Raw genomic sequence first — 144,179 nt, forward strand, 5'->3', positions numbered from 1 at the left:
GTGGTGATGCTGAACGCGAAGAAAAAACATCGACATCGCCCATGTCCAGGCCATCCAGGAATTGATTTGAAGCAATCGCAGAAGTTTCCAACGGTGAGGACGTTCACACAACGATGCTCGAATGACTCCATAACGAAGGATCGAATATCTGTAGTCGAAGAATCGGACGACTGGTAAGCACTTTCCCAACGCTGTTTACAGAGACTTGTATTGAAAAACAGTGTCAAGCATCTGTGTCATTTTGAAGTGTAGAACAGGATTCAATAAAAATTACTTGCGCTGGCGCGGTAATGTGTGACTTACCTTTTGAAGTCGCCTTGTTTGTCACGCATCCGATTAAGTGAACCGTAGGTTAAAACTTTGGTCCTAAATTTAATTTTAAAAAGCTTCATGCTTCTGCATGCATAAGAAAACACGAGTTTGTAAACATCTACACCTACATGTACATCTACATGGATACCCTGCGAATCACATTTAAGTGCCTGGCAGAGCGTTCATCGAACCACCTTCACAATTGTCTATTATTCCAATCTCGTATAGCACGCGGAAGGAATGAACACCTATATCTTTCCGTACGAGCTCTGATTTCCCTTATTTTATCGTGGTGATCGTTTCTCCTCATGTACGTCGGTGTCAACAAAGTATTGTCACATTCGGAGGAGAAAGTTGGTGATTGGAATTTCGTGAGAAGATTCCGTCGCAACGAAGAACGCCTTTCTTTTAATGATGTCCAGCCCAAATCCTGTATCATTTCTGTCACACTCTCTCCCATATTTCGCGATAATACAAAACGAGCTGCCTTTCTTTGAACTTTTTCGATGTACGCCGTCAGTCCTACATGGTAAGGATCCCACACCGCGCAGTAGTATTCTAAAAGACAGACAAGCGTAGTGTAGGCAGTCTCCTTAGTAGGTCTGTTACATTTTCTAAGTGTCCTGCCAATAAAACGCAGCCTTTGGTCAGCCTTCCCGACAACATTTTCTACGTGTTCTTTCCAATTTTAGTTGTTTGTGATTGCAATACCTAGGTATTTATTGCATTTACGGCTTTTAGATTAGACTAACTTATCGTGTACCCGAAGTTTAACGAGTTCCTTCTCGCACTCATGTGGATGACCTCACACTTTTCGTTATTTAGGGCCAACTGCCACTTTTCGCACCATTCAGATATCTTTCCTAAATCTTTTGCAGTTTGTTTTGATCTTCTGATGACTTTATTAGTCGATAAATGACAGCGTCAGCCGCAAACAACCGAAGACGGCTGCTCAGATTGTCTTCCAAATCGTTCATATAGATAAGGAACAGCAAAGGGCCTATAATACTACCTTGGGGAACGCCAGAAATCACTTCGGTTTTACTCGATGACTTTTCGTCAGTTACTACGAACTTTGACCTCTCTGACAGGAAATCGCAAATCCAGTCACATAAACTGATGGTTGTTTTGAAATTAAAAACTTTGTTGGCCAGTGCGTAAGTTGAAATACATCCCAAGTTTCTGTCTTCGTTTCTGTAGAAGATAGACTCCTGAGAAATCGGATGAATCTTGTATATAAACGTCTCTGCTGATTGTAGAGAAAAGTAAATAAAATATGACGTAAATACAGAAAAGTTATGATACCTAAATGTGCAACGTGCTTTTTGTCACCCTTCCGGGGTATCGTCGTTTTTGTCGCATTCGCGGCAGAAGCCTGCTCCTAAGACGGCGAGGCGCCGGTTGCAGCTTCTGACGCGTCGCGGTGTCCTCGGCGCCGATGCTTGCCCCTGTCGCCCGGGGCGTCGAGTCGGCCGGCGTCGCCTTGTCGTAGGTCGCGTCGCCGCCCGCAGCTGCCGCCGCCGCCGCTAGTTGCGGACGCCGTCACAAGAGGCGCTGCGACGCCTCCTTGGCGATTCCTTGGCGCCGCCTCAGTCGGCCGCCCGACGCCGACGCCGGCGTAGGGCGTCGCAGCGGCGGCCGCGCCGGCGGGCGTCGGCGTCGCCGCCGGCCGGCGGGAGGGCTCCGCGCCGGCAGCGAGCGTCCGCTGCGCAGCGCTGCGGAACTGTCGTCGCTGAGCGATGGTCACCCCTCACACTACCCACTAATATCGATATCATCTTCTACAGTATCGATTATTTACAAGCATTCCATGCTAAGAGAGACATACAAACATACTTAACTATCATCTCGTAACAACCAGCCTGCGGCCGCGAAACTCTGTGTAGATGCTGGTACATATCTACAAAGCCGCCCTTCAATGCACACATTTTTCTCGACGATGCACGACTTGACAGGAACCTCGGTTATGTACGGATTTCTGCAGTTTTGATTTTCAGGAAATATTAGTCTTTTGTCCGCAGCTCGTGGTCTCGCTTCCCGAGCACGGGGTCCCGGGTTCGATTCCCGGCGGGGTTAGGCATTTTCACCTGCCTCGAGATGCTGGGTGTTCTGCCGTCTTCATCATCATCACTCATCCCCATTACGGTCCGAGGAAGGGAATGGCAAACCACCTCCACTAGGAGCTTGCCTAGTACAGCGGTGAGGGTCTCCCGCATCGTTCCCCTATGCTCTGTCACAGAGTATGGGACTTCATCATCATCATCATTGGTCTTTTATATGTATGGATCCACAACCGCTGTAAATTTCTCGAGGAAAGTCATTTTCCTGCATGTACTGTTTTACTTTCAAACAACTACTTTATTTCATCACTTATCAATCACCTAATTTCGCTCCCTTGATCATTTTCGAACTACAACACAATAAAAAATTGTGATACATGTAACATTATGTACCCCACACATCTATGTGATTTCACTACAACCACAGCAATTACAGTAACAAGCTTTCCAGACGTGAAATCCATGTTCTAAAACAAGTAAATGCGACCCATATGCGGGTTTTGAGCTTGCCATCACTTTTTAACGAGATAACTGACGCCACAGTGATGAGCCCTACATAAGAGCCCTTTTATTCCTTCTTACATATGGGTTTAACATTTTTTCCTGTCATTAGCCCTCTAGTTTCATGCTATGCGCCAAGATTTCCTCTCCTGAGTAGTACTTACTTTTAAAGCACTCCGTCTTCAGGCCGCGAGTGGCCTACCGGGACCATCCGACCGCCGTGTCATCCTCAGTGGAGGATGCGGATAGAAGGGGCGTGGGGTCAGCACACCGCTCTCCCGGTCGTAATGATGGTATTCTTGACCGAAGCCGCTACTATTAGGTCGAGTAGCTCCTCAATTGGTATCACGACGCTGAGTGCAGCCCGAAAAATGGCAACAGCGCATGGCAGCCTGGACGGTCACCTATCCTAGTGCCGACCGCGTCCGACAGCGCTTAACTTCAGTGATCTCACGGGAACCGGTGTATCCACTGCGGTAAAGTCGTTGCCCGAGTAGTACTTATTTGTTAGACATAATCCAATCTCTGCCTTCCCCAACAGGTCTTACCCTCTACATTTCTCTCACTAGATTTCTCTCAAGTACCATCCCAGTCATGCCATGATGCTTTTATGCATTTGCATCGTCGTGTCCCTTATTCGTGTCGGCCGCTCCTTTCCCCGTCGATTCAGTAGAACCTACTCGTTTCTTATCCATCCATAAAATTTTCAACATGATGTTATAGCATCACATTTAAAACACATCGGTTTTCCCTTTTTTCTGTTCTCCTGCAGCCTATTATTAGTTTCATACAGTGTTCTCCTTCAAAGTCACGTTCTGCGTAATTTCTTCTTCAGATTAAGGCCAATGTTTGATCCAAGTAGACTTATTTTGGTCAGGAATCCCCTCTTCACCCGTTTCTTTTCTACTTTTTATCTCCTCTTTGTTTCGTCCGTTCTGTATTATTTTGCGTCCAAGGTAGCAGAATAGCTTCATTTCTTCTACTTTTCCAGATTCTGATGCTAAGCTTATCGCTATTTACGTTTCCGCTTCTCCTCGTTTCCTTAGTCTTTCTTCAGTTTATTCTTAATCCATACTCCGTACTCATTCCATTCTACACGTCCTGTAACTCTTTCTCAATTTTACCGAGGTTACCAACGTTACCAGCGAAGCTTATCATCAATATCACTTCATCCCGGGTTTTAATCCTACCCTGAACCTCTCTTTCATTACTGTCATTGCGTCTTCGTTGTATACATCGAGCTGTAGTGTGGGAAGACCGTATCTGTATCTTACACCCTTATTAACCCGAGTACGCCGTTCTTGGTCTTCCGTTATTATTGTACCCCTTCGGTTCTTTCACGGTTCATACTACGTATTAGTCTTATTTTCCTTTTCCTTATTCCTATTTACCTTAGAATTTCGAATGTATTGCACGATTTTATACTGCCTAACGCATTTTCCAGTTCGATAAATCCTTTGACTGTTGATTTTTTTCCACTCTTGCTTCCATTACCAATCACGACGTTGGAGCTACCCCTCTACCTCTCTGGTGCTATTAGCTTTCTGAAAGCCAAATTAATCATCATCTAACAGGGCGTCGATTTTGTTTTCCATTCTTCTGTACATTATTCTTGTTAGCAATGAAGATGCACGTGACGTTAAGCTGATTGTACAGTAATTCTCGCAATTATGTGCCCTTGCTATCATCGGGATTGCGAGGACGAATTTTTTTCCCAATAGTCTGAAAATATAGATCTATAGTTTCATATATTCTACACACCAAATTAAACAGTCACTCGGTTACCTCTTACGCCTTCCCCCCCCCCCCCCCCACCCCGCCACCCCATACTCCACCAAATTTTCTATTAATGTAACCTATCCCTTCTGCCTTATTTCATCGTAAGTCTTCGAAAATTCTGTCAGATTATGACTTTAATAACAAAATGCTCTACATGCTCCATCTTTACTCTCATACCTTCTTCTGTCACGGCATCAGGTAAATCCTCCTCCTCGTAGAAGCATTCGATGTACTCGTACTCTACGCAGACATCCGTTCTCTCCTCTGGTTTTAACAATGGAATTCCCACTGTCGTCTCAATGTCGACGCCATTGCTTTTAATTTCTCCGAAGGCTGTTTTGACTTTCCTGTATCCAGAATCAGTCTTTGAAAAACAGAGATAGTAGGTAGTAATACGAGTTTGCGGTATTGACACAAAGAAGAGTTAATTAACATTTCCATTTTTAAAAAGTATGGAATTAAAAAAAAGACAGAAAAACTTTTTTTCTAGCGAGACTTGAAGAACTAGAGACATTTATTTTGTTAGTTTATTAATGCGTGATACCGACAGTCAAGCGGGAAACGAGCTAAGAAATGGAGGCTTTGGAGAATTATGAACGTATCATGATGATGTGAGTAGCAAAGGCAGCAAATTGTATTAAATGTACAGATCCAGGGAAAGGTCTCAGGTTCGAGACCCGGTCTACACACAGTTTTAATCTGTCAGAAAAGTTCAGAAATCCGATGTTAAAACACCAAATATTTTCGTGTTGTTCCGAATATGTTTCAGTTCACTTTAACACAGGAATTAGACAACGTAATTGTTTTGCACTCATATTGATTCAGTATAAAAAGTGCTTAGAAGAATCTAATAATTCATCACATGATACTGGAAGTAGCAATTGATATTGGTTTATGATCAAGGACAATGCATGTTGGATAAACGATTCCATGAATCAAAAATATTGTATACCTACGTTAGCCGACTACCTGCTCCTGTCTTTCGTACGCAGTGATCGCAACCGCGTATGGAAGTGGACTAGGAAAAAAAGGCCATCATTAATCAGACGTCAGAAGCATAGATAATGGTCGAGCCTCTGCTAGAAGTTATACCCTGCTACGAAGAATAACAATTAAACCTGGCTCGTGCTTCAGTATATTTATAATCCGCTGACAAAAGAAGAATGAACACTATTAGAATATAGAACTTACACCTTGGATGATCACCATCCGAAATACCAAGAATGGTTTCGGAGATGTTTATTTGTTGTATCATCACATGAAGGAGAAAATAGGTTTGCTATTACTTAGCTCAAGAAGAATAGGTTCTTTCCCTTCCATATTAACTGAATGAAGGACTTCACGTCACAAACACATGAGAACGCTTTTGGAAATAAAAAATATGTACGATAATAAATTAAAAGCAGAACTATAAATAAAGAATAACAGATTCTTAAGGAGAAAAAGATTAGAGTTTAAGAAACAGGAGTATTTTGTCACTTTTAAGAAGAATAATTTCGTTAATAAAAGAAAAATAGGTAACGTGAAGCGCACGAGCTTGCGAGAGACGAAGGTTAGACCCAGATAGAACCTGTGCGGCGTATTAACGACCGTATCAGGAGCCCGGTCAACCTGAGTGTGTTTTTAGCTGTTTCCCACTCTCGCTTAGGCAAATGCTAGGCTGTTCCCCAGTTTCCATCTCAGACATAGGGTACACAAACAATTAAAATAACGATCACACGCGGAACAAAATTAACGAAATTAAGAAAATAATACCACGCACCAATTAATCATTTTCAATCAAACCATCCACATTCATTCACTTTGGAAAAGTTATCTGATCTGATTTTCTCGTAATATATACGGCGACAGCACGACGACACCAAACTATTTTCTAGTGCGTTTATTCTTTGAAATAACAGAGATGCATATATGCATTCTCCATAGTTGTTAAGAGTGGTAACGAGGACGGCTTCTGGAGTATCTGTTGAGGGATTGACGTGTTTCTGAGAGATACATCTTATGCTTTTCTTCTCGCTAAAGCGCGCCAATTAACATTTGTGCCGCTAGCGGTTTGTTTCAGGAGAAAAAGACTGTAAAAGGAAAATAATTAAGGCGTGGAATCACCGGAGATCTGGATATGTAATGGAGATGGATTTAATACACAATTTCCTCCATAAATAAGGTTTGTGACTTTTTTGTTCTGGAGTGAATGAACGAATGTGTTTTTCTGAATCATTTGATGATCACGTTGGCCCTGTAATCAGTGGGGAAGTTTCAGCTGTGTCAAAGAGAGCCTGCAATCACCGAGTCTGTGTTAAATCGTCCAGAAAGGCTTCGTACACATCTGGAATTCGCAATCTTTCGTAAAAGGAACAAATTGTCCAAACGATTGATTCTCCCGACTGACTGCAGTGTTTAACAGTAATAATAAATGTAACGATCTCTTACAGCAAGCCAGCCGCTGATTACCAAGACGAAGAACTCCACCAAAGATCCTATTTGGCTGATTTCACGTAATGAAATATTATATTAAAATCTGTACATAGATAAAGGAGAGAAAGAGAGGGAGCGAATGAAAATAGAGATAATACTAATAATCCTCCATTAGTCTAATTTTTCGCCTGTCTTATCATGGATCAGCCAAGAACGGGGAGGGTCTTACTTTACTGTATAGATTTATGTGTGAAGGTGAAGGGATCTTAAAGGCAAACAGATACACGTCTATACAGACAAGAAATTACACAGAGATAGCGGCTAGCTGCATTCATCATCTATTCTTAGATAAAGAGACGGCAACTTATTATCCGAACATTTAAAAATGTTAAAATGGCCAATCCGTGACAGGACCCATTTTTGGACGTTGTTAAAATAATTTTGTTCTCTGTTTCATGTCAACTACGACGAGCTAACCTAACTGACGCTTGGAAAAAAAGAGAGGAAAGACTCGCAGGTGATATAATTGGATCTACAAATAAACCCGAAAGACAGCACGCTGGGCGCAGAGTAAAGTCCTAAGCTATATATTTGCTATTAAAGCTTGCTAGTACAGTTGAAGAATACGCTTTTCTGTTTAGTGATATTTGAACATTGTTTAATTGTGATCATGTTAGATATGGGAAGTGTTTTGATTGACGTGTCCCAATTGCATTTATCTGTATATGTACATTAAGAAAGTAGACACAGAAGTACTCTTGTGTGAACGGAGGTACATATAGCGACAATAGAGGAGAGTTATATATATATAGTGACAGTAGAACATTTATATGGTTTTAACTAGGGCAATGTTTAGGATGAGTCAAGCAGAGCAAAGCAGCACGCATCAGCCTTCAGCTGTTAGCACTGATAATAATGACGCAGTAAGAAGTGTTGTAGGACCGATGGCTACAGATAGCGCAATAGAACGCCCTGTAGACACGGCTGGAGGTGTAACAGCAAGTACGCAGCAGGGATTATATCCATTGGTAATTATCATGAGACAGATGCAGATGATAACCGAGAGCATGAATACTTTGAAAACCGACATTAACGTGAAATTAGCCTCAGTTACTGAAGGGCAGGAAAATCTGAAAACCGATATTAAAGCACAATTAGTGACAGTCACTCGAACTCAAGAAGAGATGAAATTAGTCCAGACTGAGATTAAGCAGCAGTTTTTCCGAATTAGAGCAGCGGATAGGGGCGAAGATCAAGGAACTCAAAGATCAGGCCGAAGAGACGGAACGAAAATTAACTGCACAAATAAAATTGGTGAAAGCACAATGTGAGGAATCTACTCACCGCGTACGTGTCGAAATGAAGGAGTATGTGGCTATTAAGATAGATACTGTAAGGGAACAATTGGAAATGGTTCCGCAATTAGTACAAAAGCAAGACGCCATGTCATGTGCAATTGCGCAACTTCCTGAATTGGCACGTACACAAACTAACCTAAAGGAAAGCGTTGAACATCTGACAGAGCGTCAAGACGTTATAGACCACCAAATTAACGTATTAATGGGTAAATATCCGAAATCACATTAGAAAACAAAAGGCTAATGTGTGAAAATGTTGAGCAAAATGTTAAGGCAGCATTCCAGAGTTTATCTGGTAAACAGGAAGAGAATTTGTTTGCGAAAGGACTTGAGGAGGTGCGACAGCAGTTAGGTGCTGATTTGGAGCATTGGAAACAAACAATAGAAGAGTCGATGCGCGCTTCACAACAAAGCTCAGAACAAATGAATACAGGGCAGCAGCAGAAGTTGGCAGCGACTACAGAGCCAGTTACTACCCATTCGCACACAATACCGACTTGTGCAAGTAATTCAAACATTAAATTGCCACAAGCTGGTTGATCGCGTGAATTCTTATCTAATGGAGATTACGAAAGCCTTTGCCATGCCGAAGAAAAAAATGATAAAGCATCGGCAATTCCAGATTTTTAACTATGACAAAAGGGGGGTCCATCCAATTGTTTTTATTCGAAGTTTCAGAGGAGTGCTACGCAGAAATTGGTCGGAGTGGCAGAGGATCAGTTTTGTTACAGGATATATTCAAGATTCGGGGGCGATCTGGGCCTCGGACATGACTTCTGTTTGCCCGACATATGACGATTTTGAGAAGGCGTTTTTAGCAAAGTTCTGGTCAGAAGGGGTACAGGAACGCCTAAGGCAGGAGGTGCTCTACCCAGATCCTTTCTCCTTTTCGAAAGGAAGCCTTAGAAGGTATTTCGAAAAATATATAAATAAAACGAGATACTGGGACAGACCTATGCCCTTGCCAGACATAATAAACATACTTAAGGCAAGACTACCAACTAGGATCCGGAATCAATTGATTTACGGCAACGACAAAGACTCGGAATCGTTCCTCACGACGTTAGACCATATAGATATTATCGAAGAGAACAACCAGAAAGCCCGTGATAACAGATTCCAATATAGGGCGATAGAACCTCCGCCAAACGGAAGGCAAGGTGGAAGTATGGGTTATACCAATGGCGATCAATCGACACTTAGAAGGAATGAACATAGATCGTTCAATAATGGAGGAAGCCCTCAAAATCTCAATAGTAATCTCGGTTTTGGTCGTGCGAGGGGCTATTCAAGGAACAACAGGAACGGGAAAAGATACAACCCCGTGTGGGGGAACGAAAGAAATTTCAGACCCCAAGCCTGGAATAATAACAATAATAGAAAGTGGAATCAACCGTAGGGGTGAATTCAAATATCCGACATCAGTGGGGACGGACATCTACGAATCAACCGGTAATTACCGAAGTGACGGATGATGTCAAACAGCAGACAAATCAAAATCCAACAAACTTATAAGGACCCACTTGGCCCCGGAGGAGGTTGAGGGGCAACAGGATGTGTACCCATGCTAACGTATAATGATGGACGATTACTGGCATATGAACTGACCGAGGACTTAGAACCACAAGATGAGGATAAGGAACAGGTGGCAGTAGCCGAAGTGCAAGTCATTATGGAGACCGTACCTATAGTGGCGGTTTTAGACACAGTTGCAACCACAAATGTTATTTCGGAGGCACTATTTAACAGGATCAGAAATATAAGACGAGTACCATTTTTCCAGTTCAAAATTGCAGAATAATGGCGCCGTTGGGGCTCGATCGGCTAATGTAAAGGTGCAGTCACTACTTGGTGTGGAATTCGGAAATGTAGCAATATTAAGCACATTCCTTGTTGTGAAAAATTTGGTGGTAAATTGCATTATCGGAGTCGACAGCCTACGACAATACGGATGCAGAATAGATTTTAAAACAGGAAAAATTTGGTTGAATGTTAATAAACAAGATATTGAGTTGGAGTTGTTGAAAAAAAAAAGCCTTACGAGAAAATATAATTGTGGGATCAGTGTGCAAGTAATCAGGACGGCCCAAAATTCTAAAGAGCACGTAATTAATGAGTTCCAAGTCAAAGAAGATTTCGGTCAATTAGTGTTTGAAAAGTTAAATGAATCCGACTGCATTATTGAAGATCAGAAGGAGAATCTTGGACGGTGCAACATTACCAGTTCTTTTACAGTAAGAATTTCCCTTTCGGTCATTGCTAATTCTTTTGGAATGAATGTTGCATGTAAAATCTGGTATCCCTGTCCCTTCTACTCTTCCCATTGTGGGCCGCGTAGAAGACCGACTACAAATGTGGACGTCGGGGACATGCAAGATCCGGGGCAGTTTCAGCACCGCAAGATATTGTCCTGGGAACAGGATTATATATATATATATATATATATATATATATATATATATATATATATATAAAGTTCGAGTTATTGATTGTAAAATTTTTTTAGCTAGAGGCACAAATCACTCTTTAAATGAATCGATCCCAATCTTTCCTTTAGAGATCAATTTCAAAATTATTTTTTCTCTTCTGTAGGCTATCCTATCTTCTATGAACCGTACGCTGGGGGTCTAGGCTTAAGAGGTTTTCCAAGGTTTCCCTGCTTAAGAAAGTTCCCGAATGGGTAGACCCTGATAACAGTTACATGAAAGATCATCTTCCTTGGCTGTGCACAGCAGACATAACACTTTGATGCACGTAAAAGCAATACAGCCGCAGTGCCTGTCTCTTCATTTCTTCTGTTTTCAATGTTTCTTTTCTTCGTCTGTCTTAAACATAATTTTTTTTTCAGTCGGAGGACTGACACTCATCACTTTCGGGTTACCCACACTAATAGATAGCTCGCGAAGTGTGTTTGGTAAATCAAAATTAGGCTCACAAACTTCGCTCGCTGCGAGGGGCATTGTAATGTCCCCACAGAAAATACCCTCTACCACGCACGAATTAATCATTTTCAATCAAACCATCCACATTCATTAACTTTGGAAAATTATCTGATCTGATTTTCTCGTAATATATACGGCGACAGCACGACGACGCCAAAGTATTTCCTAGTGCGTTTATTCTTTGAAATAACAGAGATGCATATATGCATTCTCCATGGTTGTTAAGAGTGGTAACGAGGACGGCTTCTGGAGTATCTGTTGAGGGATACATATTATGCTTTTCTTCCCGCTAAAGCGAGCCAATTAACATATGTGCCGCTAGCGGTTTGTTTGAGGAGAAAGAGACTGTAAAAGGAAAATAATTAAGGCGTGGAATCACTGGAGATCTGGATATGTAATGGAGATGGATTTAATACACAATTTTCTCCATAAATAAGGTTTGTGACTTTTTTGTTCTGGAGTGAATGAACGAATGTGTTTTTTCTGAATCATTTGACGATCACGTTGGCCCTGTAATCAGTGGGGAAGTTTCAGCTGTGTCGAAGAGAGCCTGCAATCACCGAGTCTGTGTTAAATCGTCCAGAAAGGCTTCGTACACATCTGGAATTCGCAATCTTTCGTAAAAGGAACAAATTGTCCAAACGATTGATTCTCCCGACTGACTGCAGTGTTTAACAGTAATAATAAATGTAAAGATCTCTTAAAGCAAGCCAGCCGCTGATTACCAAGACGAAGGACTCCACCAAAGATCCTATTTGGCTGATTTCACGTAATGAAATATTAATATTAAAAACTGTACATAGATAAAGGAGAGAAAGAGAGGGAGCGAATGAAAATAGAGATAATACTAATAATCCTCCATTAGTCTAATTTTTCGCCTGTCTTATCATGGATCAGCCAAGAACGGGGAGGGTCTTACTTTACTGTATAGATTTATGTGTGAAGGTGAAGGGATCTTAAAGGCAAACAGTTACACGTCTATACAGATAAGACATTACACAGAAATAGCGGCTAGCTGCATTCATCATCTATTCTTAGATAAAGAGACGGCAACTTATTATCCGAACATTTAAAAAGGTTAAACTTAGATGATAACGAACTTTTCCAAGTTATACTTCTGCCGTCGAAAAATGTGACCAATGAGCTGCAGGATTGTATGGAAGCAAATACTAGACAACCTCCTCTTCACCCTACGTTCTTGAAGGAGTTTCTTCGTTTGTCCATCAATGAAATTCTCAGCAACCGCCTGCAAGTCCACGTCTTAAAAGCATCAGCTATTTTGTCTCGTGTTCAGTTAACGTACACGTTTCAGATAGATAGCGAAAACTGCAAGTATCTAAGATTTCAGCACTTTCAATTTAGTAAGTATTGCTAGGGCTCGGTCTCTCCAAATCACTGCGAGCATCGATGCAGCATCCCTACTCAGAGAAATTCTACGCCGTATTTCTTGTGAAGACCTACCCTCTTTCATAAACCACTGAGCCCAGGCAGACGAAGTGATCAACGTCTTCATATTCTCGTAGTATATCGGGACATGGTAGTGAGCCACGTACGTCAATTCCCGTTAGCTTGGTCTTTTTCTCATTCACTGACAAAGCAGATTTCTCATTTTCTCTCTCAACTCTATTTGGTTGTTGATTCATTTCGACTTCTGGTTCTTCGCACAGCATGCTGTCATCTGGAATAATGAAAATTATTCCTAAAATTCTCTTGAAATACATAATTAAAATAAACCAAGAAACAGAATCTAAAATAGTAAATCACTTACTAAATAAAGAATGAAAATTCAGAACTCTAACATTCCAGGAATAGCGTTCTACAACAACAAAACTATGAAACAACTATTAAGTAGATGCTATTAACTGAATTTTTATGCTTTCACGATCGATTTTTGTCTAGTGTGCCAGTAATTCGTGTGCAAAAACAGTATGAAGGGAATACAGATGTCGTCTTTACATCTCTTAACTTACTTCCTGCTTTTCCTAGGTGCTACCTTACTTCCTGCAGGTACAGCTTAAGCTGTTCGCTTCTGAGGCGCGACTCAGTTGAGACCTATGTTGCATTACATTCTTTTGTCTTGGGGAAACAGTAATGTGCTAATATGTGTGACTTGTACTGTCCATATTTGCAGTGTGGGCAGTTTTAACGGAGCTGCCCGAAAGCATTAGCTAGCTTGTTTCCTTTATAATGTTCTTTGAAGACTGGAGGTGGATTAGTACTGCAGAGAAACGGCCCCAGTGTTTGGCCAAGACTGTTCAGGTTATTCTGCGAGCTTTATCGGGGTTAAATAGTCGGAGGAACGTAAGTTCATCCGGCTAACCGGAAATGTTTTATTTCTCCGCGCGCTTTTGTGCCAATTATTTGCAAAGTGTGAGTTTATGTCTTAAGAGTAATACAATGTAAGGATTTCAAATAGCTCAATTGTGGACTGTCTGGTGGTCAATATTAGGGTTAATTTGTTCTCCACCTGTCAGCGATGAACATTTCTTTCGACATCAGAATTCGAACTTCCTGTTCATTGCTCGTGGCTATCTCTCATTACAGTGCTTGTTTCAGCAACGGAAGTAATTTTTGGGAGGTCTAAGTTTTGCCATGAGGACTGACTGCAGATGTCTTGACCTTTTGACCAGTTATGCATTACCGACACAATTGGAGGAACATCAGTTCGCGTTAAGCCAACACCTAGAGAAGTCCTTGGGCTTCTCGTCACCTGCAATGCATATACAGGTGACAATTACTGAACTATATGAAAAAACGCAAACTTCTTACAAACTACGGCGTGCCCACACGTTATTCAACATATAAACGTCACTACAGATATTCGGATTTAAGTTATGACATGTTCGACATCCTGCCATCATTGGCGATGATGTATTACAGACGAATAGCAAAGTTCTGCACGATCCGCTGAAGTGTCGGTACATTTATTCTGTCGATGACCTCCTGAACCGCTGTTTTCAGCTCAGAAATGGTTTTTGGGTTATTGCTGTACATCTTATCTTTAATACAGCCCCACAAAAGAAGTCGTATGAGTTTAGATCCGGATAATATGGTGGCCAATAGAGGCCCATGCCGGCGGCCTCTGGGTGCCCCAAGAGCCAGAATGCCGTCCCCAAACTGCTCCTCCAGAACATCAAGCGTTCTCCAGCTTCGATGGGGTTGAACTACGTCTTACATGAACCACACCTTTTCGAAATCAGGGTCATTTTGGACAATGGCGATGAAATCATCTTCGTGAACCTTCACGTACCGTTCGGTAGTCGCAGTGCCGTAAAGGAATATCGCCCCGATTATTGCGTGACTTAAACATTGCGCACCGCACAGTCACCTGTTGAGGCTGAAGAGACTTCTCGATCGCGTAATGTGGATTCTCAGTCCCCCAAATACGCCAGTTTTGCTTCGTGACGAACGCGTCCAAATGAAAGTGGCCCACAACAACAAGGCGCGTGTGCATGCGCATTATAATTTCCATCATGCCCCACGGCCAACCGTGCAGTTTGAACGCCCTGGCGTGAACCGCTCAGGAGTTATGACGATTTTATTTCAATTTCGAGCAAACGTCGGAGTGAAAAAAACTTTATTATTTATCAATATCCTATACATTGAAAGAGGAGCAAATGGGACTTCTGATTGCTTAGTAGAAATAAATATTAAGAGAAGTATACTGCGACGAGTGTAATTACAGGTGACGAAATCTGGACATATTTTTACGAAGCTGTAGATAATCTGCAAAGCTACAAGTGGATGTTTCAGCGAGATGTGGTAAATTAGGCAAATTACACCGTCCTAAACTCGGATGTTTCTTTGCTGCATTACATTTATTGAATAATACCGCGTTCCAATCAAAATAGAGTCACTAGAGAGTATTACGCGCAAAAATACAAAAGGAATCGTAATAGCTACTTGCTACCGCGACGCTGTAGTACGAGGGTTATTCGGAAAGTAAGGAACGATCGGTCGCGAAATGGAAACCACAGTGAAAATCCGATGAAGTTTTGCACAGGTGTGTTGGGCAGTGTCTCTAGTATGCCCGTCGATCTCGTTACGTCGTTATTTTTGCTTCTGAGCACACAGGGAGCACATGAAGATACCTAGAACAAGCTCCCGCCAAGTATGAGGGAAATTTCGCCTGAAGCTATGCAGCCAACATTACATAACTGTCGTGCGTTTTCTTCTTCAAGATAATTCTCAGCCACATTCTGCAGGGGCAATGAAGATGCTCCTGCATCGTTTTCAATTGGAAATGTTTGATTACCCACAATAAAGCCCGTAATTGTCTCCCTCTGAGTTTCATCTCTGCTCACATGAACCGCTGGCTATGAAGACAACATATTGGCACAGACAACGAGCTGTAGGCCAGCGTAGAGAATTGGCGGAAAGCGCTGGTGACTGCCTTCTATAACGAGGGTATTGGAAAGTTGGTAAAACGCTATGACAAACTCTAACTAGGATCGCCAACTATGAAGATAAGTAGTTGGAAAGCTACTGTTGCAAATAAAAGGTTTGATTTTTACTGTAGTTTCCATTTCGTGACCTATCGTTCCTCACTTTCCGAACAGCCGTCTTATGTGCAGGACGTAATGCTTATGCATGCGTCAACGACAGTATCCAACAAGTATCAACTAAACTCTAAGCCCACTCTTGCGATATTAGCTCTTGATTAGCTAGCTGTCATAATGAGCTGTAGTTAAAGTGCTGTACGTTGGAGCACATTGCAGTGTTTCATCGTACCAAATCGTTCCCTATAGCTATGGCCTCAGTTCGGACTTCAGTCACGGCTGAGTAAGCGTGATGCACTATTTAGATGAACGCCGTCACCGACAGTCATGTGTCTGTCGCCATCTTAGACGTGCCTGGAGCAGTTGATATATCAGTCCATGTGCGTTGTACATTAGAAGTGACGTTCCTCCGTGACGCTGCAGGATATTGATTACTGGACCATAAAAGAAACACCGACACAAGACAGATACTAAATCTTCAACCCATTACAGCTATAACTGAAAAGTATGGACTGAACTGGAAAGAGCATGTCCAACGTATGACAAATAATAGGATAACTAAAGCTACAATGCTATATAACCCAATAGGGAAAAGACACACTGGTCGTCCCTTAAAGAGAGGGCGTGAATAATTGTGAGGCGGATCAAATCGAAAGCCCTAACCCTTGAAGATGATGATGCTGATGATAACAAACGTTGTATCTACATGAGCGCTTAACTGCTGTGAAGAAAGTGCAGAGACCCTTCATGCAGAAAGAACAGTCTGAATGGTTTACACAAAGGAATCCCTTCTCATAGTGTTAAGAACGTGTTTTGCAGATATGTGAAGCCAGTAAGACAATATTGTTAAGAATAAACTAAATTAATCGATTTCACGACACAGCCAACGAGAAGTGTAGTGTGCAACTAAGAGTTAAACGGGTCTCCCCAGTAGTAAGTGAATTTAAGTTATAAGAGAAATTTTTATATCGAGTGGTTATAGGACGGGCGATGTTCGGTAATAGAGTATTGAAACGTCCCCTAACAATGCAAACTAGCCACAGACTGCACACAGCACAGCCAGTGATTTTAATACAGAGCGCTACACATAAACAGCCTACTTACAGTATGTAATACCCGTAAAATATGTAATTTGGCTTCTCTTTTCGTGGTTTAAATCCCTGTAGTACCAGTTACACGGCTTGCTTTTGCCTCTAGGTAGCAAACCATGTATATGGTAGCCAATAATGAATAATTAACTAAAGCTTCGTGTATCGGACAACAGACTTTCGATTATTAGTCACCTCTGTCTCAGAGTTTCGCGGACTCATAGTAGCTGTACGAGGGATGTTCAAGCAGTTGTATTTACACTAGGGTGAGTAAAGTCATGGGATAGTGACAGACAGTTTCACAGGCGGCGGTAGTAAAGCGTATACAAGGCATAAAGGGGCAATGCATTGGCGGAGTTGTCATTTGTCCTATGTTGTTTCATGTAAAAAGGTTTCCGACGTGAATATGGCCGCACGACGGGAATTAACAGACCTTGAAAGCGGAATGGTAGTTGGAGCTAGACGCATAGGACATTCAGCTTCGTTAATCGTTAGGGAATTCAATATTCTTAGATCCATAGCGTCAAGAGCGTGCCGAGAATACTACATTTCAGGCATTATCTCTCACCACGGGCAAAGCCATGGCCGACAGCCTTCACTTAACGACCGAAAGCAGCGACGTTTGCGTAGAGTTGTCAGTGCTGACAGACAAGCAACACTGCGTGGGATAACCGCAGATATCAATGTGAGATGTACGATGAAGGTACCCGTTAGGACTGTGCTGCGAAATGTGCGTTTACCGGCTGTGGGAGCAGACGACCAATGCGAGTGCCCTTGCTGGAAGCACGGCATCGCCTGCAGCTTCTCTACTGGGAACATGACCGTGTCGGCTGGACCTCAGACGACTGTAAAACCGCCACCTGATCCGATGGCTCCAGATTTCTGTTGGGAAGAACTGAGTGTAGGTTTCGAGTTTAGTGCAGTTGCCACAAGCAATGGATCCAAGTTGTCAACAAGGCACTGTACAAGCTGGTGGTGGCTTCATAATGTGGACTGCGTTTACATGGACCATGGACTGGAAAAATGTTACTATATGCTACTTGGAGACTATCTACAGCCAGTCATGTTCTTCATGTTCCCAAATAACGATGGAATTTTTATGGATGAAACTGTGCCATATCGCCACGGTCACGATTGGTGGAAACACCATTCTGGACAATTCGAATGAACGTTTGGCCACACAGATGTCCCTACATGAATCCCTTCGGTCAGTTATGGGACATAATCGAGAGATCAGTTCGTGCGTGATATGCTGCACCAGCAACACTATCGCAATTACGGACGTCTATAGAGGCAGCATAAGTTAGTATTCCTGTACGTGACTTTCACAGGCTTGTTGAGTCTAAGGCACGTGGTTCTACTGCAGTACACCAGACAAGGAAGCCATATGAGGGGAAATCTCACGACTTTGGCCTTCTCTGTGCATGTAACTAACGAAAATCGGACACCTGCTTAAATCAATGCTTCAACACGAATTTCTCCTTGCCACTGCTTTCTCAAATATTTAGCTTCCCTACTTGAGTAGGCGGTAGTGAATAAACAGTATGGATTTGAAAATAGCTCCCAGAGAACATTCCGGAACTATCGTATCAGCAAAAAACTGATCATCATAATTGTATACTGTGATCAGGACACATAAAATGTATGTTGAACATTCGGATCGTATGTTTCATGTGTCATGTACGAGGGGCGTTTTAAAAGCCCGTGCAAAGTCCGTGAGATGGCACCACCGGCGAGTTTCGAGGTCATGTTCAGTTAGTAGCATCTTCGGAAAGAACACACACACAAAGTTTCAGCCATATTGGTCAATTTCTTTGTGTTTGGCATTCGTGTGAGTCAAGGAAGTCGAGTGATTGTCAAGAAATGAACGAAAAAGAATTTCGTGTGGTGATTAAACATTACTTTATGAAAGGCAAAACGCCTTAGGAGACTAAAGAGAGGCTTGATAAACATTACAGTGACTCTGAACTTTCGATAAGAACAGTTTATAAATGGTTTCAAAATGTTCGGAGTGGCTATATGGGCAGAAGTGGTGCTGAACGTACTGGACGCCGTGTGGAGGTTACGACTCCATAAATCATTGATAAAATCCATGATATGGTGATGGATGACTGACGACATAAAGTTCATGAGATTGCTAGTGCTGTGGGCATCTCGGTTGAACGGGTACGTAATATTTTGCATAAAAATTTAGACATGAGAACGCTATCCGCAAGATGGGTCCCGCGATAGCTCGCACTTGACCAAAATTGCAATCGTGTGAAGTGCTGCAAGGATGGTTTGCAGCTGTTCAAGGAGAATCCGCAAGACAGTTTCGTCACTGTGGATGAAACATGGATACATATACTCCAGAGACCAAATAACAATCTAAACAATGGGTTACCAAGGGAGAACCTGCACCAAGAAAAGGCAAGGTCCATTCCTTCGGCCGGAAAGATTATGGCGACGGTATTTTGGGGTTCGCAAGGGGTAATCCTCATCGACTATATGGAAAAGGGTAAAACTATTCCAGGCTCATATTATTCATCGTTATAGGACCGTTTGAAAGCCGAGCTGCAAGAAAAACGCCGGCGATTGGACCGAAAAAAAGTCCTTTTCCATTACGACCATGCAGCAGCACACACCTCCGCAGTTGTGGTTGCAAAATGAATGGAAACAGGATTCCAACTCGTTTCACATCCCCCCTATCCTCCAAACTTGGCTCCCTCGGACAACTGTTTTTCCCCAATTTGAAGAAATGGCTGGCGGGACAAAGATTTTATTCAAACGAGGAAGTGATTGCAGCAACTAATACCTATTTTGCAGATTTGGACAACTCCTATTATTCGGAAGGGATCAAAAAATTAGAAGAGCGTTGGACGAAATGTATAAGTCTAAAAGGAGACAGTGTCGAAAAATAAAAAATGTTTACCCCAAACACGTAAGTTGTTGTTGTCGTGGTCTTCCGTCCTGAGACTGGTTTGATGCAGCTCTCCATGCTACTCTACCCTGTGCAAGCTTCTTGATCTTCCAGTACCTACTACAGCCTACATCCTTCTGAATGTGCTTAGTGTATTCATCTCTTGGACTCCCTCTACGATTTTTACCCTCCACCCTCCCCACCAATACTAAATTGGTGATCCCTTGATGTCTCAGAACATGTCCTAGCAACCGATCCCTTCTTCTAGTCAAGTTCTGCCACAAACTCCTCTTCTCCCCAATTCTATTCAATACCTCCTCATTAGCTATGTGATCTACTTATCTAATCTTCAGCGTTCTTCTGTAGCATCACATTTCGAAAGCTTCTATTCTCTACTTGTCTAAACTATTTATCGTCCATGTTTCACTCCCATACTTGGCTACACTCCATACAAATACTTTCAGAAACGACTTCCTGACACTCAAATCAATACTCGATGTTAACAAATTTCTCTTCTTCAGAAACGCTTTCCTTGCCATTGCGAGCCTGCATTTTATATCCTCTCTACTTCGACTATCATTAGTTATTTTGCTCCCCAAATAGCAAAACTCATTTACTACTTTAAGTGTCTCATTTCCTAATCTAATTCCCTCAGCATCACCCGACTTAATTCGACTACATTCCATTATCTTCGTTTAGCTTTTGTTGATGTTCATCTTATATTCTCCTATCAAGACACTGTCCATTCCGTTCAGCTGCTCTTCGAAGTCCTGTGCTGTCTGTGACAGAATTACAGTGTCATCGGTGAACCTCAAAGTTTTAATTTCTTGAAACTTCCTGACAGATTAAAACTGTGTGCCGGACCGAGACTCTAACTCTGGACCTTTGCCTTTCGCGAGCAAGTGCTCATTCTTTTAATTTCTTCTCCATGGAGTTTAATTCCTACTCCGAGTTTTTCTTTTGCTTCCTTTACTGCTTGCTCAATATACAGATTGAATAACATCGGAGATAGGCTACAGCCCTGTCTCACTCCCATTCCAACCATTGCTTCCCTTTCATGCCCCTCGACTCTTATAACTGCCATCTGGTTTCTGCACAAATTGTAAACAGCCTTTCGCTCCCTGTATTTTACCCCTGCCACCTTCAGAATTTGAAAGAGAGTATTCCAGTCAACGTTGTCAAAAGCTTTCTCTAAGTCTACAAATGCTAGAAACGTAGGTTTGCGTCTCCTTAATCTATTTTCTAAGATAAGTCGTAGGGTCAGTATTTCCTCACGTGTTCCAACATTTCTACGGAATCCAATCTGATTTTCCCCGACGTCGGCTTCTACCAGTTTTTCCATTCGTCTGTAAAGAATTCGTGGTAGTATTTTGCATCCATGGCTTATTAAACTGATAGTTCGGTAATTTTCACATCTGTCAAGACCTGCTTTCTTTGGGATTGGAATTATTATATTCTTCTCGAAGTCTGGTATGGTATTTAATCAAATGAGTTTCTAAAGTAGTAAAAAAAGTAAAATCACCGATCCCGTCAATACATTGAGAGTACCCTGAGAACGGTCGCCATTTCAGACAAGTTAGATGAATGTATGGTGCAGAGGAGTGTTACCAGGTTGTTTGGACGCGCACTGGGGAGCGCAGTCGTTAGCGTGATACGTTGTGGGGGCGCCGGCGGCGGCTGGTCGCAGAAGTGCGTGCGGGCTGTGCTCGCCGGCGCTTGCCGCCACTTGGCTCTCGGGTCGGCCGAGATGTCCGCGAGATAAATGTTGCACCAGCGACGGCGGGCTGCCGTCACGCCGCGTTTAACCTGAGATGTTGCGCCGCCGGCTCCTGTTTAACTTGGCGGAATCTTAACTCGAAACTCTGCCGAGCAGAGCAGAGCAGAGCGGGGGCTCCGTGGCCGCAGAGAAACCAGCCGGCGACCGGACACGCCGACTGGTCCCCATCTTTACCGTGGCGAAAATCCCGGACTAGCTCTTCCGCTCCGCCTCGGGGGACATCCGCCCGTTTCGCGCTACTTCTCCGTAAGGCTGAACAATTTGCATGTTTAGTTAACCCTCCCGAGTGGTCTCAAATACGGAGCAGGGATCGTAGCGCATATCATCTGTCAACAGTGTCACATACGTTTCTAATTTGTTTGGGAGTGTACATCAGTCAGTTCTCTTGTTCGCTCGCGGCAGCCTTGTACGTAACCAGACCATCGAATTCGTTTACTTCTAGTGTCATAAATGACCTGATGTAATACAAAGAAAAGGTCTCAGACCTGGTTTCTAGTTTCTGTGAAATAACTTGATGCTATTTCTTTCTTCGTAATCCTTTCGTTCTATTTTTCTTTGAGTCGACTGGTTCCTTTCTCGGATTATTGTCCTCTTTTTTGTTTCAGTTTCTCTTCTCTTTTATTAATCAAGTTTTTCTACCATTAATTTCAGCTTATTACTGTATCCTCTCCATTTCTGTCTTCCTTATCACCTCCGCCGTTGACTTCGTCGCCGCATGGGTTTAGCCGAGCAGTCTAAGGCGCTGCAGTCAGGGACTGTGCGGCTGGTCCCGGCGGAGGTTCGAGTCCTCTCTCAGGCATGGTTGTGTGTGTTTGTCCTTAGGATAATTTAGGTTAAGTAGTGTGTAAGCTTAGGGAGTGATAACTTTAGCAGTTAAGTCCCGTAAGATTTCACACACATCTGAACATTTTTTTTTTTTTTGACTTCGTCTATTTGCATTATTCGTTTCCTTTTTTTAGTTTCTTCTTTCCTTTACCTAGTGAAGCCCTCACCTTTCCCGCTCTCAGTTTCCTTCCTGGCGTACGTTGATCCTGCTGTATTTTTATTTGTTTATTGTAATCTGATTTCTGTGTTTACCTTTCATCATTAGTATTGTTTCTGTATTTCTTTCGTTTCTCCATTTACTTCCCTTTTTCTGTGTTTTCAACTTGTATTTTCCTGCTTCCTTTAACCTGCTTTAGTCTACTTTTCCCTTTCCCTCAAACCTCCTGCCGGCCGCGGTGGCCGAGCGGTTCTAGGCGCTTCAGTCTGGAACCGCGCGACCGCTACAGTCGCGGGTTCGAATCCTGCCTCGGGCTTGGATGTGTGTGATGTCCTTAGGTTAGTTAGGTCTAAGTAATTCCAAGTTCTAGGAGACTGATTACCTCAGATGTAAAGTCCCATAGTGCTCAGAGCCTCAAACCTCCTATAAGATGCATCGCTCTACTATAGTGCTTTTCTGACCGTCAACACCGAGAAGAGACAAATTCCATTCAAAATTTATTAAAAGTAGCTACGGTCTAATTTCAGACATCACGAGATTATTTTAATCAGTATGGACTGACTATAAAAACCCGCCAGGGTAGCTGCGAGCAGTAACGCGCTGCTTCCTGGACTCGCGAAGGCGCGCACCCGAGATCGAATCCGCCCGGCTGAATGATGACGAGGGCCGGTGTTCTGACCAGCCTGAATGTGGTTTTTAGGCGGTTTTCCCCATCCTGCTAGGTGAATACTGGGCTGGTCCCCACGTTCCGCCTTAGTTGCATGGCTCGCAGACACTGAACACATTCACACTCTTTCATGGATCCACTAGACACAGACAGTTGGGGTGCAGTAATTCCGTCCTGGGGGGTACGGGATGGCGGCAGGAAGGGCATCCGGCCACCCCTTAAAATTAACATGCCAAATCCGATTAACCATGGCCGACTACCCGTAACCGCGGGACAAAGGGCAAGCGATAGACAGGATTGACCATAAAAGAGAAAGAACTGTTAATACAGAGACAGAGAAAGCAATTTCCTTAATGGTTTCTGATAAGCAGTGTTCATAGATAAACTAAACAAGCCTCTGTTTTCCTCTTAAATGAAACTAGTATGTAACTTAATCAATGGCCGAAGATTCCAGCGAGCCTCAATTTCATATTAAGAAACAACAATTCACGATAAGACCCCGTCCCCTCTCCCCTCATATTAATGATGTCGGATATACTCTTGACCTGTTATTTTCCTGTTTCATTCACAAAAGTTTCCATGACAATTTAAATGACACAGGGCACAGAAACTCAATATTAACCTATTTCCAAACTGTATGGCACATTTCCGGACCTTAAAAGAGTTGTCTTGTCCATGAGAGAATAGTTAAGTTTCTCGAGGTGGAAGAGATGATTGTTAGAATATTGAAATCAAACGCTCCACATGGTAATAATGTTGTAGTTTTATTCATGCAACCATGGTTTATGCTGAGGACAGCATATTCACATAATAAAATACGTAAAACTGCTTGTTTTCTTTATTTCAGCTACCAAAGACGCAGGTAGTCCGAATTGTCATGTTTTATTATTTAACAGTGGTATCTCCGCATAAATACCAAAACACTTGAGAACGATCTGTAATTGAGTCAAAACCGGTTGTTTGAAAGAAATTACAACATTATTGGCAACTGAAGAGTCTGATTGGAAATTGGAGCGTTTGATTTCAATAAATCTTAAAAGTGTGTCTCTCATTCTCAGATTGTAATATCGTCTATCAAGTTTTTGGTTACAGTTTCAAGAAGTAGCCAGTATGGCCACCTAAGCCCAGTTTACGATAACCAAAAGCCCACAGTTTCGAGCTTTGATGAGAATACACTTAGAGGTTCAGTCCAAAAGTCTGCCACCCCTGTCACTTTTTTGTGTACTCCAGAAACTTCGAAATATTTACCTTTATTTAAAGTCACTTGTGTTTTTATCGACAACACAGAAAATCATTTCTACAGTAATACATCTACATTTCCACTCGTCCTTCCTGCTCCATTTACGAATGAGAGCTATTGTTTGAACACCTCTAATTTTAGCCTAGTATTCATTATCCAGAGTACTGCAACAGTTGAATTTTTATTCAACTTGTTTAGCGCCTTTGTGTATAAAACTGTAATTCCTCTGATGTTATGTTCTTTCACAGGAGCTGATGCTTATGCTGCATCGTAACATTCGCCGGGAACACAGCTCTAAATAGTGATGTCACAGATGGAAAATGAATCGTCAAAATAAGCACAGGTAGGCTGATGAATATTCTTTAATATTTATCCTAAATGAAATGCTTCAAGCACTGCGACAGTACCAATTCGAATGAATTTCTGTTACGCATACATATCAAGCTATGTTCGCTTCGGACGTGACTTCACCGAGATTCACTTTGACAGTGTGAACACAATTTCTGAAATGCGGTTTGTGGTGTATCAGGTTCAGGAACTAATTCCAAGTCCATCAGAGGATAGTGAATATCAAATCTTTGTTTACACCTTACTTAAACTCCAGTTGTTATGGAGTTCGCCATTCGGTGTTTTCCAGAAATAACTGAATGATTCTTGAAAGTTTTTCTCAAAAGCTCTTAGCGGTGCATCGTGTAGTCTGCGTTTCATACTTCGAAAACTGATCAAACATTCGCCGCTCCGACTTAGACATTTTTCGTGGCGTTGTACAAACGTTCCAGTATCCTCGTCACAGAAATCAGACGCCTGTGCTTTCCGCCAATTCTCTACACTTGTCTGCCTTTCATTTTTTGTGCCAAAATGTTAACTTCATAGCCAGCGGTTCAAGTGAGCAGAGATGAACAACGGAGGGAGCCAATTAAAGGCTGTTTTTTGTGGGTGATCAAACACTTCCCATTGAAAACGCTGCAGGAGCGTCCTCATTGCCCCTGCAGAATGCGACTGAAAATTGTCTTGAAAAAAGGACCGCATGACATTTGTGTTATGTGGGCTGCATATCTTCAGGCGAAATCTCTCACCAGATACACATAATTGGCGGAAGACACTTGTTTTAGGAATTTCTATGTGATCACTTTGCGCCCTGAACTGAAAAGAGCGACGTGAAGCGATCGACAGGCGCACTAAAGACACTGCCCAACACATCTGTGCAAAGTTCCATAGGATTTTCTTAATAGTTTCCATTTCGCTCCTCATCAGATCTTACTTTCCGAATACGCCTCGTACTTTTGGACTGCTTTAGTTTCTTACGCGGGAATCAGTAATGATTCAAGTCATGACTATCAAAATGCAAATACCAGTAAAACAATGAATGTAGTACTCGTTTTCTCTTGGTAGGAAAATGACGACTAGAAACTACTTGTATCACATTAACAGAATCTTCCGTCGGTTCTTGATAGAACAACATTATGATAAATGAAAAGCACCAGTTTGCTTTTGTGCTACAACATTACTTTTATTGTAAACCGGTTTTCGGCTTACAAGGCCATCTCAGTAAATGTCTGGAGATGGCCTTGTAAGCCGAAAACCGGTTTACAATAAAAGTAATATTGTAGAACAAAAGCAAACTGGTGCTTTTCATTTATTACTTGTATCACAGTTCAAACACAGTAAAGCATCTGTCTGAAGAGTAATATGGTTCGTAATATGGAATTACTGCCAACATTAACTATGTATGTGAAGCAGTTATATCACCATACTTGAGTGTAAAGTTAGTTGGCGTCTGTACCAAAAATTCTATAAGTGGATCCTTAGTAACGCTTAAGTCCGCAGCTCGTGGTTTAGTGGCTAGCGTTGCTGCCTCTCGATCACAGGGTCCCGGGTTCGATTCCTGATCGAGTTGGGGAAATTCTCTGCCAGGGGTCTGTGTGTTTGTGTTGTCCTCATCTTTTCATCATCATCATCTTCATCATTCGTGACAAAGGCTGGATTGGATTGTGTACAATATGGGACTTTGTACAGGCGCTGACGACCGCGCAGTTGAGTGCCCCACAAAGAAAGCATCATCATCATAATCATTAGTAACGCAACAGAACCAGCAATGTACTGGCAGTCACACAATCCTAGGATCAGCTGGAAATTTAGTACACATGGCAAATAAGAACAGTCCATTTAAGGATTACCTGACTGGAGCTAATGGAGACTTAATCCAAATCTGCCAAGTGAATACTGAAGAAAGAAACATATCAAAGTGCAAAAATATCTACTATGGGCTCTCAGGATAGGCGTAGCACTCGTTCAAGAAGCCCACTCTGGAAACAAGGAACAGGCACGACACAGAGCTAAAATACTTGAATGTGATCATGTGCATCACCTGCCATTACATACGTGGTATTATTACCTATTTCCGAAGTGCTATTGAAAATTTTAACCTGGTCTCTACCAATACCCACAGCGATATTCACTCGATCGTAATTACTGTTGGGGATTTGACTACAGTAAATACATACAGTCCACCTTCCACCTCATGGCCTGTAGACCTGATGATAACTCAGTCACTTCTAACTATGTACAGGTGAGACTAACAGCAACCATTGAAGTTAAAAACTTCTGGGTTATTAGGCTGCGTCATGTTTCTTCTAAAATGATCAACGTTTCGACACCTCTGCTGGGATCTTCCTCAGGAGCTTCTGGTGTTCACTACTCCTAGAACACAAGCAATAGTGGACACCAGAAGATCCTGAGGAAGATCCCAGCAGAGAAGTCGAAACGTTGATCATTTTAGAAGAGTGTTCTAGCAGTAGTGGACACCAGAAGATCCTGAGGAAGATCTCAGCAGAGGGTTCGAAACGCTGATCATTTTAGAAGAAACACTACGCGGCCTAATAACCCAGAAGATTTTAACTTCAGTGACAACGGCCACGAAAGCCTACAGACTTACATAACAGCGACCATGTTAACTATAAGTACAGCAGAAATGATCTGAAAAGCGAAGCTCTAGCAAATGGACTGAGGAGCATGGTCTTCATCATGTGTCGGACGTCAGTTACCGGAATAGCTTAAAGTCTTTTGCTTGGAATAGGGAATATAATACTGACCTGGCTTTTGTAGTAAACAAGCTAAACAATCAACCCATTCAAATTTCCAGAAGAGTTCTCAGAGATTTTCCGATAAGCCGACACCATGCAATACTGCTGGAAATTGGAATCCGAGTTCCAATAATGAGAGTCTTTCCTAGATATCGATGGAACTTCAAGAAGGTAAACTGAACAAACCTTACATCCGACCTCGATAAATGCCTTGGGTGAATACCCTCCACTCGAAGTAACTACAATGAAAAACACATCGCAAGAGGACGCCGCAATGAGTACATAAGACGCAGGAATAACAGCAGCGAAACTCTCTGTCAACAATTAGTGGAAAGCAGAGTCCCCGATATAGCAGATGACCTACTCCACAGCCCAGACACTGCACGAAGACAAATATGGGCTGAACTGACTGAGAATACCGATTTCAGGCAGTCTAGTAGCAAAGCATGGAGCCTGTCAATAAAGGTGGGAGCCAGTCAACAGATATCCCGAGAAGAACCAGGACGGACTGCATATCAAGTACCACTCCGTATAACATCAATAGCAAGAGCTCCAAAAGAACGAGCGCCTACAAGGAATATCAAACAAGAACTTAAACTTCTAATAGAAATAGCCCGCATCTCGTGGTCGCGCGGTAGCGTTATCGCTTCCCACGCCCGGGTTCCCGGGTTCGATTCCCGGCGGGGTCAGGGATTTTCTCTGCCTCGTGATGGCTGGGTGTTGTGTGATGTCCTTAGGTTAGTTAGGTTTAATAAGTTCTAAGTTCTAGGGGACTGATGACCGTAGATGTTAAGTCCCATAGTGCTCAGAGCCATTCATTCTAATAGAAATATTCCGAGAAAATACGAAATATGCAGCCCCGTTTGCTACTGACGAAATGTCCGTAATACTACACAGCTTAAAAAGAGGCAAGACTCCAGGATTTGACGGTTTCCTCAATGAACTCGTTACTAACCTCAGGAAATATGGCCGCTTCTTCACTGATATTCTCGAATCGGGTTTCCTTCCAAAGGGCTTCAAGAAAGCAAACGTGATAGCCATCCTAAGGCCAGGAAAATCAAAAGAAAACGCAGAGAATTACCGATCTGTAGCCACCCTAAGTTCCTACTAGAAATTTCTGAAACGGTTGACTCTCAACGTAATAACGCATGATATTGGTGGAAACATTGCAAAGAAAAAACTTGATTTTAAACGGGGTCAAAGCCATGCGGATCTGCTACGCAGCTTAACAATATGAACTAAAGCTGGTGTCCAGTAGTAACAAAACACATAAACCGTGTTTATAGATATCACTGCGGCCTATTTCATTTTGCGATTTTCAGTGTAAATTTCTTCTGCAATTCCTTGTAGGACACTAGCTAGGCTCCAGAACAACATTCTTGGTTACGGATTCTTCCAAGTAAATCAGTGTTTAAAAAAAAAAAATAAAAAAAAAAAATAAAAGAAACCGCAGAAGAGCCCGAATAATGGCCTACCTCAGGGTTCGCTATTGAATCCAACTCTCTTAAACCTATACGTAGCTGACATTTCAGAAGCAGGAATCAGAATATTTGCATATGTAGACGACATGGAAATCATCGAATCACCTTCTCAATTCTCTATTATTCCAATCTCGTAAAGCGCGTGGAGAAAACGTACACCTATATCTTTCCGTACGAGCTCTGATTTCCCTTATTTTATCGTGATGATTGTTTCTCCCTACGAAGGTCGGTGTCAACAAAATATTTTCGCATTCGGAGGAGAAAGTTGGTGATTGGAATTTCGTGAGAAGATTCCGTCGCAACGAAAAACGCCTTTCTTTTAATGATGTCCAGCCCAAATCCTGTATCATTTCTGTGACACTCTCTCCCATATTGCGCGATAATACAAAACGTGCTGCCCTTCTTTGAACTTTATCGATGTGCTCCGTCAGTCCTATCTGGTAAGGATCCCACACCGCACAACAGTATTCTAAAAGAGGACGGAGAAGCGTAGTGTAGGCAGTCTCCTTAGCAGATCTGGTACATTTTCTAAGTGTCCTGCCAATAAAACGCAGCCTTCGGTTAGCCTTTCCCACAACATATTTTATGTGTTCCTTCCAATTTAAGTTGTTCGTAATTGTAATACCTAGGCATTTAGTTGATTTAAGGCCTTTAGATTAAACTGATTTAACGTGTAACAGAAGTTTAACGAATTCCTTTTAGCACTCATGTGGATGACCTCACACTTTTCGTTATTTGGGGTCAACTGCCAATTTTCGCACCATTCAGAAATCTTTTCTAAATCGTTTTGGAATTTGTTTTGATCTTCTGATGACTTTATTAGTCGATAAACGACAGTGTCATCTGCAAACAAGCTAAGACGGCTACTCAGATTGTCTCCCAAATCGTTTATATAGATAAGGAACAGCAAAGGGCCTGTAACACTACCTTGGGGAACGCCAGCAATCACTTCTGTTGTACTCGATGACTGTCCGTCAATTACTACGAACTGTGACCTCTCTGACAGGAAATCACAAATACAGTCACATAACTGAGACGATATTCCATAAGCACGCAATTTCACTGCAAGCCGCTCGTGTGGTACAGTGTCGAAAGCCTTCCGGAAATCCAGAAATACGGAATCGATCTGAAATCCCTTGTCAAACGATCTTGCATGTCTTGAAAAAAATTACAGTAAATGGAGACTGATCCCAAATGGTAGCAAGACGGGATGTTTATGCTACCATCTGAATAATAACACAGTTAATCAGAAACGGAAATAAACGTAAATGGGTCTCAAATCAGATACAAAGCTTGTCCAAAATACAAGGTGATTCTGAATTGTTCGGTTGATGGTCTCCGATAAAAAAAAAGAAACTACAGTTACAAACAAAATACCTTTGCTGGTCCTCAAAGTAATCATCATTAACTGTATTCTAACAATGGTTGGAAAGCTTTTCGAAACTGCCATCGAACGTGTACGCGTCTTCCCTGCCTCCCAAAGAAGTCGGCTGACAAAATCCAAGATTAAGACGATGTTGATGGCATTTTTCGGCAGCAAGGCTACGATTCACCATGCATTTCAAGCCGAGGGAGGCGGGGAACACTATGAACACCATTTCATTGACTGTAGGCTCTTCTCCGGATCGTGTTTGTAGCTCTCATCTCCTGTAGCAGTGCGGATATCCCACAGCACTTGACCATGCTGCTTCGACGATTCCACAAGAAGCGTTGCTGTCAGTTTCCAGCAGCTTTACAGCCGATGTCAGAAGAGTGTTGTAGTTAGTGGTGATTACTGTGAAGGTACTTTGCTTGTAGATGTTGTTCCAATAGGTTTTATAGTGGACGGGACTCTCAACTACAAGCAGCACATAGCCATTTCAATACACGTGGAAAGGCTGTGTCAAATAACCACATAATACAGAAGCTGCGAGGATCGACGTGGGGGGCAACCGTGACAACTTTCCGATAACGCAGCAGAATAAGACGCACGACGTTGGCTTAACAGCCAAACAGCCAGAACGTTACTAATGTAGACACTCAACAATGACAATGCCTGAATTCTCTGAAAACATCTCTTTTACTGGAAACTCTTTGCTTTTCAGTGACTAGTAAATATGAGGTGTAATATGCTAGGTGTAGCTGTTCAGTAGAAGAGAAGTGTTTCACAGTAGCAAAGGTTGCTAAGTGCTCATAGCTCTTGAGATATGCACCTTAGAGCCCATTTTTACTGCACACATTTTTTCTTATTTCGGACAATACTACCACGTCTAAAAGTTTGTCCGTGGAGTTCTGCTTCATCCTACATGCAGCATTTTACCTTACACAGGGGTTTAACAAAAATATGGAAACATCAAAAACTCAACACACTACCATGTCAAATACGATGTCGGAAACCCGTTCGCATTCACAACAGCTTCCAGTCGTGTCGGAATGGATAAATACATGACCTGTATGACTTTCAAGGGAATCTTATACCATGCTTCCTGCCAAATACTGGCAACTTCAGGTAATGGCGTTGGCGGTGGATAGCGATACGCAACCTTCTCCCCAGAGTATACCACAAATGCTCAATAATACTGAGATATGGTGAATGTGGTGCACTGGAGACATCGACACTTTATCCTTGTGCTCACGAAACGAACCCTGGACTATGCGAGCTGTGTAAACAGAGATCGTCTTGGAACGCAGCATCAGCATTGGGGAACAAATATTGTACCATGGGATGGACCTGACAAGAATGGTATCGTAATCCTTCGCAGCAACGCGGCCCTGCAGAGTACCTGTGGGGCCCATGGAATACAACAATATGGTTGCAGAATCATCACCGTATTCCAACCATGTTTCACCCTTGGGACGTGATATCATCCAGAAGTTGGAAGCAGTATGAAATGATATCCATCCGAACAAATGAAATTCTTTCATTGCTCCATAGTACCGGTGTTATGGCTTCGACACCACGTTTTCTTACTGCAGGTATTTACATCACTGATGAGTGGCTTTTGAAATTCCAGCTCGCTGTGGAATTACCTGCTTATGGTGCTCCCTTTGCGTTGTTTTGGTGCTGTTGGGATTCGCGAGTGCGACATTCAGCTCAACAGTGACTTTTGCAGTTTTCGTCCTCTGTCTGACATTTAGTCACAATCATCAACTCACAGTTTTGTCCAGGTTCTGCCTTACCTGATGAAATTTTTCCTCTTTCCCTGTATGCGGTACAAATACCGATATGGTACCTTTTGAAACACCAATCGCAAGTGCAGTCGACTAGAATGGAATTAGCCACTACAAGAATACACATTTTCTTGAGACCGTTACAAATATTAAAAACGTTCTCCCAGCCGACGAGAGGGTCGAAGAGCTCCTCGCACTGGTTACCCGGACGCCGACGGGAAGACGATCGAACACAGGCGCCTACCTCGCGCTTTCACCGTAATCGATGGCCGTGATGGATCGCTCTTCGCGTTGCAAAAAGCCGTGTACCTGGCGGCGAAAGATCGTGGCTAGAGGGCACCTCCTGCGATGTAATTCAACTAAACTACTGAAACGTGTCACGTTTGAGTTTCAGTATGCGTGGGTGGACAATATCGTCTCTTAATGTAAAAGCTCGTATCGTTTTCTTAATCTTAGTAAAAGTTGTGATATGACTTGCGTCGCGTATGAATTTAAACTTCCGTATTTTAAACAAAAATTTTAAAATTTGATTCTATGGAAGTGAAGCAAGTTTTAGAAGAACCGTGTTTATTAGGATTATACAACAGAGACCAGGAAAATCTGAGTACTTCTGAAGGAACACAAAGTGTCTACCAACCAAGTTACTTGGCTACTGATTATGACATGTTGCTGGGCTGTGGACGTGCACTCCCGTTCCATACTTGATACAATATTTTACGTTCTTTTACGTTAGCTTAGCTCTAAGTTGCTGACGGTAGACATTTGCAGCTATTTTTAAAATCCTAGGAAACGATTTGTGTAACGGACGCGCTCTCTATGTCATCACACGTGGGTGAAAAAGTAAGATTCAAATGGCTCTAAGCACTATGGGACTTAACATCTGAGGTCATCAGTACCCTTGTCTTAGAACTAAGTAAACCTAACCAACCTAAGGACATTACACACATTCATGCCCGAGGCAGTATTCGAACCTGCAACCGTAGCAGCCGTGTGGTTCCGGACTGAAGCGCCTAGAACCGCTCGACCACCACGCCCGGAGAAAAAGTAATCACGGTGTTACATTGTTAACTGCTCCGACTTCTTTATCTTCTTTTATGCTAACGCTGCGGTTTCTGTTTCTTCGCTGCTATCAACTTTACACGAGAGTGGTCGATGCTGTGTACGAGGAATGTGATGAAGAGCAAGCAGATATGTAAAAAAAGGTCACAAATCGCTTTTTATGATTTCCATTTAGCGTTTACAGTGCCACCTACATTTATAGCCTCGTTCTTAGAATGCAAAAATAACGTCACCTGTGCTAATTCTTAAACTTCGCCGAAGTTTGGTGATTCTCCTGTACTTACCAATTTTTTTCCGATGAAGTTACACTCCTTGATGAAATACAGCTATTTTATTACCTTTGTTCCCAAACAGCATACCCTAACTAGAGATCTCAATGTTTATCCGCCACATCCGCTACCTATGAACCTCTATAACATTAAAAAAAGAGATATAGTTATCAGAATGAGATATTCACTCTGCAGCGGAGTGTGCGCTGATGTGAAACTTCCTGGCAGATTAAAACTGTGTACCGGATCGAGACTCGAACTCGGGACCTTTGCCTTTCGCGGGCAAGTCTAGAAGGTAGGAGACGAGATACTGGCAGAAGTAAAGCTGTGAGGACAGGGCGTGAGTCGTGCTTGGGTAGCTCAGTTGGTAGAGCGCTTGCCCGCGAAAGACAAAGGTCCCGAGCTCGAGTCTCGGTCCGGCACACAGTTTTAATCTGCCAGGAAGTTTCAGACGTAGTTATGTTCCACTCTTCGATAATGATTATGTAAGCTTCTTCCAGTACGGTGCAATACGATGCATATAAAGGATGTAATGGGTATAAGAGCAGAATTCCTATTGGTGAATGAGGACGGTGTGCTGAACAACATTACAGCAGCATTTACATGCTTTGCAGACTATTAATTATAGTTATTATAAGTCGTACGTTTTCAGCACTCAAGTATATGTGGCAAGAGATAGCCATTAATGCTTATTTTCCCATGGGTAGCAGGTCAGTTATTGAAGTGTGGCTGCATGGGCGCAGAACGGGTTATCTATACCGCCAGGTGACTTTCACTTCGTTGCCCAGGCACAGCTCCGCAGTAAACATCAGGTCGTGTTTGTGACATATCTGTGGGAAAACTGTTCGATGCAAAGAAAAAACAACCGAAACACTAATGTTTATACGTGTTAAAGTACCACGTATAAAAATATCTGCACTTATATATGTTCAACCTATATATGTGAGTTTCTAGTAGCTTGATAAGCACGTTTTTGGCTGTTTCGTGTATGTACACCTATTCAATGAAATCAGAATCGTTACTGTTCGCTACAGGTATACTAATTAAAAGCGTCCATTTCAGAGGCGGCTGGTTACACTGAAATGCAAGGAATCGTGACACAGTAAGGATTGGCTGTTGTCTGAACATTCCACGCTTCTACACTCTTACCAGTTACAAGTCATATGCCTTCGTTCTGTTTATTTCGCCTCCATTTCTACAAAGAACGAGAATTTAAAGCACTGCAACGGATTTAGGAAAGAACACCTCTCTAATCTTTCGATGGCTTTGCTTTATTGTTATTATTATTACTATTACTAACCGACAGCGAACTGTAATAATGTAGCTATAAGTATCTGAGCTATTACAATTAAAGGTAAGAACAATTGGTGGAAATAACTCGAATGTTACGATGATGAAGTTTGTTCGAGAAACAACAGAAACTTGATATCGTCTCTCAAGAGCATTTCCGTATAGAGTTGGGTAGATTTCCTATAGGCTTCAATTATCGTTTGCTTTTTATCATTTACTTGTACCCCATACAGGAGTTGAAAAAATCGAACAACAGTAATTATCAACTCATTTGTATCCATATGCTGGTGTATGGATTTGAATTACTTTCCAGCCGTTTACCCTTACTTGTAGATTTATTGTCTGACAATACCAAAATTTCTTCATTCACCTAAAACATGTTGTACTGCTTTGATTCATTTGGGTGATGAAATGTTTCGCTTTAAAATGCAAAACAAGGACGTACTTTAATTTACTCTAATGAGGTGCTTCCACAGGGGCTAATCTGACAATAATTCCACTTACCAATGCCGTTCATGCGAGCTTTCTTCTCTTTCCCTACCTACCAGTCGCCCTGTATTTCAGCCTTACCTTCCCTGCTTCAGTTACACAGGCATCAATAGGGGGGCACATACACAGCAGTCACAGGAAACACTGTGCTCTTCGACGACATCATGTATTCGTCGAGGATGCACTAACAGAAAAAGGTTTATGCATGGGGAATTTCGTTGTGATTAGATATTACCTTCATTTGGCACAACAGTCTCAGTTCGTTTAGTTCCGGCTTAGTATATATGCGGAAACTGCTTGCCACTGTCATCTCCTCCAGTTTATCAAACAGCAACGTCTTTAGCATCGCTATATAAACACTGTACGCCCTAAGGTAAAAAAGTGCTGCGAATCGATGGTTCGATCCCATGTTATTCTACCGTATCTTGTAGATCTTGTAGATCTCAGAGTGTGCCGCCTGTCAAACCAATCTCAGCAGCATCTCTTGAACTTTAAAATTACACCGTGTTTCTCAGATGCATGGTGCAGATTATGTTATTTTAAGTGGCTTCTCGCTATTACGAGTTCAAATAACATGACGTGTATTCTGTCAAATATTACAGATCGAGTACTAAGTCTAGTTTGTATATAACCTCACACATAACGATTTTTTCCGTGCGTCCAGTCTTCATTACGATTAACTTGCTGTAACCAAGTGAGGTGACACAAAGGTTTAGTTGATAACGCATGTGGCTGGCACAAGATTGCAATGACGATCAAATCTCTGGATGAGTAATAGGACTTAGGTTTCCGGCATTTTCTTCGGAGAAAAACCGAGTGTCCTACCCATTTTTGTCTACGCTGACCTGTTCTATCCCCAAATTTCGTCAACAGCGGAACTTAAACCGTAATCTTTCTTTCCTGTCTTCCTTATATTCTGTACTATGTGGAAGCTGTTTCTTCACATTTATTATAAGATCGACGCCGCTAAAATTCGTTCGTTTAACCTTTTGCTCCATGCTAGTGTCTCCCAATTCAGCGGCGTTCGATCTAACATATATTCTGTGTGCAAATTAACTATCTTTATGTCTTCGTTAATCTCTTCTTTCCATCTGCACTGAAGTCGTATACGTAGTCATCCACTTTTAGGGTTTCTGTGATTTTCATAAATCGCTCCAGGCAAATGCCGGGATGGTTCCTTTGAAAGGGCACGGCCGACTTCCTTCCCCGTCCTTCCCTTATCCGACGAGACCGATAACCTCGCTGTTTGGTCTCTTCCCCCAAACAACCCAACCCCAAAAAAAGGAAAATATGAAGTTATTTTAGCATCTCAGCAGCACTCATACAGCCATCATCATCCATATAAGGTTTGACATATTGTATAGTACCGTACACTTAACATTTAATGCTCTGTATATTGAGATAAAAAGAAAATTGAACAGAATCATATTAAAAGTTGAACTGTTCTTCTAACAAGAAGGCATATAAAAGGCAATATTTTCCCAAGTCTTTCAAGCTCAGGAGCACAGGGACAGAAGTCGGTGAACAGCAAGCAAATGGTGAAAAGAGACTTTGTAGGACGTGGCTTGTAGAGCTATATATGTTGCGGCACAAAAAAAAGAAAAGAAACGGGAATAGATCAGTCCGATGTAGATTAATTCTGTAACAGCCCGTAGTTGAATGTGAGGCGCCTTCCAGTTCTCGTGACCCTTCTGGAACAACGATATTTCCCGTGCCAGAGGATAGTAATCAGCACCGGGTTCTGTTTGGCACATTCTTCTGCGGCTATTGGCTGATGACGCTGTGGTAGTAACTGTAGGAGGACACGAGGTGACTTGGACAAAATTTCTAGTAAGTGTGATGAATCGTAGCTCTTTCTAAATGCAGAAAAATCTAAGTCGATGCATATGAGTAGCAAAAACAATCCCGTAATATTCGAATGCAGCACTGATAGTGTGATATCGACTATATAACAAGGCGAATCGTTGCAAAGCGTCATGAAATGGAAAGAGCACAAAGGGTGGTAATAAGGAAGGCGAATGGCCGATTTCGGTTTATTGGGTGAATTTTAGGAGAGTATAGTTCATCTACAAATGAGAACTCCTGTAGAACACTACTCCACACATTGTTGAGTATGTGTTTGTGATACTCGACATGTCGTATTAAAGGAAGACATAGAAGCAATTCGATAAACACACGAGTATTACGGAGATGCTTCTTGAACTCAAATGGGAGTCACTAGAGGAAAGTCGACGTTTCTGTTCATGAAACAAGAACGTTCCAACTGCCACCAACATGAGGATCATTAGGATAAGGTAAGAGAAATTTGGGTCCGTACCGAGACATATAGACAATCGTTTTTCCCTCGCTCTATTTGCGGGTGGAACAGGGAAAATACAACTAGTAGTGGTGCAGGGTACCATCCGCATGCACCACACAATGGCTTGCGGAGTATAACTGTAGATGTAGATCTAGAATCTTTGCCTTTGTTTGTGCCGGTCTCTTGTCATTCTCTGTACCACTTCTCTCAGATTATTTGTTTGATAACATATAAAATGTCTGTAGCTGGTAATTCCATGTGTCCCCTGCCTCAGTCATAGACCCTTATTCGGGCTAGTTTGTCTACCGTTTCACTGCTAGGAATACTACAGTGTGCTTCTACCCTGCACATGGTCGTTTCATGATTTCTGCTTGTGACCTGCAACATCAGATTCGTGATGTCAAATGCTGTTGATAGGATTGTCCATTGTGCAGACGTATAGCGCTGACCTGAATCAGAAAGGAAAACGAAATTATAGACCATGCGATTCTCGGCATACAGTATGCGCAAAATGTAGATTTTCGTAATCCTTAGATAAAACAAACTTCCGATATGACAGCTGTTATCCCAGTAAGAACAACCAGATCCATCTTCATTCTTCGACGTGACCTTATAGATGAACTTTGCGTTGTTATGTTTGGGGAGGTGCTCTGTCAAAACGCAATTATTTAATAACTACAGCCAAGGTCCACGTCTTGTACAAGTCGTAATTTTAACACGCTGGTGCGGTAATTCACTTTAAAGCAGAATAATCTTCAGCTGACAGTCAGGAATGGACTTTATCCATACATGTGGCTACAGGAGGTGGAATGCTTTTGTTAAGCCAATATGTGACAGTGTAGCACAGCCGCGTTACTTTACAGACGTCTTGTAATATCTGATGCTTTATGATCTGCGACTTTTTTAGTCAGACTTTCACACTCAGGTATTGGGATCGTAGATTCAGGGGATGTTCATTTGCTTCGACATGAAGAGTGTTAGTCGGTGTAGACTTCAGTACCTCCAGGCACAAGCTAAGTATTTTGTAGTGACAATTGTCTAGTTTTCTTAGTCATGTGCCCAGATCTGACCCGAGTGTAACCGCCAGAATATTGAATGCAAGCATGAAAACGTGAATGCATTGTGTAATACAGGTGCCGGATGTCAGTTTGTGGAAGTTTCATATCAGCGCACACTCCGCTGTAGAGTGAAAATCTCATTCTGAAAATACCCCCAGGCTGTGGCTAAGCCATGTCTCCGCAAATCCTTTCTTTCAGGAGTGCTAGTTCTGCAAGATTCGCAGGAGAGCTTCTGTAAAGTTTGGAAGGTAGGAGACGAGGTATTGGCAGAAGTAAAGCTGTGAGGACGGGGCGTGAGTCGTGCTTGGGTAGCTCAGTTTGTAGAGTACTTGCCCGCGAATGGCAAAGGTCCCGAGTTCGAGTGTCGGTCGGGCACACAGTTTTAATCTGCCGGGATGTTTCATATCTGAGCGTCATCCTGTTCGAAAATAGACCCTGGAATGATTTTCATGAATGGCTGCACAACAGATCGAATCAATAGATTGACGTATAAATTTGTAGCCATGGTGCTTGGGATAACCACGAGAGTGGTCCTGTTGCCATTCCAGCTAGCACCCCAGATCATAACTCCAGGTGTAGGTCCAGTATATCTAGCACGCAGAAAGGATGGGTGCTTCACTCAACTGGCCTCCTTCTAACCAACATACGGCCATCACTGGAACCGAGGCAGAACCAGCTTTCGTCAGAAAACAGAAAAGAACTTCTCTCTGCCCTCCAATGAGCTCTCGCCTGACGCCGCTGAACTCGTAAAGGACGGTGGTTTGGGGTCAGTCGAATGCACGCTATAGGGCGTCTGCCTCGGAGCTCTTCTTGAAGTAATAGATAATAGTCAATATTCACTAGAATGTTCTGTATCGTGAGTATTCTTTATCGTTTCAGAACGTTTTTAGACAGTTCATTTACCGTTGAACAGAATTCAGGCCGTCGATACCTGATGGCCTTGAGCACTGATTTCTCTCTGACAGGAAATCAGACTTCCGCTTCTCCGAGCACGAAGAAGTGCAGGAAAATTTGAATTATGTCAGTGACTGATACAAAGACCTTTTGCAGCCTCTGTCTGTTGTTTTCGAGATAATTGTTTTGCAATTGGTGCAATTGTCAAGACTATTTAGGCTGCTGTGCTTTGCGTCTCCAACCTGTATCTATCTTTTTTTCCGAATTATTTTGAAATAATGATAAAGCAGACTGTCAGCAGCATGTTCGTGAAGTTTGTGTATCACGATTAATTTAAAGTCTTCGGGACTGTTGAAGTCACTGTTGACTGCAAAATAGAACACATGTTACAGGATGCCTACCTCACAGTAGTAATTGGGAAAGTCGTGTTGTGGTTACGCAACAGGATTTAGCGCGCGCTAATAATTAGGTATCACCCTTTATGTGAAAAATGATGCGTGACCTACCGATGTGCTTGTGGACTTACACTCGAGTGTCCTCAGCAGTATCCATTATACCGACGAACATTGCTAAGTTGCTAATTCAAAATTCCATCACTACCATACCTTGGACAATAATGTAATTATTTGAATTGGTATGATGCAAAATGTTGTGATAGGAAACGAATATAACAGCGGTAATTCAATAAACAAACGCAAAACATGCAAAGATTAATGCTGACACTAAAGCGTTTCATTCGTTGTGATCTTGCGCCTGTATTGCAAATACCGCACAGAGATGAAATGTTGCAGAGAACAGGTGGACGGAGAAGCACGATAGTAAACTGGCACTCTTGGCGGAAGCTAGTTGCCAAAACTACTTACAAACATATAAATCGTCACAAGCGTCGCCATTAGAGATTTTACTAAACTGAGTTAATTTCAGGACAAGAAAATGTTTTTGAAGGTCATATTCAGAAGCACAGTAATTTATTGATTTAACATATTAATAATGTTATCAATTAAATTTTATATTTATTTAGAACTATTTATTGTCACTATACAATAATGCTTAAATGTCTGACGTGGAATATTTATTTCGAGAAACTAGAAGTGATGTACATTTAGCACTGTCGTGAGAGAAGCAGAAATTACTGTTTCATTTGTTTCACAGTTTGACTCGGTAGCTCAGTGGCAAAACTAAATCCCTTCCAGACAGTCTTTTAAGGCCCAACATTACCGACTGGCCGCCGTGTCGTTCTCAGCCCTGTAGGCATCACTGCATGGGGATATGCCGGGGCTTGTACTGAGCACACCGCTCTCCCGGCCGTTGTCAGTTTTAAGCAGCTCCTCATTTGACCTCAAAAGGACTGAGTGCGCCGTGCTTACCTAAAGCGTTCGGCAGACGGAACGGTCACCCATCCAACTGCTTATCAATATTATTATTATTAATATTATTATTATTCGTTTTTGGGCGTCACACATACAGCCAGCCTCAGAACCACATAAAAAAATTGCTTATTACATCTTTTTAAGCTGAACTTAAGTAACTGATCTAAGCAAATTTTTATAATGTAAAATATTAAAATAGTTGATAGCTTCACATACCTCATTTGTATTATCATTTCAATTTCTCTCTCATGTTCCGTGCCACTGTGTGAACCATTGAAAAGCCTAAATGAAGCTTGTAAAAATTTGCAGATGAGTTGTAGTAGTACACTACATCTACAGTTTGTGAGCTACTGTGGTGAACCATTCTGTAATGAAGCCCTTAACTTAGATTTGAAAGTATAAATTACATTCTCATTCCCTCTAGAAATCTACTGATTAGTGAATACCGGTCTATGTAGTGGTTAAAGAATTGTTGTGCAAGTGCAAATACTCTCTTCCCGTTTAATTTTGACAAAGTGAATGTGCCAGTTCTTTTTCACTGAGCTGTACCGGCAGTCTTTCCCTGGTCTAAGAGCGTTCTTTGCGTCAACACAATGTTCTCGCAAAATATAACAACACAGGATGTAATATAGCGAAGGTATAGAAAGTATAAATGCTTTGCATTTCAGTGCCGAGACGATGAAGATTTTTCTTATAGTATAGATGGCAGCATTTATTTTCTGCAGAATTTTATGGATATGATACTTACAAAAGAGCTTTTCTCATATGTTCTGTCGAAAGAAGTTAAAAAAGGTCAACTTCATCGATCATGCGATCATCTTCTTATAGCCAAATTCCGACTTTTCAGGAATTAACGACATAAAGTGCAAGCAATGTGTTTTACAGGTGTCTCAATGCAGCTCACACAGCGAAGAAAAAATAACCTTTTCTCTTGATACAACTTCCTTAAGCTAAACCGCTGATCTGGAAGCATATCTGCATGTTGAAACAAAAGTAAAACGAGACTAATGCAATGTAGTCGATTTAAATTAGGTGATGCTGAGGGAATTTGATTAGGAAATGAGGCACTGGAAGTGGTAAATAAGTATAGCAATTTGGGAAGCAAATTAACTGATGATGGTCCAAGTTGGGAGGATATAAAATGTAGACTGGCAATGACAAGAAAAGCATTTCTGAAGAAGAGATGTTTGTTAACATCGAGTATAGACTTAAGTGTCAGGAAGTCTTTTCTTAAAATATTTGCATAGAGCGTAGCCATGTATGGATGTGAAAAATGGACGATGAACAGTTTAGACAAGAAGAGAATAGAAGATTTTGAAATGTGGTGCTACAGAAGAATGCTGAAGATTAGATGGGTAGATCACGTAACTAAAGAGGAGGTAGAGAACAGCACAAGGGAGAAGAGAAATTCGTGACACAACCAGATTAAAAGAAGGGATCGGTTGGTAAGACACATTCTGAGACATCAAGGGATTACCAATTTAGTACTGGAGGGCAGCGTGGAGGGTAAAAATCGTAGAGGGAGACCAAGAGATGAATACACTAAACAGATTCAGAAGGATGTAGGTTGCAGTAGGGACTTGGAGATGAAGAAGCTTGCACAGGATAGAGTAGCATAGAGAGCTGCATCAAACCAGTCTCAGGACTGAAGACCACAACATGTGTTATTACTCTTTTATACATTACTTTCTCAAAAATTTTCGGAAACTGTTGCTGTCATTGTAAAACACTATGTACATTTTTGAGATGTGATTTCATTAAAAATATTAAATAATTGCCCGCACTTGAAAGATATTGCACAGGTGCACATAACTAACGTGTACTGGTCTCCTCAAGTATGCCTGATATTTAAATCTAACCATTTGAGTTCCTGTTTTTCAATAGTTTAAGAATTTATTCAGTTTCCTCCTTGCTTATTTCCTGGAATTGCATGTGTTTCAAACGACTCGGGACATTGACTTTAAAAATTCTTTGCCCTTGCCTGTGCCGAAAGCTTCAATTATCCAACTACTGATTGCAAACGGCTATTAAAAATTTGCATCTGTGTTGGATCATTGATAGTATCAGTGTTACGTAGAATATAAGTGATATGTTGGGCAGTCATCTTCTGCAGTGATAAGTCTTTACCGACTGACCATATAGTTTTAATTTTATTCTGTGAACTCCTTTTTTATTCGTGTAATGCATTATTTCAGCCTGTAGGCTTACATTCTTTAGCACGTTGCAATATGACTTTCAAAACTGGCTATAGGTGTCTGCATTGCAAGTGGAGCTAAATCTATAAATCTTTTGTTTACTACTTCAGAATAAAATCTCCGTTGATCATTTCAGAATTACTGTTTGTGAATCTTAACCAATGTAGCGGAAGAATTGCAGCTCGCATTTTGCGAAAGTCGAATTCGAGTCTTCAGATCTCATTTGGGTTGACAGTTATTTAGTCTGATGATGCGCACTATGAAGAAAATTATGAAGTACACAGTATCAACAGTATCAACAGTATCAACTCAAGTTACAAACAACAATATAAATGAAACAGATTAGATATAACTACTCAACATTTTTGATACCAATAGTTTCATTGAACTATGTCAGGAATTTAAGTCAAATAACTTGAGATTTATGCGAAGCTTTACGAATCGTCATTTCTTAATGCATAAGGGAAAACCACATCACACTGTACAATTTCATACTTTGTTACCTCTAATATTACTGTCTGGCGGCCGCTGTTGAGCAGCACGATGTGGTCTACTGACCTCTCGACTTTCGTATCAGTCTCATCGTCTCCTGTCAGTTCAATGCATATCGATTCCGCTATGGAGCAGATTACGCCTCTACTTGGCTTCGCGTAGCGCAATTTCTTTCTTTAGAGAATGACTGGGAATAATATGCAAACACGACTCTCATCTCTTCATTATCGTTATCTCTTTGTCACGTACCGGTTGTCCGTGATTTCATGTTGTTACCTCCGGCGATTTGCCAGACCTTCTTAGTGTCCTCTTCAAACAACCACCGAGCTTGGTGGTAAACGACTTTTCATATCCCTGTGTGAGTACCTATGTGTAGGGTCTCCGAGGTTCCCCTAAAACGCTAAAGACGAGTTCCAGGACGGTTCCTTTGAAACGGCGCAGCCGATTTATTTCTCCGCCCCGCCGTCATTTGAGCTTGTGTTCCGTCTCCAGTGACCTCGCTGTTAGAAATCTTCCTGTCTTCTTTACTTTCCGCAACCAACAGGATAAATCTCTGTGCCTGGCGATTTTCAAGGAACAATATTTTCCTAAAATCAGTAACTATACCTCTATTGCTGTTGCGTTATAACTCCTGTTAACCTTGACATCCTTACATACATCTTCGGTGTGCTTTCGCACTTTGGTACTGAACTGCTGAGCCATACGCTTACTGTGAATCCAAATTTACAATAAAAATGACATTATTGTTGTTATTTACGAAGCTTTCACAATGATGTTCCTGAAGTGATTTTTAAAATTTCTTTTTTTCGTAAAAGTAAAACCCTAGAAAACTACACGCCTGGATCCCGCAGCTGACAATTCCTCGTAATCCGGAGGTTGCATCGGTAGGTGGAGACAATGTCCATTTCAGCAGGGAACAAGTTGTCACAGCCACTATGATTTTGTTGTTTGCATCAGAGAAGGAGCACCTGCTGTTTTTACCCGAGTCTTCCGGAGACCACTAACGGAGTGACGTCCGAATGTGCGAGGACACCGCACACAGCATTTTAATCATGTTGCTCAACTAGTAAGGGGCCGGTGGTTGCACCCCCAAAAACTGGACCACAGATAAAATATGCATTTTATACTGCATTTGACTACATTTATCTGGTCATCTTGCGACTCCTCAGTTTGGTCTCTACCATTGTCAAGTAGACTATTCTAAAGTTGTTTCGGGCATTGGAGATGGTCATAACAGGTCGAACATCTCAGCTCTGTATGGCATCTAGCCTTCAGAGAACTAATTACACATCTGAGAGTGTACTGTGCCATTGCTCCAGTAAATATGCTCTCAGCTCTAACAGTCGTATTCAGGTAAAATGGCATGGCTGTTATCTGGTCGGTCAGTGGATTATATGTAATAGCACTTAGAAGTTACCGTTCTGTCAAAACACATGGTTAGAACAGCAGCTTCCTCAAAGGGAGTTACAATCGACATGATTCCTATGTTTATCATTATCATCTACGTCAGGTATTTGACATCCACTGCTCGATAGAGCCGGCCGGGGTGGCCGAGCGGTTCTAGGCGCTACAGCCTGGAACCACGCGACCGCTACGGTCGCCGGTTCGAATCCTGCCTCGGGCATGGATGTTTGTGATGCCCTTAGGTTAGTTAGGTTTAATTAGTTCTAAGTTCTAGGGGACTGATGACCTTAGAAGTTAAGTCCTATAGGGCTCAGAGCCATTTGAACTATTTGCTCGATAGATGCCTTGTCTAGCTTTACATGCAATACGATCATTAAATGCAGTGCCTGATGCGAAACGTGAAGCGCCCAGCAGACAAGGCCGGATGTCAATGTAATTTCGTTCTCGTACATACCATCAGCGCATATGTAAATAATTAAAATGAGAATTCTCTGTAACACGTAGAATGGCTACCGGAGAGCATTAGTATTGTTCGCATTCAGTGTTGTTATGAGGCTTGGTAGTGTTAATTGTTTGTGTTCGGTGTTGTTACCAGGCTTGGTAGTGTATACATGGGATGTACATCATTCATCTACATCTACATAGATACTCCGTAAGTCATCGTACGGTGCGGAATATGCGGACAGTAAGTTCTGTTGGTCGCGAAATGAAAACGACAGCGAACATCCGATGAAGCTTTGCACAGAGATGTTGGGCAGCGTCTAAGTTCGCCTGTTGATCGCGTCCGTTCGCTCTTCACAGTTCTTCGCACGCATTGAGTACGTAAAGGTGCCTAGAACGATAGTGTATGGGTGTCCGCTACGAGGTTTCGCCTGATTCCATGAAACTCCATGTAACGTACCTGTCACGCATTTCCTTCTTCATGACAATTCTAGGCCACCCACTACTGGGCATTGAGGACGCCCCTGCAGTGTTTCCAATGGGAAGTGTTTGATCACCCACCATACAGCACGGACTTTGCTTCCTGTGATGTTTATGTTTGCTCACACGGACCGTTAGCTGTGTAGACAGTATTTTGGCAAAGACAATGAAGTGGAGACCAACGCACAGAACTAGCGGAAAGCACAGGTGGCTGGCTGCCTTCTATGATGGGCTATTGGAAAGATGGTCAGCTCTACGACAAACGTCTAAGTCAGAGCGGCGACTTTGTAGAGAAGTAGCCTGGAAAATGTAGCAAACTGTTGCAAATAAAACAGCTTTAATTTTCACTGTGGTTTCCATTTCGCGACGATCTGACCTTACTTTCTGAACAGCCCTCGTGTGTGAAGTAAACAGCCTCAGATACTGAGCGATAATTCTGAAGATCCCGGAGTGGCCGTGTACTCGTGTTAAGACAGCTCTATCAGCACTTGACAGAGTTTCAATGGGGCCACATTATAGAACTCCATTCGGCCATTTGCTCGAATCGTGCAATTATCCGTATTTGTGAGACAATCAGATGTGACGATGGCCTCATTTTGGATTGTTTGGAAACATATGGTCAGGTATGCTGGTCCTCGAGGTTCCAGCGGACCACGTGTGACCACCACAAGGGAGGAACGCCACGTTGGTTACCAAGCACGTCATAATCCCTTCACATCATGGCCTCTCATCGAAGAACAAGCAGTGGATTCCCTGCAGCAGTCTGTGTTATGCCGCGCCATTGGTCAGAAACTTGCAGCAGCTAGACAAGGGAAATACTGTGCCATCTGCAGGCTACCTTAGACACCACAACATGAACGGCTGCCTTCGGCGTCGTGTCTTACTGGCAATCATGGATAAATGATGGTTATTGTTGCGGTTCTGCACTGTCCTAGATGAACATCGTAAGCGAGTGTTATTTTGGAGAAACACAGAGGTTTTACTCCTGGTGTCACTGTGTGGGGAGCCATCAGGTCTGACTTCACATCGCGATTGGTATCGATTCAGGGAATTCTGACGTCATAACGGTACTTCACGGACATTCTGCTTCCTCTTGTGTTACCTGTCATGCTGCAGTGGCTTGATGCAATTTTACAGCAGAGCAAGTATTGTTCACACGTGACACGTCTGTATGAACTGACTGTGTAATGTTGAGGTACTCCTGTGGCCTTTAAGATCCGCTGATCTGTTCCTCGTAGAACATGTTTAGGACCAGATTGGTCGTAAGTCAACAAATAAGTGCGTGGACACAGACCTGAGGCGTGTAAATGTCGTACTTGTAAGTGGGGTCAGACTTCGAAGTTCTTTGTACATTTAAGTCGGTATTGTGATCAGTGAAATACCATCATATATATTCACAACCCGTTGAGTTTCATTTATTTTCTCTCGTCTGGGTGCTTCACGGTTTTTTTGAGGCAGTATGTCATGAGTGCCCCACTATTCCTGTGCACCAAGGATGAAAAAGAGTCATAGTGTTCTGTATTGTAAATGGACTGAGGATGCAAAGATAATTCGAAGAATGGATCCCCAGTAAGATGATAGCTGCCTTGGTGAAACAAAAATTTGCAAGTGGATAAATCACTTTAAAACCGGGTGTTTATCTCTCTGTGGTGAAGAACATTCGGGGACGACATGCAGCTAGAAAGCGGACAGCAACATCGAGACAGCTGAACCAATGATTCCTTAATCATCGTCTTGCTAGAATTGATGATATTCTCCGTGAGTTAAATATTAGCCACTGTTCAGCATTACCAATCGTCCATGAATCTCTAAACTTTCGCAAAGTTTGTGCTCGTGGATACCGTATGACCAACAGGAACGTTTGGAAATGTCGAACTGACATTTCAGGCCTTTGTAAAAGGAAGGAGAAGACTGTCTCAGTTGGTCTGTATACGTTGATGATAGGTAGGTATCATTCCACACCGCAGAGTATGTGGTACAGTATGGTGTGGAATCCTCCAGCTTGGCTTTCAGCAAAAAGTTCAGAAACACTCCACATGTTTGAGCAGCGAATCGTGATAACTTCTGTGAGCTACAGCTTGATGTGAATATCAAAATCAAAATCAAGAAGAGAGGAAAATCTTTAAAAGGTGCGATTTTGCTTCCCTCAGGCAATTCTGAAACAATCCAGTGCATTCATAATCACCGCTTTAAGCGCTGGGGCATCCAATGTCAGTCTCAGACTCTCTTCAACTGGTTTTGATGATGATGATCATGATGATGTTTGGTTTATGGGACTTTTAACTACGCAGTTATCAGTGCCCATACACATTCCCAACCTTTCTTCAGGACGGTCTCGCCACGTTCATGAATAATGATGAAATGATGAGGACAACACAAACACCCAGTCATCTCGAAGCAGGTGAAAATCCCTGACCCCGCCAGTCAACTGGTTTTAACTTTCTTTTTCCGATATAGGAGCAGTAGCACGAATCCCGGTTTTTGTCGGTTGACGAGGTTGCAGAGACAATACAAGAGCAGATGTGCACGAAACCACTGAGCTTCTTCCGGGAAGGAATCAGGAGGACTGTCAACAGATGGACCGGAGCATGGAGGTTCCGACGTTCTGTTTCGCAAATGGATAAAATTAATACTGAAGACTGTTCTGCAAACCTCAAAGGCGAGCATGGGAATGGTGTGTGCAAATAAACCTCAGAACCTTGAGAACAAGCAAAAATGTGGTGAGTTATCATTGAGTGGCATACCGTTTTCTCGATGCTTTTCATTGGCAAGTACATCTAGAAATATGATTTCTATCTGAAGAGAAGAGATCCAGGATTGAAAATCTGGTCATGCATCAAAATTAAAATAATTGGTTGCGAATCTTTTTCTCTTGATTATTTCCATCATTTAATGCTTCATTCTGAGGAGCACACTGTATCACACAAAATCTTGAATTACAAAGAAATTTATACATTAAAATTAACATCACTTTAGGAATCAACACACCCTTCTCAACAAGAACTGGTTAAAACGTACGAAAAAGACAGAGAGGTCAGCAATGCATTTTGCTATACACAGAGCTTGTTTGAAGTCAACCCATTAACCAATGACAATTTTATGTGATTCTAATACTTTTGACAACTAACAGTGTAACTGTTATTAGCAATCATAAAAAATGTAGAAATAATAGTAAAAGAAATCATTACGGATGTTTTTGAAAATCATAAAATGTATTTAGGACACTTTTAGTATTACAGTATTCTACCAAAAACAATTTTTCATTACATGCTTTTAAATTTGAAGACAACCAGATTAAGCTAAATCATCCTCTTAAAATATATGAAAATTAAAATTTTGTGTCATATGGTAAATACTACTGAATTAGGTGGTGACTCAATATATCGATGTTTCATTCCTTACTTCACCCTTTTATGGGTCGAAATTCTTAAAATCACTTTCTAGAGTAGCCTATGTTAATTCCCAGGGTTCAAGCTATCCTCCTACCAAATTTCATCGAAATTGGTTCGGCGGTTTAACGTTGAATCATATTCCACAGAACGTATCAACTAATAGAAGCGTTTTCACAAATTTGGTAAAATTCAAAAGTCCAAGAGTAAATACTTTTCCATAATTCGCATATTATTTCTGAAATCAATAAGTATCTTGTACTAGACTGCTTGTAAAGCAGCCCAAGTTGTTCATAAGAGTTCAGACTACCTCCATCTCAAATTTCATCAAAGTTGGTTCAGCAGTTTAGTCGTGCAAAACTGACAGACAAAGCTACTTTCATATTCATGACATTAGTATGGAAAAAAGGATTAAACTCGTTAAGGATTGTATAGGCATTGTATTTTCACATTTATAATATTACAATGGATTCTCCAATTCAGCGACATTGCCACTGTTGTGCATTGATGATTTTTTTTTTTTTTGTGGTCTCCTCGTAGCTGAAACCTTCATACAGTTTTAACCTGCTTACAGTAGCCAATCTTTGGCCTCCATCTACAAGTTTTACTCCCCCACTTCTACCATTAACAAATTAATGACTCCTTGATGTCTCAGAATGTGTTCTATCAACAGATCCCTTATTCTAAAGTTGTGAAAGGAATTTTATTTTTCCCTAGTTCGCCTGAGTATCTCCTCATTTATTATCTGATCCACCTATCTAATCTGCAGCATTATCCTTTAGCACGATATCTGAAAAGCCTCTTTTGTGTTCCTTTCTGAACTGCTTATCGTCCATGTTTTCCTTCTGGACAAGCCAACAGTCCAGACAAGTATTTTCTGGAAGAGCCTCGTAATATTTTATCGCCAGTCTGCATTTTGTATTCTCTCTTTTTAGGCCATCATCACTTTTTCCGCCAAAATAACAAAACTGTTCTGTTTGCTTCAGTGCCTCAGTTTCTAACCCAATTTCCTCAGCATTGCTTGATGCAATTCTACTACATTTCTTTCCCCTTACCTTATTTTTATTGATTTCCATGTAATTTAGTTCAACTAAATTCGATTAACCTTAATTTGCGCCGGCCGCAGTGGCCGAGCCGTTCTAGGCGCTTCAGTCTGGAACCGCGTGACCGCTACGGGAGCAGGTTCGAATCCTGCCTCGGGCATGGATGTGTGTGATGTCCTTAGGTTACTTAGGTTTAAGTAGATCTAAGTTGTAGGGGACTGATGACCTCAGATGTTAAGTCCCATATTGCTCAGAGCCATTTGAACCTTATTTTGTTTTTGTTGAAGTTCATCTTATATCCTTTCTTCAAGACGCTATAAATTCATTTCATCTGCTCTTCCAAGACCTTTGTCCTCTCTGGCAGAATTACACTGTCATCGTTAAACCTCAAAGTTTTAATTTCTTCTCTCTTAACTTCAATTCCTTTTCCGATTTTCTCCCTGGTTTCCTTTAGTTATTGCTCTGTGTACAATTTCTTCTCTCTTAACTTTAATTCCATTTTCCAGTTTTCTTCCTAGTTTCCTTTAGTTATTGTTCTGTGTGCAGACGAGTGGCATTTGAGACAATCTATAACTATGACTTAATCCTTTCTCAACAAATGTGTTAATTCCGTGCTCTTTACCTGTCTGAAGTCAGTGTCTTGTTGCTGTTGTTGTTGTGGTATTCAGTTTTGAGACTGGTTGGATGCAGGTCTCCATGCTACCCTACCCTGTGGAAGCTTTTTCATCTCCCAGTACTTACTGCAACCTACATCCTTCTGAAACTGCTTAGTGTATTCATCTCTTGGTCTCCCTCTACGTTTTTTACCCTCCACGCTGCCCTCCGATGCTAAGTTTGTGATCACTTGATGCCTCAGAACATGTCCTACTAACCGGTCCCTTCTTTTTCTCAAGTTGTGCCACAAACTCCTCTTCTCCCAATTCTTCTCCCCAATTGTACGAGTTGTAAATAACAGTTGTAAATAACATTTCGGTCCCACTAATATAATCCTGCTACCGTTAGAGTTTCAATTAGTGAATTACAATCGCAAGCTTTCACCAAACCCGTAAACATAAAGTTACCTTTCTTAGATTTAGAGTGTGTACTTGCTCTCGTGCACATTACCACTGTACTACCCATAAAATGTTCAGAAGGGACCCTAAAATTTTTTATGTAACATGAATGGCAACCTAAAGCGTGTTGCAGATAGTTCCCCGAAAAGTGTCAGAACGAAGTATGGATTTTGCCGCAGAAGAACGGCGACGGCGGATAATTTACTTCTGTCGCATAAGGCCGCGTCGTACTCGAAAATACGGCGCGTTCCGCTTGTCGCAGGAAACAGAGTTATCCAACCATCGCTCCGGCGGCTCCTGTATCGGCCGCTATCGGTATTTATTTGGCATCCCGTGGAACGGCGCAGCTCCGACGCGTTTCGTTAACGCTAACAGAATTGCCGCCGCCGCCGCTGCCACGCCGCGTTCCCTACCGACGTCGGCAGCGGCTTCGGCCGCATGGCCGCCGGCGGAGCGGCGTCGGGCTGCAATATGGCGGCGCGCGGCCGCCGGCGTCGCCATGGCTACGGCGCCTCATTAGCGGGCCCGCCCCCGCCGAGCGGTGCGGCGCCGCGACGCCCACCGCCGCCCCCCCTTTCCCCCGCCACTCCCCCCCCCCCCCCTCCACTGCACGACCACGTGGGATCCGCGATATTCGCCGAATATCTCAGCTGCGCGGCTGGTTGGCCGCGGCGCGCGCTCGACAGGTGCGTACGGGGAAAACAAGGGAAGCTCACGCGCCTTTCTCTTTTTTATACACCTCGCAGGGCTTTTTTCCCTAGGCCCCACCCACACGTTGCCTCTGACACGACGAAAAGAGGGACGTGGGGAGGCAACGCACTCGGACGGACGGCTTACCCTGCCGTCGCTGCTTCCTTGTGTATATACCCGCTAGGTTTTGATGCGTATTTCGCTTCTATTTTTTCCTCTCTGACTTCCTTAATCTTCTATATATGTGTATACGAATCTCCCCTTCCCACCTTTTAGTGCATAGAATGACAGGGGAATATGTTGCGCGATTCACAGTGTAAGAAAATATTTTGCTAACGTTTATTGTTTCGCTACAGTGTAACTTGTAAAAACCGTCTGTACGTAACGCAGAATGTTAAACGAGCGATACCAGCTCTCAAAGCGCCAAACTGAATCTCTCTAAGAGAACACGAGCGCATTGGCTTTTGACAGGCCAAAACTGCATGCGCTTAACATTGTGCCTGGGTGTATATATTAGAGTGAGTGGCGGAAAGTCAGGGAAAGGATTGAAGATGACGCCCCACTGTTGCGGCTAGATGTGGCGTAGTGCCATATCTGAATGGTCTGTTACACACAGATGTGTGCTCAACATTGCAGCACGTCGCGAGTTATCCAACTTTGGAAGTCGGATGATAATCGGTATAAGGCGCAATGTCGCAATTTAGATTCCCGAATTTAACAGTGGATCTTGAGCATCACGTGCACAATATCTCCACACGCATAAACCGCCTTATAGGACAATCACAAGTAGAAGATTGGCAAAGTACCATAAAACTGGCTAGAAAAAAATATTTCATGTACCTTACCTTACTGCACGTCTCGAAGCATTTGGGATGTGGTGCTACAGAAAAATGTTGAAAATTAGGTGGACTCATAAGGGAAAGTATGAGGTGGTTCTCCGCAGAATAGGCGAGGAAAGCAATGTATTGATCACACTGACAAGAAGGAGGGACAGGATGATAGGACATTCGTTAAGACATCATCTTCTGTGGTACTAGATGGAATTGTAATACATCCAGCGAATATTTGATCACGTAGATTGCAAGTGCTGCTCTGAAACGAGAGAGTCGGCATAGTAGAGCAAACTGTGGCGGGCCGCATCAAACCAGTCACGAAACTGATGACTCAAAAAAAAAATCACAAAATTAATCTTTATTATCATCGTAAGCAACGAATACAAGAAGAAATTGACAAAAACTAGACAGTAAATTGTTTCAAGCAGGTTGTTCCACTTTGGAACCACTTGGACATACAGTTTCAACCACTCATCATTTCATTACATACATTTGAAAGCAATTTCACATTTTTGCTAGACACAATCCCACGTCTCGAAAGTTCCATGAAGTCGTAATGCCTAAAACAAATTGTTGTCCTCAATAATAAGCAAAAAAATGGGTCTAAAATTTAATAAATTTGAATCAAAAATACATACTGTCCCAGTGGTTTCGTTGCGAATCCTCTCATAAAAGCATTAGTACAAACTCAAATTTTCTTGACAATAACTTTAATTGTACTTACTTTCCCTGTCAATGATCTCCTCATTATGGTCACTGTAAAAGAAACCACACGTCAAAATCTACAATCATGTAGTACAATCCTCCCGCCGACTGTTGCTTTGTAACCTCAGTGTACCACTAGATGACTCTGTCTAACAATAGCGTCGCTGGTTTCGAGCGAAAGGCAGTGGTACTTTAAGACAAAATTAATAAAAAGTTGGTTTCAGGCAGAACCCACTTGGACTCAAAGGGTTAAGGCAAGCAACCCAAGTTAGATCCGCCTGACAGTGGAGCAGATGGTACAAGCTGGGTTGCCTATCTTAACGTGCATGCAGTGTTTTCTAGGCCAGAATTATTTTTCCCATCGTACATTTGACGAACGGATGTCACGGCTTCTCCGCAGAGCCGCACATCGCGACTGACGGCCGACTGTGAGCTAGAACGCGGCCGATACTATTTCTGCCAGAACTGCACGGAGGCAACAGCGCAGCATGGGCTTCATGGACAGACGACCGACTCGAGTTCCAGCGCCTTCCTATTACTGTTCGTCACTCACTGTAACTCCGACGTCCTGCGCCCGAAAACTCTTTACTTCTGGTAGCTATCTAGTATATAACGTTGTAAATGCTCTATGGGTAAAATAGAAACAAACTGCTTCTTAATTCACTGATGAAGATTTCATGGCTGGCCGCTGTGGCCGAGCGGTTCTAGGCGTTTCAGTCCGGAACCGCGCTGCTGCTACGGTCGCAGGTTCAAATCCTGCCTTGGGCATGGATGTGTGTGATGTCCTTAAGTTAAGTTAGGTTTTAGTATTTCTAAGTCTAGGGGACCGATGACCTCAGATGTTAAGCCCCATAGTGCTTAGATCCATTTGAACCATTAGAAGATTTCATGATGCTTAATGGCAGACGCTGAATCTGAAGAGATAGAAAACTCAGGATTCAAATCTTAAGGTCCCAGTTCATTCTTTACTTCTTAGTGAGACGGTCACATTGTTGTTGTGGTCCTCGGTCCGAAGACTATTTGATGCAACTCTCCACGCCACTTTATCGTGTGCTAGCCTCTTAATCTCTGCGTAACTGCAACCGCCTACACCCTTTTGAACTTGCGGCTCGGCCGGCCATAGTGGCCGCGCGGTTCTAGGCGCTACAGTCTAGGCGCTACGGTCGCAGGTTCGATCCTGCCTCGGGCATGGATGTGTGTGATGTCCTTCGTTTATTTAGGGTTAAGTAATTCTAAGTTCTGGGGGACTGATGACCTGAGAAGTTAACTCCCATAGTGCTCAGAGCCATTTGAACCATTTGAACTTGCTTGCTGTATTCAAGCCTTGGTTTTCCTCTAAGAACCCCCCCCCCCCCTCCTACGCACACACACACACACACACACACACACACACACACACACACACACACACACACACACACACACTTACACTTTCTCCTGACGGCTGCTGTGGTCGAGCGGTTCTTGGCGCTTCAGTCCGGAATCGCGCTGCTGCTACGGTCGCAGGTTCGAATCCTGCCTCGGGCATGGATGTGTGTGATGTCCTTAGGTTAAGTTAGGTTTTAGTAGTTCCAAGTCTAGGGCACTGATGACTTCAGATGTTAAGTCCCATAGTGCTCAGAGCCATTTGAAGCATTTGACTTTCTCCCATTATCAAACTCACAGTTCCTTGATGCATCAAATGCCACAATGTTATCATTTTTTATTCGACCAGTTCATCGAATTTTCACCATTCTTCTATAGCACCACACGTCAAAAACTTCAATGTTCTTCTTATCTGAACTACCTGTCTTCTATGTTTCATTTCCTTGTAAGGCTACACGCCAGACAAGTACTTTTAGAAAAGGTTTCGTAACCTAAAATCGGTATTAGATATTAACAAATTCTACTTTTTCAGAAATTCTTTTCTTGCTGTTGCAAGCCTGCATTTTATATCTTTCCTACTTTAGCCAGCATCGGTTACTTCCCTGCCCATAAAACAGAACTCATCTACATCTTTCAGAGTCTCATTTCCTATCGTAGTTCTCTCTGCAATGCCTGTCTTACACCGACTACGCTCCAAATTCCTTTTTTTCTCTTTCTTTGATCTTCTTATCATCTCTTTCCAAGACAATATCCATTCCTTCCAACTGCTCTTTCAAGTTCTTAGTCGCCCCTGAGAGGATTCTCCAAATCGCGAACGTTTTATTTCTTCTACCTGAACCTTAATTCCATTTGCGCATTTCTAAAGGGTTTCCTTCACAGCTTGTCCAACGTGCAGACTGAATATTGTTAGGGATAAGATTCGACTCTGTATCACTTCCCTCTCAACTACTGTTTCTCTTTGATGTTCTGCGACCCTTCCTTCTGTACGAGTTGTAAATAACGTTTCACTCCCTTCGTTTTTTTTCCCTGCTGCCTCCCAAATGTCAAAGAATGTAGTCCAGTCCACACTGTCAAAAGTTGTCTCTAAATTTACAGAAGCTATAAAGACACGTTTGCCTTTCTTCAACCTGTCTTGTAAGATAAGTGCTAGGGCCAGTATTGGCTCGCCTGCTCCTATATTTCTCTGGACTGCAGACAGTTCTTCCCCTAGGTCGAATTTCAGTTTTATTTTAAGAACAATTGAAGATTACCTCGGATATGTAACAGAAAGGTGGGTGCACTGGCTACATCTCTTCCATGTACCGAATTAAAGAGTGGAGCTGATAAGAAGTACACTTTCAGAGGAAGCACTGCATTTCTTCCTTACGTCAGGACCTCTGCCTATCATAATTTTGTATGATACTTTCTAAGAAGAGTTGCTTTATTTTTCGTCTTTTTTTGTATACCTTCCTGGTTCACTTATAATGCAGACAGAAAGTAAAGATGTGCACTGAAAATATTTCTGGAGCACAACCTGACAAGCGTTTCTATCAGGCATATTCTGTGCGTAATATCTCTCTACAGTACTTTCACTGCTCTGTTATGTGTTTACTCGTTGTCCAGGCAATCCTTTACGTCATTTGCACAGTGAGAAACTCTTAAAAACCTTTGTTGATCTCTATATTTTCCTTCTTCAACAGTGTTTGGTCCGAACTCTTGGAATGCCCTTCCGTCGATCGGAGGAAGTTAACGAAATTCACATTCTTAATAACGGTGTCCTTCCATTCCTGCGTAAATCGTGTGAATGGGAAACTGCCATTGTCTTCCAGACGGTAGCTGGGTTTTCAGACGGTGGGAGGCGCTGTTCCATGGCTATGAAGCCGGCCGCCCTTCATTTTCTCCACAATGGGAGACGTACACAATTTCTACCAAATGGTGTTCTTAGTGGTAAGATCAAGTGGCAGGACGGCCACTATTTAAAGTAGAAAACTCATTCATAACGAGTTCTATCGCCCAGCATTCAGTCCTCGGGCGAAAATCCGGCAGGTGCAACATGGCCTTCAAGCGCTTTGAAGTCTCGATGGCTGAAACCAATCTTCACCGGGCATTTATTTACAGCGGTGATCTAAATCAGCAATGGAAACAACAATAATTCACACAATGCTGCCGGTACTCACTGATAAGAAGACATGTTGCAGTTACTGTAAAATGTCGCAATCAAAATACGAGGGTAAGTCAATTATTATCCGCAACGTAGTTATAAAATTTTATTGTAATCAAATAGGAAACTTACAAGAACATCATTTTTCGACGTAGTCTCCTTGTGTTTCAACGCACTTGGTCCATCGTTGTACAAGCTTCCTGATGCCCTCATAAAAGAAGGTTCTCGGTTGACTTGCAAGACAGGAATGCATCGCTTCTTTCACTGCTTCGTCCGAGGCAAATCGACGGCCCTTATACCTGTTTGAGTGGACCAAACACGTCATAGTCAAAAGGGGCCAGATCGGGACTATATGGAGAATGATCCAGTACTTCAAATTTGAGTTTCTGGAGCGTTCTAGCAGTCGGGGCAGCAGTATGCGGACGGGCACTATCGGACAACAAAACAACACCTTTTGACAGCAATCCTCGGCATTTACTTCGAATAGCAGGCTTTAGCCTGGCTGTAAGCATCTAACTATAATGTACACTGTTTATTGTTGTGCTCATTTCCGCACAATGTTCCAGTACTGGACCTAGTGCGTCCCAAAAAACCGTAAGCATCAGTTTTCCTGCGGACGGATGGGTCTTGAACTTTTTCTTGCACGATGAATTTGGATGTTTCCATTCCAAACTATGCAGTTTACTCTCCGGCTCGTAATTATGGATCAGTGTTTCGTCACCAGTAATGATCCTGTCTAAGAAGTTGTGTTTTTAGCAGATGTCCAAGAGCGTTTGTTTATGTAACTGTGTAAATGGTTTTGGGAACCATCTTGCACAAACTTTATGAAACCCAAGTCTGTTGTGGATGATTTCGTACGCAGAACCGTGACTAATTTGCACACGATGTGTCACTTCGTCAATAGTTAATCGTCTGTCCAAGGGAATCATTTCACGTGAAATCTTAATGGTTTTCTGTTTGTGGCGGTGAACAGTCGTCCGGCTCCTTCATAGTGGGTAACACTTGTGCGATCATTTCGGAATTTTTCAATCCATTCGTAGAAACTCCATTGTGGCTAAACACTGTTCCCGTACTGTACCGGAAATCATCGATGAATTTCGGCCCCTGATAAGCCTTCCGACCACAAAAAACGGATCACTGAACGGTGCTCTTCTTTGGTGCAAATAGACAGCGGAGCAGCCATGATTAAGAGCACGACAGCGATAACGAAACTAACCTAGCGGCTTGAAAATCGCGAAGATATAACAATAAATAAACGAAACATGCGTCGTCAACGTAAAACAACAGTACTACTAAAATAAACAAAAATATAACTTAACTGCGGATAATAATTGACTTACCCTCGTAATATTCTACTGTTCTTAACGTCCTATGATACACTCGATGCACCCGTTCAATCTTAGAGCTTTTTCCTCATATCATTTATATCAAGTATGTTCTAAGACGCAGATATATTCGTCATACCGCTTGTGTGGTTTTAAGAATTTCTCTGAATTGTGGCAGTCATTGTGCTCTTATTACTTCCCTGTTACTCTTTCTTGAGTGTCGTACTTCATACGCCAGTACCCCCACCACCCATTCGATGTGTCAACGTCTGCCCTTCCTCCTCAGCGGTGATCTTTCATTGAACGTTGTCCGTACGTTCTTTGTTGTAATTGCCTTAAAAAAATCTCTTTCTGACAGCCTGTATTCTACAGTTGTCCTCGGATTGACGCACGGATAACGAAACACTGCATTAATAAAACTTGTCATCTTCTATATCGTTGTTAGTGGTGCTAATTGAGGGTCGAGACAAATCCACTGGTTGGTGTATGAAGTGGTCGAAACAGTTCCAGTGCTTCCCGTACCAGGTGCAACACATTGCATCAACAATGTCTCTAGCGTTCTACGACGAACGTTCTTACTGACGGCAACATCCTCAAGAAAACGAAATTCTCCCCAGCATCTAAACTCGATAGAGCGACCTCACCGACTTCCCACAAAGTGGACCATTTTCTCGAAATATCGATCCCATGTCCTTCGGAAAGCCTGTGCCACAGATTAGATAATCACTTTTCTTTCAGTCTTTGCTAACTGTTCCATGTTCAGAACTGTTAAGAGGTGAGCTACGTCTTGCCTACAACGTACGGTATTAGGCTATCGTCTGTACTCCTGGTGATCAACACTGAACTCTGTAGAGGTCTCATCCACTCTGTAAAACGAGAGGATAGCCGGAATCGCGCTTCCTGTTTAGAAAAACAGCAGTCCTTACTTCTGTCTATCCCTACTTCTGCTCAAAAATGTCGAAAATCATTGTATTAGTCTAGTAATGTCTCATTCATTTTTACGCTTTTGTCGTGCACGGCCTATAGTCTCTTGGTAAAAATAATATCGTAATCCCAGGAAAATGCCCTCTGGGATCCAGTTTGTAAGTCAGAATCGACGAACGAGTTGCACCAGGACAAATATAAAGCGCAGTCTTATTAAGGTGTAGTTCAAATGGCTCTGAGCACTATGGGAGTTAAACATCTGAGGTCATCAGTCCCCTAGAATTTAGAGATACTTAAACCTAACTAACCTAAGGATATCACACACATCCATGCCCGAGGCAGGATTCGAACCTGCGACCGTAGCAGTCGCGCGGTTCCGGTGAGGTGTAGAGTTTCCAAATTTACCGAGTGATCAAAAACAGTATAAATTTGAAAACTTAATAAATCACGGAATAATGTAGATAGAGAGGTACAAATTGACACACGTGCTTGGAATGACATGGTGTTTTATTAAAACCAAAAAAATACAAAAGTTCAAAAAATGTCCGACAGATGGCGCTTCATCTGATCAGAATAGCAATAATTAGCATAACAAAGTAAGACAAAGCAAAGATGATGTTCTTTACAGGAAATGCTCAATATGTCCACCATCATTCCACAACAATAGCTGTAGTCGAGGAATAATGTTGTGAACAGCACTGTAAAGCATGTCCGGAGTTATGGTGAGGCATTGGTGTCGGATGTTGTCTTTCAGCATCCCTAGAGATGTCGGTCGATCACGATACACTTGCGACTTCAGGTAACCCCAAAGCCAATAATCTCACGGACTGAGGTCTGGGGACCTGGGAGGCCAAGCATGACGAAAGTGTCGGCTGAGCACACGATGATCACCAAACGACGCGCGCAAGAGATCTTTCACGCGTCTAGCAATATTGGGTGGAGCGCCATCCTGCATAAACATCATACGTTCCAGCAGGTGTTTATCAGCCAGGCTGGGGATGATGCGATTCTGTAACATATCGGCGAACCGCTCACCCGTCACGGTAGCAGTCACTGACGTTTTGCTGTCCAGCGCCATCTGTCCGACATTTTTTGAACTTTTTTTTTTTTGGTTCTAATAAAACCCATGTCATTCCAAGCATGTGTGTCAATTTGTACCTCTCTATCTACATTATTCCGTGGTTTATTACGTTTTCAAATTTATACTGACTTTTTGATCACCCGGTATATAGCCGACGGTCTAGATACATGGTATCTGGCCTTAACTGGGTGGCGAAATTCAACGATTTCTGGAAGAAAATCGTCTTCAGAGCGTACAGCTGCTTCAACAGTTGCAGAGTTTAGAAGAAGTGCTTATCGGACGCTCACAACAGTCGAACTTCTTGCCGGATATCCAGCAGTGTGTAATATATCCACGACAGAGTTTTTTTAATTGATATTTACAATAATAATGGTTTCTTCCATAGGCTGTTGGTAAAACTTTTTCTTCTTTATGAGACAAATTAAATTTCGCTAGTGCAGCAGAATGCAGTTTGTTTTCATTCCAATTTTATTTTTTGCTTACTTATTGCTTATATTTATAAATATTTTTTTATTCCAGTCCCAATCCTTGTGGCGTTGGGTGGGCCCCTGACAGCGCTTAGTTTTGTTGGCTCTCAGGTTTACAATTTATTTTTGTTCCACTATTGTTGACGATCTCCTTATAGCTACGTGCAACTATCTTGAATTAAGATTCTCTTCAAGTTACATTTAACATCTGTTACCTGCCGCATACTGATTTGTCACTAAACGTAACAGATATTATATATACATTGTTTTTAGAATGTGCAGTGGTTTACGTGAAAAAATATCTTTTATCTTTATCATTGTCGTTGACATACAAAGAGAAAGAAGAAATTGACACAGAAATTAGTTTTACATCTATTTGTTTTAAAACTCAAGCTACAGTGCATGATGATGTGTTTGTAGGAACGACAGTTGTTTACATATCAGATAGCTTACATTCTAAGCAACTTGCGCACAGTTTAATGGTTATGTTGTAAACGTACAAAAAAAGTAATAATTCGTATAGAAAGTTAGTTTTGAATACAGTGGTTACGAGTTGGTTGAGCAAATGATTTTGTACATTTCTGTTGTTGAGGTAGATTTGGTAATATTAAAATGTGTAAAGACTGTCGGGCGACTGCTGGTTTATGGCCCTTTTATTGTGCAGCCAACAACATACATGCCCACGGACAAATAAAAGAATTAAAAAGAAATGTGCTCTTCATAGATGAATTCTGCATCAATTTGCAGAATGATTCTTGTCCCACATTCGCGTAGAGCGAGCGAAGTAACCGATGGTAGTTGAGTACCAATGTGGGCAGGTTGCATCTTGGAGAGCGGTACGAAGCACCACATTCACCATTTACTGTAGAAAATATTTATTCCACAATTTAAGTTTCAGCCTTTCGGCGATTTTATAGTGATACTGCAATAGATTTTGTTTTTGCTTCAGCACATGTCAGATTTTGAAATCCTCCGACGTGTATACATGTCGTCGTCAAAATTATTCTTTTCACGTAGAAATACAGAAACATTAAACGATTGGGAAGCTCTGTAGATCGTAAAAAGATGTAAATTAAGTGAAATGTTACCAATGTTTAACACCTCCCACATAATCGCTACAAATCAATGTTCTAACGCACTATTTACACGTGGCGTTGGGTGGGCCCCTGACAGCGCCTAGTTTTGTTGGCTCTCAGGTTTACAATTTATTTTTGTTCCACTATTGTTGACGATCTCCTTATAGCTACGTGCAACTACGTTGTTGGGAATATGAGTTGTAACATACGCAGGATTCTAACCTGCGACAGTAGCAGCCGCGTGGTTCCGGACCTAGAACCGCTCGACCACAGCGGACGGCCCTTGGTAGGTCACTGCAGTCAGTTAGCATCACATTTGTACATACAAGTTACCTAATCCCAGCAAGTCTAGGGGAAGGAGACTATGAGGCATGACGACACGTTCAGTCAGGTCCCAGATGTGTTCGCTCGGGTTCAGATCTGGCGAATTGCGACGGGGGCGTGCAGCACATCGGCTGGCCGCAGTGGCCGTGCGGTTAAAGGCGCTGCAGTCTGGAACCGCAAGACCGCTACGGTCGCAGGTTCGAATCCTGCCTCGGGCATGGATGTTTGTGACGTCCTTAGGTTAGTTAGGTTTAACTAGTTCTAAGTTCTAGGGGACTAATGACCCCAGCAGTTGAGTCCCATAGTGCTCAGAGCCATTTGAACCATTTGAACCGTGCAGCACATCAATTGGGAACTCGCCACTGTGTTCCTCGAACCACTCCATCACAATCCTGGCCTTGTGACACGGCGCATTATCTTGTTGGAAAATGCCACTGCCATCGGGAAACATGATCGCCATAAACAGATGTACGTGGTATTCAAACAGTGTACCATACTCTTTAGCCGTCGTGGTGCCTTGCACGAGCTCTACTGGACCCATGGACCCCCACGTAAATGTTCCCGAGGGTATAATGGAGCCACCGCCAGCTTGTCTCCATCCTGCAGTACAGGCGTCAAGGAGTTGTTCGCTAGGGAGACGACGGATTCGCGCCCTCCCATTGGCGTCATGAAGAAGGTATCGGGATTCAGGGGACCACGCAACCCTCTGCCAATGCGCCAACGTCCAATTCCAGTGGTCACGTGTCCGTTTCGGTCGTAGTTGCCGTCGTCATGGTGTTAACATTGGCACATGCATGGATCATCGGCTGTGGAGACCCATCTTTAGAAGTGTTCATTGCAGTCTGTGTGTTCAGACACACTTGTACTCTGCTCCGCATTGAAGTCTGATGTTAGTTCCGCCACAGTTGGCCTACGAGGTCCGACATGTGCAATGAGAGGGGTAGGCGCCCGACTCCACGAAGTCAGGACGTGCCGAGCTTCTGGGCCATCACAGTTTGCCCTGGGTCAAACTCAGATCGATCACCGTCCTCCCTCAATCTACATACGGTCAGCACGCCCACTAATACTACATGCACCGTGTGTGTGTCTGACTAGCAGTCATCCCTTGCCAGGAGACGCTGCTATCGCCTAGACGGGTTAATATCAATAATAGGTCAGTGGTTATCCTGTTCTGGCTGATCACTGTAAACGCTAGACACGATGTTATTCGTCCTCCCCCCCTCTCCCTCGGCACCCTTGAAGGCACTGTGTGCTTATTGGGTTCCTGCAAATCAGGAATTGGTAGGGAACTGTACAGTGGGACAATTACGAGCTTTGAAACACTACAAAGTGACTGGTTGTAGTTCCCACTCAAATAATATGGCAGTGTTGAATGCGTAGAAGATGAATTGAGCTACTGCTTATGATTCATCAGAAAAAACTCTGGCTTCGACGCTGCTGTACACCTGCTGTAACACCTGCAAACACAGCTCTCTATCCACGTCTTACAGAGTACAACACTTCGCTGCCATGCAGGTGGGGCAGCTAGGAGCAGCCACGCCCACCATTAACATTTTTTTTGTACAAGAAAGCTTCCATATTTGTCACTTTTTAAAACGTGCATTGTCCTTTTAAGACCTTTCCTAGTGAAATTATCTGAATAAAGTACAGCTTTCCTCATCCCTAAAACTTCCTTAAACACCGCTGTTTTATGTACTGACTTCTCCAGCCAGATGTAGAGGTAACGGCAATTCCACAGCATGATACCACTTGGTATTTTTCACCTTGTATAAATCGTCTTCAGATGTAAGAGAAACGATAAGTGACTGAAGAAATTCTTGGGGTCCAATGAGAATTGAAGACTCAAAATTCAGATTTGTGGTGTGACACATAACACTGTATTTTCGTTAAATAAGTTACAATATTTCACTGGTAGCTGTTGATGCTGTGTCATAATATGCCGTGCAGTATGGAATTCGTTTGTACCACGATATATTGAATGTAAAAGTCATATTATTTTTTATATTTCGTGGATGAAAGTCGAAATCGAAACTGGTTGGAATAAATGTGTAAAATTCAATAACTTAAAGTTAACATGCATTTTTTAAAACATAACGTCGTTGTCTCCTTAAGGGTGACGATATATTGAATGTAAAAGTCATATTATTTTTTATATTTCGTGGATGAAAGTCGAAATCGAAACTGGTTGGAATAAATGTGTAAAATTCAATAACTTAAAGTTAACATGCATTTTTTAAAACATAACGTCGTTGTCTCCTTAAGGGTGAGTCGGGAGTATAGTAGCGATGGGGAGCAAAATTCCGGTAAGTTATTTTTTCATTGTTGCGCCATAGTTGTCTGTTTTATAACAATCTCATTAGTTTGGAGGTTACCAGTTTAAGAAGCTTTGGGTAATGTTAAATCCATATGCTCCTGTTGCGACTTTTGCACTCAGCTGACAAATTCTTTAATTTTGAGAATTGTAAACTCTCAAGTCAACTCCATGATACTCTGTAGCCTTGTGTATTGATTACGTCATAAATGATTTGGTAAGTTGTATGTAGATATAAGTTTTTTCATAAGTTCATATCTGTTGCAGGTGCAATGAACGACTAAGAATGCCGATGCAGGTATCCCTGCCGCGTGACATTAACAAACGTTGAACTAATTTGGAAACAGTTTTGCTGACAAATCTATGCGCTTTCTCAGGAGGAGTACTAAGCATCAAGGTGAGTTAATCAGTTAAAACCTTTCTCATGAGGACCTAAGAAACAGATAGTGCCTTGCAATTTTGTCATATGATGACATGATGGAGACCGTGGCTGTTGTTTGAAGACAAATGTTGATGGTATTAGGACAGCAACCAGCCACAAATTTACTTTCAGTTCCTTTATTCAAAGGGCACCGTTACCGGTTTCGAATCGTTGTGATTCATCCTCAGACGGTTTACACGCTTTCTTTATGACATGTTGTGTGTTTTTTTTACAGATTAATTTTCCTAAAATATAAATAATACATAATTATAAACACGCCACACACAGATGGTTGCGTTACAGATTTTCGTTGCAAGTGACTTACATGAAACGTCGGTTTGGAGTGTTTGTTTCCATAAAATTCGTCCAGCTGATGTAAATGCATTCCCACTGCATTCTTATTGTTGCACACGTAAATTGTTCTCACTAATAGTGTGTTGCAAGATGCTGCTGCCCATATTGCAGATGGTCGCTCTTCCTCATCAGTTGCTCTTATTGTCACAAGTTTCGATCATAGTACGTTTCAGGCCAATAAACAGAGTGACTTTCAGGACTGATAGAAAAATTTTGTCTCTACACTTCTGAACAAAAGTATTGTACCGGTATGTAGTTTCCGAATTAGAGAAGAATAACATTCCAATATAGTGTTCACTCTGCCTTATGCTTCAAATGGCTCTGAGCACTATGAGACTTAACATCTGAGGTCATTAGTCCCCTAGAACTTAGAACTACTTGAACCTAACTAACCTAAGGACATCACATCTATGCCCGAGGCAGGATTCGAACCTGCGACCGTAGCAGAAGTGCTATTCTGGACTGAAGGGCCTAGAACCGCTCGGCCACAGCGGCCGGAACACTGCCTTATAATAAATGGCATGTTTTCTTGTGACATGCTGTGACACCGTCCATCGTATAAGTGCAATTTGTCTATTAATTATTGTGTAACGCGCTCCAGACGACCAGAAATGTTACGAATAATCTATATAACTTTCACAACTTTGGTAACGGTTGTCCTCAGGAGGGGTGTTACTGATGTCTCGTAAAGCAGGAACGCTCTTAAAAGAAATTCGCAGGAGGTAGTGGTGGCGACAGCATTGCCACACCGCTGAGAATCCAGTGATGTGGGGAACGTCGTTTCCCTGGCCTGCATCTCTATCTACTCCCCAAGCGACTTTACGATGTGCGTCGGACGGTACTTCTGGTACGACTATCGCTTTCCATCTTTGCGTCCTATTCCCGGTTGGTGTGCGGGAAGGACGAGTATCGCTGAACCTCTTCAAAGAGATGCTTTTTTTCTGATATGATTATTACGCTCATTTGGCGATATTTATGTGGCAGGGAGTAATATGTTGTTTGACTCTTCTTAAAAGTTGCAACTATTCTATCTCCTCTACTAATCCCATGTATTAACTGTTCCAGGGTGGCGAGCAATAGTCACGAATTGGGAGAAGTTCTTGAAGAAGAAGGGGCGTCCCATACTGATTTACACTTGATTTTTTCCTATCATCCATGTTGCGAAACTGGACATATCATTACAGTTGCAAGTACGTAGTACTTTGGTCTAACCGGAGGTGGCAGGACAACCGCTGCAAGTGTAATCCCTGCACAGTAAACCAATTTCCCAACTTCTGTCTCTACGTGAATGGAGAATATGGAGTGTGATCATCAAGGAGAACGCTGGACGAGGTGGTTCCTCTGGAAAGAAGGATTAAACACTGCAGATATTTACAGGCGATTGGTGCTATTGTGTGGAGACTGTGCAGTGTCACGAAAAGTGCTCTTGCAACACGACGTAGATCTTCCCCATACGTGTCGGAAAAGCATGGCTGTCATCCATGAAATGGGGTTCCAGGTACTGCCATACCCAACGTATTCTCTTGACTGGGCGCCTTTTTATTACCACCTGTTCGAGGCTATGAAGAAACTTCTCCGCGGACATCCTTTCGCAGACCTGAAAGGAACTGCTGGCAGCTGCCCGAGGGGGGGTGCGACAGGCTCAAGAAAAGTCGTTCGAGTAGGGCCTACAGGAGTTAAAGGGACCAACTCGGGAGAATGCGGCGAATGTGGCAGTACCAGGAATCTCATTTCAACAATGGAAACTGTGGTTTCCCGGTAGTATGGAACGGGTGTTGTCGTGTTGCAGGAGACCTTTTCGTGACAGCGGACACTCCCCACACACTACCAACGGTCGAATGTGAATATCCGCTGAGTTTACACTCTCCTTGCACAGAAACCACGTCTCATAAACTGACAAAACGGCCGGCAGAGCGGTGTGCTGACCACACATGCCCTTCATATCCGCATCCAGTGACACCTGTGGGCACGGCGGTCGGTCGGTACCGTTAAGTCTTCGTGGCCGGTTTTGGCGGAGATTAGTTTAGTTTTTTCATTTGGATTTCCACAGAAACCACGCCACCAACGCTATCTTTGACGGTCACACTCCATGTTATCCCCCCTCCTAAAGACAACTGGTGGGATATTGGACTGTACTGTGCTTAGATTACACTTCTAGTGACTATCCTCCCACCTCCGGATAGACCGAAGTCCTACATACTTGCAATGACGTGACGATGAGCCAAACAGCGCACCTTGAGTAATGGAGTAAAACAAAGTAAAAATCTGTATGATTCTATTAATGAATTTCAGTCTGATATTCGCCTTTTTTACAGGCAGTTATATGTTGTTTTTCCTCTTTTCGTCGTTCCAGAGTATACTCCCAGGTGTTTTACAGTATTCACTGCTCTCAAGATCGATCAATACTGGATTTTTTCACCAGTTTATGAACAATACGCTATACTTATCGTTGTTTATGGTCAACTGCCCATCCTTGCATGAAGCGTCGGCCCTCATCAGAATTCAATGCGTTTTTCACGTTGTACTTCACTACTCGGTGCGATTCAAGATGTTTCGCACAAACTGAAGGAGCTGATAGTCGAGTCGAAATACAACAGCTTTCTAATAGAAACTTATGGGTTTGGAAATACCACACATGCAGTGGAAGTTCTGGAATGTCAGGAACAATAATGCGTGTGGTGGATGGTTCCTTGCGTACTCCTGTCAGTTCCGCCCTTACATATTGCTGTCCACACTCGTGCGCTAGTGTTGGTAAGCCTCAATGTGGGCTTGAACCTCTCCTGTTTCTCATCCATAGTCATTTCTCGAGATAAGAATAGAAGGAATCAATATCTGGGTTGACTCTTCTAGGAATCTATGTTCACGTGTATTTATAGTAAGCCACACTGTGACGCAAAAGATGTCTCTCGTAGTGTATGCCACTATCGTTGAATGATAATGTCTGTGACGGTCTCGCCCTTACTAAGTGATTCCGCGACGAACCGTGCTGCTGTACTTTGAATTTTCTCCATTGCCTCTGTGAATACTTTCTAGCAAGATGTCCAGACTCTTTGAGTTGTAGACTCTCAGTGGAATGAGGTTTTTGTAACCTACCTCCTTCTTTGGTGGACTACGCTTGCTGAGGGGCCTTCATATGAATATCAGTGTATTATCTGCTCTTATCAGTTTTATGTGGTAGTTCCATTTCATATTATCCCATACTCAAACTCCCAAATATTTAATTAATGCCAATCCTTCTGTTTCGTGTAATCGTACAATAACGGGTCTTCCTGCCTATTTATGGGCAATACAACAGATTTGTTTAGGTTGAGAGAGAAATGTCAATTATTACACCAAGCGTCTATCTTCTGTAAGTCTTCCTGCACTGCCCTACAATTTTATAGCGTCGCGACATTTAAAAAATAACGTGCAATAGGTCGCGAAATGGAAACGACAGTGAAAATCCGATGAATCCTCACACATATGTGCTTGAAAGTGTTTCTAGTATGCCAGCCGATCGCATCACGTCGCTCTCTAAGTTCTGAGCTCACAGTGGGCATGTAAAGAAGCCTATAAAACAGTGTCTTCCGCCAAGCATGGTCACCCATTGCGAGGTTTCGCCTGATTTCAAGCAACCCCACATAGCGTGCCTGTCATGCATTTCCCTCTTCTTGACAATTGTCGACTGCACACTGCAGGGGAAATGACGTCGCTCCTCCACCGTTGTCGATGGGAAGTTTGTAATCGCCCACCATACAGACCGGACTTGGCTCCGTCCGATGTACGTCTCTGTTCACACGAACTGCTGGCTATGAAGACAACTGTTTTGCACAGGCAACGAATTGCAGACCAGCGTAGAGAAGTGGCAGAAAGCACAGGTGGTTGCCTTCTATGGCGAGGGTATTTGAAAGTTGGTACAACGTTACTAGTCGGAGTGGCGACTGTGTAGAGAAGTAGCTGGAAGGTGTAGCAAACTGTTGCCACTGAAAAGGTTTTGATTTTTACTGTGGTTTGCATTTCGTTACCGATCGTAGCTTAGTTTTCGAATAGATAGCCTTTGTACAACAGTATAACAGGCTAACAGCTTTATTGAGTTTCTGGCTTGATCCACCAGGTCATTTATACAGGGTGTATCAAAAGGTAAGGTCAATCCATAAAGGAGATAACAGAGGACCTTATTTGCAACCGTTTTTCCGTATTCGTTCCCTTATATGCAAAGAGAATTGTTTGGGAGACGCCATATTGAACGTCACAAGTTGTCAGCCATTGTGTGAGTTTCTTAAGCTGCCTTTTGATCACGGTTCTGCCGCTAGTACAACATTAAAAAAAAAGTGTGTGAAATGTTATGGGACTTAACTGCTAAGGTCATCAGTCCCTAAGCTTACACACTACTTAACCTAAATTATCCTAAGGACAAACACAAACACTCATGCCCGAGGGAGGACTCGAACCTCCGCCGGGACCAGCCTCACAGTCCTTGACTGCAGCGCCTAAGACCGCTCGGCTAATCCCGCGCGGCTACAACATTCAATGTTACTGACATTCCGCTTGTTTTGTTTAGCCTTGTGTGCTTCTGTACGAGACGGCTGAAGCGATCAGTTCCGATGGTGAAGTCCCTGTATGAACATACACAATGTTCACTAACGTGAAATACCGACGCATGCACTTCTTTAACAGTTTCTGTAATGGTAATGCGGCCGCGGTTGAAAGAGAATACCGTGGGAGGTTTCCGCAACGACCCCATCCAAGGAGATGGCTGTTTCAAGCACTTCACCAATGCATGGTGGTACGAAAATGCTGCAACCTACGCATCATGTTGGTCGAACAGGACATGAAGAAGGAATTCTAGGTACTGTAGAAACACGTCCAGCTATCGGTTCAGGGTGTGTTGGGCGACGTGTTGGACTCTCCCACTCACACGTTTGTCGAATATTTCATCCGCAAGGTCTTGGTCAATATCATCAGAACCATGTAGAAGAACTAAAGCCACGAGATCATAGACATCATCTGTCATACTGTCAGTGGTTGTTATGGATAGTTCATGACCAACAAGGTTCCGTAAATCACATCTTATGAAATAATTAGGGTTCAGAAAGACAGACACAACATACACGACTGCACAGACGAGGGTCCGCGTGTAATTCGCTCCACCTCATTCGAAACGAGATTCAGTATTATCCTTCGTGAACAGTGTTTGGTCAGTTCATACTGGAGGTCAAAATGAGGGGGAAAGGGGTGCCGATTTCCTGCAGTTCTTAGAAGGTTTGCTTACAGTAATGGATGATATGCCCCACAGACAAGACAATGCCTACGGTATGAATTAGATGTTGCTCCAGCGCATTTCCAACTACGGGTACGGCAATGGTTGGACAACCATTTTCCAGCTTTATAGGGTGGAAGAGGGTATCCTGCTCCGTGGCCAACACAGTTCCCCTATCTGAATCTACTGGACTTCTTTTCCTGCAGTTTCTTCAAAGAGGGGGTGTACAGATCGGCGATTACCAACAAAGAAGAATTCGTTGCAGTGATTCAAACAGAAGCATTGGGGGCATTACAGTAAGGATTTGGTAACTAGCAAGGAGAGACCAGGGTGCGTACTGAAGCTTGTATTTGTGCTAGAGGGGGACACTGGGAGCATGTGCCCTAACAGGACTAAGCCAAAGCAAGCGCAGTTACAGGTATTAACGTTATTAAAGAAATTGCGCACTTTCATACGAGGGGCATGCAATAACTTATGCAACACATTCTTTTCTGAAAGCAGATTGACTTTATTCGTGATTCTAACACAACATCCTATTTTGCACACTTTTGGGTACAAAACCGTGTTTTTCAAAATAATCTGCGTTCAGTGCGATGGCCTTACACCATCTTATAGGTAGGGCCGGTGCACTCGCATGGTCCCACCTTAATGGTTAACGCCGGAGTCAACGTGTTGTATATTCAATAACCTCACCATCATCCATGCACTATTTCCCGCGGAGTGCATCCTTCACTGGGCGAATCAGATGAGCCTTCGTTGATCTTTACGGTCCTCTGGTTGGTGGCAAGGAAGCCAGTGACCACGCACCTTTGAGTACGTAACCCAGCTAAAGGACGAGAGTGTCAGCACTACGAACAGAAACGTCCAGTTATGCAGCAAGGTGTTTGATTGTGATCCGTCGAGACTTCGAATGAAAGAGTTCACATATTCCAGCACTAGAGGAGTCACTGTTGTGTGCAGCCGGCTGGCACGTGGGAGATCCGACAAGTGCGGCGATAACAGACGTCTCGCCCAACGATTCAGCGTGCTCTTGTTCACTGCCAGTTTCCCGTAGACATTCTGCAAAGGTCTATGAAAATCTGAGATGCTCTGGTAAGCTGTGATTGCAACATACTTTTTGAGCACAGTTTCAAAACTCTTAGGAGGAGAATATTGGTTGCTTCTCATATTCAACCCGTTATCACTTTTCGAACAGTGGAAGCAGCGAACAGTGGAAGGAGTACGTTTTCTGTTGTTCGCCTATGCAGTTTAATATTTTGATTCTATGTATCTTGAAACTGAGTGAAGCAAATTTTTTCAGTCTCTGTTCGATTTCGACGTTTATTGCACGGAACAATAGGAATAAAAAACCGAAAATCGGTCATTTCAGAAACCAGTTATTTTGAGCGGTTTTAAGAGGCGGTCTCAATTGGCATGAAAAAAAAACGAAATTTCCGGAAAACGGTTGTTTCAGTCATAACCGCCATCGTTAATTCGCTCTCGGGCATTGAGCAGCTGCAGAGGGGCGGAGCGGGTGTCAAATACCCGGTGCACGTGATATTTGGTAATTGTACATTCAGAACATTATACGAGGGTCGCTCCAAAAGAAATGCACACTATTTTTTTAAATTACATCTTTTATTCTACATGTATGAAAGTTTTACAGTGTGTAGATACATCCTTTAGGAACAATATTTTCATTTCCCCACATAATTGTCATCCCTCTCAACTGCCTTACGCCATCTTCGAACCAGCGCCTGTATAACAGCACGGTAAAATTCTGGACCAACCTCTTGGAGCCACTGTTTGGCAGCGTGCACAAGGGAGTCATCATCTTCAAACCTTGTTCCACGAAGAGAGTCTTTCAGTTTCCCAAAGAGATGATAGTCACATGGGGCCAGGTTAGGACTGTAAGGCTGGTGTTTCAGCGTTTTTCATCCGGGTTTTGTGATCGCTTCGATGGTTTTTTGACTGACATTTGGCCGTGCATTGTCGTGCAACAGCAAAACCAAACTTCCTGCTTTGGCCTATGTGGTCGAACACGACTCAGTCGAGCTTGAAGCTTCTTCAGTGTCGTCACATATGCATCAGAACTTATGGTGGTTCCACATGGCATGATGTCCACAAGCACGAGTCCTTCAGAATCGAAAAACACCGTAGCCATAACGTTTCCAGCAGAAGGTGTGGTTTTGAATTTTTTTTTTCTTGGGTGAATTTGCATGATGCCACTCTATTGATTGCCTCTTCGTCTCTGGTGAAATATGAGGGAGCCATGTTTCATCACGTGTCACAATTTTTCCAAGAAATTCATCTCCACCATTCTCGTACTGTTCCAAAAGTTCGCTGCATACCGTTTTCCTTGTTTCTTTGTGAGCCACTGTCAACATCCTGGGAACCCGCCTGGCAGAAATCTTTTTTAACGCCAACACTGTCAGTATTCTACAAACACTTCCTTCCCCTATCCCAACGTAGCGTAACATTTCGTTCACTGTGATGCGTCTGTCAGCAGTCACCAATTCGTTAACTCTCTGCACATTGTCTGGAGTGTGTGCAGTACGAGGCCTGCCGCTGCGAGGACAATCCTCAATATTGCCGTCCCCGCTTTCATCACGTAACCTGCTTGCCCACCGACTGTACTGCGATCGACAGCAGCATCTCCATACACCTTTTTCAACCTCTTGCAGATGTTTCCCACTGTCTCGTTTTCACAGCACAGGAATTCTATGACAGCACGTTGCTTCTGACGAACGTCAAGTGTAGCAGCCAACTTGAAGAGATGCTGTGACGGCGCCACTCACGGGAACAGGTTGAACTAAGTTTGAAAACAAGGATGTATCTACACACTGTAAAACTTTCACACATGCAGAATGAAAACCGTATTTTTCAAAAATAGTGAGAGTTTATTTTGGAGTGACCCTCGTAACAGTGCACTATCAGAATTTTAGGCCTTATTTTCGACTGGGGTCCATTACTTGGGCTGGTTTTTTGACAGTGTGGTTTTTCCCTTTAAAATGTGAGGTCAAGTTGGTGATGTTTCCTTGTTAAAGAGAGTAGTCAGTTGCCTGGGCCAAGAAACTAGGCAGCAAGGCGTCGTGTTCGCGCAGTTTACGGAGCGAAATGCTTGCGCGGCAAACTGGTGGCAAGTGGGTTGCTGTCCTTCCAAAAACTGGCCCTTTGCGCCCTAAGGGTGTCCAGCAGAAGCAGCGCCGAGGGCTCGCGGGGCCGGGTTGGCGAGCTGGAGGGGGTGGGGGGTGGGGGGTGGGGGGTGGGGGGAATTAGATATTCAAGTTGGCGGCACTTGACGCCACAGACTTGAGGAGAGCAGAAACTCGCCAACTTGGCGCCACTCCCGCAACTTGGCGGAGGGAGACTGTGGGGCTGGGAGCGTCTACCTCTGCCCTGCGTCCTCGGAGCCCTCTGCCGCAGCTGGCGCCTCCGAGGGCTGCACCCTGCCACCTCCTTATTTACAGTGCATAGCGGGTGGCGGTATTAAGCGTCTCATAGCAGAACGACTGTGCAGAATTAATGCCTAAACTCCACGAACGTTAATAGCTGGGATACTAATCAGGGAGTATCGAGTGAAGGTATGTCACAACGACCTGTGTGAAATTACTGGCAGAAGTAAAGCTGTGAGTACCGGGTGTGAGTCGTGCTTCGGTAGCTCAGATGGTAGAGCACTTGCCCGCGAAAGGCAAAGGTCCCGAGTTCGAGTCTCGGTCGGGCACACAGTTTTAATCTGCCAGGAAGTTTCATATCAGCGCACACTCCGCTGCAGAGTGAAAATCTCATTCTGGAAACATCCCCCAGGCTGTGGCCAAGCCATGTCTCCGCTATATCCTTTCTTTCAGGAGTGCTAGTTCTGCAAGTTTCGCAGGGGAGCTTCTGTAAAGTTTGGAAGGTAGGAGACGAGATACTGGCAGAAGTAAAGCTGTGAGTACCGGGCGTGAGTCGTGCTTCGGTAGCTCAGATGGTAGAGCACTTGCCCGCGAAAGGCAAAGGTCCCGAGTTCGAGTCTCGGTCGGGCAGGTCTGCCAGGAAGTTTCATATCAGCGCACACTCCGCTGCAGAGTGAAAATCTCATTATTTGTCCAGTCTGCGAGCCAAATGCAAAAAATAGATGAACAGCACTCCGGAATGAACAAAGCATATCAGAACACAAAAGTTGAAAGGTCTCTGTTGGATTCCTTTCATGTTAATTTCTTAAAACTGTTGTCATCTACGGCATACATTCCACTTCTAAATTTACTGTGGTGTTTCTGACTCCATCTGGGAGGAGACTTAGCAGTGAAACGTGTTAATTTTACACATAAACAAGAACGATCTGTCACACTACTACACTTTAAAACACAGTTTATATGTAATTCATGTCACACAGTCTCATACGGAACCTACATCCCCTTTCTTTTATGTAGTGTATATGATAAGATACTGTCATCCCCCTTCCCTTCTGTGTGAAAGGATGAATGAGCAAATGTATTTCTAGTTGCATGCTTGATGGTAGCAGATAAGCCTGTCTGCTAGAGAACAGTAGGACCAACGTCGGAACAGGTAGATACGCTTTCTAAAAGCAAAGAGGTTTCTATTCTTAGTATGGTCCTGTCCGTCCCTTGTCATGTTGGTATAGGAAGCTGCCTCTGTGGTCACTTCCGTTTGTATCTGTGAAGCACCCTCGGTAGGGGCCCACGGCAGTCGGTGCGCGGCGAGCGTCTGAAGTGGTAAGATCTCCGGCTAAGAGTGTCTCTGCTAAGTCCGTAGGACAATGGATTTCTTAAGTTCAGCCTAACTGAAAATTTAATCACCTTAATTTCAGGTTTGGATTTAAAATATCTTATGTTATCTTAAATTGCAGCGCAGTGTAATTCGAGTGTGAAGTTCAGAACATCTTCCAGTAGTTACTTTATCACTACATTGTGAGTAAAGTGGAACCACGTGTTGATGAACCGTAACTCTAAGATCATCAATCTTAAATGCCAATGTGTGTGAGATTATAACGTCTCCTCTTGACAATATTTTTCAATATAGCAACTTTTCTTTATGTTCAACCCACGTGGGGTGTACTTTGTGAGACCAGTACCACGTGCTTATACAGTTGTTTGACCCATCAGGTTAATAGTAATACGATAGTAACCAGTTCGAGGTTTTTCTTTCGTAAATTCGTTTCGACATAATTTATTTTGATTATCAAAATTATTTTGGAGTCACACTCTTTGTGTAAACCAAGTTGACCACGTGAAGCATGTGGTGTAATCATCACAGTAGCCCTCAGCTATTCTTTTCGGGAAGGTTTCACAGAGAGTTAGTATGAATTTAGTATACCAGTGTGTAGTAATTTCTTGACGGACAGGATTGCGCTACGAACGTAACTTCTTTGGGTGAAAATTGAATCGGTTGGCTGTGGTTAATTTCCTCTTTAATATGTTTCAACGTTCTTCGTGTGTTATTTTATGAATTCAGTGCTGTATGCAGTCTTCCAATCTTGGCTCCATATTTGATGTGTTCCGTAAGATTACAAACTCACATTTTCACAATCCTAAATAAGGCACCAGTTTAGTTATGAATCAAGTTTGATATGCTGAAATTTTAACGGTACAATGATCAATGTTAATATAAATGTATAAATATAAACTGATTTATTTCTTTTTATTTAAATTCTATTTTTTATATATATGTCACCGATTGTCGTAAGATGACTATTAAAAGATTATAATTAAGGTTAGTCTGGTTGGCAATTTGGTAAACTAGACTGGATACCTGGTGAAACAGTTGCTCAGTAATGCAAGGATAATTTCCCCAGATAGCTCACAGCTTTTAACCCGCTTTTATCATCTTGAATATCAGCACCGCTTTCAGAACAACTTAATCCATCAACATTACAAAGTCATACTAGGAAAAGGGAAAGAATATCAAATAAATTTTCTTAAAATAACATGTTAAAAGAAAATTTCAGAATACTGACATCGATTTGTTGTAGAACCATGGAACATATTTTGTGTTGAGACACAATGACCTTTCTAGACTCTGAGAAGCTCATCTGCAGAAACCAGCACGGTTTTAGGAAACAGCGGTCATGCGAGACACAGCTGGCCCTCTTTGTGCATGATATACAATAGGCTCTAGATACCGGCTCCCAGGTTGATGCCATATTTCTCGACTTTCGAAAGGCGCTCGACTCAGTTCCGCACTGTCGCTTGCTCCAAAAAGTGCTTGTTTACGGTCTATCCGATGACATACGCGGTTTGATAGAAAATTTTCTAACAGACTGGGAGCGTTATGTCGTCCTGAATGGGGTGACTTTGACAGAAACAAGCGTAACTTCAGGAGTGCTCCAGGGCAGCGTAATAGGTCTGCTACTTTTTACGATTTAAGTAAACGATCTGGTTGATGGCATTGACATCGGCATTAGACTGTTCGCCGATGATGCTGTAGTCTACAGGAAATTAGTAAAACACGAAAGTAGTGAACAAATCAATGAGGATTTGCAGAAAATAAATGCTTGGTGTAATGACTGGCAGTTATCTCTCAATATTGGCAACCTACTGCGAGGGGCATGAAAGGGAAGCAGTGGTTGGGAAGGGAGTGAGACAGGCTTGTAGCCGCTCCCCGATTCTATTCAATCAGTATATTGAGCAAGCAGTGAAGGAAACAAAAGAAAAATTCGGACTAGCTATTAAAATCCATGAAGAAGTAATAAAAACTTTGAGTCGAATTAAATCGGGTGATGCTGAGGGAATTAGATTAGGAAATGAGACACTTAAAGTAGTAAAGGAGTTTTGCTGTTTGGGGAGCAAAATAACTGATGACGGTCGAAGTAGAGAGGATATAAAATGTAGCCTGGCGATGGCAAGGAAAGCGTTTCTGAAGAAGAGAAATTTGTTAACATCGAGTATAAATTTAAGTGTCAAGAAATCGTTTCTGAAAGTATTAGTATGGAGTGTAGCCATGTATGGAAGTGAAACATGGACGATAAATAGTTTAGACAAGAAGAGAATAGAAGCTTTCGAAATGTGGTGCCACAGAAGAATGCTAAAGAGTAGATGGGTAGATCACATTACTAATGAGGAGGTATTGAATAGAATTGGGGAGAAGAGGAGTTTGTGGCACACTTGAGAAAAACAAGAGACCGGTTAGTAGGGCATCAAGGGATGAGGCATCAAGGGATCACAAATTTAGCATTGGAGGGCAGCATGGAGGGTAAAAATCGTAGAGGGAGACCAAGAGATGAATACACTAAGCAAATTCAGAAGGACGTAGGTTGCAGTAAGTACTGGGAGATGAAGAAGCTTGCACAGGATAGGGTGGCATGGAGAGCTGCATCAAACCAGTGTCAGGACTGAAGACCACAACAACAACAGCAACAATAACAACAACTGCGTATAACAAGGCAAAAATCCCCATTAATGTATGAGTACAAAATAAATGATCAGTCTTTGGAAGCGGTAACATCAGCCAAGTATCTGGGTGTGACTATTCGAAATGATCTCAAATGGAATGATAATGATCATATTATACAAGTAACGGGTAAGGCAAACTCTAGATTGCGGTATTTGGTAGATTCCTGAAGCGATGCAGTCCTTCAACAAAGCAAATGGCTTACAATACGTTAGTTCGTCCAGTCTTAGAGTATTGTTCGTCTGTATGGGACCCTTACCAGTTGGGTCTCATTCAAGAGATTGAGAAGGTCCACAGAAGAGCGGCAAGGTTAGTGACTGGTACATTTAGCCATCGGTAGAGCGTTACAAGTCTCACAGAAAGTTTGAAGTGGGCTACTCTTCCAGATAGACGGCGCGCTAAACGGAAGGGGCTGTTCACTAGATTCCGAAATACAATCTTCACCGAGGTTGTAGAGCATATATTTTTACCACCAACTTTCAAATCGCGTAATGATTACCATTCAAAGATAAGGGAAATTGGAGCTCGTACTGAGACGTTCAGACAGTGGTTTTTCCTTCGCGCGATCCGCGAGTGTAACAGAGAGAGAGAGGGGGGGGGGGGGGAATATGACTTTGGCACGAATTGTGCCCTCCACCACACCACCACAGACCACTTGGTGGCTAGCGGAGTGTATATGTACATGTAAATGATGTAGCTACAGACACAATAATACATATCAAATCTAATCATTCCCACAGCCAAAAGCTTGCGTCACTAAGATACACGTTATATAGAGTAAAGAGGATTCCGCCCAACAAAATAAATTATGAAATAGAAATGAGTAAACTCACACGAATAGGTAGGAATAATGGGTGTGACGCACATGTAGTACACAGACTCAATTAAAAAATCAAAATACAAATACAAAACAAACACAGCACTTTCGGCGATGATTGAGTCTAAACTTTATCATCGATAACGACAGAAGCTGAAGCAGTGAAATAACGTTTGGGCGGTGGCTATGACCAGAACCTGGGTCTCCTGCATATTAGACAGGTGTTCTGACCACTATCACACAGGAAAGGATTAACTAAAATGGGATGGAGGTATTACTGGAAGTTTGTGTTAGGGAAGGCATTGGACTACAGTAGTAAGTGCAGCACTGGTAGCAACAACGCTGCTGTGGTTAGCACATCTGCCCAGTAAATAGAAGACACAGCTTCGCGTCCTGGTTGTGGCAAAAATTTTAGTTAAGTGCTTCAGCTTCTATCCTCAACGAAGATAAAGTTGAGACTCATATGTATCCAAGAAAATGTAATTCCATAAAATCAATGGATCGCATACACTTGAGGTACAGGCAGGATTTCCCCATTAACAACAAAGCTGAGGTGCTATTCGACTGTCGGAGCAATACTGAGGGTTTAATAAGGGAAAAATGGGCTGAAGAAGACAAACACAACATTTCCAGAATGCAGGAAGACTCACAAGCCCCAAACCCACAAACACACACACTTACTTCCTTTTTCGTCTCCGGAAACCAGGTCACGATCTTTCAGCCCAGTATAGGACCACGTCGAAAGCTTCTTTCTTGTCCAGCCATAAATCGTCGGGGTTGGACCTAAAAGGGCAGTCTGGGCAGGCGGGCAGATGCTTCATATCCTGCACAGCGCCACAGTCACACTTATCATCCGTGGTTCCAAGACCCCACCTAATCATATATTTGTCTTCACTGGGGCCACTCATGCCCTTATTCTGTTCAGTGTCCTCCACGTCTTCCAGTTCATGCTGAATCCTGTACAGATGGTTAATCAGCTGGTGGTTCTTCTGTTATCGTGGCCAGGAACCTTTCACCGGATTTCAATCACCTATGTTTACACTCACTGCCAAAAAGGGGATGACGATCGTCAATTGTTTTTCTGTGCCACTCTCTGAATTCATATGCTGTTCTCCTAGAGTTGGGGTTCGCAAACCCGGCAGCTCTATATAGTTTTGGTTGGGAAGTAGGTTTTATGGATCCTGTTGGTAATCGACATGTTTCATAAAGGCTTACATCGACCTTCTTTGCGTGGGTTGATCTGGACCATACTGGGCAGGCATATTCGGCTAGAGAAGCGCAAGGCTTGTGCGGTGGTTCTTAATATGGAAGGATTATCACCCCATTAGCTGTTAGCTAATGTCAGAGATCTATCGAGCACCACACTGGAGCATACCAGCGTAATGTACCTTCGGCTTCTTTTCTGTGTGCTGTCATCATAGCGTATGTGTGTTGTATGTGTTTAATCAAGAAACAATAGCATGTGGTACGGCTTTGATGGACATGATAAGTGAAGCTCGGCTCGGTAAAATACATGGATGGAGAACCTGCAGAGGATGGATATGACAAAATAGCCTGGAATCTCATTAAAAAACTTCACGGAGGCCCATATGGTCCCAAACAGTCTGCAGAGGTAACACCTAATCGAGTGCTCATCAACTGCTCCTGAAGGGAATGACTAATACAAAACAACAGAAAGTAAAAATTAACAAGACTTTAGAATCAGAAACTAAAAGGTTTTTAACACCCTTCACAATAAAGGAATTCAGCAAGGGTCTCGGCAATATGAAAAGTGGCAAAGTAGCTGTGGTGGATGACATGTGCACGGAGCAGATCAGATGCTTTGGACTTGGCACAAAGAACTGGATCCTGCGACTCTTCAGTCAATGTCACGAAACATGTAAGATCCCCAAGATGTGGCACTATTCCAAGAGACGCTAAGTTTAGGGTTAGCTTGCCAGGATCGAAGAAAGTGGGCGCTGACTTGTGTTTTGGACGGGTTTGGCTTAAGAAAGTTGTTTTTATAATACTCTGACATTTCTCTAAGAGTTTTCTCCAGATTCTGTTCTAAATCCTCAAAGGTCCTCCCCTGTGCTGTAATTACCAGGTCATGCGTAAAAAAGAATATGTCTCATATTCTTAGGCATTGGTTGGTCGTTGGTGTACAGATTAAATAGGGAGGGCGCCAAAACGCTTGCTTGGTCCAGGCCAACTTCGTGGTTTCTCCATCTGCTCTTTTTCCTAGCGAGAACAACATAAAATTGTCTAGTTTGTAATAGGTATTCGATAACCTTAATAAATTAATAGTCTCTTAGTTCATTATAGAGCTTCTGGAGCAGCAGCCTGTGGTTAATTGTATCACACGCAGAGCTGATATCGACCAGGGCTAGCCCTGCTATCTTTCTATTTTCGTATCCTTCGTCTATGTGTTCGGTTAAGCACATAATTTGGCTAGTACATGGTTTTCCAGCTCTAAAACCAGCTTGTTGAGGAATAAGTTTCATGTCAATAGAGTCTGCCATACGATAGTTCTAGGGTGAATTAGGTGCTTTCCCGGGTTTCAAGATTGCAACTATCCTTGCCTTTTTCCACGTTTTTGGGATCTTACATGTTTCTTGACATTGACTGAAGCGTCGCAGGATCTAGTTCTTTGTGCCCAGTCCAAAGCATTTGATCTGCTCCGTGCACTTGTCATCCACTACAGCTACTTTGCCACTTTTGATATTTCCGAGATCCTTGCTGAATTCCTGCATTGTAAAGGGTGTTAAAAACCTAATAGTTTCTGATTCTAAAGTCTTGTTATTTTTACTTTCTGTTGTTTTGTATTAGTCTTTCCATTCAGGATCTGTTTATGAGCCACTCGATTAGGTGTTACCGCGGCAGACAGTTTCGGATCATTCGGGCCTCCGTCAAGTTTTAATGAGATTCTAGCCTATTTTGCTGCTATGTGTCATATCCATCCTCTCCAGGGTCTCCATCCATCTATATTGCCGAGCTTCGCTTAGCATTTCCATCAAACCCGTACCACTTGCTATTGTTTCTTCATTAAACAGACATAGCACACATATGCAACGATAACACCACACAGAAAAGAAGACGATGGTACACTATGACCTACACACATAAATTTACGTACAGAGTGGCAAATATGCTAAAGAAACAGGGCTTCAAAATAGCATATGAAACCGTCCAAGCGTTCTAATCAGATTTAAGCTAGCGAACAATCAAGAGAGACCACTTCCAGGAATCAGGAATATACAAACTTGAGCAGAGAGGTTACACTGCAATATACACAGACATAAAATATAGGAGGGACTATACAAGGGCGACGTACTTGAGGGCAATGTTATAGAAAGGGAAGAGGATGTAGATGAAGATGAAATGGGAGATATGATACTGCGTGAGGAGTTTGGTAGAGCACTGAAAGACCTAAGTCGAAAAAGGCCCCGGCAGTAGACAACATTCTATTAGAACTACTGTCAGCCCTGGGAGAGCCAGTCCTGACAAAACTTTACCATCTAGTGAGAAAAATGTATGAGACAGGCGAAATACCCTCAGACTTCAAGAAGAATATAATACTTCCAATCCCAAAGAAAGCAGGCGTTAACAGATGTGAAAATTACCGAACTATCAGTTTAATCAGCCACAGATGCAAAATACTAAAGCGAATTCTTTACAGACGAATGGGAAAAATGGTAGAAGTCGACCTCGGGGAAGATCAGTATGGATTCCGTAGAAACATGGGAACACGTGAGGCAATACTGACCCTACGACTTATCTTAGAAGCTAGATTGATAAAAGGCAAACCTATGTTTCTAGCATTTGCACACTTAGAGAAAGCTTTTGACAATGTTGACTGGAATACTCTCTTTCAAATTCTGAAGGTGGCAGGGGTAAAATACAGGGAGCGAAAGGCTATTTACAATTTGTACAGAAACCAGATGGCAGTTATAAGAGTCGACGGACATAAAAGGGAAACAGTGGTTGGGAAGAGAGTGAGACAGGGATGTAACCCCTCCCCGATGTTATTCAATCTGTATATTGAGCAACCAGTAAAGGAAACAAAAGAAAAATTCGGAATGGGTATTAAAATCCATGGAGAAGAAATAAAAACTTTGAGGTTCGCCGATGACATTGTAATTCTGTCAGAGACAGCAAAGGACTTGCAAGAGCAGTTGAACGAAATGGACAGTGTCTTGAAGGGAGGATATGAGATGAACGTCAACAAAAGCAAAACGAGGATAATGGAATGTGTCGAAATAAATCAGGTGATGCTGAGGGAATTAGATTAGGAAATGAGACACTTAAAGTAGTAAAGAAGTTTTGCTATTTGGGGAGCAAAATAACTGATGATGGTCGAAGTAGAGAGGATATAAAATGTAGACTGGCAATGGCAAGGAAAGCGTTTCTGAAGAAGAGAAATTTGTTAACATCGAGTATAGATTTAAGTGTCAGGAAGCCGTTTCTGAAAGTGTTTGTATGGAATGTAGCCATGTATGGAAGTGAAACATGGACGATAAATAGTTTGCACAAGAAGAGAATAGAAGCTTTCGAAATGTGGTGCTACAGAAGAATGCTGAAGATTAGATGGGTAGATCAAATAACTAATGAGGAGGTATGGAATAGGATTGGGGAGAAGAGGAGTTTGTGGCACAACTTGACAAGAAGAAGGGACCGGTTGGTAGGACATGTTCTGAGGCATCAAGGGATCACCAATTTAGTATTGGAGGGCAGCGTGGAGGGTAAAAATCGTAGAGGGAGACCAAGAGATAAATACACCAAGCAGATTCAGAAGGATGTAGGCTGCAGTACGTACTGGGAGACGAAGAAGCTTGCACAGGATAGAGTAGCATGGAGAGCTGCATGAAACCAGTCTCAGGACTGAAGACAACGACAACAACAACAACAACAAAATGTAGGAAATTGAAGACACAATCGAAGAATATTTCAGGTGTTGGAAGTATGAAACAAGCCATTCCACATTCGCAGAGCACTTAAATCACCACGACGCCCATTCTACAAAGATCGAACTAGGTATGAAAATGCTCAGAAGAATCCCCCCCCCCCCTCACACACACACACAAACACTCACAATGACAGACAGTGAAGGAGAAAGATACCCCACAACTAATCATAGGAGAATCAGCAGTAGTCCACACCCACAAACGTGCACACACACAAATCACAGATATCACAATAACACGATTAGTAGTTGGTAACAACAATCGACAGTCGCCAACACCAACCGGAACTAAATATCAAAACGGGTGTTCAGGTACTAGTGCTGTGAAGTCTGACAACAAAATTTTAAATGCCACTTATGAGGAGAAGAACAGCGATAACAAAGGAACAAAAGGACAAAATGTAGATAAAGATCCACGAAAAGTATAAGTAGGAATTTAAATTATTACTGCATCATATAAAAGCGAAAAGTGCCAAAACTGTTTATAGCCTCTGAATACGTAGTCGTAAATGTGAACTAAATAGGACAGAAATTTAACATATTACACTGTAAACGCATTGCAAAGAATGATGATTCACGCAACGGAATGGAACGGAACGTCAAAAACACGATGGTTGCCATGCGACTGTATTCGCACAGTCTGTCTACGTAGCGAAACACAGCAGAATGGCATCGTCAAGTCTCCTTCAGAAGAGTGTTTTGACACGGGCGTTGGAGGGGGTGACAATGTCAACCTCATCGTCTTGGAACTTGGAGTTAACCTATCCCTGCCGTGATCCATCATGTATAAAAATGAATTTTTTGCTTTTATATCTTCTTAACATTTTTTTGCCTTGTTTTCAAGATAAACTGAGAAGGTTGTGTAAGGACTCGTGTAATTTTCTCTGTTACTGTTCGTCCATAAACGAGGCCAGAGGAAGGGAATCGAAAAATTATCTAGGTTTTAAAATACCCAAAAAAGGAAAACATCTATATATGTGCACAAATAGTACAAAAATAGGTGGCACAATCAAAGGATCTAATACACAAAAAATATAAAATAAAAGTGAGCAGTTTGGCTGCTGCTAGTTTTCGACCAGTCGTGCTGGGTGGTACACAATGTTGCAATAAGTCCATTATTACTTGTTCTCTGACGCCAGGTGAAGATGTGGTGGGATTAAGATACGCCCGATGCTCCCTTGTGGTGGTCAGACGTGGTTTGACAGGAAGCTTGACAATGAGGATAGGTGTCCTCAAGTACCCATTGAGTCTAACATCGGGTCACTGTCAAATGGTTCAGATGGCTCTGAGTACTATGGGACTTAACTTCTGAGGTCATCAGTCCCCTAGAACTTAGAACTACTTAAACCTAACTAACCTAAGGACGTCACACACATCCATGCCCGAGGCAGGATTCGAACCTGCGACCGTAGCTGTCGCGCGGTTCCTAGAACCGCTCGGCCACCTCGGCCGGCCCTTGTCTACATTGAGATTCAATTGCCATTCCCTGCACCATGAGTCAATTTGTTGCAGATCATCCTGCATTTCAGTACAATTTTCCATTGTAGCATCCCATAAGGCCAACGGCCTTGCCGCAAGGGTAACACCGGTTCCCGTCAGATCACCGAAGTTCAGCGCTGTCGGGCTGGGCTAGCACTTGAATGGGTGACCATCCGGTCTGCCGAGCGCGGTTGGCAAGCGGTGTGCACTCAGCTCTTGTTAGGCAAACTGAGGAGCTGCTTGATTGAGAAGTAGCGGCTCCGGTCTCGGAGACTGACATACAGCCGGGAGAGCGGTGTGCTGACCACATGCCCCTCCATAGCCGCATCCAGTGACGCCTGTGGGCTGAAGATGATGCGGCGGCCAGTCGGTACCTTTGGGCATTCATGACCTTTGCGGGAGGAGAGATTACCAGCGTCCCGTAATCGACTATAAGCTCTATACACCCATATCTGCCTATGTACAGTGATGGTATGTTCTCTACGAGAGTAAATCCTGGTTATTTGATTAAGGCCCTTACGTCGACATGAGGTGTGTTCGTTGGTGCATACGTGTGCAGTAATATGTGTGTGTGTGTGTGTGTGTGTGTGTGCGCGCGCGCGATTGCGCGCGCGCGCGCGTGTGTGTGTGTGTGTGTGTGTGTGTGTGTGTGTGTGTGTGTGTGTGTGTGTGTGTGAACGTGGGTTGTTGCTTGTCCTTGTGAAAGAGTGGAGGTTGGAGAGGTTGGTTTGCATTTTGTGCTTCTCTGGTTGCGATGTGGTGCGAAAGCATGAATACAAAAAGAAGTCTTTTTCCAGAATTCTGAAAGAAAAAGACATGGTATGTACTTTTGTGTTATATTTACGAAAATAATTGTGCAAATGTAGACAAGAGTATAATACACTCCTGGAAATTGAAATAAGAACACCGTGAATTCATTGTCCCAGGAAGGGGAAACTTTATTGACACATTCCTGGGGTCAGATACATCACATGATCACACTGACAGAACCACAGGCACATAGACACAGGCAACAGAGCATCCACAATGTCGGCACTAGTAGAGTGTATATCCACCTTTCGCAGCAATGCAGGCTGCTATTCTCCCATGGAGACGATCGTAGAGATGCTGGATGTAGTCCTGTGGAACGGCTTGCCATGCCATTTCCACCTGGCGCCTCAGTTGGATCAGCGTTCGTGCTGGACGTGCAGACCGCGTGAGACGACGCTTCATCCAGTCCCAAACATGCTCAATGGGGGACAGATCCGGAGATCTTGCTGGCCAGGGTAGTTGACTTACACCTTCTAGAGCACGCTGGGTGGCACGGGATACATGCGGACGTGCATTGTCCTGTTGGAACAGCAAGTTCCCTTGCCGGTCTAGGAATGGTAGAACGATGGGTTCGATGACGGTTTGGATGTACCGTGCACTATTCAGTGTCCCCTCGACGATCACCAGTGGTGTACGGCCAGTGTAGGAGATCGCTCCCCACACCATGATGCCGGGTGTTGGCCCTGTGTGCCTCGGTCGTATGCAGTCCTGATTGTGGCACTCACCTGCACGGCGCCAAACACGCATACGACCATCATTGGCACCAAGGCAGAAGCGACTCTCATCGCTGAAGACGACACGTCTCCATTCGTCCCTCCATTCACGCCTGTCGCGACACCACTGGAGGCGGGCTGCACGATGTTGGGGCGTGAGCGGAAGACGGCCTAACGGTGTGCGGGACCGTAGCCCAGCTTCATGGAGACGGTTGCGAATGGTCCTCGCCGATACCCCAGGAGCAACAGTGTCCCTAATTTGCTGGGAAGTGGCGGTGCGGTCCCCTACGGCACTGCGTAGGATCCTACGGTCTTGGCGTGCATCCGTGCGTCGCTGCGGTCCGGTCCCAGGTCGACGGGCACGTGCACCTTCCGCCGACCACTGGCGACAACATCGATGTACTGTGGAGACCTCACGCCCCACGTGTTGAGCAATTCGGCGGTACGTCCACCCGGCCTCCCGCATGCCCACTATACGCCCTCCCTCAAAGTTCGTCAACTGCACATACGGTTCACGTCCACGCTGTCGCGGCATGCTACCAGTGTTAAAGACTGCGATGGAGCTCCGTATGCCACGGCAAACTGGCTGACACTGACGGCGGCGGTGCACAAATGCTGCGCAGCTAGCGCCATTCGACGGCCAACACCGCGGTTCCTGGTGTGTCCGCTGTGCCGTGCGTGTGATCATTGCTTGTACAGCCCTCTCGCAGTGTCCGGAGCAAGTATGGTGGGTCTGACACACCGGTGTCAATGTGTTCTTTTTTCCATTTCCAGGAGTGTATATGAAAAAGTCCTTGAACTTGAGCTACTGGTGCTCGATCACGAATAGTAATGAGACACATGTGAAATCAAGAGAAGTTACGAATGTGTCCAAAAAAATGACCAAATTACACGACAGCCAGAAAATAGCGGTCACTGGAAGCAGATTCCACGACTCGAAGCGGAATGCCGATAAGTAAAAGTAGTAAGCCAATGTAACAGCACCAAAGTAGAAAAATTGTAAAAAAACTGGGAAAGCTAACGAATATAACAATTTACAGATCATTCCTCTACCAGAATTAAAAACCAGCCCTCTTGTCTACTTGTCACGGCTCATTGCCATCCTTTTAAGTCGGAAAAAAGGAAATTCCAGTAATTTCTGCCATTTTATAGGCAAACTTAACCAGTTCTCACATTTATGATTTTTACGCACAACAATAGGAATGCGCCTGCAACTGTGAGGTTTTTCCCAAGTTTTTAGATAGCATAAATAAATTTTACCTGACGCGGGGGCTGAGGTAACATGACCTTGGCGCGTTATCAGAGAAGAGGGAAGGTGTGACGAAAACCATATCCTTGGGTCACGTCCAGTAAAGGAAAAAGGGAGAGTTCGGAAGAGTCACTTACAACTACTGCAATGTGGTTAATATCACACCTTCTCTTGTCACACCGTGAGCTTTACGCCGACCGTCAACGACTGATAATCCAGAGGTGCATAAACTGAATGTTCAACGACTCGTTGTAAATTGGTAATGGAGTGGAGGGACAGGTAAGGATAAGGAGAGAGCGAACTGCTCCATTATTCTGTAAATACAAAGGTTAAGTCACATGAATAATATTGTTACAATAGTTTTAAACAATTACTTTTATACACTGATGTGCAAAACTTTTTTAAAAAAAGTAACTTTCACGAGACTTGTCACTGTCAAGTAACATTAATAGATGGAACTTGGACCATTCATAGAAACAACTACTGTAGCTTAGTGCAGAAGGTAACTTAAGGAATCACGTAATGAGACTGAAAGATATTGCACATGTATTCCAAGACAATAATTACACAAAAGTCACCGCGTTTTATAATGGCCCCTTGGGAATTACAAAAGTTGGGACCTAGTAGTACGTTAATAGAGTGTGTGATCACTACAGATAACATTTCATGCTCTACAATCTACAACGTGCTTCCATGCTGGTCACAAGGTTTGTAAGGGATTCTTGTTGTAAGGCGTTCCATTTCTCCATATCGCAGTTAACGACTGGTGGATGCCCGCTAGTGCATGTGGAGATATTTCATCCAACCCATTACACACCTGCTCGATGGCGTTTACGTCGGGGTATTGTTCAAATGTGTGTGGATTCCTAAGGGACCAAACTGCTGAGGTCATCGATCCCTAGACTTACACACTACTGAAACTAACTTATGCTAAGAACAACACACACACACACACCCATGCCCGAGGGAGGACTCGAGCCTCCGGCGGGAGGATTGGGATATTAAGGCAGGCCAGTCCATTCGCCGAAAATCCTCTTGTTCCAAGAAGTGAAGTCAGCTCCGAATGCACCATTGAAAAGTCAAACATGAGGGAGGAGTACAGTATGCCGTTTTCGACTCTTATGAGTCGTTATAAGAAACAAAAAATACAGAAAAGGCAAAATGCACGTTTTTACGTCCTCCCACATACGTCTCGTTTAATGACCACGACGAGAAATTCATATGGCGAGTAGGAAAATTGTGTTTGTTGTGTGTGTGTGTGTGGGAGGGGGGGGGTTGTTGGGGGAGGGGGGCTGAGGGGTCAATTTCCGTTCAAATGAAATTTTACGGAACTTAAGATACAGGTTGAGTTCACAAACATGTTTGATAATCATAATGTGAACACCAGTACACTGCGGTGATATTTTTGGTGACGTTTTTGTACGTATAACTCATGTATATGTTCTATTGTTATCGGTTATCATTATTTACATGTTTATGAAGTAAGTTTTATGGATCTGAGCACTATGGAACTTAACATCTGAGGTCATCAGTCCCATAGAACTTATAACTGCTTAAACCTAACTAACCTAGGGACATCACACACATCCATGGACGAGGTAGGATTCGAACCTGCGACCGTAGCGGTCGCGTGGTTGCAGACTGAAGCGCCTAGAACCGCTCAGCCACTGCGGCCGGCTAAGTTTTATGAAGTACGCCCGCTTCATATACGTTGATTTTCAGTTTCGTGAAGATGATCTGAAAGTCCGAAACTGGTTGTAAAAATCAAAGCAATTCACTTAGCAGCTGTCAGATTGTCAGTACATTATGACTTTCATAGCACTTATTAGTGAAGCACATTTGCATAACAATTATAGGAATTCTCATAATTGTCATCGTCAGCGTCATTGTTAACCAGTTTTTCTTTGACAATGAAATGCTCCATGTTGCCATGCGGCTGAGTTAACAGATAATGTTCCACCTTCTTTCATGAACAATCTTCGTGCAGAGGTTCATTTTAGGAACTGGGGCAGTATTTTAAAATTAGAAGGGGAACTTGAAATACGAAATAAATGTTTCAGGTTAGCATGATAGGGCAGCTTACTAAATATTTTGGAAGACATTGAAATTCTCTCATATGTAATGAAACATCTTCGCTATTTTAAATGAAGAGACAGATCTAAAAACCGCTAAACTCGTCGGAAATTTCGCTAGTGTTCTTTAATGACAATAAATTTCTTTGTTCTGCTAATAGAGATAATACAAATTATAAGTAGCATTATATATATATATATATTCTGCGATGGACAACAAAAAATAATCTCCACATGTATAGCAACTACCATTTACAGCTACCGACGTTTACTAAAAAATTGCGTATAAGGTAGTTCACATTACAATGAATTGAAAAAATCACGTACGCATAGAACACTGCTATAGACACTGTGAGCAATCCACTTACCAGACACTTGTCTTTTGGAGTACAAAGGTCACACACGATGGGCAATACCCGGAACTAATTCGATAAAATACACTACTATCAACAAGCAGCTTATGTCAAATAATTTATCTTTAGTACGACATATATGCAATTTTATACATTACATTAGAAATTTCTCTCTGACAGGGAATAAAAAATCCTCAATATAATATACATCTACATGACCACTCTGCAATTCAGAATTAGTTGCCTCCGGATAGTTCATCGAACCGCATTTACACTATATCTCTATGTTCCAGTCTCTAACAGCGCGCGGAGAATATGAACAATTTCATTGCGAGCTCTGATTTCTCTTATCATGATCATTTCTCCCTATGTAGGTTGGCGTGAACAAGACATTTTCGCATTCGAAGGAGAATGTTTGACATACTACCTTTTTTATTCTTCATGTACAGTTATTTATTTTACTCTCTTACCGTGTACCCGTTTACTGTCAAGTATATCTATTACGCGGGCGTGCTGAGAAGTAATGCCTCCGATTATTATATGTAAGAACTCTTCAATTTTTTAAAATAGAACCAAACTTTATAGACATCCTACATCTTTATTCTTCATGTCGACATGTTCGTTTTTCAATGTAATGACCCTGGCGACGAACACATTTCTCCCGACGAGAGATCAGTTTGTTGATCTCGTCACTGCAGAACGAAAGTCAAGTCGTCGAAGGTGTTCTTTGAGTTTTGGAATCAGATGAAAATCGGATGGGGCGAAGTCTGTATGGAGAAGGTCGGTGACAGTGAACCCAAGGCGTGTGGTCTGGAATCGTCTCCCTAAAGAAGAGGGTGTTTCATGTGTGGACGAACTCTTCGTGCTTTCGGATTTCTGAGGGTCTGTTTCTCACGAACCGACATAGTTACGTTACGCAGAGCCATGTTACACGCTGTAACTCGGAGCCTTCTAGTGGAGAGGGTTACGACTCGCGTCAACGAAGCGTGAAAGTCGATCTCGTAACATCCAAGCTGGTTGGTAATATGCATGTCGTTTACTACCTCAACCGGTATTGAGAACAGAATAAGAAATTAGGAGGTATTAATTTCCATCACAGCCTTGTATGTATTATTCCACAGCCTCAAATTTAGAAATCTAATGATTCATTCCTATTTTGATGTTTGCATTATCGACATAGTAGTTGTACTGTTTGTGTGTATAAGATTATCCTTAACTAAAGGCGAAATTTTGTGACCAGGAGAGCTTATTCCATTTGAGAATCTATACTTGAAGCCTCTGATTTGACATTTCGTGTATTTTGTTTTTCAGTGCAACAGAAATACTTTTATTCTTGTGTTGACTTATTATCTTGAGCCAAGTCGCAACTCTATAAGTTTTTAATATAATTATTTGAAGTCTATTTCTTTCTTTCTTTGGGCCTTGTCCCGCCTCAACAGTGGGTCGACCTTGTTATTACGGATTTGGCAGTGTTAGTTACAGGGGGCAGCCGGATGCCCTTCCTGCCGCCAACACGAACACGCCCAGGACGGAAGTAGTGTACCCCAGCTGTCTGCATCTAGTGGGAGGTATGAAGTAGTGCTAACGTCTGCAAATGTCTGTGAGTCGTGTAACTGAGGCGGAACGTGGGGACCAGCCCAGTATTCACCTAGCGGGTTGTAGAAAACCGCCTAAAAACCACATCCAGGCTGGCCGGCATACCGGTCCTTGTCGGTAATCCGCCGGGCGGATTCGATCTGCGGCCGGCGCGCCTACCCGAGCCCAGGAAGCAGCGCATTAGCGCTCTCAGTAACCTTGGCGGGTAATTATTTGAAGTCTCATTTGTACATTTTCACAAATGATTACTATTTTCGACCAGTTAATGGTGATCTTCAGATATGATTAGTCATGAGTGTGAATTAATTGGTTTTTCGCAATCTGGAATTAATCACATCCGAAGAAGGTCATTAATGCTACGAACTACTACTAATCTATGAGATTTTCCAATAGAGACTGTTATAATGAATATTTAAAACATTTTAATTCATGTATTGGAACACCCGCGTCGTGGACTTCTAGCAGGTTATCATTGTCGTATCATTTTATAATGTTTAACGAGACTTTCATCTGCTCACATTTAAGTCAAAGTAGTCTGTGTATTTCACTGAATTGTCCTTCCCTGACCTTAGCTTATGCTACCGAATGAACGCCATCAATGATGTCGCGGATTACTGTCTGTCACAACTTACTTTTCACTCTCTGAACACAACAAATGTCGAACACTCGGGGTAACAAAGTTACAAGTATTGTTATACACTGTTTTCCCTCTCGCTCTTCCGCCTGATTTATTCGACTGTATTCTCTAGCTTAGAACAAATAATTCGACTGTCTCTGCTTTATTATTGCATTGATTTCTTTTGGGTATACAGTTCTCTTTTTAGATTTTGCTACATTATTAGAATTATGTATGTCATATAAATTAAGATGCATGTTGTCGAAATTCATTGTCCACATTATAATCGGATTTCAAGATATCTCTCATTTCTCATCGAAAAAAAGCATTCTCCCGACCACTGTTGCTTTATTTTCCATTTTTGCTTGTATTGTTTCCTTTTGCAAGTTCCAAACACGTCGCATTAACAATGTGAAAGTACTCAGGTACATCAAATCATTCTTTCTTTAGCAAAGTAACATTCTCTTTCATAATCTGATGATCGTCTCTTTCTTCGCAATTTTCAACACCATAATTAAATAATTTCATTTTTTAGCTGTATCATCCTTCCTCGCATGACACCTCATTTATTTACCTGTTCTACTACATTATGATCCGAATTCTCAACTCGGTATGTTCTTGTATTCAGACCGAAATATTCTTACTTCTGTACCTTTTAGATTAGATTAGATTAATTATTCATTCCATTGACTCATAAAAGATATGTATACTTTGTCTGTAGTTTTTTAACAAAATGTCAGCTGTCATTAAGCAGTATTTTCCACAGACCATGAAAGAATTTATATTATCTCATGAAGTTCGTCGAATGAACGCCCTCCTGCAACTATACCATTATTTTCTTCCCATACTAAAGCACTCCGACTTTAGATGACTTATTCTATTCGTTGCGTAAGTTATTGTTCATGTATTTTGTCCTCCTTGTTGGCTGCTAATTATGTGAGATGCGATTCTAGGCAGAAGAACGTGTGATGTTTCGGTTTCAGTTACGTGTTGCATAATTCTATTACTACATTGTTGGTAGCAAATGTGTGTATACCCCGTTACTACTAGCAACCGTTTCAATTTCTGGAGTGACATTCCTGATTATCGGATTATATAGCCACAAAATATCGATGTCACTGATATAACGGTTGGACGAATATCGATTATGATACTGTGTAATTGATTCCGATATATCTACATTTCGATAAATCAGTGTCCAATATCATAAACCTACTACATACACGACATGTTTCAGATACCAGCCGCAAATACTGAGCTATATTCCGTTTACCTACATTTCTGAGGAGCGTTGTCAATTAATAACTAAGACAGGGTCAGACGGAATATCTTCTCAGGTGTGTTAATGACTCAAACGAATATTGCTAATCCACCTCAGTCTTTCATACTAGACGGATTATGTTCAGCAGAAACGAAAGTAGCTCATATTGGATCCGCAAATGTTCTCAACAGAATAAAGCGATTTATTCGCTAGGTTCAATGGTATCCTCAAATTGTTCACTTAGGTGACTGTTCGTTAAAGGAAAGTAACTTCTAGAATGAGAGGCTCGCAGCACAGCTTCTGTAAAGTTTGGAAGGTACGAGACGAGGTACTGGCGGAAGTAAAGCTGTGAGGACGGGGCGTGAGTCGTGCTTGGGTAACTCAGTTTGTAGAGAACTTGCCTGCGAAAGGCAAAGGTCCCGAGTTCGAGTCTCGGTCCGGCACACAGTTTTAATCTGCCAGGAAGTTTCGAAAGTAGGTTCTATTTATAGCAACTGTGACTGGTGCAGCAGCATGTGACCATTGAAAGACACTGCAACGGGCTGCACAGAAAAAGTCGCACACATAATTCGTCTATACGTTATTAAATGAAATAAATCCGTTTGACTCTGACGGTATTATACTACGGAACGCTCAGTGGGAAGACCAATAAATGTGACTGGTTACAGTGTACCATCGGAAATGAAACATGTTAAACTGTGAAGCACCAGTCCGATATTTCCTATCTTTGTTACCTCAAAACTGGTATTAAACTTTCATTTCATTCGGAACCTATAACCATCATCAACATCAATATCAGTTGTGACCCTCATGGGGACTAACACACCCATATATTTGTCGTAGCATAGAATCAAAGAACCCCCGAACTCCATACTGAGTAACTGCCATATCCGAAACACCTGCTGTGTCAGTTCCTTAAGACTCCTTGATGGAGGCTGGTATGAAAATGTCTCCCAGTCGCATCTCAGACATTCCCTATGGGTGACATAATGGGGACTAGGCAGGCCATTCGAGAACTCGAACATTGCTCGAAGCATTTTTTCTGCGAACTGCGTTGTGTGGTCTTGCAATATCCGACTGGAACATGCCTTCCGATTCCCTAGTCGTTAGAGGTACCACAACAGGGTTTGCCTTTCTCCCCATATGTTGGCAAGCGCCACTTCAACAATTACCAAAGCAGTGCTGTTGTCATATCAGATAGCTCCGCACACCTCGAATCCGGGAGTGTGAGAGATACGTACACAGTCGCTGCTTTCTGTGGGTTATCAACAGATCTTTTAGTGAATCAATGGCGTCGACCTCACTGCCATATACAAAAAGAGGCTTGTCTCTGAACAGTACTCAACTTCCCAATTATCCCTGGTGCTACATCGTTCAGTTCTACGTTGTCTGAAATGTAGTGTCAGCGGTGGACAACGCTTGCCAACGCTAGATGGCAACTGTGGATTTCAAACTTGCTTTCAGTAATCTATGCCCGATGGTCCGTGTTCACAGTCTGTCTGTCTGTGACGACTGCCTGAATTCCAGCTGCTGTAACGCATCTAGTTGTCAGAACCAGTCTAAAAGTCCTTCGGTACTTTTGTGATGTAGTCTGTATGGAAGGACATGGCCTCAGCAAGCAGACTACGCTGCTGTCCATTTCGTCTCTCTCGTCCTTCAGACATTGCACTACATGCAGCTGTTGTGCGATCTGTCATGACTTCCAGCCAATGTTTGGAACTTGATCAGAATTCAAAAGACGGCAATAAGCTGCCCGTATCCATCAAATGGTTCAAATGGCTCTGAGCACTATGGGACTTAACATCTAAGGTCATCAGTCTCCTATAACTTAGAACTACTTAAACCTATCTAACCTAAGGCCATCACACACATCCATGCCCAAGGCAGGATTCGAACCTGTGACGTAGCGGCCGCGCGGTTCCAGACTGTAGCGCCTTTAACCGCTTGGCCACCACGGCCGGCCCGTACACATCCCCTGGGCATGATGTGATGCGATCTTCACCTGAAAAGTTCATCTGAATCCACACGACTACTCTGAAATTTATACTTAGGTCCCATGCAGAGGGTTCATCGGACCACTTCCTCACTATTTCTACACCGTTCCACTCTTGAACAGCGAGCGGGAAAAGTGAGTACTTAAATTTCTCCGTGCGAGCTCATACTTCTCTTATTTTGTTACGATAATCGTTTCTCCCTATGATAGTGGGCGTCAACAAATTTTTTCCGTATTCGAAAGAGAAAGTTGGCGATTGTAATTTCATGAAACGACCTCGCCGCAAACAAAAACGCCTTTGTTTAAATGATTGCTACCCCAGTTCGTGAAACACATTCGTGACACTCTCTGTTTCATGACAGTACAGAACGAGCTAACGTTCTTGGAGCTTGTTCGACGTCCTCTGTCAATCCCATCCGTAAGGATCTCATACGGCACAGCAGTATTCTAGCAGATGACGGAGAAACGTAGCGTAAGCTGTCTCTTTAGTGGATTTGTTGCATCTTCTAAGTGGCCTACCAGTAAAACGCAGCCTTTGGTTCTCCTCCCCTACAACATGCTCTATGTCATCCTTACAGTTACGGCTACTGGTAATTATTAATCCTAGGTATTTAACTGAATTTACTGCCTTTCGTTCCAGAAACATTAGCCTTACACCAGGAGCCATCACATGCCATTCTTCATACGTAGAAATGACTTTTTTAGTAGTGAAAATACTTAAATATATCTTGCATAAGGATGAAATTTAAACCAACATATGCGACGGACGTGGAGAAACTGGAATGTCATTTTGGCAGCGTTCGCTCAAGGCGTTTATGATGTAACAGCTTCCATTCTCGTGAGTGTAATTTGTTTTTTCAATTGCCGTTCACAAAGGTCTGGGTGCAACATAACTTTACATGTTCACATTTGTGATATGTCTATGTAGATGACGATCTTGCTGTTTCATCAGCAGATCCTTAATATCGTCATTAGATTCCACACCTGTTCTGCATACGGTTGATTCGTGTTGAAGATTATTTGGTGTGTCCCAAACAGATGTCCCACCGATCTTAGCTACTGGTTTCACTGTGCAGCTCAGTAGCTATGGTTACAAATCCCAATATGGGATAAAGAAAATGGGTGTGTGTACGAAGCACGTGCTATTCTAAACGTCACTGTTTGCGTGTAAAGCTTTGTTTCCTTCAAATGCAATTTACGTCTTTTAGATAGCCTTCGTGGTGTGATTTTACTCGGCAACGAATTCAGTTTGGCATCAGTTGTGACAAGTGCCTCTCTAGTTAAGTACGTCAGAAATAGTTTCGATAATTATTGCACACAGAGCTCTGATCAACACCATGAAGCAAAACCTAAACTGAACTTAAGTTTTCCGAGAAATGAACAATCCTGTATTTTCTGTCAAGAAATAAATTTGTACAATAAACTGTCTAAGGAGATCACAGTTTAAAAACAAACTTGTTTAAAAAAGCTGTAGTTCGTGTAAGAATGAAAACTAAAAAATTTGTCCATTAATTTCTGGTTCTGTTCGTGCGATAAACGTCAGATTTTAAACAGTAAATTATGCTGAAACATTGTTTGGGCTGATAATGTCAAAATGTGTTTAATTTATACTAGTCGTACTCTTTGCCCTATACTGCACACGTACATTCACATGCAACTCGTAAAGCAGTGACATTTTTTAGATCGGTTTTAGTATTTTTATTTATTTATTTATTTTATTTTTTTTCAGGAGAGATCGGTTTTGCTGTATCATATTTCACGAGGTCTCGAAGTCTGAACGTGGACAAATGGTAAGGCAGCCTTGACGTGCTTATCAGATTGTCAAACTCAAGACCTACTACACAAGGTATGCTACTACAGAGATGAGTGAAACCCTGTATTGAATTAGTGGTCTAAGTCAGTACGGACTATAGGCCTATCCTTCATAAAGCTACGACTGACGACCGAAATGCTCCTGCAGTGTGGTGTTGTGTTAAGCTACATGTGTACCATTACCTACAGCCCTAGTGCGTTGACGTCGAATCATCGTCTGCGCATTTTGTTCATGTATTGTCTTGCTGTAGGACGCCCCTCACAGGATACAAAAATCGCGTCCAGTTACAAGAGACATGCTTGTATAACCAGCAGCGTGTCGCCTGACATGAAATCATCTTTTTCGATGAATCTCGTTTCATACTGGGTATGGAGTGAGAACACTTCCGTGAAACGCCAGGGAGTAAGCATTATTACCAGTGTGTGTCATCCGTTGTCTCATTGGACGACTCCCTGGTGTGATGGGTTCTACATCCATTGCCTTTAATGGATACCTCAGACCCTTGTAAACTGCAGGTAGTCTCTATCGTAGTTAAAGCATCCGTGATATATTTACGTGTATCTACTCCACGAAGAGTACATCGAGGGATTTCATCACTCGGCGTCTTATTGTTGTAGGACATTGCGTGAAATTTTACTTCTAAGGAATCCTCTTCCTCTTCGTTTTCTTTTCCTTCCTAGGAACATGTCGTGTCTTCACGTGGTCAGTGTGTTATTTCGGATTTCGCACGGTTAGTGGCGATGTTTAGCCGGATGCCCTTCCAGACTGCACAGCGTTCCACGTGGACGGAATCCGTGTGGACCATCGCTATGTGTCTAGTGCTTGCTCATTTTCAAGTCTAAGCATGTTTTCGAAATATTTGCATAATAGCGTACACGAGGAGCGACGTGGGTACTAGCCCGGAATTTCCTAGTGAGGTGTGACTGAGAGCTACGAGGTGCGCTCAAGTTCTAACGCCTCCGATTTATTTTCTCCGGACTGGAAAGAGATAGAAACATGCGCATTGTTTTAAAATGAGGCCGCGTTCATTGTCAACACCTCCCAGAGATAGAAGCACCGTACGGCAGATGGAATTTTTCCGCCAGCGGCGAGAATGAGAACTGTTTACATACTTAAAATGGCGACGTTATCCTTACTTGGACTGCGTGCAATCATTCGTTTTCTGAATTTGCGTGGTGTGAAACCAAATGAAATGCATCGACAGTTGAAGGAGACATGTGGTGATGGAGTTATGGATGTGTCGAAAGTGCGTTCGTGGGTGTGACAGTTTAATGAAGGCAGAACATCGTGTGACAACAAACCAAAACAACCTCGGGCTCGCACAAGCCGGTCTGACGACATGATCGAGAAAGTAGAAAGAATTGTTTTGGGGGATCGCCGAATGACTGTTGAACAGATCGCCGTCAGAGTTGGCATTTCTGTGGGTTCTGTGCACACAATCCTGCATGACGACCTGAAAATGCGAAAAGTGTCATCCAGGTGGGTGCCACGAATGCTGACGGACGACCACATGGCTGCCCGTGTGGCATGTTGCCAAGCAATGTTGACGAGCAACGACAGCATGAATAGGACTTTCTTTCCGTCGGTTGTGACAATGGATGAGACGTGGATGCCATTTTTCAATCCAGAAACAAAGCGCCAATCAGCTCAATGGAAGCACATAGATTCACCGCCACCAAAAAAATTTCGGGTAACCGCCAGTGCTGAAAAAATGGTGGTGTGCATGTTCTGGGACAGCGAGGGAGTAATCCTTACCCATTGCGTTCCAAAGGGTACTACGGTAACAGGTGCATCCCACGAAAATGTTTTGAAGAACAAATTCCTTCCTGCAATGCAACAAAAACGTCTGGGAAGGGCTGCGCGTGTGCTGTTTCACCAAGACAACGCACCCGGACATCGAGCTAACGTTACGCAACAGTTTCTTCGTGATAACAACTTTGAAGTGATTCCTCATGCTCCCTACTCACCTGGCCTGGCTCCTAGTGACTTTTGGCTTTCTCCAACAATGAAAGACACTCTCCGTGGCCGCACATTCACCGGCCGTGCTGCTATTGCCTCAGCGATTCTCCAGTGGTCAAAACAGACTCCTAAAGAAGCCTTCGCCGCTGCCATGGAATCATGGCATCAGCGTTGTGAAAAATGTGTACGTCTGCAGGGCGATTACGTCGAGAAGTAACGCCAGTTTCATCGATTTCGGGCGATTAGTTGGTTAGAAAAAAAATCGGAGGCCTTAGAACTTGAATGCACCTCGTACATCCAGGCTGGCAGGCACGTATGGCCCTCGTCGTTAATCCGTTAGTGCGCCTCCCTTTGTCCGCTATCCGGATAGGTGTTTAACTTCTATGTCATGCAGTCTGTTTATACTGAGGTAGCAAAGTTAAGAGAAATCTCCTAATATCGTGTCGTACCTCCTTCTTTCCGACGTAGCAACTCGACGAGGCATGCTCTCAACAAGCGTAGGAAGTCCCCTGGAGAAATACTGAGCCATACTGCTTTGCCGTCGTCCATAATTCTGCAAGTGTTGCCGGTGTAGGATTTCATTCACAAACTAACCTTTCTATTATGTCCCTTAAATGTTCGGTGGATGGTTAAATCATTCTCTCGATTTGTCCAGAATGTTCTTGAAACCAGTCGCGAACAACTGTGGCCTGGTGACATGGCGCATTGTCATCCACAAAAATTCCTTCGTTTTTGGGAACATGAAGTCGATTAAAGGCTGCAAATGGTCTCCAAGTAGCCGCACATAACTGTTTCCAGTCAACTATCGGTTCAGTTGGACCAGTGGACAGGCGTCCATTCTTTCTACGCACGGCCTACAGTATTATGGAGCCACCATTAGCTTGCAAACTGGCTTATCGACAACTTTAGGTCATAGCTACTTCGTGTCTGTGCCACACTCGAACCTTACCATCAGCGCTTACCAACTGAAGTCGGGACTTATCTGACCACAGTTTTCCAGTAGTCTAGGGTCCAACCGATATGGTCATCAGAGGCGCTCAGAGGCGCTGTAGGCGATGTGCTGTCAGCAAAGGCACTCGCGTCGGTTGTCTGCAGCCATAGCCCATTAACGCCAAACTCTGCCACACTATCCCAAAGGATACTTTCACCGTGGTGAAATCTGCAGTTATTCCACACACTGTTGCTGGTGTGTTAGCACTGACAACTCTGCGCAAACGCCGCTGCTCTCGGTTGCTAAGTGGAGGCCGTCTCCGAGCTGAGACGTAACGCCTGAAAGTTGGTATTCTGGACACACTCTTCACATTAAGGACCTCGGAATACCGAATTCCCCAACGATTTCCGAAATGGAATGTCCTATGCATCTAGCTCCAACTACCATTCGGCATTCAGTCTATTAATTCCCGTCGCAAACTTTTCGCGTTGGTCACCTGAATAAAAATGACAGATCCACCAGTGCACTGCCCCCTTTCTACATTCTGTATTTGTGGATATTGCTATCCCATGAATTTTGTGGTCTAAGTGCATCCCATGTCACTTTCTATGGTGTGCGACAAACTCATTTATTGAAACCCTCTTAAATACTTCCTTTTTATTTCTTCTTCGTGTGGCAATATTCAGAGCCCGTAATGTAGTGTAACGACTTACTTGTAAAAATTATTTTCTTATCTTACTGATTTGTAGAGACTGATATGATCAGTCTGTATCATGTAACTTCTTATTTCATGTAAATATACATGGGGTATGTAAACTACTTCTTTTCCATGCTTTGTTGTTATATATTTCTGCAAGTTGCAAACATGCAGACAAAATAGATTTCCTCTCACGATTAATACGATCTCTATGAAGGTGCTTGAATCGGAACGCGGCTGCTAAGGTGTCTGTTACATATTTTTGACTGGTGGCGACTTGCAATTGGTCACGTTCATGAAATGTTATGTTTAGTTGAAGCACAAGAGCGCAGCGTTTTCTTCCAGATACGGCAATGAATATCCTGTGATTGGAAACGATCTCGCACACCGATGTTATGCACATATTAAGGGATGGTGGAGGTGCTATCTCTTAACTCTTTCCCCGGATAATCCATGCCACTGGTTGGCTTATACTGAGACCTGACTCAATTCTGCAGTCCCTTCTTCTTGTTCTCCTTTGCTTGTTCCCGTTTCTCTGCGAGGTTGCCATTGTTGTATGGGTTTTGGCAATGACATTGTCAGTTAGTGACTGGATATCCTTCTGGATATCCTTCCTAAAAAAAAAAAAAGAGTGGTTCAAATTTCTGTAAGCACTATGGGACTTAACATCCGAGGTCATCAGTCCCCTAGACTTAGAACTACTTAAACCTAACTAGCCTAACGACATCACACACATCCATGCCCGAGGCAGGATTTGAACCTGCGACCGTAGCAGCACCGCGGTACCGGACTGAAGCGCCTCGAATCGCTCACCCACAGTGGCCGGCTATCCTTCCTGACGGTACCATTCCCCCGTGACAGATTCTGACAACTCCAACCGTCTGCGCCTTGAGCAACACACATATTCAAGTGCGAGAACGTGTTTTAAATGTTTGTGTGGCGTGTATTTGAAGTAGAATCTTGGTGTCAGCCCGGCATTTGCCTAGCTGGAACTGGGAAACCGCGTAAAAACCGTATATAGGCTGTCCAACTTAGCAGTCCTCGTCGTTAACCCTCGAGGCGGATTAGGTCCTGGGCAAGTTCGCTTCCCCGAATTCCAGAAGCGGTGCGTTAACGCGACTTCTTTTTTTCCGGGATTCGAACCCGGGATCTCCTGCTTACCTTTTTTTAATAAAGAAGAAAGTCTTCCTTGTGGAGAACAAAAAAAAGCTTACTACATGAGTAAAAAGTTGCAGATAAAATGATGAAGGAAAAAAAAATTAAAAATCTCTATTGTTTGAAAATAAGAGACGATTTTCTTCATAAAACAAAATATTTCTTGAGAACGTAAATAGGTTTACTTTTCCAGCACTACTTTTTTTTCTTTTTGACGTAAATGGTGTGAGAAATAATAAACATAAATAGCTTGTTTCGCTACAAAACAATAACGCATCACGTCGCTCTTCGTGGACGCATTTCTCGCCGACCCTGTCGTACCTCGGGCTACAGCCGGACACGTGTTCAGGTATGCTGACGGATCCTCTCCACCGCCCCGGTCCTTTCTTGCTCAGAATAATCCTATGTAGTAATTATATTCCCCAATCTGGTACACTCCATCTAGGTGGGGGATCAAGCAAGGCACTGCCAACAAAATCTGCGTAATATGTTAGATATCTCGGATTTTGCAAAATCGGTCAGTGACTTTCTTGTTCTGAGCCCCAAAAGTTTAGCATATTCTTACCGGTCTCTCCGAGAGGTTAAAGTGCATCAGACCCGGAATCCAAGTCACTGCGTTGCTCTTAGTTCGGGGAAAGCATGTAATACCAGGGGGAAGTGGTACCCTGGTTCAGTTGCTTTCGGCGTCACCCGCAAGAGGAAGGCGATCACATTTTGGACCAAACTCCACACTGCCGCTGCAGGCCCATGTGTCAGGTGAAGTTCATCTGCATCTGTAACTTAACACTGTGGGCATAGTGACGTATTCTCATTTGAATTGTATGTAACCTGGAGCGTGTCACATATTTCCCTTTTACAACCTGGTACCACAGTGCGCACGTCCCCGCATCAGGGTGTACCAGGTGCACTGTACGCATACTAGTGACCATGCCGTCTCTCTGCGGCGTTAATCGGCCGTCTATGCGTTCGGCTATCCCGGCGGGTCTGACTCGGATCTTTAGTACGAGCTTAGGTATTCAGTGCACCGGTACGTGCCATTTGGTTCCTTTCACCAGCCTTATTAAGAAATCAAGCGAACTTGCTGCTCTGTAATCACTGCACGAAAAAGAAACCATTTTGTTAAACTGTTCTCTTATTTTCCTCATGTTTCTTTACTTTATTTTTATTTCACTGCGTTCATTTGCGATTCCTATCTACTCTCTGTGCTTTTCGATCAACATCTTCACTAAGAGTCGGATTCATTTTAGAGTCTGTGAATCAATTTTTTTGTCGTTACGTTCTGAAGTCACTGACGATCCTAGTATTTCTAGCATGTCCACTTTGTAGTAAAGGTCATCGATTTTTATTTTTAGTTCCATTATCGTAACTGCGTGTCGACTGGCCATAAACACTTGAAATTAGTAAAAATGGTTCAAATGGCTCTGAGCACTATGGGACTTAACATCTGAGGTCATCAGTCCCCTAGAACTTAGAACTACTTAAACCTGACTAACCTAAGGACATCACACACATCCATGTCCGAGGCAGGATTCGAACCTGCGACCGTAGCGGTCGCGCGGTTCCAGACTGGAGCGCCTAGAACCGCTCGGTGACACCAGCCGGCAGAAATTAGTGGCTTCGAACTAACTTTTGCCTTAGGTCTCTCAGTGATAGCCACACGATGTGGATTGACCCGTTTTTGATTTGCGCAAGATTTCGATTCTCTTACCAATTTTTATGTACAGCGGCAGGCAAGCACGACATTGGTTTCTCTTTCGGGAGAAAGAGGATTCAAATTCATCTCTAGTTATTCGTTCTTCTGAATTTCGTTAAAGGACTTCATGCGAATAGTCATTGTTGGCCGGGAGACCCCATGCGGGGTGTTCGGCCGCCGAAATTGCAAGTCCTTTTTAGCTGACGCCACTTCGGCGACTTGCGAATCAATGATGATGAAATGATGATGAAAGACACACAATGCCCAGTCATCTCGAGGCAGAGAAAATCCCTGACCCAGCCGGGAATCGAACCCGGGACCCCGTGCGCGGGAAGCGAGAACGCTACCGCAAGGCTACGAGTTGCGGACGGACTGGTTTTTGACACGACTTAACTTCTTCAGGTATCCTCGATTAATCCGAACTGGAGCTCCGTCTCTAACAATGTCGATGTCGGTGGAATTGCTTTGTTATAGCTTTGTTATATATACGAACTACAGAGATATTGTCCCCCACATCTATGAGGGCTTACTAGTTGCAGAAAAAAGAATATAACGGAAGAAGGATTCAGGTGAAGTCCGTGATGCCATGCAGAATATCATATCTCAGTGTGTTACTGCACTCTGAATAAGCAAATGTACTAGTTATTAGTTCGCAGAATTGACAACTTTTGAGTATGGCACAGGCGCAAAGTAATTTAGAATAAATAGCTAGATATTCCACTACGATGTCACATTTTCCTAATGTATAATCGTTGTCGTATCTAGAAACCATCACACACAAATTTGTTATTCGTCGCACGTAGCAATGATTGATTTTCCGTCCTATTCTTGGCGTTCTGTTTTCAGGTAGGATTCCATCTTAAAAGACTTGCTTTTTGTCACAGATACACGTACTTTAATTTCTCTTGCACTGCTGCTGACATAAACGTTCTTCATGTGATAATGCTAAATTTTACACCTGAGGTGAAAGTAGCTACTGCATTTATTGGGTTTCCAACTCACTAAGGTTTCATTGTGATGATCAATTGTTTTCATATGTGACCCATCCTTGTCGTCTAACACTCTTTTATTTGTTGCTGAAGACTTTTTCATCTACGTTCTGACGTGCTCTACCTCGTAAGGAATATTATGAGACATTTTTTGGGCGCGATAAAAGTGTTTTTATAGCTATTTCATCTGTCTGAAAGCAAACAAATAGACTAATCTGGGAGTGTAATGTATCGTTCGAGCCTCTTCTCTCCTCTCTCTCTCTATGTCTTTAACTCCACCCTCTTCCTGCACCCCTCTGCCATTCACGTAACACCTTCAAGGACTGTGTTCAGTGCGACCAGGATGTAGTATGTGCGTATTGTGGGGTCGTAGTGTTAGTGATTCATTCATCACGGTCATCGGCGATCAGATAGTACTAAGGAATTCTGTCTGAGAGCCCTCTGTTTTGACTCTGCAGCCAGTAACTGTGCTAAGTTTAGAGGCGAGCAGTGTTTAGAGTATTTATTCTAAGGTACAACCATGTCCCAGCGACGAGTACGTACTCCCGTCGAAGAACTTCAGCCATTTGAACTGCGTCGCTTTGTGGGCCTGCGGAAAGCTGGATGTATGTATCGACGGGTGCTGCAAACGTTGGACGTAAAGTATCGGTGCTGTGTCACTGCATCCAACAGTGGTGCGTAGAACATCCGGTCGTGGACGTCTGCATGGCACACACGCTAAGTCAGTGTCGATGCACTGTTAGAGCAGCGGTGGCCGACTGAACACCATTCAGGGACACAATCTGGGAACTCAATGCACCTTCTGCATCACCAGGGGCCACTGGGGACGGTTTGCTTGCAGCAGGAATAAGATGACGTGTGCTTCTGGCCAGACTACTAGTGACAGCCCGACGCTGCTAAGCAGGGCTACCCTACTGTCGTGAAAAAGTTGACTGGTGAGTGGAATAGCCCTCCGTTGTCTTCAGTTACGTGAGTAAGCTCTGTTTTTATGCAACTGATGGACCTACACGTGTACTGCGTAGGCCTATTCCAAAGTACGTTCGCCCACAACACACAGGCCGCACCTCATGCTTTATAGTGTTGCGAGCCACCAGTTACAGCTCGCGCTGACATGTGGGGTCTCTGCAGGGTAGAGTAAACAGTATCCGCTGCACTGCACAGGCTGCTATGCCCATGCTACCACTAGAAAGGTGATGTGCATTTTCAGCAGGGCAGCCCACGTCCGCATGGGGCTACCTGGACGCAACGTCCCCTACGTGGTATCCAACAAGCGTCCTCGCCAGCAAGACCATCAGATCTCTCGCCAATTGAAGAAAACGTATGGCACATGAAGCGGTAACTTAGTTGTTCTCTAGGGCCGCCAAGAACCATTGAGGGATTGCAACAAAAAGTGTAAGATGCTTGGAACAATCTAGCGCTTGACGCCATTCGCCACCTTTATACCCATTTGTTTGGGAGAACAGACGCCTGCGTTGCCACCGGAGGCGGCGAAAAGGGGGGAGGGTCATTCTGTATTGATACAACTGCTCGGGCAGCCTTTACGTCACGAAGTGTGCCTCATTAGGTCGAAATTTATCATTTTCTCCTACATCCTACAATGATGGACTGTCACCTCACTTGTCAATAAAATGACCTGGTCCCTGAGGATGTGGCGTATGTACCTACAGTTTTTACTTCTTTCAGTCCAATTCTCCCTATCATTTGCTCCTATTTGTGATTCCTTGCAACCACGACGTCATAACATGTCTCTGCCTGTCATATCTGTTCTTCTAAAGTGTGTGTTTGCAGGCCTATGTTTAAAGGGTGTCCGATAAGGAACGCAATTTGTGAATGCACAGTTATTGATAAAGTTCAGTAATTTATAAACTATTGCATTGTACCTGTGATTATATCTGAAATATGATATTAAACAAATGCCCTCCTCGACTTTGGCCAGTCATATTTCGATAAAATTTTCCAAAACTTTCTGAAATTACACTATGAATTACGGCTGTGAGATCTGGAAATGATCGTTGTTTGTTGACATACGAGGTGCATTCAAGTTCTAAGGCCTCCGATTTTTTTTCTAATTAACTACTCACCCGAAAATAATGAAACTGGCGTTACTTCTCGACGTAATCGCCCTGCAGACGTACACATTTTTCACAACGCTGACGCCATGATTCCATGGCAGCGGCGAAGGCTTCTTTAGGAGTCTGTTTTGACCACTGGAAAATCGCTGAGGCAATAGCAGCACGGCTGGTGAATGTGCGGCCACGTAGAGTGTCTTTCATTGTTCGAGAAAGCCAAAAGTCACTAGGAGCCAGGCCAGGTGAGTAGGGAGAATGAGGAATCACTTCAAAGTTGTTATCACGAAGAAACTGTTGCGTAACGTTAGCTTGATGTGCGAGTGCGTTGTCTTGCTAAAACAGCACACGCGCAGCCCTTCCCAGACGTTTTTGTTGCAGTGCAGGAAGGAATTTGTTCTTCAAAACATTTTCGTAGGATGTACCTGTTACCGTAGTCCCTTTGGAACGCAATGGGTAAGGATTACGCCCTCGCTGACCCAGAACATTGACACCATCATTTTTTCAGCACTGGCGGTTACCCGAAATTTTTTTGGTGGCGGTGAACCTGTGTGCTTCCATTGAGCTGACTGGCGCTTTGTTTCTGGATTGAAAAATGGCATCCACGTCTCATCCATTGTCACAATCGACGAAAAGAAAGTCCCATTCATGCTGTCGTTGCGCGTCAACATTGCTTGGCAACATGCCACACGGGCCGCCATGTCGTCGTCCGTCAGCATTCGTGCCACCCACCTGGATAACACTTTTCGCAATTTCAGGTCGTCATGCAGGATTGTGTGCACAGAACCCACAGTAATGCCAACTCTGGAGGCGATCTGTTCAACAGTCATTCGGCGATCCCACAAAACAATTCTCTCCACTTTCTCGATCATGTCGTCAGACCGGCTTGTGCGAGCCCGAGGTTGTTTCGGTTTGTTGTCACACGATGTTTTGCCTTCATTAAACTGTCACACCCACGAACGCACTTTCGACACATCCATAACTCCATCACCACATGTCTCCTTCAACTGTCGATGAATTTCAATTGGTTTCTCACTACGCAAATTCAAAAGACGAATGATTGCACGCTGTTCAAGTAAGGAAAACGTCGCCATTTTAAGTATTTAAAACAGTTCTCATTCTCGCCGCTGGCGGTAAAATTCCATCTGCCGTACGGTGCTTACATCTCTGGGACGTATTGACAATGAACGCGGCCTCATTTTAAAACAATGCGCATGTTTCTATCTCTTTCCAGTCCGGAGAAAAATAATCGGAGGCCTTAGGACTTGAATGCACCTCGTACAAACGAGATTTCAAATATCCCCATGGGAAGAAATCATTAGATGTCAGATCACAAGATCTGAGTGGCCAGTTCATATTAACGTTGCGAGAAATCATTCGGTCAGCGAACCTCTCATATGACCAGTGCATAGTTCCAATCGATATGTGAAAGGCTGCGCTATCCTGTTGAAATCAAACTTCTTCACCATTCACAATATCAGTTCAGACCACAAAAGCTGTCTTAACACATCGCACTAGCATTCGCCGTCCACTGTTCATGCATTTCTGACGCCGTCCTCGAAGAAGTGCCCCACACTTAACGTGCTCATGCCATATGCCTCACCACTCAGTCACTCGTTGTGAATTTAACAGCTTCTTCATAATCACTCGACAGTTTTGCTTATTCACCACCATACTGTTCAACAGGAAGAGAGCCTCATCAGTGAACATTACTTCCTTAACGAATCTGTTGTCCGTTCTTTGTTTCGAAAGCACTCTGTGGACAAATACTCGGAGCATTTCGTGATCGTATGGCTGCATTTCTTGTGTCGGTTGGATTTTATATGCCCAAAGGTGCAGATCTTCTTTCAGAAATTGTTGCGCGCTGATTCCGGACACTACCAGTTGTAATGAAAGTTGACGAACAGATTTTACTGGACTTACAGCAGCTTTTATAGCTCGCGATGGCGGTGTTCCTTTTTTGCGTAGCGGCTAACACGATGACGCCCCGAGGATTTAACGTTTTCTGAAATTTAGCAATCAGTCTCATCACAGTTGACATATTCAGAGCATTACGTTGACCAAACAATCAACGCAGTTTGCGAACAATCTCTGCTCAATATTTACACATTTGTATTAAGTTTTCACTGTGATAATACTCTGTTCCATCACGAAGTTCGCTATTACTAACAACAAAGAAAACAGATGACAATCGTGCAACTTACTGCTAAGTTACTAGGTCTGCTCCTAAACTACGAGAACGGAAATGTCAGGCATTTCAGAAGTTGCTTTCTTTATGGAGCACCCTTCATATATTACTTATTTCAAGAATATTTCTTTTCCAGAGCTAAAGAATTTAATTTAGTTTTATCATAGGAAGCGTTAATGATAAGAAACATTCCTGTGTTAGAGTTCAGTAAGTATTAGACTTTTTTAGATAATCTGTTCATTTTTTGTTTTGTTTCTCAGGATGTTTGTAAGCATTGAATATCTCTTATTTATTTTCGTTGACTAGAAATTGTTAAGAACAACATAAAGATTATCTATGATGGCTGTATCGCATGCTGCTTCCCAATAAATGCGTATAAGATTTTTTCATGACACTTTAACACAGACGAATTACTTACCTGTATGCATGTACTGGAAATAGTTTTTCGAAATACAGTGTTACCCAATCTACTAAAGCAATTTTCTCGTATGTACTGATGATCTACAACGTATTGCAGGTTTCTTTTGATACGTAGACCCACTTATTTCATGAGTAACCAATTATCTGTAATGAATGTCTCGAGCAGCACGGAAACGCAAATCATGCAACTTGTATTTCTGAGTATGGTTAGTACGGATGTTCGCTAAAGTTTCCTACAATCTGCTGCATAAAGTTATCTGGCGGCTGCACAAACCGATGCTATCTGCTTTGCATAAACTGTAATTTTAATGGTTCCGCATAAGTACTGATATGGTTTTGAAAATGATAATGTTAATCCACACTGTCAAAATAACACACGAAAATATGAAAATCTTTCCAGTTAAAATCCGTTCAGGATTATCGGTTAAACTGAGTTTTCTGCCATTCCACATTTTATTTTACTAGATTCTGTCTTAGTAGATTTTTATCCAATTTATTAGAGCTATTTTATCAGTGTCTCTTTAGTTGAATTAAGCAAAATTCTTAAACAGTTTGCATTGACTTGACTGCAGCAGGAGAGGATTGAAGCCTTGGTCTGACTATATTCCATGATTTCCCAAGTCACTTGACCAAATGCCAGAACGGTTTCTTAACAAATCATGGTCAGTTTCGTTCTTCATCCTCCTCTAAGTGAGTTTTGTTCCAACTCCAATAAATTTCATTCAGACAACTCATTAAAGATGGAAATATCTACCTGTACAAAAACTAAACAATGGTAGAAATGTAACACATCATTATTCAACTCTTTGTTTCGTTCTTATTTCCTAACTTTGTTCTTGCTGTTCCTTTCTACTTTTGATGGCGATCGGTCATGTTTAACATTCATTTTATTACACAAGCTACTGACGACGTTTACCAGGCTTTCTGCACCTAGAAGGTGTATAGCAGTCATTCCGCAAATAGGTGTAGTCAGAGACGTGGTTCGTTGAAATATACATGTGGTAGCTTAGTCGATCTAAGATTTAATGGCAGCTGACAGTTTCAGAAATGCTTCCTCATATTTCTCAGAATTTTTAATCATATGTACAGACGCAACCTTCCTCTTAAAATTTTCAAACCACTTTTATCACTATCAAAGGCAATATACTGCTTGTGTTCGTTCTACTCGTATCTGTTTAACGTGTTAGCCGATTCATATCACATCCTTCACGCAACTTATCTTAGGTTTATTCACACAGTCATAATAACATGTTTCATTTTTAAATGGTTTAAATTATTGTTAGGATCCGTTCGTTAGTTACTCAACCACATATGGGGCAGCCTTTGAGTATGGAGACGAAATGCAGTGATTTATGCCCTCTTCTGCTGTTGCTCCTTTTTTGTACTTTCGCTGTACATACTGAATGTGGTTCCGTAAATGTACAGCTTTACAGGTACATTTATACCTGCGTACCTGTTCAGCATTAAATAAGTTATACCTGGTACGGCAGAGTTGCAGAGGAAGATTATTTCCCTAATTATTTACAGAATCATTTTTTCTTAACAGGAAAGGAGCAGTCCACCGTTTATCAAAACAGTTTTTCGTTCGGTTTTGTTAATGACCTTCACTTTCACCGTAATGAAATGGTAATGTGGTAATAATTCAGCATCTTGGTGTGTCATTCCCGGTGCGATAAAATTGCAGGAGGAATGTTATTTCCCTAATTTTTTTACAAAACCATTTTTCTTAACAAAAAAGAAGTACTCCAACGTATATCAAAACAGTTTTTCATTCAGTTTTTTTAGTACCTTTCAAAGGCACCTTATTGCATGAATAATTTGGTAACGTTACGGAAAGATTGGGATTGTTCTCTATCATTTCAATGAAATAAGATTCACACTTCCATCCCTTTCGTAATCTCTCCGAGATCGTTTCACCCGCTAGTTTAGTCCTTTCACCTGTTACTTCTGTTTGGCGTTCTCTTACTTCCCATTCCGCTTACACGTTCCTTCCCGTTTTTATCTATATCTTTTCTGTTATTCCCTAAAATATTTGAAGTTCTGCTCTCATTACTTTGCTTCGTTTTCGTTCCAGAAATGTGAGTTATTGTATCACTCATCGAGTCCGATACTATGTTGTCGATATTTGTAGCCATTCTTGCCCAGCTTCTGATGTCCTTAGCGCTGTCAAATAGCTACAGCTGAGATCAAAGTATAAACACTAAATATGTAAAATTCGTTGATTATCCTATTAGTAACATGGTACTGCTCCTTGGATGCCGTTGCTCTACAATTTTACTGATATGTACGCTGTAGTTACAACAAATCTGATTCAGCCTAATACCCAAATGTCACTGGTAACTACGTGTTGTATACAGCTGAAAGATCACTATCATTTATTCATCAGTATATTCTATCATTTTTACCTCCTGGTTAAATAATTCTTTGTTGTATCAGCTAGATATAAATTAAGTAATCTGTAAAGACACGAATTATTAATCACACATTCTACAATGTAGACAGGCACAATTAAAAGACACTCACATAAAGCATTCGGCCACAGCCTTCGTCAGTAAAACACACACACACACACACACATACACACACACACAAGCAAGAACACCTCACGCACACAAGACCGCCAACTATGGTAACTCGGGCCAAAGTGCTTTGGCTGAAATCTTATGCAATGGCGTTCCGGCCCGAGATGCTGGAGTAGGCGGTCGTGTGTGTGTGTGTGTGTGTGTGTGTGTGTGTGTGTGTGTGTGTGTACGCGCGCGCGCCTCTTTTACTGACGAAGGCTATTGCCGAAAGTTTTACGTGAGTGTCTTTTTAATTGTGCGTGTCTGCAACCCGACAAATCTTCTTTTCCATATTGTTGATATTGCTACCAGAAGTTCCTATTACTTGATCATCTCACGTTCTACACGATAACACTACACAACCGCACACACATTGTCCTACCATTCACTGTTAGACTTTACTGCAATTCATATTTCACTACCGTCCGTATTTATGTTGTTACATACAGTAACTAACGTATTACGACTGTGAGAGAGTGTTTTCCTCGGTATTAATACTCTGCTGCACTAAAAATACAGCCCAACAGACGTAGTAAGCTATGTCATAACAGACTTTCTCTCTTACGTTTTAAAGACCCATGCATATGAAAACAAAATGAATATTGCTTCTAATTCTCATGTTTTCGTTCTGTACAACTTCCTCATTCCGAAAGACTACTGTGCCTACTGTTCAGGTACATACAGACAGTTGACCCTTGGTCTCTTACGGATGATTACGATTATGCCCTGTTTTGAAAAACATGCACACTTGCACTTGCGTTGTGCACTGAATACGCCAATGAAATTAATCCCACTGTAGAACGCAAGGGATATCTGAGGTTTAGCGTTTCACATTGTCAAGTACACGAAAACTTCAATGAGACAAGCTGTTTGTGGCATGTGCTAGACTGTCGACTAGACATGCCATCTGAAGATATAAAGGCATTGTGGATGTTCATGACGGAGAAGGGAAATAGGACTATGAAAGTAAATCGAGTTGCTGCGCTTTGGTAATACCGCTCGGGAACAACCAATGTCTCTCTGTTACTGAAAAGTAAGAGACTGTTCATCCTTTAATGAATAATAAAACCTTGTCTACATTATAATTTTTATTGAGACAGTAGTAAATAATTGCAGAAAACGATAATGAACTCGTTAAGAAAATACAAAACTGAGATGTGACCTCCTCTGAAAACAGCCATTGATTTTTAATTGTGAGTACATTTATAACTGCTTTTCGGCATAACATAATAGGTTATTAAAATACTTGAAACTGCATTTGATCGAAATGTAATGACAATAAATACCGTTTAGATATAGGAAGAAATTATTAAGTTACGCGTATTCTTATGCGTTATGTAGGGAGCACCGCTTTCGGGGTCTCTCACGGACAGCCTCAACAAAGAAAGAAGGAAACAAAGAAAGTCACTTAACGAGTTCTACTGTGCAACACTAACTGCTTTACAGTAACAGGATGAGATTCGACACAATTAGAAACAAATTATCTCTGTAGATATTACTGACATCAGTACAAACTTATCGTGAATTTCATTACTATTCGTTTGATATTGCGAATGCAGATGAACATCCTATGTCTTTTTGCGGAAAATACCTACAAGGATTGCATGTAAAATTAGTTATAGCGAAGGCAATGTGGAATAACCGTCTCACAATTTTTTGAAACGTAGTTCAGAAACAAAACCATCAGCTACGAAAATAAAACTAAAATCACTGGATTAGCGGCAGAGAAAGCTGCAAGAACATGCAATAGAGACGGCGCACCTGGTGTGGAGCCCAAGACGGCTGCAGCAAGAAAGAGGGAGACTCCAGCTTCCCAAGGAGCTCGATCTGGAGCTGGAGGGTGAGGGGGAAGGGGGGTGGTGGCTGTGACGAGGAGTGGGAGAGTGGCGCGAAGACGGGTGTGACGATGAAAGGAGGGGGGGGGGGGTGGGGGGGTAAGGTCAGCAAGACTGTAGCAGCAGTTCGCCTCTCTCACTTGTCTTCTGCGAGACTCTGATTCAGGAATGTCCAGTCTCGTTGTGGCAAGAAACTGCTCCTTGCGGCTGCTTCTTATCCTTCGTCGCGTTATCAGTACATATCGGAATGTCTTAAATTTTTGTCCGTCTGACGGGGGAATTCATTAATGTTCGAAATTTAGCAACAAATGCCATTATCCTAGTCGCTGTTTCAAAAAATGAACTACTTTACTCTAGTTTTACACCAACGCCCACTTTTAACTGACAAAATATATTTCTCGAAAAATTTAAATACTGTATTGGGAACAAGCAGATTTATTGAACTTTTGTGTATGCATTTAATACAAGCGTAAAGTGACGGGAAATATTTGCCATTTGAAACTGGGGTTCGACTCGAAATTATTTACGGCCAAACAAATAGTTTTTCTTCACTCTCATAATATTTTATTATTCAATATATATCGTCACCTTTCTCTTACATTCTCCACGCAGAATGTTCGAAATGCTTATTATGTGTCTGTATGTCCTTCCATCGCTGTAAACCTAGCTACTTCTTCGACATTTATGTGAAAATTCAGTAGCTTGCTGGTTTTAAGTTACTATTTGTTACTTACGACGTTTATAAATTACGAATTATACAAAGTTTATAAGTAGGGAAGAGGATATGCAACCTTTTTTTGAAGACATTTATGTGTCATATCTGTAGCAAATTCTGCTCACTACATTCCATCATCTTGATTTTCATCTCACCCGAAGGGCAAAATCTTTATGATAAATATTGTTTTCAATATACTGACTTGCCACTCTATATTTATGAATATGCAAAGCTAGTTCTTTTTGCTGATGATACAAATACAGTAAATACATCCAACAAACAAGAATTAGCTGAAGAAATTGTAAATAATGTCTTTAAGAAAATTATTAAGTGCTTCTCTGCAAACTGACTTTCACTAAATCGTGGGAAAACGAAGTATATAGAGTTCTGCACAGTAAATGGTATAATCCCATTGATAAATATAGACTTTGAACAGAAGTCTATTCCTAAGACAGAATATTCAAATTTTTGGGTGCGTGCACTGATGAGAAATGGAAATGGAAGAAATAAACTGATGATCAACTGAAACGTTTAAGTTCAGCTACTTACGCTATTAGCGTTATTGCAATTTTCGGTGTAAAACATATCAGTAAATTATCCTAATACGCCTATTTTCATTTACTGCTGTCATATGGCATGATATTTTGGTGTTATTCATCATTAAGAGAATTAATTCATTTATTACACAAAAGCGTGTAATCAGAATAATAGCTGTCACTCACCCAAGTCACCTTGCAGACATTAATTTAAGGAACTAGGGATAGTCGCAGAACTTTCACAATACATTCATGTACTTATGAAATTTTTTATTACTATCCCATTCCAGTTAAAAATAATAGCCAAGTACATAGCTACAACACTAGAAGAAAGAATGATCTTCTATATTCTGGGTTAAATTTGACTTTGGGACGGATGGGGGAGTTATACCGCCACAAAAGTCCTTGGTCGTTTACTAGATAGCAGTAAAAGTAGGAGAGATAACCCATCATTTAAAAACGGATTAAAAGAATCGCTGAATGACAACTTCCTCTTTTCACTAGATGAATTTTTGGATATGAACTATTAATTGGAAAAAATTAATTATACGAAGCAAAGAAACCTGATATTAAAATGACACGTTCCACATTATTACGAAATTTCTTATTCATGATCTATGGAACAAGTATTAATGCAACGTAACGTAAAACAAATGTTACTCGTTATTTCATTCATAAACAGATCTTGGAAATCTTGCGTTGATTGATATTGAACTTAAATGTAAAAATTTCTAAGACCTTCGGGTAGGATTTCATTCAAGTCGAACTTCTAATAATAAATAAACTGAAAACACTGTGATAACGAAGTATGTTTCGCTAGTAAGGTAAGCCACAGTAATGCGCAACTTGAAATCTCAATTTTCCTTTAATCCAGCCACGCACACGCTTAGAAGAAAATAAGAGTTCTACTATTTCATTTTGAACTAGTTGATAACGTTCAACACATGTAGACAAATAAAACGAATTATACTGCTGAATATGATGAATTAATGTAGTGTCAGAACATCACTATTCATTCCGATGTGCTTGGCAACTAGACGGAAATTTTTTTGTGTAGCCCGGAATTTATCTACAGTTTCATTGGGTTCACACCAAGGTAGAACTAAACATCCATTTAGGGAAAAAAGACAGGTATATTTCCACACATTTCAGTACGCTTAGCTACTAATATAGATTTACACTGATAGGCATAGATGTAAAGTATCAAGAGATGTGGATAGGAAGGTTAATATACTGTTTTCGTATCTGTCTATAAATGAACTAAATTAAGATATGATCGTTAATACGTCTAGCAGTTTAATGCAACAAGGGAAAATAGTAACACTACTCAAGAGAAGTGAATCCCGGAGAAACAAGTATCTATCTTTCTCTCCCCAAAAAGAAAAATCTATGTCAGCTACATTACCTGGTCAAACACTCAACTACAAAAGGAAAGATGAGATTATGCTTGGCAGCAGTATCGCAAACCACTGAGTCACAACTGTCAGATGGAAGGACAACACTGTTTTAGTATAAAGGAAAGCAGAGGAGTCCGCGTTGGTGATCGATTAAAAAATTCTCCTGTGACTGATTCGCGAGTATGATTGGTCAGTGTGGGACTGTTATAATGTGGAAATACCGCACAGAGGTAGAGAAACTTCAAAATAGCACTTCACACCTGGTAACGGGCTTGTTACGTAAGTGCGAGAGCTTCTGAGAAATGATCATTGGTGTTCAGTAGGAGTTACTACAAGAAAGACAGCAGAATTAATAGAGCAGTGTTGGAAGACGAATAAATAAATTTCTTGCTCCCTCTCTCTCTCTCTGATAAACATCTCGTACAATACCAGAACATATAACTGTGCACGTTAAAGTGCCCGCTTCCTGGATACGGGGAGGCGCGCCAGCACTGACTGAAATCCGCGCTGCAGATTAACGACTAGCGCCAGTGCGCCCGCCATTCTGAAACTGGCTTTTAGGCGGTTTCCCACATCCCTCTAGGTGAATATTGGACTGCTACCCACGTCCTGCCTTAGATACTCACTACACAAACATACGGAAAAACTACTCACTTTTGCACATAAATTTGCTCTGCATACAGACGGATAAGGTACACTGATTTCGTCTTGGGAAGTGAATACGAGACTGATGACAGATGTTCAGTGTCCTTAAAACCATAGTCTACAGCTGCGTCTCGTACCATGACCATGGCAGCCAAATTAGAGAACATCGTGCATTTGTGACTTCATATGACGGTTTGTTTTGTCCGGAGCTCGTTGTCTAGTGGCTACCGTTGCTGTCTGTAGATCACGAGGATCCTGGTTCGATTCCCGGCCGGGTTGGAGATTTTTCTCTGTCGGTGGACTGGGTGTGTGTTTGTCCTCATACGTTTATCCTCATTATCATCGTTCGTGACAGTGGCTGGATTGGACTGTGTAAAACATTTGGACTGTGTAACGATTGGGACATTGTACGGGCCTCATGACCACGCAGTTGAGCGCCCCACAAATCATACATCATCATCGAGGGTCTGTGTTTGGTCGCACAGTACACGAAAGGAACAAGAAGTGACGAAAAAGATACTACTACAATGCAGTGTATCAGCGAACTTTTTATGGTGGCAGGTACAGTACATGTAAAAAAAGAATATAAATAGTTCGCACGAGACGAATTCCACTTTGTAGGCACAAATTAGGCCAACGTCTCTGTACAACATTCGTGCCATTCACCATCGCTTCAGTGATACTTCAGTTACGTTAGTTTTTGATCGTAGGATTCATTAACAGAACTCTATGAAACGAACTTTTGTAATTTAAGACTGCCACCTTCTTCTGTGAATTTCGCTGGTAAAATCTTCTCAGGTTATTCTTGAACTAGCACTTCCATCTTGATACAAAGTTTCTGTCTTTTCTTCCTCACGTGCAGGAACCCGTAGGTAGCGAAAACGTTGCTACTCGTCTTCTTTAGTCATAGTGCCGAAAGCCCTGGCATCCTAAAGGGTTGCAGTGAGTAGGAAACTAATCCAAACATTGGTTCACGATGACGATGTCAGGCAGCTGACAGCCCAAAAAATTTCAACACAGCTTCATAATTGGTTAGATTTTTTTTTACCAAAACTTGTAACCCAGAAGTAAACTGGTTTTCTTACGAAATTCCTTAATACCATTTTCCGGAAACATCTTTTCTGTCTGCTTTCTTTCTGTATCTAAGAATTAAAGTTGAGGCATGGCTGTAGCTTTTGTCGTCAGTGCGATGATAATAGTGACATCACTGCCGATGCAACTGTAAAATTAGTGAAACTGGAGTTTATATTCAGACTTATCTATCGTTTTTCTTCCCACTTACTGTTCAAGAACAGAACAGGAAGGGAGACGATTTAACCAGGTATCAGAAGTATCGTCCAACTCGCGACAAGAATATTTCCAGAATACAGTTGTCGGTTAAGATGCAGAGACACTCGTCGGTGACGTAGTCATTTCAGTTACGAACTGGGCATATGGATGTGTAAGGATAACGAGTCCCACGTAATCACTCTCACACATGAAGAGGTATACAGTCATTTTCCACACACAATTCGCGAATGGAATACGAATGATGCTGATGATAGGCCACTGATGCACTAGTTCCTCCCTTCGACATATTGTACTATGACTTACAAAATCTCATTTGAAACGACTTAAAATGATATAATGTTTTAAACCATCAATAAGAGTGTTGATGCTGACTGCAGTATTTAATTCAGTCTAGATATGTCTCTTCTCTCCAATACTTTCACTTTTATTACTACGAACAGTTTTTTTTTTTTTTACTATGTGAATTATCGCGAATATCCGAAATACATCATCGCAACGTAATGTACAAAAAGGAACCCATTGCAGTTTTTAAAAAATGAACAGGAAAATGATGTAGTTTGACACTTATGGAATAAGACTAAAGCCGAACTTAGGGACATTATTCACATGTTTCACAATTTTTCTTTATTGATGTCTTTGAAACCATGTAGAATAATTTTTGCTTCTTCCCTGTTGCGCAAGACGTACGTGGATTGGACAAAAATGTGGAAACACCAAAAACACCATGGCTCTTGCGGTGTAGGAAACCCGTTGCCGTTCGAAACAGCCTCTAATCATCTCGCTATGGATAAACACAAGCCCCTTATGGTGATCAATGGAATATTTTACCATTTGTCTGCAAAATAGAGTCAATTTCCAGTAACGATAATAGAGGTGCATAGCGATCATGCGCTCTCCTCTCCAAAGTAGACTACAAGCCCCCAGTAATGCTGAGATCTGGGGACTTTGAAGGCCAGGACAGAAGCGACAGTTCGTCCTCGTGCTCACAAATGTAGTCCTGAACGATGCGAGGCGTATCAACAGGGGCCTTGTCCTCTTGGGATGCAGCGTTGCCACTGGGGAACAAACACTGAACAATGGGATGGTCATGCTCAGCCAAAATGGTCACATTATCCTTGAGAGTAATGCGATCTGCCAGAGTATGAATGTGGCCCATGGAACAACACGGTGTGGTTGTGCAAATTCCCTCTTTCACTCTTGGGACGTAAACTCCGCCAGAAGTTGGAAACAGTGTAAGGAAGACTTATCCAAGCAAATGAGATTCTTCCAGTGCTATGTAATCCAAGTTTTATGGTTTCCTCACTGCGTTTTCCTGTTACGGGCATTTTCATCACTCTGACTGGTTTCGGAATTCCAACTCGCCATATGGCTATGTTTGTGCACCGTGACTGTGTGGAATAACCATTTATTTCAAGTTTCTACTACCAGTCACTTTTTATTTTATGCTTAATCTAACATAATGCAACGCGTTTTGAACATGTTTTGTTCATCTTCAGGCGTTTATACATACATATAGAGAAATGTTACTTACAAATAAACAGTCGTACACTAGATTAATCTAGAACTTTTTGACCATTGTTTTCTTTTTTTACTGTAGCTGCTGGTGTGGCATTTGGGGGGAAGGAGGGGGGCAGTGTTTGGCTAGAAATCGAAATCATGTCTTCTGCTGGTTTTCTTCCTTGTGGTTGACTATGTATATCACAGCAATTTCATCATCTTGCTGCTTCACTTGCATCACTAGTGTAATGGCGGAGCTGTTGATTGACATTATACTATGGCTCATTATATTTTGTCACTGATTGCCAACGTAATTCACTGCACAAATTGCTCCGATGTTACACACATATAACACATAAACAATTTGTGCAGTCAACTACGTTGGCAATCAGTGACAAAATATAATGTCCAGTAGTGTAATGTCAATCAACAGCTCCGCCATTACACCAGTGATGCAAGTGAAGCAGGAAGTCGATGAAATTGCTGTGATATACATAGTCAACCATAAGGAAGAAAACCAGCAGAAGACATAATTGATATCGATTTCTAGCCAAACACTGCCCCCCTCCTTCCCCCAAAATGCCACACCAGCAGCTACAGTAAAAAAAGAAAACAATGGTCAAAAAGTTCTAGATTAATATAGTGTACGACTGTTTATTTGTAAGAAACATTTCTCTATATGTATGTATGTATAAATACCTGAAGATGAACAGAACATTTTCGAAACGCGTTGCATTGTGTTAGATTAATCATAAAATAAAAAGTGACTGGTAGCAGAAAGTTGAAATAAACAATAATTCACTCAACACAAACTTCATCCGTGTTGTGACTTAGTGGATAATGTTTCTGCGCTTTCTCCGTACGCGGTATAAATATTCGGTACGATGCCCCTTGAGACATGAGATCTTTGGCTATTTTGATTTCGAAAACGGCCATCATACGAGCACCAAATATCTCCCGCGTCGAATTCACTTATCTCCGATAAATGCGTCAAAACTACACAGAACAGTGTTCTGACCACCAGTGAGACTTGCAAGATATTGAGGGCACTGCACAGGTGCTGTTCGTGGTCAAATAAACAAAGCGGGCTGGGCTGGCATCTGCATTTATGCTCAAGCGTGCACTTCTCTCCGTGTTTCCACGGTTTTCTCCAACTCCAGTATTTATCGCACAAAAGAAACTCATTAGATTTCAGATTATTGCATCCGCTAGAAATGTATGTAAACAGTTAATGATGTTAACTGACGAAATGTTTTCTGAAAAGCAAAGGAAGAATCAGTAGGGTTTGTCGATGAAGAGGTCAGTAAGGACCGAGCACAAGTTTTGGTCGGACTTGGCTAGGAAAGGAGATCGGCGACGTTTCAAAGGAACTGTCTCGGTATTTGTCTTGAGTAGTCGGGGGAAACCGAGGTAAGGCCGCATGAGGATGTCCGGATAGCGGCCTGAACCCCAGTCCCCAGTCGCGGGTTCTCTATCTCACCACTGCGCCACGTCGTTCGGTGACGGCAGTAGAGATCTTCACAAATGCAATAGAAGACAAGAAAATGCTCTTCCCCTTTCTCTGGTGAATCTAAATGACACAAAGAAAAATACTGTGCACAGCGAATAAGGACTACCACCAGCTGGAGAATGGAATGACGACAATGAATATCTGTGGTGGACCGGGGCTGAAACGCTGCATTTCCGCTTATCGCGAGCGGCCGCCTTACCATTGGGCTATCCTTTGACGACTGACGGCCAGATCCAAGCTTCCAAATGTCGTCAAATACGCGTCTACAACCTGTCTCGTACATCCATTACGTGCACTCCCCTAAAGGTGAGACATTTTACTTGAAAGTTGCTTGCCTGGTGTCGGCGGATAAATGCGATAACGCGGCATGTCCAGAGGAACTTTGCATCGTAATTCAGGATAAAACAGGCACAGCAATATCGAAGCTCTTCGATAATCGCCCCCATGGATATACAAGATGAGCCTGAATTTCACTTACAAAGTTTCGGAAATGGTGCAAAGATGTTTTGTGAGTATTTTGGTGTAAGAGACTCACATTCTCGGCTAGTATGCGACAGAGTAATTCGTAATGCGATTTCTTCTCTTTGTTACCCACTCACCTTTGTTTCTTGCGAAAATGCATTCACAACAGTACAAAAAGCTGTAGTACGCAACCACCTAAACGTTCAACGCTAGATATAAAGTAATAAAATGGTGCAAATGGCTCTGAGCACTATGGGACTTAACTTCTGTGGTCATCAGTCCCCTAGAACTTAGAACTACTTAAACCTAACTAACCTAAGGACATCACACACATCCATGCCCGAAGCAGGATTCGAACCTGCGACCGTAGCGGTCACGCGGTTCCAGACTGAAGCGCCTTTAACCGCATGGCCACACCGGCCGGCTATAAAGTAATACAATAGCTCTCAAATGACAAGTAAAAATGTTCAAATGTGTGTGAAATCTTATGGGACTTAGCTGCTAAGATCATCAGTCCCTAAGCTTACACACCACTTAACTTAAATTATCCTAAGGACAAACATACACACAGCCATGGCCGAGGGAGGACTCGAACTTCCGCCGGGACCAGCCCCACAGTGATGAAAAGTAGCGTGTGGTGATTTTCGTTGCTGTAGGAACAGCTCAGCATACCGTAGGGGTGTCGGTTTTCCATAACTTGGTTGCTTGATTTGGGGGGAGAGGACCAAACAGTGAGGCTGTCGGCCCCGTCGGATTAGGGATGGAAGTCGATCGTGCCCTTTTCAGAGGAACCATCGCGGCGTTTTCTTGGAGTGATTTAGGATATCTCGGAAATCCTAAATCTAGATTGCCGGGCGCGGGTGTGAACCGTCGTCGTCCCGAATGCGAGTCCAGTGTGCTAACCACTGCGCGCTCATAACTTAGTGAATGCATTTCACGAGTTGCAAATTGGCCAACTTTCTACCAGTAACGTTATCCATACTGTCGTGCATCACTGTGGAAGTATGACAGACATTGTCGGAAAAACAAACCCTTTTTAGAACCGAGCACTACTCACTCCAGAGAGTAAAGTGGACATTATTGTTGTCAACAGCAAATGCTGTTAAGAAATACCGGCCGGAGTGGCCGAGCTGTTCTAGGCGCTTCAGTCTGGATAAGCGCGACCGCTACGGTCGCAGGTTCGAATCCTGCCCCGGGCATGGATGTGTGTGATGTCCTTAGGTTAGTTAGGTTTAACTAGTTCTAAGTTCTAGGGGACTGATGACCTCACATCTTAAGTCCGATAGAGCTCAGAGCCATTCGAACCATTTTGTTATGAAACGGAACAAGTTCGTTTCCAAACGAGGCAGATATTGCATACGCACGACTTTTGCACAGATGTGTAAATATTTTCAGAACAGTGAAGGTACCTGGGTCCATAGCTGACTGCTCAACACGACTGTCTGCCACGCGTGGGACCCTGGTTCGATACCAGATACTGACGAGCATTTTTCATCGGTACGAGGACCGGTGCAGGGTACACTCACGCTCTTGACGCCAACTGAGGAGCTACTTGACGGAACAGAAGCGGCTGGACGGTCTCGGTTCAAATGGTTCACACGGCTCTGAGCACTATGGGACTCAACATCTGAGGTCATCAGTCCCCTAGAACTTAGAACTACTTTAACCTAACTAACCTAAGGACATCACACACAGCCATGCCCGAGGCAGGATTCGAACCTGCGACCGTAGCGGTCGCGCATTTCTAGACTGAAGCGCCTAGAACCGGTCGGCCACACCGGCCGACTACGGTCTAGGAACCTGACTACGACCGGGAGAGCCGTGTGCTGACGACATGCCTCTCTATACTGCATCCAATGAAGCCATTGACAGAGGGCGACACGGCGATCGGTCAGGCCCGGGTCACCTCAATTGGCCCCGAAGGCGGAACCTTACCTTACCTTACTTTATCTGAGAATGAAGGTACTAAGGTAAATGAGGGTAAGAAACGAAAAGAAATGCAGTTGCTGTGTTAGGAGACACGGTAGGTCACGGGTCGCTTATACTTAAATAATCAGAAAAAGTCCCTGAACAGCCTTCGGAATTTCCTCGTCGGAGATCGATTCATATTATTTACTGTGTGAGGAACAACACGAATGTATGACAACTCTCTAGATCAGTAGTTCCCAACCAGGGTGGTCGAACAGTTTGCTTTGTGCTATTCATTTATGACAGGAAAATTGATACATATGTATGACATACGTTTTAATATCTCATCAGAAAGACTTCTCCGAGATGGAAATAGTTTCCGCAGTTGACCATAAACTGCCTCATTATTTATTTGGCAACAGATAACCCACCTAATTGACGGCACAATGCAACAGTAACTACGTAATGATCACTAAATTGCTGTAGGGTCTACACAGTATTATCATTGTTAGTAGCAGTGCTCAGACATAATGCATTGGCCGCATAATGTCTTCCAATTTCTACCAGTTCAGAAGTCAGGAGTCCAGTAATGAAGTAATTTGGCCGGGCGGGATTAGCCGAGCGGTCTCAGGCGCTGCAGTCATGGCTGTGCGGCTGGTCCCGGCCGCGGTTCGAGTCCTCCCTCGGGCATGAATGTGTGTTTGTCCTTAGGGTAATTTAGGTTAAGTAGTGTGTGAGCTTAGGGACTGATGACCTTAGCAGATAAATCCCATAAGATTTGACACACATTTGAACTTTTTTTTAAGTACTTTACAGACAATAAATTTAGCGCACATATTTTAAATCGGTTGCTTTTAAAAGCACATCTTGTAACAAGTGTCTACCCTCAATGTGGATAGTTACCTATCTTTTCTGAAGAGGAATTTAGGTAGCACTCGCGATGCATTATCATTCTATAAAAAGAGGTCGTTAGAAATAAGCAGAACGTTAGTTCATTATATAATAAAAACCTACAGAACCTATTGTCATTCTAAAGATAAAAGTGTACACACAAAATTCCTTTTTATTTTTAATGTTAGTTATTGATTAACGTTGATGACGTTGGAGGTAGGGCAACTAGTTAATATCTGACTGTACTCAGGGTTAATGGCCTCAGAAAAGTTGGGAAACACTCCTCTAGATGCAGAAAGGCTTTTTTCTGCTGAAATAAGTAGTTATCTGCAATCTTGTAAATGGTATGTACGCAGCCACATAAAGACTGATAAGAAGGTGTGTGATTTCCTTTCATTTCTACATAATTGCACTTTTCGATAGCATTAACCGTAGAACACAACAGTATCTAAATTATACACCATCTGATTATGTCACTACTAACGCTTGAAAAATATGTGATGGACGAATAAATATTTAAGTCGGAAGAAAGGTCGGTACAAATTTTGCTAGAAATTTCATCAGAGTGTTATGTTTCACATCGAACGAGAGTGCATTAAAATGTATTGCAAATGAAATACAGTCCTTTCGCCGAGTGTCCATAGATGATTCGGAAACGAAATCCGTGAATCTGAAAGGGTAGCGAAGACTTCAAATGTTTACACGTATGGTTTCGGTACCCACTAAATAAACGGAGTATTTAGAGCCGTGTAGCCGCAAACGTCACTTAGTTCTTACTGCAGGAACTTCACTAAAGTGCCAGACGCACAGTAGCTACGGGGCAGAAAAAAAGACTACGGGTCCTTTTTTTTCACAATAAAAAGCACCGCTGGCGGCGCACGAAGATACAGATAGTAAATATCTCTCAAAGGATTCGAAATCGAAGCGATATATGGATATATGTACGCAGGGCTTTTCATACAGAGGTTTTCCCAATAAATACTGATGCTATAACAAATATATACGGAGGAATAAAAAAGTCAAGATAGAAAAAAAGGGGAAGAAGCGGGAAGGGGGGGACCTGTTTCTGGGCGGGGCGTAGTAGCGTCGGCTTATCCAGCGCAGCTGAGGGGCTGCCGCGCTGTTGCATTAATTGTTATCGAATCCCGGCGGCGGCGGCGGCGGCGGCGTCTGCAGGCCGCCTACGCACTACGCACACGCCCACACACGCACACAGACTCACGCACGCGAGCGGCGCTGGAGCTGACAGCCGCCAGCGCTATCGGCACAGACCTCTCCCCCTCCCCCTCCCCCATCCCCCCCCCATACCCTCTCCGCCTGCGGCCGTCTTTCTGCTCGCTCTTTTGCCTTCTTTCTCGCACATGCTGCCTACCTGCTCCGCATCGCTTTGCGTTTTGTGCTTTCACCCTTCTGTAGGGTGGGGTTTGGAGAGGGTGGAGGGGAGGGGGGGGGGATAGCCGTTCGAAGAGCCGGGACATCTTATATTTTCACGTGTACTTGGCGTAATACCGCCGGAACACCTACCGTCAAAGAAGCGCTGCGAGGAATGACAGAACGCCGACCACGGTTTCACTTGTGTTATTTACATACTTTAACAAATAAAAATAAAATAAAATGATAATAATATTACTGTGATTATAATAATAATTATTGTTGGATAAGTAATTGAGAGATCTAAGTTTGTTTCGCCTTTTAGATTGGAACTGAATTTCTTAATGTTTCATAAAATCTTACGTAGCATTGTTCATTGAGGTCACACAATAAAGTAAATGCAATTTACGCCGTGAATTTATCGAGCTTCGCATGTCCGAAGATGTACGGAACGAAGCCAGGGCTCAATATATATTATTTGTAGACAAAGTCTGATATCTGACCTCAGCTTCAATCATGACAATGGGGTGACTAAAACTATTAAAACAGAGAAAAGCATACGATTAAATAACACATATATTCATTTCAACGTATACATTACGATGTGAATGACACTTACGTAAAATTCTAGGTAAATAATTGCAGATAATTCACAAATGAGAACGACTTATTAATTCTGCGCCTCTTTTCTGCAAATAAGTGTCAATATGGCTAACTGTGGAGCCACACAAAATATTACGTCCTTCTAGGACAACGAATGACATAAGAGTGTAGATGCCTACTGGCTGCGACAAGAGAGCGGTGTTAATTCCTTTATTTTGCTTTCTCTTGTCTTAAAAAACCGATACATATAATCTAAGTTCAGTAAATTAAATATCGTCTGTGCTCGAGTGCAAATGGTTCCTTAAAATACTATACTGAGACGACCGTTTTCTCCAAGACAGGGTATACTAGTGCGTTTTTGAAGTACCGTACTCTCTACAGCTTAATGCAGTTATTACTACACCGCACGACCCGGAGCTAATGTACACTTATAAAGTTATTCATTAATTTCAAGCAACCATCTTCGGTAACCTACTGTTGGGTCGGTTGCATTAATGTAGAACTGCTTCATTATGTCTGTCATACTCTTTGGAAACTGTCTCAGTAAATTTAAAAAGAAGCACTGTTTCTAAAATTACCAAACTTGAGCAGATCACTTCCTTGAGAAGTTAAGACTACTGAAACATCCCTCATCCCCCTCAAGTTTTCGTACAAAATGATAAGAAATTGATAGCACTTTCAGTTTACACTGAGATAATGTGCAACAAAGGGGACACCTTGGATGAATGTGAACCAGTACACACTAAAAGTGGAACAGTTTTTTTCACTTTCTGATTAATTTACAAGCTATTTTGTCAGTAGTGTTGTGGCCGGGGTGAGTATGTGCAACAGTGAGTGGCGAGGCTGGCTGTAATCAGTATGTCTGGAATGGTGTGGTGTCACGTGTCAGGTGATGACAGTACAGGTCGGAAAAATCCCTTTATTGAATAACAATCTATAACAGCAAATAAGTCGGTTGGTGCTCTCTGTGACATATGGTGGTCTCTGCTGGAGACGTGTGCTGGTGTCAGCAACAGCCCAACAGGCAGACAGCGCTATGTCTTCCCCCAGGCGATGCCAGCAGACAGCAAGGTGCTGCCATGAGCATGGCGACTCTAACACTATTTCAGGAGCAGAGTGGAATGCTCTGCATCGTACATCAGACAGCGCACTGCACCCCCAGTCACTCAGCACTAAGTGTACTTGGCCAGTCGCTGTCAAACAGTGGCCCCAAGGCTGGATTATAGCGGTGGCGTGTACTGATGGTGAGCAGCAACAGTGTATGCCCATACGGGACAATGAACAGCGATAGACTTCACCCGCTCGAGGGGTGATGGCCGGGCAGCCAAACGGCCCATGCTCGAACCCTGGTCTAAGAAGGCGCCTCGGATCAGATGACAGTCACCCAGTAGATGGCCCATGAGTGGTCAAGCGGCACGCCAGCAACAGCATCCAGACTCAGCACAGAGGGTGACATGGGGTTAGTGAAGACGGAGTCTGTTGATGGCAGCTTGTGGACCCATCGTGGGGCGTAGACCTCCCCGGGTGGCTAGTGGGGCGTGACTACTGAGAGTAGGTATCTACATTTGGCTTCATATGTGCTAGGTGAACTGGTTTGCTACGTTTCTGAATGGTAGCAGTTTTGCCCCCTCCCCAATCGACGCGTTAACCGTGGATGTTGGTCATTCATGACATCATTTCTCTGGTTTTTCCGTCGTATTAGCAACGCCACAGTCCTAGCGTTACTGTAATGGTGTCACAATTCCTCCTTTCTGAGATGTTGGGTGGCGACTTCCACAATTTCAGCGTCGTGAGTACATGTTCTTGCGCCAGTGGATTTGTTTACTCAGGTGCCTTGTGACACCCTCCCTGTGAAATGGTTTTATTGAGTCGGTCACAAGAGTCGTTCACTTCTCCAGGTGGAAAAGTGAGCAACAGGAGGTACAAATAACACAATGCAGAGGGGCTCGAGTGCCGTATTGACACAAATTACAAACACTGATTATTCTGTGATTATTTAATTTTCATCAACAACTGTTCATTTATCTTGTTTTTACTGTCATAAAAAGTACAGTAAATATATCCTCTATTTTTCTCATATGTTTTAGCACCAAGTGCCTATTTCAGACAAAGTAAAGTAACGTAAAGGCTTCCACGACTAGTATAAATTCGAATAAAATCATTTTGTTTGTTAGACCGCGTCGTTATGAAACTTGAAAACATGTATAAAGCCTCCTCTTCGGTTTAGTTCTCCTGAAGACGGCCGCTTGAAAGAAGGCCGTAACGTCACCTCAGTAGTTGTTTTAGTATTTCATAATTATGTGGCCTAACACTCAGAAGAATTTTATTTCATATAATATACTTTTTCTTCGACCTTTTGAGTTCAACAGTGTTGAAATTGCTATTTCCATTATTATTAAGTGCTGGTAAATATTTGTGGATAATTAGCGTCAACAGACATGAAAGTTGATAATCTTACGGAAAAAATTACTCTTTCACAGATCAATTTTAGATTCATTTTTCTCTTTTAGTGTTGCACTTCATAAAGAACCTAGTCATAGTAGCAGGTAGCACTTCCTCAGAAAGAGAAGAAATATTATATTACATAACGACATGTCTGGCCTTATTGATGCTTGTTTGATCACCATGCTGGTAGTGCTATATCTAAGGTCTGTAGCAACTTGATCTGTCGGTTACCAAATCAATCTTATAAACATGAAGAAGAAGGAATATCGTATCAATAGTGACATGTCAAGACACAGTGATGCTTGCATGGTCAACATGTTGGTAGTACTGTGTCTAACTTGACAGCCAACTTAAACTGTCAGTAGCAACTCATTGGTATAGAAAAGACGAGGTAAATAAACACCTGAGTATACAGCTTTTAATAAATCTTTAGTGTAAAAATTGTACCGTTTCTCTTGTATTTGCTTTAAGATACGAAACTATAGGTCAGCAATTGGTTGTTAGGTTTGTTTTAAATTGGCCAAAACAAATTACGCCTTGTAACAACATACGGCTGTAAGAGCCGTTCAAAGCGACGATCACCAGTTCCGTGTATGCATAGATAGTGCAATGAGCGAATGGATCTATTGTTACTACTTGTAAGCATATTTTTTATGATATGTACATAAATGCTTGTACTCCTGTACTAACCAGGTTGTATTTTTCGACGCGTGCGTGCCATTGCAGGTGTTTAGCGATGAATCGTTTTTCAGATGACTCAACATCATTCTCAATCTCTACGATGTGAAAGATTGTTTGTCGAGAGTCTCTGTGCTTTGAATGATCAAGTTTCTTCACGGTGACGAATTTCTTCTAGTAGGGTAACACCTATGCCGAAACTTTTCTTTGTGTGTATTCATTCGCCTTCCCGTGCCTACATCCCGCTGAAGCCTGGATGAAATGCATCTCTGAAAGCCCCTGTGACGAGTCATGTTCCGTCTTCTACAACAAGTGAACGGTGGTAATATCAGGAAAATATTCCAAATGACTGAGTGTTGTTTTTCAAGGTAGTGGCACCAATGTCGTTACCACATCCCTTGTTTGCTGCTAAGTACTACCAGTTTACAAACGTAAGTGGCACACGCACCTCATTTCAGACATCGTACAACTAGAATATTCAATTCAGACCTTGGTTCAGTTTGAAATTAACTGATTTGTTCCATATTTTGGGGTGGATATTAAGGATCAACGCAGTTTCGCCAACGAGCGCAGAAAACCGCCGAAAAACTACAGTCAAGTTGCGCAGTGTAGCAATTCAGCTGTCGTTAATCCGCCGAGTGGATTCGATCCAGGGCTCGTGCACCTCCTTGTCTCGCAAGGTAGCGCGCAGCGAATTACGTTCTTCGAGCAAGTTAGCCCAGTGTTTTGATTATTGTGATATTTGCAAGTTTCCAGAGTCCTTCGATAAGTTCAGACAGCATCAGCACTCCAAGACGTTATTAAGAATACTAAAGAACCTAAGTAAATATAGTTTGTTCAAATGATAACATCGAAAACGGGTACACTTGCATCTCGAAACAAGCTTAAGTAGTCCCTCCTCATAGCATACAGCAGCCTAATATAACCAGAGCTTGAAAGCCTCAACGTGATCACCATGTACCATAAAGCGCCTGTCAACGAAACATGAAGAGGTGATTGTGTTGCTGAACGCCACCCCGCTAGTCTGTTTGTATATCAATAATACGGAGTAGTCGCCCATACCTTTCAACGTCTTGAGATCTATTTCGCAAGCCGGACTTCGGCTTCAAGAACGAAATTTGTGTCATTGACTGAAGTAACTGTGAAATGACTATCACCTGAATGACATACAAAATCAAAACAGTATTCGCATTTTGCAGTAAGAGAGACACATTCTCACAGCTTGAACCTCAATATACATGTACAGTAAACTGTTAGAAGTAAAGCTCCACGATCGTTTTAACGTGTACAAATTGTGAGGCGACATTAGTGACAATCTTATTTTCACAATAATTTTGTTTCACTTATTATTAAAGTAGTAAAGTTGTATTCGTTCAAATACTCAAACTGGAATGCTGTGACATCATCATATTGTTTTTGCAGGCAGTTTATCTCCAACGAAAATTCACCCAAAGATACCCAACGTAAACAACGACTGCTCTCTTTAATTTTCAACAGTTACGAAATCTGAACCTGTATTCAACATTGCTGCAATTCACTTGATGATGATCCTCTCCAAAGATGGCCCAAAATTAAAACTATACGAGAAGTTGTGTCAAACAACTGATGTAATATCCTTCTGACACACAGAGCCCGATATATTTTACATGAATGGGTAACCTTGATAAATATTTGTCCAGTATAGGTTTTACATCTCTCGAAATCTGATCAAAGGCAAATGTGGAAAATGTTATTAAGACCGTTTCGAAAACTAACCAAACTGTTTGTGCCATTTTTCCAATCCCGAATAGATCATGCAAAATGTTAGTGGTTAAATATCGACTAATTTGGTTTTTGATTCTGTAGTTCGCATTATGCTCTTACGGGAACTCGAATATTACGTTATCAGGTAATTTTTCATCCTATCTAACAAGGGAAATGCAGGGGATCACGTTAAAACAAAACTAGAAAGTGTACAGACCGAAACTGCATCTTCAGAGAGATGCTAATCAGTATGGATGTACCACAGAAATCGATACTGGGTCCATTCCTGTTCTTGTTATGTGTAAATAATCTTTGAGAGTAAACCCTAAGAAGTTGAAACACTTCTTCTTGCTGATGATGCAGTTATTATATTCAAGCCTAATGTAGGAACTTCAGCACTTAAAAAATTAAACAACACTTTGTTGAAAATTATGAACAAAATTTCTGAAAATGCGCAGTCACGGAAGTTAGTACAATACAATACAGCCAACTAGCCAACTGTTTGTCGCACAAAACCTGACCAACCCTCTAGAAATAAAGCATGAGAAAAAAAATCAATACATGAAACAAAATATTCAGAATTCTTGGTGACATATTTTTCGTTTTTTTTTTTTTTCACTGAGTAATCTCTTATGACAACGTATTGTGGGCCAAATATCCACTGTGGAGTAAACTGTATTGTAGAGAGGATACATGGTGTCGACTCTAGAATTCCTTATAGATGGTTCTCTGTAGACAGGCACACAGACAGAAGTCTCAAAGAACATTTAACCCCTCATGAAATTTGTAGTGAACAAAACAGCACTATAAAATACTGTATTAGAAAGAGAAACACGTAATGTATTTAACCATAAAAATTTTTGCCGCTTTCTTTATGAAGTGCAAAGTGCAGTAAAACATAAAACTGACTTCAGACAAATCCTTTTATCATAACAAAGATAGAGAGAGGGGGGGAGAGTGAGAAAGGGAGCGAGAGAGAGAGAGAGAGAGAGAGAGAGAGAGAGAGAGAGAGAAAGAAAGAGAACGAGAAAGGGAAAGACTGCAATGGCGTTCAGCGCAAAACACCTTAGTACGAAAAAGTAATGTAATTCGAGTTTAGCGTCGTCATGTAATTGCTCACAGTACTGCTATACATTTCACTGCAATAGTGTATCTCATTTGTAAATTAATTGACAGTTTCCATTTCATAACGAAAGATCACACTTCTGATTCATATAACGTACAAGTAACTATCACTCCAATTGATATCTTACATTAGACTTAACATAGATGTAGAATTTTAAGACAGAATCGAAATAAAAATCGAAGCAATATGATGAAGTTGGTGGTCGTTCCAAAATTTAGTACGTATTTTAACAAAGGGAAAAACGATTAACAACATTTTCTGGGAGAGACAAGAGAATCCTGTTGCTGACAAACTAGGAAATGCTACTCTAATAAAACGCAAACAGTAGAGAGTTTTTATTAAAAACCTGGATGTAAAAATACAGGATGAGACACCTATTTTACAAAATAAAAAGCATAATCTGGGTTTTAAACTGCACTTGCGTATTAAACTAAGTTAAAGAAAATTGAAAGGATTCAAGTTACAAGCGGTCAGAACATTTTCCCTGTTCATCAAATGTGATAACATCTCAAGTACACCAAAATTCTCATTTAAAATTACTGCAAATGCAAAGTCTTTTATGTACGATGAAGTGGTTATGGTAGCTATAACTTGATATTTATAGTGTTTTCAGAATGGCATTTCAGGGCTAAAATATACTCACTGTGAAACTGTACGAATAAGTGTTTTCTGCTAAAAGAATAGTATCCAAGACTATGCAAAAAATGAGTGTGTAAAAAGATATTTCAGTATCAGTTCATGAATATTTCATCTTGCCAAAATGCTGTATGAAGACTCTGTTCAGTGCATATGAAAAGCAATAATTACTACCCCATATCCAAAAGGAAATAAGGAGGTACTCCATACATGACAAAATTACAGATGGTGTCCAAATTTAACCTCTTCATCCATCACACACACATACACACACAAGTATTGAGAAGGTGAAATATATCAAAACTTTACCTTTATTGAGGAGTGAGAAGTCTTTCCCAACACTCACATCGCACACATTATGGAGCAATGCTGACTTTAAACATCTTTCTGGAAGTTTTTGGGACATGAAATGGAAACCAGCCATCATAGTCACAGTCCTAATGACAAGTTGTAGTGCGTTTGTAGTGTGTGTAATGTTTGCATTGACTGCTTTTGAAAAATGAATGAACAGTGTAGCAGTAGCTTTTTACATGATAACATCTTTGGGAGAATACATAGGCAAAACAGTACGGTACGCTAGGGATGGATTTGGTTAGTTTGCACTGTTTTCAATTACTAGCAATATATTTCAGGTAGTGGGAGGGGGATGGAGACTTGACTCTCCATCCATTCTTCCTGGCTTCAGTCCCCCACAGTTCCTCTAAATTACTTTAACTGAAAGCCAAGATGGTTTATAATATAAGGTCATAACCCTTATCAAACGAGACCCATAAGAATGTTAATGTCTGTATATATAAAATAGGTTTTCTGGTCTAAAGCTGTGATACAATGACATGTCGAACGTCATCGTGAAAGTGATTCACAGATGAATAAAACTATTATTGCTGTTACCACTAATATTAGACTGGGAGCAACTAGAAGGACAAATTTTCTACAATGACCAGTACTGGTTTTCAAGATAAGATTAAAATTGGATAAACTTTAATAAATCTCTACAGCGATTGTATATACAAACTGCCACTGTGCTAAGTCACTTAATACTGGGATGAAGTGAGTCACAATAACAGCAGATCGTCTTGTGTATAAAATAAGCGACTAAGGGCACAGTTGTGATGTTATGACATGACTGTTGTTGTCGTGCCTGTAGGGCTACACACTGTGCATTCTAGAATGGCTGTATTGTCATGGTTGCCATTTTTTTAGACATGTTAGGCAACTGTGATACACAGTGTAAGTCACTACAGAATAAAATGTTAAATAGCCAACATCACATAACTATACTCTCTATCTCTTCACAAGTCCCAAAAATATATTCTAAGCTCGACTACAATATCTTTCTTTAAAATCCAAAGAAAAAAGTCACAAATTATAAATTGAAGTAGCAGAGGGACAACTGGAGCCTATATTCCCGTTTTTAGAATAGTTTCAGCACCATGTGGCACTTAACAAAGGTGCAGTTATTTGGAGTATCCGTCCAAGTATATGTAAAATAGACGAATCCACTGTATTTACCACAATATGTTAACTTGGCTGAAAATTTCTCTTAAAATTACCAGTGACTTTTGGTGTATGATAAGGAAGTCTTCTTAAAATTACTGACAATCAGTTACATTAAATAATTATTAAATCAATGGACACCTTTCGAAATTTATGTGCTGGCAGTTCTATAGTATAAATATAGTGTCATGACTGAGTATGTGTAGTGAACAATATAAAAGAATTAAATCAGTACAATAAGAAGTATCTGGTGTTCTCTCTAAATAAACGCAAGATGGTGCCTGAAAGAGAGAACAAACACTGAATTACATACATGTACAACATTAGCAATACACATCTGCACTATATCACATCGACTTGATACCTAACTGTAATGTTACTTAGCTGCCTAAAACTCAACAACCAAAAAATCACTTCACAGATAGGTGAACAGAAGACTGTGATATTTTTTCAAGTGTTTTGCAAAAATATGGTTCTGCTACAGAAACTAAATACAGGATCGAAGCACAGTTTCTTAATACACACTTTTCCTTATTATGTCACAATACAACAGAGAAGAGATAAAGAGAATGAAGGAATTCAGAACCATTTTTCCAGTGCTTCAGCCTATTACTTTAATCAGTACAAGGGTGCTTCAATGTTATTCATGGAACATCTCTGAAAACTATTAAAAATAAAATGTTGTCTTATTTACTGTATGATGCAGTGTAAATAGTCTACTGTTGTCATTGTATTACACATAAAGACTGCAATGTAATGTTGACTAGATCAAACTGATGGACATACTGTACATAAGATGTGAAGACAAGCAGTAACTATTCTGTATCACATGTGTATCACATAATGAAACAATAGTTGAATAACCTCACTTAGTCTCACAGACTGTTCTTGATTTCTCTAAACCGATGTTGACTCTTAGAATTATGGTGTTGGCTTATGAATGTTACCATCATCAACTGTTTGTCTTCAAATAAACTACCACTTTTGAATGGCTCTTCATTAAAGGTCACAGTGATGAAAAATCATCAACTAACAGTAGTACAAACTCGTGAACACTATTTCCTTAAGACTTCTTGATACTTATCTAGTAGATATGTAATGGTCGAACTGAACCCAGAACAATGCTGCAAACAACTGTTGGTAATGACAGAAACTATGGTCAAGAGCTACTACTGAAGTGATATATCTGTGGCCAATACCAAATATGCAAAGGTTGCTTAATTCATACAATGAAGTAAAATTCCTCATGAAAGTAAACAATCATGGTCTAGTCATAAGAAAGTAGATTATTAAATTACAGGTCCTGACATCAATCAATTTCTTTCAAGAAACTGACCCAGTGCCCCTGAAAAATTTTAAAATTGTACTGAAGAATTTCTGTTAACTTCATAGATGTATGACAAAACATATTAAGTAAGTACATTCACTTCAGTCAAATAACTAAGTAAATAAGTATTTTGTGCCAGATATACTGCTAATGTATTGTATGAACTGTCTACAGAACAGTGAGCTTTTTTGTGTTTTTTGTTTTTGTTTTTGTTGAATGTGGAACTGCTTGAAAGACTTTCTCATGAAGTAGAAACACAAGTTTGCTTTCTAAAATCTTGTTTGTGTATTTCACATTCATTCACGAAGCATCATGAAGCTTATGAAATTTCCATACAATTTTTTTTTGTAAATGTAACTGTTTTTTAAACCTACTCAAAACTGTTCTCTGTGAACAATATATGTACTCTGAGTTTTTTTATTGACTGAACAGGAACAGTCATTAATAAATAATAATACTCTATAACTATCACAAATTTACATTCAAATGGCGCTCTTGTCTATTTATAAACATTTCTTTATCATTACAAAACTTGACATTACTGATAAATACTCTGTTCAGAAATGAAATCAACATAATTTGATGTATTAATGTACATTAATATATTTTTGTAGTATAACACTGAATTCCCATTAAAATAAAACTTTGTGAATGTTATTTACAGACTGCAGCACCAATTTGCAGATATCAGTATGTAACGGAACTGAAATGATGGTGGGCTGACAGTAATTTGGAGCCCGCGCGTCTGAAACGGGCGCGCTTGTGTGAGACTGCCAGGGAGTGCACCCTGATGCCATCTATTGGCGAAGCTGGGAATTAGCGCTGCCTGTCAGACAATGCACTAAGCTATTGGAGTCAAATGTATTCTTTTTCTTGGTAATTATAAGTTATTACTGTATAATTTAATGTTGTGAAGCGCTAGTAGTAAATTATTATGACTGGTATGAACTCCAGGGTAGTAAATATAAATATTCTTAAATACTAAATGATTTCGGTAAAAAGGTGGTAGGGGAACGCCCCCACTCTTGGTGATACGAGCGTAGCTAGGGGTAGCTGGAGACACAGGGACTGAACAATGGAATGGCCTGGGGAGTGTTGACGTGATCGGACGTGCGTAACTGTGCTCACGCAAAAGTGATTGTGCAACAGCGAAGAGGCGAATATCGTCGCCGTTTTTGGAGTAAAACGCGACGAATGGTTGTTGAAGCCGCCTCTATGCCAATGTAAGGGGCTGATTGTAAGAGTTCCTGTGCCCAGATTTTATGGCGGACGTGCAGTAGCTTATACGAGTGCTACAGCTCATAGTTCCAGCCGCCATTAAGGGCATGAGGCGTGAAGAGCTGCGTTAGCCACATGCATCTCACCACCAGCACCGACACGTCTACCCAAGGCAAGACTGCTTGCAATTGTTAAGTCGAACTTTGTATACATGTAAAAGGAGAATACCAGTTTTCTTTTATGCAATTGCAGAGGACAGAATATAGTAATGAGTAAAATTACGACGCATGTTGTTCATTGTAAAGTGTAGTAACCTCAAACATAGTATAGTGAAATCAGACTGAGGCCACCATCGCCTCTTTCATTTACAATTCTTTTGGTTGTGGAATACTTTAGCGTATAAGAATGTTGAAAAGAGCAATGGTCACACCAGAATGAGTCGCCTATTTACAGTTACTTAAATTTTTCTGAGCAACCTTTCAAGTAAAGTCACTTAACTAATTCTGTATCAATGGTCCAAAGAGTAATATCCAAAATCATTAAATAAGTTGAAGGATAGAATTTTGTTAACCGAAGTTGCATAACATGTCTTGGTAGTAATTACCAAGCCAACTCACAGAAATTGAGAGAGTATTTGCTTTGTAGAATAATCTAGAATGATCAGAAATAGTAATATTCAGAATTAAGTTTAAATTCAACTCAAGCCATTTCACTTTGAAACGAGCCCAAAAATTGATTTATTCTTTTGCTCCTTCAGAGCTGGCGACCGTAGTTATAAGTATTTTCAGGAGGATTCGACGGTAAGTCTGCTGCTCTCATCGTGCTGATAGGATTATCCACTGCTGCTAGCAGTGGTGATTGGATACATAAGCTCACTACCAAGTTAAGTGGGTCAGGTAGGCAGTGTTATCGTGTGAACTGTAGGGCACTGTAGGCCGTGGATCGAACCCGTTCAATCATCACAGCTCTTAGGGAAATAGTCCAGTTAGGAGTGTACTAATCATTAGGTAAATACTGGCGAGTAACGGTCAAAAATGTATATGCAAGTGAATTTAGCAAGGTCCACGTAGCACCTAGTTAATGTGGTGCAATGGCGAGGGCAGGAGTGGAGTAAAAGTGAGCAGAGCTTGTGGCAGCTGTGCTGGATTCAAATATTAACTACGTGAATTCACTACTGCCTCTTACCATTGGGACTGAGCTATTTACAGTTAAAATACGTAGCAGTAAGCGCAAAGGCGTGACAGCTACAAGTCCGTATTGGTTTTATACATACGAAATTGGGAAGTGGGTCATTCCGTCAGTGGAGGGGGTTAAAACAACCGAGTCTGTGGAGAACATACCCCATTTACTGATGGAAAGATTCAGCGGTTCGGTCGCAAGTACCAACAGAGATCCCAGAACTCAAGTTTTAGCAACTTTGTTTATGAGTCTTCATCAACCAGAAACGTACTCTATCTTCCTGATAAAATTCTTGAATTACATAATACAACATTTAGTATTGTTCTGAGAGCAAATCAGGTAACCAAAATGTTCCTATAAGATAAATTTAGAAAAATGTCAATACTCTGAAATAACATCATAAGTTAGTTAGTAATATACATTTCACTGAGATGAAAGAAAAATTTTAGAACTGTACATTATTAGTATCTGTTGAATGAATTTATGAAACTGATATTATAAGTTTAGCAAAGCATCAATAATTATGCTACATTTGCTTGATGAATGACCAAGATCAAGTAGATGATCTTGCTAAAAACTGAAAAAAATAGTTTGCATTATATAAATTGTTATCATTGAAATCTGTTCTAATAGCTTTTTATAAGTGCTTTGAAACAGTATATAAAGGTACATTTGAGGTAATTAATATATTATGTGCCATACTATGAAAATTATTGGCTGTAGTGGTGAACATACTGTTAAGTACAGAACTGCATCTATTGTTTTTGAGAGGGCTGATAACTTTCTTTCCTTTTCAATGAAACATGATTCAGTTTAAAATGCACACCAGTTAAGCAACAAATATTTGAAGCTGTGTCTCACGTACTAATATTTGGCTTGTAATAAATGAACAAGTATGTACTTAAGCCATATTTGTTCTGTTTACCTGATGTGATTGTGAAGTCTTTTATGCAGCTGGTGGCTGTTTTCCCTTTTTTCACTAATTGTTTGATTTTGCTTTCATCCATCATATAAATTAATCAGATGAACACATCAATTTTTACATATGTTGTGAAATTCTGTAGTAATTACACTTTTTACATTAACTGTGCTAGTAGAAGTCCTAGATTCAGTGGAATAAACAAGAAGTTATAATCAGCAATCAATATGTTAGTAGTGGCACCTAGTCTCTTAATAAAAAATTTGCTAGTTTATATGGCTATAGTGATATTAAATACAAAACTTAATAATATAATGGTATGACATAATAAAGAAGAGTGAAGAAGGAATGATACATTGGTTATGGTTCATGCAACCAAAATGCATTTAAACAAGAAAATGATAACAAAGCAGCAAGAAAATAAGCATATTCTTGGTGCTGATATACCCTGGTGTTGTGAACATACCTGTCAAAGTTTTTAGTTGCCTGTTTTCTAAATGATGCAGTAAAGAACTGACATTATCATGAGTCAAATTAATGACAAATACATATCAATTCTATGCAGTACAAATTATGCTATGCATGTTTAATTTGAAACCTGGGTGTAGGCAAATGAACAGACAGCAAGCAATAAGAAATATTCAGAGAGAGTAAGTTTCTGTGACTACATATTTCAACTTATACAAAATCTGAACTGAAATAAATATAACTGATTTAACATAATTTAATGTAATTCATGAAGTAGAAATTCAAAGTATTTTTATTGCTGTTACAAAAAAATCATGCCAGCATTTTCTTTTTACAGAAGGTACACTTGGGATGTTCTAGTTATAGATACAATCACTGAACTCATTCTTTGCCATTGTACTTGTGTCTGGTAGTGTAAGAATTGATTAACAGGAGAAAGAGTCTGGAAGAAAGGTGTCTGCATGTGAGCATTTATATAAGAGTGTTTGGTGAAAACAGCATGGTGATCAATGCTATGGGTAATGAATATTTCAGTTATAACTAAGTACTGAAATTAGAACCCATGGTAGCATGTGGAGGCCATGGCCATCCATTTCCATGAGGATGGTGGGGGGGTGGCGGGGAAGGGGAATTAACGGTGAGCACCAAAGGGCATCAAGTCAACATGATGGGATTTAAGAGTTGGATAATTTTCTGGAAATTGATGTAAAAATACAAAGGACAAAAACTGAAAATGAGACACGATTTACAAGGTAAGAAATCCTTGGCGATGAGTCCAAGGCATGAACGATAAGAGAATTAATAATAATCCATTCGCAAAACAGATTTTATGAGAGTAATTACAAAGTGATTGTTACTTCAGACAGTGTTCTGGAACAGTTTCCAGTGGAGGAACGAATGCCGGACACTAGGATTTTGATAAGAAAATTGTCAGTAAAGTGGCTTATCTGACTTCACACAAGGCCAGACAGTTACATACTGATTGTTTCCTAGTACTGTTGTATTTAAGCAAAGTTCCAGCAGGTAGGAAGTGAGCTTTTGTTGATTATTTCTCTTGGTGTAAATGAATATTTGTACAATGCTGGAATAATTTAACTGGGTAGTTGCGTATGGCAAGTTGTTATTCTAAGTAGCATCAACTTGCTAAAACATATGAAATTCATAACTAAGGGGAAGTAAACCATATTTGAACTGCAGAGGACAAAGGTCACAACATATACAATGAATACAGAGAACAATTTGTAACCAGTTATTTCCAGGATCAAAGAAAATACAAAGACATTGTATTAAGCTTTTGATGAAAAGAAGCTTTTTATATTTCACGTCTAAGCACATTTCCTCCTCTAGATGTCGTTAGGCAACACTTCAAAAGTTCTCAAAACGGAAAATTTTGAATGCCTCACAAACATTTCATGTTCTGACTGAAATTGTCTCCATATTTCGCTTTATAAAATGTCTTGCATTAGGAACTAGAGCATACGAATGTTATTGTAAAATAGAATGTGTTATTTGGTATCAAGAACCCTGTGTAACAATAAAATGAATATGAATAAGAATGTTTATGTACTCTTTTTGTTACAATGTTTTGCCATGTAAGTATGTGCAAAGAACCAGCACTTGAAAATGATTCAGTGGCTTCAAAATGTGTAGTGATAAACTATTATAATGGTTCATAAGTTATTAGGTTTTTCTTTTTGCCTCTTGGTATTCCGGTAGCTGTGTGTTTATTTATCGAATGTCATTTTTTATTTTTAGTTGCTATTTGAGTTTACATTTCGCCATTTTGTCGTTTCGAGATAGTGAGTGGAGCTATGAATGCTAGAAAATGGAGTACCAAGTGGAGAAATCGGAACATGTACGTGATATTCTTGTGTTTGAATTGAACAGAGGTGTGACAGCAGCGGTGGTAGCCAGAAATATTTGCGCATTGTATGGGGATAATTTCACTGGACAGAGCACGACAGGGAAGTGTTTTTCTGATTTTTAACCTTTTCCGCACTCTATCGAACATCCTTCACAATTTTCCTTTCCGAATGAAAATACGATCAGAACGTGACTCGACGAGTCCTTCCCTTCGAAACGACGTGATTTCTACTGTCATGAAATTGAAAAATTCGTCCAGTGCTGGCAGACTATTGAAAAAAGTGTAGGAGAACGTATCATTCATAACTTAAGTGTCTGTTATGCATATATGCTGTGTTATGGAAAAATGCTATGAACATATGCATCAACCTGATATAAGTAGTAACTGGTTACTACTTCAGAAACCTAGGCTATGGGCGAAGCGGATTGTTTCATTAGTGTTCTGTAGTACAATATGTGTTGCACAGTATCCACGTAGTCTTAACCTACGGATGCCCTCACGAAAATGGAATGCGTTGCCCCATGAGTCACCAGCTGGAACTTATCCAACTTTATGGAGATGTTCACTACACTAGAGATATTAAATGATTATACCTTCAATCTCTTCGGAACTGATGACCGTAACCAGCATCAGAGTGAGTTGTGAATCCTTTTTTCCTTTTAAGTTATCAGCCTTCTGACTGGTTTGATGCAGCCCGCCACGAATTCCTCTTCTGTGCTAACCTCTGCATCTCAGAGTAGCACGTGCAACCCTACAGCCACAAGTACACTCTTCTGTTCATTGATATTGAGATGCAGAAACAAACAGCATCTGAACATCATTTTGAGGAATTTCTTCCCATGTCTGAAACATGTGCAGCTACAGTTCCTGAAGATTTGTGGCTAGTGGTTGATATTAAACTATAAATCTTCTCATCACATCACAGACAATCTCCGCAGCTGACAAATTAGCAGACCAGACAGGACAGTCAAGGATCCATACGATTTCCAAGGAATCAGTGGCTGAAAATGCAGTGTGGAGCCTTGCCCTATTCTGCTAGAATATCAGACTTGGAGCTCTCGTCAATGTAGTGTATGATAACTAGATTTATCACTATTGGCACACTGGCGACCATTCAGTCTCCCTTCAACAATTACTAAATAAGTCTGGTTTGCCATATCCTACAGCTCTGACACAGTGAGTCCAGGAATTGTAGAGTATCGTTGTGGAGATGTAGATCCGACCGCCACAAACAGAAGCGAGGTCTATCACTGAGCACCACAGAGTGCCACTCACGACCACAGTTAACTCTGTCTGCACACCATGCAGGTTTCTGTTGTCTCTGATACGATGTTAGCGGCAAACGACGCATGGTAACTTGTCATCTTAACCCAGCTACCAGTAAATCTGTTACCGATGGTTCGTGGTAACCCTCTGCCTGAACCGTTTTCCTGGATTTGAACGGTCGTCTTCTAAGAGTTTATCAGAGACAGTCGAACAGTTTTACAAGCTTCACATGTTGCAATTTTTCTGAAAGGACACACATCTACTCGTCTTCCCACACTGTTTTGCTGAGTCCATCTCGTCATCACCCGTTCTACGGTCATGACGCTACAGCCAACTTCCATTACAGTCGGTTAGTATGATACTTCGTGTTCTTCATGCTAATAATTCAATCATTCTCAAAGTCCGAATGATAGTACGGTGCTCTGTTGCTATTTTTATTTTTGTTTGATGTGGCCTGCCATGAATTTCGCTCCGGTGCCGACCTTTTCATGTCAGTGTACCACGTGCAACCTACGTCCTCAATTATTTGTTGCATGTATTCCAGTCTCCGTCTTCCTCTACAGTTTTTACCTTCTACAGCTCCCTCCAGTACTGCGGAAGTTATTCCCTGGTGTCATAACAGATGTCCTATCATGTCCCATCGGCTTGTCCGTGTTTACCACATATTCCTTTCCACGCTGATCTGTGGAGGACCTCGTTT

General features: G+C 42.1%; 1 long non-coding RNA gene across 1 annotated transcript; it reads left to right on the plus strand.

Moving 5' to 3' along the window:
- Positions 1-24,763: 24,763 nt before the first annotated feature.
- On the plus strand, positions 24,764-97,765 carry LOC126148956 (uncharacterized). The gene is made up of 3 exons (XR_007530673.1): positions 24,764-24,862; positions 64,966-65,095; positions 97,711-97,765. It is a non-coding gene; the product is annotated as an uncharacterized LOC126148956 (long non-coding RNA).
- Positions 97,766-144,179: the final 46,414 nt, after the last annotated feature.

The sequence above is a fragment of the Schistocerca cancellata genome, chromosome 2, assembly GCF_023864275.1.
Source record: "Schistocerca cancellata isolate TAMUIC-IGC-003103 chromosome 2, iqSchCanc2.1, whole genome shotgun sequence".
Classification (NCBI taxonomy): Eukaryota; Metazoa; Arthropoda; class Insecta; order Orthoptera; family Acrididae; genus Schistocerca; species Schistocerca cancellata.